Source organism: Tachypleus tridentatus, chromosome 13, assembly GCF_004210375.1.
Source record: "Tachypleus tridentatus isolate NWPU-2018 chromosome 13, ASM421037v1, whole genome shotgun sequence".
Classification (NCBI taxonomy): Eukaryota; Metazoa; Arthropoda; class Merostomata; order Xiphosura; family Limulidae; genus Tachypleus; species Tachypleus tridentatus.
The window spans coordinates 159,742,103-159,875,437 of NC_134837.1; the positions used below are offsets into that span (position 1 = coordinate 159,742,103).

At 34.3% G+C, this 133,335-nt stretch overlaps 1 protein-coding gene across 4 annotated transcripts; it reads right to left on the reverse strand.

The window, feature by feature from the left end:
• Positions 1-31,108: 31,108 nt before the first annotated feature.
• Positions 31,109-90,175, reverse strand: LOC143237252 (uncharacterized). 4 transcript variants are annotated; one of them, XM_076476305.1, is made up of 6 exons: positions 89,979-90,175; positions 48,166-48,337; positions 39,287-39,519; positions 34,919-35,142; positions 32,512-32,646; positions 31,109-31,720 (listed from the first exon to the last, which is right to left on the reverse strand). In XM_076476305.1, the coding sequence occupies exons 1-6, from the start codon at positions 90,000-90,002 to the stop codon at positions 31,552-31,554; spliced, it is 957 nt and encodes a 318-aa protein (XP_076332420.1). In that variant the 5' UTR covers positions 90,003-90,175; the 3' UTR covers positions 31,109-31,551. The 4 variants fall into 4 exon arrangements, with proteins under 4 accessions (XP_076332420.1, XP_076332418.1, XP_076332421.1 ...); XM_076476303.1 differs by having other exon boundaries at positions 88,819-90,175; XM_076476306.1 differs by lacking the exon at positions 89,979-90,175 and adding an exon at positions 86,814-87,305.
• Between the last annotated feature and the right edge of the window lie 43,160 nt (positions 90,176-133,335).

The window sequence follows — 133,335 nt, forward strand, 5'->3', positions numbered from 1 at the left end:
TTAGCAGTGTAAGACTAGAGGTAAGGCAACTAGTCATCACCACCCACCGTCAACTCTGGGGCTACTCTTTTACCAACGTATGGGGGGATTGAGCGTCACATAATAACGCCCCCAAGTCTGGAAGGGCGAGCATGTTTGGTGTCACGGAGATTCGAACCTACGATCCTCAGATTACGAGTCGAGTACCTTAACTACCTGGCCATGTCGGGCCTGATTATAGATAGATAGAGAATAATGCGGCAAATGAAAGATAAAGAAATAAATAGATAATTTTAGACTTTCAAAAACTATGGTAAATCCAGTAACATGTACAAATACTTATATGTATATATATATGGGAATATTCTTTGTTAAATTTAGTCATTTCATAGCTCTAATGTTATTGGACTCCAGTCAAGTGTTATTTTATTGAACATTATTTTTTCTAAAAAAATAAAAATAAATATAAATGATTGTGTTGGGGTTCAAAGCAGTTTTATTGCAGTATATGTAAGATATACTGTTCTTGTTTATTTAGTACAGTATTCCAGTATATACAGATACCATAATGTTAATAACGGGGCGTATAGCTCAGTTATAAGTCACTTTCTTTCAAAGATCAAATTCTAAGCGAAAGAAGTTTGCACAGGACAAAGAAGAAAATTACTTTTTTACAAAGAACGTATATGTGTAGACTTCCTTAACAGCTGTAATGGATGTTGATGAAGGCTTAGGAAATCCAAGCGCATGCTCTCTTACGATGACATTCGTCATCGTCATCCAGATAATTTTCACTGGTAGCGGTTACTCTAAAAGTACGCTGACATTTCTATACCGTTGACGTACTTCCGCGGTTGAGCAATGACGATTTATTCCTCAAATAATACACAAAGAGCGGCAATATCTTATTTAAACCTAACCATCCAAATTGTTGTAAGTAGCAAGGAAACATTGTACATTGTTCAAATCCCGTTCGCACCAAACATGATCGCCCTCCCAGCCGTGGGGGCGTTATAATGTGACGGTAAATCCCACTATTCGTTGATAAAAGAGTAGTCCAAGAGTTTGTGGTGGGTGGTGATGACTAGCTGCCTTCTCTCTAGTCTTACACTGCTAAATTAAGAACGGCTAGCTCAGATAGCCGTCGGGTAGCTTTGCGCGAAATTCAAAAACAAACAAGCAAGTATTCAATGCGCTATCTCCTGTTCCATATATTAAGATACGGTACATGTGTATAGGTTATTGTCAGACCAAAGGCTGCGCCTCCATGTATATTCATTTTAAGTTTCATATGGCATGTTAATCAATATTTTAATTTCAGGTGCAAAAAAAAAAGATTTTATTGTGCTTTATATAGACTTCGACTCACACTTTGAGATATTTTAAATTTTTTCTTTTAAAAATTACCGGTGGGTTGTAAAGTTGAAAATAGAGTTCACGGGGTACGAATGGGAGTCAAGCAATGCATAGGTTTTCTAGTGGTAGTTTAGAGAATGTTAAAGACAAGCCTTATGAATGAATCGACTTTTCAGTAACAAAATGAATGCAACAAATATGATAAAACAATAACAGGTATAGTTAATTTCTTTGAGCAAACAGTAGATGGCTGACAATTTCAAGGCAACACTACACATTACACTAAACGTTCATGTAAATATTTATAACTCCTTTAGTGTCCTACTTGTTAATAACCATGCTCTTATATTCGATAGCTATACACATGTATTTGTTATATATTCACACGCTTTCTTCAGCTGTTCCTTCTAAGTAAAGCGAAGTACAAATTGACTCTAAGTAAAGGAATTCAGAGTGCGGGAGAAATTGGGGCAAGATTACTAGTGATATCTAGTGTTACAAGAACCTAAGGGGGCATTATATTAGCTACTGGTGAATTCACTATTACTTAATGGCGTGTTTCCTGTATAAAACACCCGCCCTAGTACAGCGGTAAGTCTGCGGATTTACAACGCTAAAATCAGGGGTTCGATTCCCCTTAGTGAGCTCAGCAGATAGCCTCATGTGACCTTGCTATAACACAAACACACACCTTTATAAAATATATAATACACATAACAAATGAGCACCAAAGTTACGGTAGTTTTAACTTAATTTCACTGTCTTTGTATTATATATCTATTTTACAGTTGGTGTGTCTGTTTAAAACTATTCTGGATTTCTGTTTCTTTATTTCATTGTTTATAAATAATGCCGTCATCGTTATGCTTGTTGCCGTTCTGTAATTATCAGAAACTGTGTGCCTTTTTTTCTTGTTTTTTATGTATCTTTATAGCGCAAACCTGGTCAACTGGATGATTTATCGAACTGAAAGCTCAAGGGTTTTATAACCTGTTAGAATAGTTTCACTTCATTAATCTCCATAAGCTTAATGTCCATCATATTCTTTCCACTCACACTTAAGTTATTTGCAAATTTAAGCAACTGTCAGTGACAGTATATGACATTTCTACATGTTTGTCCTATAGTAAAGCCATATCGGGCTATTTATTGAGTCCACCGAGAGGATTCTAACCCCTGATTTTAACGTTGTAAATCCGTAGACTTATTGCTGACCAGCAGAGGACGATGGCATTTCTAACACATTAGTACAGTAAATGGGTTTTGTAACGCATTTAAAGTATTAGTTTCGTGCTTACTAAATTTATATTTTAATTATAGAGCAAAACAATTTGCAAGTAGTGTAATATTTCGTGACATTTTAAACTATATTATTGCATATTTCCTAAGTGCGACCTGTCAGATTTTCAGATGTATATTAGATAAACATATTTTGTTATGGATTTCTTTACATTGAACCTTAGGAGCATAAGCGAGGTGGAACAACAAAGAAAAAAGTAACTGTTTTTTATCTGATGTTGTACAGTATAATACATGAACTTATTAAGTCTTAGGATCCTTACTGCATGTTGTCGCATGTCAGCTATCAGATAGACATGTTCCCGAATTCTGGGTTTAAGAACAATAACTCAGGATAGTCAAAGTTAAGGCGAAATTCTTGAATGATTCTGAAAAGACGTATGTAAATGACTCACTAACCTATTGAACAGAAAATAGCTCATTATTCGGTAGCCGTGTAACACTCGCAACTAACAAACTACATCCGCACCACCCACTTTTTACTTTTGCAAATTTTTCTTTTCTTTTAATTTATTCAATGATTAATACTAAAGTAATAATCGTGTTACACCCAAACTTGTTATTATGTTGTCAAATATTTTAAAAATGAAACTGTTCATTTGTCTACGGATTTATTTATATGTTTAAATGTCAAACAAAAACAACCATTTGAGTGTCAATGTTTGGAAGAATTTCACATAAAATAAGATTTGCTTACAATTAATTACAACATTTCTTACATTTTTATTGCTCTTTTATCCTCATTTTTTCTATCACTTATCATAAATACGCCAGGTGGCTAGGGCGCTCGACTCGTAATCTGAAGGTCGCGAGTTCAAATCCCCGTCACACAAAACATGCTACCCCTTTCAGCCGTGAGGGCGTTATTATGCGGTGGCCAATCTTACTATTCGTTGGTAAAATAATACAACAAGAGTTCACAGTGTATGATGACTAGCTGCCTACTCTCTAGTCTTACATTGCTAAATTAGTTGGGGCTAGCTGCCTACCCTCTAGTCTTACATTGCTAAATTAGTTGAGGCTAGCACATATAACTCTAGAGTAGCTTAGCGCTAAATTCTAAAACAAACAAACGGTATCCTGCGCTGGATATGATCTCAATGTCTCACCCATATTATTTGTATACAGTCTACCATTTTATTTATTTTGTATTACTTTTTGAAGCCATCTTGAAAGTTTGTTTACAATTTTAGGTTTGTTTGTTTCAAAGTGAAAACTTAATTATGTCAGGAAAATTATTTCAAAATAATGTTTGTTTCCAAGAGAGAATATAATTAGGTAAGTAATTTGGTAATTATAGCTTATATTTTTCAAGATGATAAATTACACATTGTTGCAAAAACTTCGGCACTTTGTTGCATAAAATTGGCGTCTCATTAGAGAAAAAAAGGTTCTATTTCAGGGCTGCGTATGGCCAGGTAGTTAAGGCACTACACTCATAATATGAGGGTGGCTGGTTCGAATCACCGTCACAATAAACATGCTCGCCCTTTCAGCCGTGGGTTCGTTATAATATAACAGTCAATCCCATTATAAAACAGTAGTCCAAGTGTTAGCAGTGAATGATGATAACTAGCTGATAAATTAGGAACGGCAGCTAGTCCTAGAGTAGCTTTGGGCGAAATTCAAAACAAACAAATTCTCTTTCAGTAAAAAGATTGTCAAACACGTTTTTCAGTCTAATACAAAGAATAAAAGTTTTCACAAATGGATTGTAAAACTCAAAAAACAAGCTTTTACAAAAAAATATCAATTTTATCTGAACACATAAAAAATATGACGATTCAATTCATATACAGAAAGCTTATAGCAATTGCCCACAAGTGAAGCATCGTTCAAAATACTTCTTGAATATTTATAAAAAATAGAGAAATTTTTGTGTTCGACTTCATTTGATAATCGCATCCAAGTCTTTATTTTTTCACAAATTATGCATCTTATGCTTTATCAAAGTAATGCCAAATTTTTGAAACGAAGTACAAATTTTTGCAAAACTCTGTATTTATGAATAGAAATGCAGCATTAAAAGTTAGTTTGTTTTCAAGAGAGAGTCAGTGATCATGGAAGTGAAACATTGTCCTGGATCCCTCTTTAACATTTAATCGGTTTAATCTTGCACATACTTAATACAGTCATCCATAACGGTAGAAAAAACTTGTATACGTAGTAATTTGTTTAATGAATTCTTAAATGTAATATTCTAAATTACAATAACTAAAAGTAAACCTTGTAATGTATTGCTACAATGGTATATTGTCATGTTATTAGTGGAATATGTAATTTTCAACACAGTTTCGTTTGGAGTTCGAGTTTTCGTCATCATTTTAGTTTTTGTTGTCTCATTACTGTCCAGCTTTGGTTCATTTTTAATTATTTTTATCGTTTATCCTTGTATGTGTAACTAACAAATTTACTTGATCAGAAAATTTCTCACAACGTGTGTGGTTATAACTTGCACTTAGGTGCTTAGGGTAAAATGTGCGAGCAAAGGGTAACATGAAATAGTAAATGGGTGTTGTATCTTAGTTTGATTTCTCTATGCAGATAATAAATGTGTGTAGGATTTTATGAGGGGGTCACTGTCTTCTAAACACCCGCAACATGATCTTCATTAGCAGTCGACATGGGAGGTATTTCTAAAATGAACGTTGAAGGCAGGTTATATATATATAACTACTTTCCATATAAGGAGTGTATGAGGAACTTAAAATACCTTCCTACCCCACGCATTTGCATTATTCATACGTAGACAAACTATAAGACAGATTGGTAGTTGAGGTATGTGTACTCTTAGCTTAACACATCTATGAATAAACACGAACATTTTTATACATAATTCTCGACAAAGCTATTACAAATACTTCCCTCTTTTAACTGCGTAAAAACTACATGTCACTTATTGTAAGTCATAGGCCTGCTATCAAAGTTTTGTGTTGATTCCCTAATAATGTGTAAGATAAATTGTTTTACATTTTAAAAGATACATGTTGGTTGACTTTTCAAGCTTATTAATTTTAAGAGAATGAGGGATAATGAATAAATTATTATTATTACACTTGCTACGTAAGTAACAATAAAAAAAACGGTAGATCAGGACGGCTGGTATGGGTATTAACACTTTTACCAAAATAAAGGGCCTGGCATGGCACTCGACTTGTAATCCGAGGGTCATGAGCTCGAATCCTCGACACACCAAACATGCTCGACCTTTCAACGGTTGAGGCGTTATAATGTTACGGTTATTTTAAGCTTCCATTTATTAATAAACCTCGGAACAACTTTTTATTTATAAGCTATATGTTATTATACTTCAATTAGGCATATTTTTAGTTGTAAAACTAGCTCATTTTCACGCCCCTCATGGTTTCGCCTGAAATGTTCTATTTCTAATTTACATAAATACGGTTAAGTTCTTTAGGGATTTCAAATCAACATTCGTAGTAGTATAGGTCACAATAAAACGCCTGTAAAACCCTTGCTAATTTTTCTTGGTTACAATCTGTAAAAAAATAAAACATTTTTCTTGGTTTTCACGATTCACATATGAATAGCTACGTCGTGGTGGTAGCTTTTGGAAGCTTTGTATAACTGTAATACTGGTAAACAACTAATGGATAGATCATGCGGTAAGTACTTCCTAATACTTTTCGCTTTTTGGTTTGTCTGACAAGCACGATTTATTTTCTACTGACCAACTTAACCTTTAGTTAAGTAATCCAAAGAATGGTTAAAAACTGAGTATAATATGTTGGAACTGTCGCACATCAACTCTCGTGTTTCTATTTATCACAGAAGTATCCAGCCTGTCTTCATAGACACTAGAATGACATGAGCAAAATTATCAGTGGTTATTGATTCATAGGTCTAAGAAAAGTCAGTAATTCGTATACGAGTTATTGCTACGCGGCCTTCCTTTTATGTATAATTCTGTGAGTGATAGTTCACTTTTCTTAATATAGAAGCGTGTCCTGAATTCGAGACCACTGAGTTACCACATCAACACGGTGAATATATAAGTCATATATTATACAAACTTTAAACAAATGTTCTCATACTACATCAAGGCCCTGTAACGAAACTTGACGTGGAAAAAAAAAAGTTCGTAAATGAAAGAAAAGAGTGGCTGTGATGATCTACGAACATGTTAACATTAACAGCATGAATCATGCTTAAGGAAGAATTATTGTTGTTCAAGGAAAGGCTATCGGTCACTGTCTGTTCAACAGGGTCGCTAGTCATCGTACCAACCTATTTTCAAACCTGCAGCTTTATAAACTGTAACAAGTGCTGAGTGATTTGTGATTAATGATTTATTACACCCCTCCCAAAAAAAAGTTGGTTTTTGTAAAAAAAATTTCGCTGCTTTTCTTCTATCTACATAGGCTTTAGAGTAAAGATGTGAAAGACAAAAAATGACGTTTGAAAACTGTGCAGCCAGCATACAATATTTGTCTTCTAGAAAAGTCTCAATATTCAAAACAATTTAAAATATCGTCATTGGTCAAAATTCTGAGTCAACGATTTGTATTAACGGTAGAATTTTCATTAAGTATGAAAAAGGAAGCTTTTGGGTCGCAGATTATATTTAAATGGAGTATTACAATACTCGGTATAGAAAAGTCATTTTGGTACTTGTCATATTGATCACTAATTATTATATCCACTCTACATAAAATATATACATCGATTAGTCATAAATGCTATCATTTTCTTTGGGCTATCAACCCGTATTTCTTTCTATTTTTTTATCATTATTTTCTTGTAAGTTAGATTTTTTTATCTTTTTGCAACATTATTCTTTCCCTCGTGACAAAATCTCGACTGAATTAATATTGAAAATTTGGACTGACCATTTCATAACTCAGGTCATTCTCTCCCTTTAAAATACTGTTTCATTCAGTCATAACGTATAAGAAATAGATAACTAACCTCAATAATAAAAATAAAATAGGCTGGAGTGATTTCAACTTCCCAATAAATGTCTGATTAACGAAGAAAATATTAACTAAATGGCTAAACTATGTAGTTTGTTGTGGACAAAAAAATAATATTTTACCTAAATGTTCTGCTTCACAGTAGACAAACGGTTTCTTTATAAAAGAAATAAAATAGAGCACCTTTTGAGTTATTATTATGAATATAATTCATATATTATATATAAAAAACTTGTACATATTTAATGTTCTTATAAATGGACTTTTGGATTAAATATATAAGATTATGAGGGAGTGAGTGCTTAACATAGTAACTCTCCACTCCACCAAACCCCTATTATGTCTAATTTAGACATAACCTATTCATAGTTCTTTAATACTTATTCATACTGTTTTACTTGATTTTTTGAAAAATTACTCTCACCAGAGCGGCAAACCACTTCTTGTCTGCAGCTTTTAAAGATCAAGTGAAAATTTAATCCGTAAAGTAAGTAGCACATAAGGTATCAAATAATACGTGAGTGATTCCTAGTCATCGGCACCGGCAAAGCTCTTGAGTGGAAATTACTTTCGTGTCAATTATTTGTACCACCACTTGACCCTGGAAGAACTTGTCAAATTATTTGATTAATATAAACTCAGAAAAACAACTAGACACTTAAAAGTGTAAAAGTGTACCATATATATATGTTGGTATTGTTATATGAATATGCAAGAGAAAAAAAAGAAATAAAGACTTAAATTCCAAACCTAAAAAAAGAGTATTTTTTATTAGGATTATCAAGTTAAACTAAGTTCAGTGTACCGCCACTTTTCAATATAGGCTATGATCAAACGGCCGGTACTATATGTGACAACTCAAGGACAGAATCGTCTGATTTCCATTTGAAACGGACACCAAAAACGCCTGTCGGCATTAAAACATAGTCAGAACTTTGTTTAAAAATAGATAATATACTGGTTAGAAAGATTTATATCTTATATACACAAGTACTGTTAAAAAACCGACTGTCATAACAAAGGTCGTCTTTCACACAAATGCTTAAGTTATTGTAATTATTTTTTCGTGATTAGTGGTTTCTCTGGCCCTTGATATCCAGAGTATGTTCGGAATGAAAAGACGGCGCCTTCTTTACTGTGTATAATTTCATTCGTTTCCTGCAGTAAAGCATTATACATTTTGATACGTACAAAACTTCTCCATTTTAGTATTTTCTATATATTCCTTCTGTGGTTTCTAATGAAAATGCATGCATAGAGCTTATGTATATTTAAAGATGAGTAGCAATGCTGGCAGTGTGAGCAACTTATCTTTACTTCTTTCTCTTACGTGTGTCAAACTGTTTTAAATTTACCACATGGCTCACTTCACAATACAGGTTAGATAAAGTCAGAGTGGTATTTTGTTGTTTGTTTTACGTTTACGGTAAAGTTTAGCTATTTTTAGCTGAAAATTAAAAAAACTGCATAAGAATAAACAGTTACGACTGCCAAATTTCAGAACTATATTTGCCAAGTTTTATTTTATTTTTTAACTTGGTAATAACGCTTATCTTTATCATAGTGTCTGATCACCTGGTCTACCAAGAATGCGCTTTATGGTAGCTCTGCTGTTTACTAAGATAGTTTCCACGCACATCTCTGGAAGCTTATATCACATAATATTATATACGTGATATTTTTCTGATGTCTTAAGAGCTTTATCATGACTCTCAAACCATTAAAAAATCACTGTTTTTTGGGAAGTATAATTACAACTGGCACTTAGTTTTAGCTCCAACTTTCAGTGCTACAACTTTGAGATAAGGCCAATAAAGTGCACTTTTAACTATTACCATTCTATCGTTCATTAATCTCAGCCCAGTACTACGTACTTTGTTTTAGTATAAACAGTTTTATCTAAATATGTAGCACTGAAAGCTAGAGCTAAAAGTAAGTGCTAGTTGTAATTACACACAAAATAACAAACTCTGAAGATACAGTCAATGACATTTTAATGAAACTGGCAGGGTATAATTACGGCCGAAAATATCATATGATAAAAATGGCACTCAAATGGTTGTTAAATGTTTTCTGCTCGCTAGAGTTTTATTAGTTTTTCTTATGTATTGATTTTTGACATTACTTATTCATGTTTGCTTTGTAGAATTAGCTTTGCGAATTTATAGTATTATTTTAGTCTAATCTACGAAAACAGTTTATTTTTTATCATAAATTATTTATGAAGAATATTCAGAAGTTAAATTGTAGCTAGTAGATAATTATGTACTTTATCAAAGAGACGTAGAAATATTAGTACATGATACAACGCTGGTTTAGTAAAGTTTCTAAACATTATAAGCAAATGAATTATCGACCTTGTAATATAGTTTATTTGTTATTAAGTGCAAAAATACATAATTGGCTCTTCGAGCACTGTCAATCTCGAAAAATCGAAGGCCGGATTTTAAAGCTGGAAATTCGTAAACTTTCCGCTGAACCATCGACGGACATAGAATAAAATATAATATTCATGAATATAAAAATACATACAACAAAAGATGGAAAAAATGACTGCTTGTAAATAAACCTTTGAGAGTTTGTAATGAATTTTATGACCTCAGAAAATGAACTGAAAATAGTTTTCTTTCAAATTTACTAACTTTTCATTAACAAATGTACAAGAGCTTATATTTGTCTAATGTTTTTCGATACAAGTACTTTCGCATCATCTCAGACGTGTACATTTTTTGTTCAAGTTTATACTATTAATTTTTAATTAATTCGAAGTCAAAGAATAAGAGATAGCAACTCATTGCTTCTGAATCGTCGTTTATTTGGTATAATAAGTCACGGAGCTCAGGAGAAACACTCCATGGTTAATTAATATCTTCAACAGAGCGTGGGTAGAGGGGCAGTTACAGAGTTCGCCTCGAGAACCTGAAGCACAGCTTGTAAAGTTGCTAGACCTAGGAGTCTGGTAATTCAAACAGTGAAATATCAAAAGAAGGGATGAAGAAAGCGAGAACTGTATATAAAAACATAGTATCATTATATTGGGTTGAGGAATAATTCGTGAGCGTTTTTTCAAGTTAAACAAATATATTCATAAATGAAACGCTTTCGCAAAATATTTCATGCCATTTGGTAGATAATTTTTTGCTCTAATAGATGGTGTGTTTGATTTCATATGTCTTTAATTTTTGCTTTCATTTTCAGCTCATTAAATGGACTGTCAAGTGGACAAAATCGAGCATTTTCGACACCATCTGCTTTTTGCATTTAATTTCTTGCAATTTCGTTTAAAACAATGCATACTATATACCTAGGTATTACATGAAATAAAGTATCATAATACATGTTTTGGGTGTAATGTGTTCATGAATTGAAGTATTGTATAGTCTTGCATGTAATGCTTGAATGAAATTATTTAAAAACGCTCACGAATTATTCCTCAACCTAATAGATGAGGAACATGTGAACCATGAAACTCTACATATCATAAACTGACAAATGTTTTTCAATATTATTTAATATTTATTCACTTGGAGTATACACTGTATTTCATCAACCATTAAGTTTTGTATTTAATATAGGTTATTTCTGATAACCAACCAAAGTAATGCTTCTCTGTAGTTTTTATCAAAGCAATAAACCGCACTGCTTTTTTAAGGCATTGTGCAACAACTTTATTGTATTCAAAACATTAAGAAAATAAAAATAGATTACCAGTTATTCATACGTCATGACTCGTGATGATGAGAAACCCACTTGAAGTAAAAATGTGTCTCAAGACGACTGCTATGGGTATTAAAACTTTTATTAAAACAAAGAACAGTGTTTCGACCTTTTCAGGTCATCTTCAGATGATCTAATAAGGTCGAAACGTTGTTCTCTATTTTATTTTAATAAAAGTTTTAACACCCATACCAGTCATCTTGAGATACAGATATCATGACTGTCTATATTACATCAAAATGTGTTTCGTCACAAAAATTTCTCTGAAGCATTATTCGGTGACATTTTCATAATATATAATGATTTATCAATTATAAACTGCCAAGCTTTAAAATGTACACAATTTTAACCATGCTAATGCTTACTGGTAGCTGATCTACACATTTAATGTCGTTCAAGTCATTTTCACCACCTCTTAGTCTGGATTTGTAGGGTTTTTTGTTTTTTTTTCATATAATGATTGTATCAAAGTTCTTTTTCATTTTGAATAAGGTTTCGCTTGGGAAGGAAAAGTTATGTGAACCATTAACAATTAGTATTATAGAAAACCACGTGTTAAATTAGGTAATCAATAAAGCAAGTGATTAAGATAGAGTTCATTATGTAAGCAGAATCTAAAAATAAATAAAATGATCATTTTATATAAATATACTGTTGTAAACAAAAGTTACTGCTGCAAAAATTAGAAGTAATTTATTTTACAACTTTTAAAGGTGGGCATGGGTAATCCCTTAACTATATCACATTTTCATTTACACATACACGTAAATTATATATATATATATACATATACACAAACACAATAGTCTGTATTCCTTCTACAGACAACAAACATCCTACAAGCTGTGTAGGGTTAAATGACCAAAAGTACATAATATGTTAACTTAAGTTGTGGCCGTCAGAAAATTGCAAAGAGAGTTTTTGTTTTTATTGAAGCTAGTTAAAACACGCTCCTTGATACTGAATAATAATCACCTAGTATTAATATATTTAGAAAATTGATGATTATATGACAACTACTACATTTTTCTTTTATTTTATTCTCTTTGCTTATCATAAAGACTGACACTACTTTATCAAACATAATTTAGTAGGCGCTTAATTAATTGAAATATTTAATGTGTTACAACAGTAAAAAAACTTTATCAGAGTTATATAATTAAAACAGAAAAGCGACATGGTCATTCTGGAGTCTTCAGCTTCGTTATCTGGCTAGCTGCACCCTTCCTGTTGCTTAATAGATGTGTATAAATAACATCTCTGTGTAAAACTGTCAATAGTCCTCTGGATGCGTTAGTTTTTACATACTTAGCATGTAAGGAATAATTTATTAAATACGTTAAGCAACAATTAAAATAAAATATGCTAAAAATATTAAGCATGATAAATACATAACTATTTTTCATGATTATATTATTACTGTTAAATTATTTACCATATTTACATGGTCTTGTAATGTTTTCAAGTGTTCTTCACATACTAAAATTCCATGTTAAACTTGATTAATATCTCTTCATAGCTTAGGAGGTAACGTTTATTATCCCAGTTTGTTTGTTTGTTTTTGAAATTCGCGCAAAACAACACGTGGGCTATCTGCGCTAGCCGTCCCTAATTTTGCAGTGTAGGACTAGAGGGAAGGCAGCAAGTCATCGCCACCTACCAACAACTCTTGGCCTACTCTTTTACCAACGAATACTGGGATTGACCGTCCCATTATAGCGCCCCCACGGCTGAAAGGGCAAGCATGTTATTAGGTCAGTCTAATCAAATAAAATAATACAATTGGTATTATTAAAAATAATATTTGTTTCGAAACAATAATCACAATAACAAGTATTATAGAATAAAAAGGCAATTTTCAACACCTTATAAACAAAATACAAAACAAAACATGTCAAGCAACGCAGAAATAAAACAAAACAGTAGTAATACAGAACAAAACATGTCAAGCAACGCAGAAATAAAACAAAACAGTAGTAATACAGAAACAAAACATGTCAAGCAATGCAGAAATAAAACAAAACTGTAGTAATACAGAAACAAAACATGTCAAGCAACGCAGAAATAAAACAAAACAGTAGTAATACAGAAACAAAACATGTCAAGCAACGCAGAAATAAAACAAAGCAGTGGTAAAGCAGCTAACCAGCAACGCAGAAATAAAACAAAACAGTAGTAAAGCAGCCAACCACCACCATAAGATCTTCTTCTGACTTTTTCAAGTAAAAGAAATTAGCTGGCTGTTACTTTTATAACGCGACCATAGTTGAAAAAACAAGCAACATGCATATAAATGGTATCCTTTAGTTTATCAGAAACTTTTCCTAAAGTACTGTCATTAGACCAGTTAATCTGTGCGCCCCGAAAAAGTTAGTAAACAGTAGGTTAATAATCTTCTGAATTTTGAGTAAAAAATGGAATTTGGAGTCAGAACCAAACACGTAGGGCTGTACCGTAATTTACAGCTGATGGTTAAAAATTTCTCTATAAAACAAAAACGAACAGAAACCTTCAAAGAAAGTAAGTTGTATTTTTTTTAATTTCGCACAAAACTACTCGAGGGATATCTGTGCTAGCCGTCCCTAATTTTGACGAGCGGGGATGCGAACCCGCGACCCTTAGATTAGGAATCACACGCCTTAACACGCTTGGCCATGACGGGGCAAGAAAGTGAGATAAAAAGCACTTAAAATACTGACGGACATGATTATGAACTACTAATTTCTGGCATACCAGCTTCCTCTATTGGTGTAAAACCAAAAAAGAAACTGCATTCGTATATACGCTGTATTAGTACACACTAACAAATTCCTTGATATATATATCTTGAAAATATAAAAAGTATTTATAGTTATATGCGTGTAAATGTCTGTGTAAGTTATTAATAAAGATAACATATAATAGCTTGGCATTTTTTTTCTTTAAAAAAATGAAGTATATTTTGATTTTCATTTACCACACTGAATCCATTGATTGAAACAAGAAATCAGAATCCACATACATAGTTATTGAAGCCATGTAATTTCTGGTGTTTCTGTGCTTTTGCCCTATTACATTATTATAAAACCATATAATTGTTACTGTTGGCTGACAATTAGCCTGATTAGTTAAGTGTTGTTTTTTTTGTTATTTGAATTTCACGGCTGCCTCAGAGCTATCTGCTCAAATTGTCAAGACGAACAGAGAGATGCGTTCATCACTCTTATAACGTATCCATGAACCTAAAGACCTCTAATTCGTGTTTCTTATTTTGTTTCCGTGTTTTTATTGTTATTGTTTGGTTGTTTTTTGTTGTTGTTTTTTGTAATAACAGGATGCAAGCAATTAAGCCTCGGACGCCTACTTCGGCATGCTAACTACTGGGCCACACTCGACTCATGAAATTAGCCCTTACCAGAGCAATTACGGTTCGTCATATTCTTGTAGAAATACTTCTAAAATGAAAAGCTTTATAAATTAATGAATAAATAAAACATCTGTTTCTAGATTTTCTTGCGGAAGAGAGAATCTTACAAGTATATGCGATAAATGGAAAATAATTAACTAGAAGTAAATAACATAATTCCCGGTGCCTTCGTGATCTGTTATATGGAATAAATAACAAATAATTCAGAAACAGCTCTCTTTGAAGCATGAATATTTGCTTGCAAAGAACAATAAAACTGTGCTTGGCTGGTTGGCAGTGATTTATGTACAGACTACCTAGGTTTGACCTATGTTAACACAATTACGTAGTGTTACCACGTTATAAAGAATCGACTGGATACGTGAACCAATGAACAGCAAATGTGAAGTAGACTCAGTGTTAATAAAAATTTGTTTAATTGTTAAAGATAATTTATCTAATAAATAAATTTAGTAATCGTTTTATTACTGTTATTTTCCATATTGTACAAATCAAGGAATAATGGATACATAATACGTTGCACTGGAGTGAATGTATTCATTCCTATGTTTCGGAGTATTTTAGATCAATAAGTATTAAATAAGTGGAGAGAGATATCGTTGTTGTTTTTGGATTAAGCACAAAGCTATACAATGAGCTATCGGTGTTCTGCTCACCACGGGTATCGAAAACCGGTTTTTATAGTTGTAAGTCCACAGACATACCGCTGAGCCACTGGGGGCGGATAGAGATGTCCTTCAAAATCATAACTTTATTTTATTAAGAATAAAAAAGTACATTATGGATCGTTGTTGCTGCTGATTTTTTTAGTGCAAGGCTACACAATGGGATACCCGCGCTCTATCAACCACGGGGAATCGAACCCCGGATTTTAGCATTATAAATCCGTAAACATAACTCCGAAATTTAAGGATCGAATTATTTGAATTAGTAGTAAATTGCCAATCTAGGTTACATCTGTATTGTATACTTCTTAATAAAACCATTGTACAAGATCGCGATACAATATAGAGATGTCATTTTACAATTCTATAATTCTCATTACTTTTCCAGTTTATCTAGATGTCCTCCTCACCCATTGTCTTGTGGAGAAATTCCATAAACCTTGTGGAAGCTTTCACTGTAGTACTTACTTTGTAGTATTTAAAACACTGACAAGTTCTTAATAAGCTTGAAGTCATAACCTTCTGTTTTGAAAAAGAAAAGTAAAGATGAAATAACAATTGAAACGTAAGACACGTGTGCAAGCAAAAACAGGAATGGCTGGTATTCTTTTATAATAAAATACTTTACGCAATATTACCTTTGATTATCAAGTAACATTACATATTTATATCCAAATCGAATGGAACTAACCAAACTTTGAGTTTTTCTAGTCTTCTAATTAAAAGCTTCGAAAGCAGTGATAAATGAAAAACAATTCTCCTAGTACGTCTTGTTTGAAATACTTTTCATACAATTAAAAACAACATAAACAACGTTGACTGTCTCTTTACATTATATGATTAATACTAGACATAATTTCATACTCTTGGAAGCACACTTACTTTCATTTGGTGAACTATTCTATTTTTTTGAAATTTCTCTCCATAGCGTATGAAAAATGTTTGTTTGTTTGTTTGTTTTAATTTCGCGCAAAGCTACTCGAAGGCTATCTGCGCTAGCCGTTCTAATTTAGCAGTGTAAGATTAGAGGGAAGACAGCTAGTCATCACCACCCATCGCCAACTCTTGGGCTACACTTTTACTAACGAATAGTGGGATTGAGCACACGTTATAACACCACCACGGCTGAAAAGGCGAGCATGTTTGGTACGAAGGGAATGCGAACACGCGACCCTCAGATTACGAGTCGCACGCCTTAACCCACTTGACCACTATTAATCAGAAGGAAGGCAGTGGTGTGAGAAATAATAACTCGCAAATATTTATGTTACACAGCGTTCCAATCCACTTTGTGAACACTAAATCCTGAGATTTACCGGGACAATTATCTGAGAACTAATCAGGTAGCACGTGTTATGGTCAGGAAGAAGAATCCTTATATCCCAGTTGCCAAGGTCACTGCAGGAACCTGAGACGAACAGATTTCAATATGTCTTTGGTTTTGTTGATCAAATTACATTAGTATCACATATCATAAAGAAAGTCACTTTGCTCTCATCTATTCTTGAAACCAAAAAGGAAGGTTCCACTAAAGAACTCTGACACAGTTTGTTTCAATATGAAACGCCACAAAAAGTGGATTGGGCAATATTCACCATTTTAGCTTGTGTATTTAACTTCTACTACAAGGCAAATCAATAGCCAATAGTGTCTTTATCAGCATGAGGGACGTTGCTGGAAAATCTGTTATTACTACATGGCTTTACAATATAAATTCCAAAATCTTATCGCCACATGGTTTTTGGGTATCTTGGCGAAGCTCTGGTTTCTCAACTGTTATAACAAAAGATGCAAAGCTAAACAACTTGCGTAGCTAAATTGCGGCAGGTGCTATTGGCTTGCCTGTCGCTAATCAGTAGTTCAAAATTAGGGACGACTATACCTGAATCCTTAGTGTCTCTGACTTAGCTGTTTAGTATACGTGAACGCATGACGCATCTTTCATGTTGAAGATTCTAATTACACTTTTTTTAGAAGAAACACATAATAACAAATCATTGTCTGTGGAACCAAGATGTAGTTTTATTAGTTATACATTGTACGTTTGATGCTTAAAGGTAAAAAACATTTAATTTTGATCTTTAATAAACTTTTAAAAGAACATTTTGTGTTTCCTTGGTGCTTCTCTTAACAAACGCGCCTTTTGAAAAATGAAATTATTCTTGAGATCTAAACCACCAAGAAACATCGAATGTAACTTTATCCAAAGAACAGCTAAGTTGTCTTTCTTAGTTCATCCATGTTGAAGCATCTCCAGTTATAGTTTTGGCATCCTTATCTACCAGAGAGCTATTAGGAACTTGACAGACAACTGAGGTTTTACTCACGCGTATCTTTATTAATTGGTGGTATTAGGCGACTTATTGGTCAAAATGGTTACGTAATTTGGTTCTAAAGTGGATGATGTCATATGCCGTAAAACAAAATTAGGTTATGTTTTACAATAGTACAAAGGTAAGCATGATAGATGAAGAGAGCTTAGGAAAAATTTCCTGATCATCTAGTGTATGTATTGAAATTTAGAGTTAACAGCGGATCAGCTACAAGTGAAGTGTTCTTCAGTAAACAGAACAAACTGTGAGTTTCTAGTTTTAGTTTTGAAGAAATTTCAAAGACCAAAAAATGTATTTCAGCTAATACAGCCTGAACCAAAAAAATACACTCATTGGTAAGCACTACATGCGCTGGTTGAATCTGAGTAGAATGAAGGAAATATTTACAGTGCAGGAAAAAGCGATATAAACAGCAATCCTTGTCACTAAATAAAAGGAGAGCTAGCAGACTCTCTCCTATTGTAATATATCTGATGTTTCAACTGGAGAATCATTTTATCCTCAGTGAGAAAAGCTTTCTTCTCTTCTTCAGAGTTACATATGTCAATATCTCTTTTTTTATTTAAAGTCCATAACAGAACTGATAAGAAACATTTGCATGTTTGTCTATTCGTGGATCATAGGTTAGAAAAGAAAATGTTCTACAAATTCCACTACTATAAGTTAAACACTCATTTACATAGCAGGATCAGAGAAATCCTTTTACTTGTTTCATGCATTGGATTTACTCTAATAGTTTCGATTTTAACTTCTTCATAGGCTGTATATGAAAAGTAACATAAACAAAGAACATGTGCATAACAAATATGGATAGCAATGTTGAATGTAACATTAGCTACTCTGAGATGTTTTAATACGAAGCTGATTTATACGTGTGTGTATGATTTTTGTAATTTTGTTGCTTTTACATAACAACTGTTTATCTTTATTAGATTTTTTTTATGTAAATAGGCATAAAAATTGTAATAATTTATTTAACCTTGAAAATATTGTTGTGCAGCTGTTACATCACGAAGGATAAAAGCTGAAATTATACACCCCCAACGTCTTATTAACACTGATTGAATGCCAGATTATCCTGCCAATGGTTCAGTAAGTCTACACGTGTGCGTTTTGGTAATATGTATATGTACGTGTGTAGGGGAATAAAAAATACTCAAATATTCTTTCCGAACTTCTTGAACTCATTCATTTACGCTTCCTATTTGGTTTAGAAAGTTATTAAAACATACAGTAAAGCTACTTCACAATGGAACCCATAGGTTGATACAACCTCAAATAAAGCGCATTATATAAACACAACGACACTTAGATTCATGTTTGATTGAATGCAGGGCACTCACTAATCTCAAAAGAAAAGATTTGTTTTGTATTTCGGGCAAAGCTACACGAGGGTTATCTGCGTTAGCCGTCCATAATTTAGCAATGTAAGACTAGAAGGAAGGCAGCTAGTCATCACCACCCACCGCCAACTCTTGGGTTACTCTTTTACCAACGAATAATGGGACTGACCATCACATTATAACGCCCCACTGCTGAACGGGCGAGCATGTTTGGAGCGACGGGGATTTGAATCCGCGACCCTCCGATTACGATTCGAGTGCCTTAACCACCTGGCCATGCCTGGCACAAAAGATAGGAAGCGGACATCTTACAAAAAAAATGTTAAAACATATATACCCGAATTTCAAATATTTTTGGATTTTTGTTCCAGCTACCCATTATCGAAATTATTATTTGAGATACAGAAATTAATTTTATGTGTGTTATAAATATTTAATTATTATGTTCTACAGTTTCAGCTTAAATTAAATGTTTCCGTTTATATATTTCTTGTTGCTCTTGAACATTTATGATACTTTTTTACTTATAACTGCATAATATTTGCCAAATAAACTAGGAAAGGAAAGATATATAATTCATACAATGTAATCTTGCCTAAGAAATGAAACTCATTGCTATTAATGTGTTTTAGAATGCTACATATTTATCTTAAGTTTTGAAGTAAATTACATTTCAGGAGCGATTAATTTCTATTTATTTATTATCTGTTTTTCATGATTTAATCAAACATGCAACCAAAATGCACGATTTCTCGGCGGTACAGCGACAAGTCTTTGGGTTTAGAACGCTAAAATTAGAGGTTTCGATTTCCGTTAGTAAACACAGTGGATATCTCGATATGACTTTTCTGTAACTAAAACCACACACATACTAAACACACGGATGGCGTTATCTAGCAGAGAATTAGTTGTAAGTGACGTATAAGGTGGTGTAATTACGTCTAATTAATTAAATGCATGAGTATGCCTCCTATAGCATTATAAGCATTGGAATTTAAGTTCAGTGTTTATTTTTATGTAATCTTCAAGAGTAATACTCAGACAGGAAAAACACAGACCCTCGTCTGAAAGTCTTCTGTGATATCAATGTGTTTTTATTGCATTTTACCATTGTTAGATACCATATTATTTATTAAAATAAGAACTGGAAAACAGAAACCAACACTCCTGTATATTAGATATTCAGTAATCTTGAGATATCATTATATCTATAATTTTAGTTGATAAAACACTATCGCAATTTGATCAAAAAGACAATAAATCTCTCGAATATGAAGGTTGAAATAAATATAAAATTAGGTTTAGAAATACTGTAAGAAGATAATGTGTATTTACACTGCTTATAACAGGTAAAATTATTAACCTATAACAGGTAAAATTATTAACCCTCCAACGAGAACACACACCTCAAAGATATAAGATTTGTTTGCTTATTTTAATACCTAAGTTTGTTGCAGTTTTATACACGCAAAATAAACTGTTGGATGTGTATTGCACAAGTCCCACTAGCGTGTTTTCGAACATTGTTGAACTTTCGAGAATCTCGTCTTAAACTATATATATAAACCGACGAGCTGAGAGTGTGGGTGTTTTTCGTATAGCAAAGCCACAAAGGGCTATCTGCTCTTGATTTCGCCATCTTCACCATTACCTGTATTAATTAATTACGTACTCTCTTGTAGAATAAATTTACAAACCTTCTGTTATGACTTCTTTATTCACCTTTTACTTTAACAAGATTGAATGAACTTCCAAGATTTCTGGTACATTTGCATCCTAAGTTATTCCTTCCTCTTGTTTCAGTATTTTTTGGTTATTCCTTCCTCTTATTTCAGCTAACTTTACTTGCAGCTTTAGTTCAAACCGACAATACCTTTAGAGCTGTCACCATTACCGGTTTACTAGTCTGTTATGTCGTCGTGACCATTAAGCAGTATCGAAGAAAGATAAAGTTGCTAAAAAATTTTAGAGACATCGCCATTTTTGGATGAATTTGCAGTTTTAAGACATAAAAGCTAAAGTTTAAAGTGAACAACCTGAATAAGGACAGCTTTTGATATTTTTCTTTGTACTGTAAGGTATTTACTATTATTCATAAATTTCGCTCTGTTTATTTTATATTGTAATCGGTATTAAATCATTTGGATTAAAGGACTATTCATGTCTGTAATCGTTCCTTCATTTCTGTAAATAGATAACTTATATTTTTTCAGTAATGGTTTAGTTGTTGTTTTAGATGGAGATTGATGTAGTATATCAGAACCGTTTTTGTTTTACCAGCAACTTGTTGCATCAGTGCTTTTATGCATTTCTAAAGGTCATGTGAATATTCAATATCCTCACTCGTCAGCCAAACACCAGAACTTTCTCCTTATGGAGTCAACTCATCTGTGTTCATATTATTTTCTTACACTCTACGGCTTTGATGCTAAATTTATCTTTATTGCAAGATGATATGGTTGTTAAGTAAATTGTATAGAAAAAGTGTATTAATTAGTTACACTGTGCAGCACAATAATGTGTATATTTTTTGTTACTAAGCATAAGTGACATTGAGTTTCACTTAAAGTACTAAGAGGGTTCCAATTAACATTATTTTGATTTCCATTATTTGTTATATAGGATTTAACTGGCGAAATAGCAATGATTTGTTTCACTATTTATTGGTTTTCTTTTCTAAATTTGATAATTGAACTGAACAGCTTTCTATCTGAAAACTGTACATTGGAGAAGCTGATTTGATATTTTGTCGTGAAAGACGAAACCCATAATGCTACCTTGATGGCCTTACTGTCTCGTGTTTTTTAAAACTATCTTTTCTAATAAGTCGTTAGTTCTATTAACATTTTTTTATTTAGTGACAGAAAGGCATTTTACAAGTGATAGGTAAACGTAAACTTGACATTTTACTCCATTTAATTGTGTTTCTATTCTCTCTTTGCTTGTTCTAGAGAAAAGTCACATTAGGCTATCTATTGTGTCCGTCACGGTAAATCGAACCTCAAATGTTAGCGTTATAAGTCCGTAAATATACCGATGTCTTATCGAGAGACATTTCCTGGTTTGGTTTGTTTTGAACTTTGTACATAACTACACGAAGACTATTTCCGCTTTCCGTCTCTAATATTGCAATAAACGACAAGAGAGAAGGCAACTACTCCTCATCACCCACCGCCAACTCTTTTACCAACGAATAGTAGAATTTTTCGTCACATCATAATTAAAAGAGCATGTTTGGTGGGACGGTAAACATTTCTAGCCTGACCAATTTAATTTGAACATTAAAGTTTGTAGCATTTGTCGATGATTGCTTGAAATAGATGAACACTACTCTTGCAATTGGGCTCACAATGTTCAGTTATACGTATAATATTTTTTTTATCAGGACCTCAGTTGTCCACATGTTTACTAATTTATTATTTTCAACTTGTGTGTCAGATTCTATCAGTTCCTTTGAACAAGATCTGGTATGGCCAGGTAGTTGAGGTACTCGACTCGTAATCTGAGAATCGCGGATTCGAATTCCCGTTACAGTAAACCTGCTCTCTCTTTCAGCCGTGGAGGCATTATATTGTAACGATCAAACCCACTTTTCGTTAGTAAAATAGTAGCCAAAGAGTTGGCGGTGGGTGGTGATGACTAGCTGCCTTCCCTCTAGTCTTACACTGCTAAATTAGGGACGGCTAGTGCAGATAGCTCTCGAGTAGCTTTGCGCGAAATTCAAAACAAACAAACAAATAAATCCTTCAAACAAAAGCTTTTAATTTTTGCAGCCCAGCCATCCGAAACCTGTCAAGAATCAAGTAAAATAAATAATTTTTATTGCTAGCTTTCTTCTTGTTTTTAACATGCTGTTAATGATTACGAACAGCTTCTTTCTCTAATGCTAATGAAACAATTTATACGCCCTAATCACTTTCACAAACACTAGCAGGTGGTACATTAGCGTTTACACCAAGAAAAATATATCGTAAGTGTAATGTTGCTGTGGTGGAAATATAACCTCTGAACTCTACTTGGAGCTGTTTCTTGTCCTGTTAACAAACGATGACGCTAACAGGATCCGTTAATATAGCCAGTCACCCGTTGATTGCACTTCGTACTTAGTCTGATTGTAAGGAATGGTATATATTTAAACTTTTTAACAAACTTTTAGTGAATTTCCTTATTTGCTTCAGACATTCGTGCAGAACCACAGAGAGGTTTTTGAGACAGTCATGACTAATTTAAAGACGATAAATTAAGAAAAGGTAGCTATAGTCAACAGTATTCGCCGCCAACTCTTGGGCTATCCTAATTGAATATTGGGTTTTTGCATTCACTCTTGCCCCCCGCTAGTACAGCGGCATGTCTTCGGAGTTACAACGCTAAAATCAGGGGTTTGATTCCCCTCGGTGGGCTCAGCAGGTAGCCCTATGTGGCTTTGCTATTAAAAAAACATACACACATTCACTCTTATAAAACACTCACGGCTTCAAAGTATGGAGCGCAACTTATTGCTTGTATGAGGATCGTGACGTGAACCGAGAAACCTCCAATCAGTCTGAAACGATAGCCACTAGACCACGCCTGGTCTAAATATATTTGCTTATTATTATCGACCAAACGCAATCCCGTAGTTAGCATGCTGAACTTTGGGTCCATGATTCCAGATGTGTTTCATACGTGGTTGCATTAAGTTCGTGTATCCCGTCTGACAAAGTTGCTTTCCTTGTTTCCTACCAATACAAAATCAGGGACGGTTAGTGCAAACAGCCATCGTGTAGTTTTATACAAAATTTAACAAAGCAAGCCTTTTGTTAGCTATTAAAACATTTCAATATCGAGTAAAAGTTTGAAAATTATAAAATGTGGATTCCAGATTCTTAACTAATAGAAAAGATTAAAATATATTGTAAGTAGAAAAGTAGAAAGATATATTTTCAAAAAAAGTAATGGATGTTACTTATAAAGATCGATTACGAAGACAAATGTCATGTTATTCATGCCAGTACTGTTTGTTTCTCACGTTTACGGTTAGCCAAGTCATTCTACGAATAAAAAACACAAGAAGAAATTATCAATAGCTGCGGCACTTGAATTAAAGTAAATTAATCTACGAGGCCTCTTTTTTTCTTTCTATTAGCTATATAAATCAAATCAAAATATATAACTATTCTCTACTCCTCTGTAACATATCAAAAACTTTTAATGAATCGTATTGAAAAAAACCTTGGAAATGCCAAAAAATGAAGCCATATTTAATATAGATCGTCTTAACTTGGCACCCAATAAACGTAAAATTATAATTTTTTTGATATTTCTTACTTTAACGAGTTTAACTGAAAATAAATATATTGCACGGTTTGTTTGTTTTTGAACTTCGCGCAAAGCTACACGAGGGCTATCTGCGCTAGCCGTCCGAAATTTAGCAGTGTAAGTCTAGAGGGAAGGCAGCTAGTCATCACTACCTACCGCTAACTCTTGGGCTACTCTTTTACCAAGATTGGCCACCACGTTAGCCTACACGGCTGAAAGGGCGCGCATGTTTGGTACGACGGGGACTCGAACCCGCAACCCTCAGATTACGATATTGCACATAGTTAGATCTTTATGAAAGTATTTGAAGGACAAGGTCATGTCATTCTATGAAGACCCTTCAACACAGTAATAAGGGTAGCTAGTGAACATAACTCAAAACAATTTTATCAAATAGAAATCCTACAGAAGCAACGTACAATATTTAGAATTAATTAATCAAGGTCATATGTCCCTTCTAGTGTCTGTTCTTGTAATTACTGTTAACATGCGTGACAACAGTTTACAAGTCCTCGTGACCAGCATTGACCCAAAGCTAATCTTTCAATTCAGTTGAAGTGCATGTGCAGCTTAACCATCTCGGACAACAGTTTAGCTATATCACCTTTCGATTAACCATTGGAACCCGCAATATTACTGTTCACTACATTATAGGTATTGATGTGATGACATGTTACCAATGATAATACTAGACACACATAACACCCTATGGAGCTTACCAAGATTTGACTAAATGCGTTAACTGGTCCAATAGACAAATGTTACGATATAAATGAATTATGATTAGAAATACTGGTGGCAAAGCTAGGTTCTGTGGCATCTTCATATACTATTCTAACTTATAATTTGTCAGGAAATATCATAAATTACGGCTTCAATTAAAGATCAGAATCAACTGTCTGCTGTTGGTGTGATGATAACCTGCAGAAGTTTCTTCACCATGTTTGATCATTTTGTGGGCTAATTGGAATAAGACCCACGAAAGTTACAACAGGTGCACCACACATTTTATGAGAAAAATAACTAAAATCATAAAGATCAAGTAGATATTTCAATGAAGGTTTTTTTTATAGCAAAGCCATAACGGGTTATCTGCTGTGTTCACCAAGGGTAATTGAACCCCTGATTTTAGCGTTGCTAACCCGAAGACTTACTGCTGTCCCATGAGAGAACATGATCATATTTGAACAGATCTTGTCGAGCGAGTTCTATAAACATGTAGTTTTTACATATTTTTCTGTTATATAATAAAATATATAACAAATTAACAACATTTTCAAGGGGAAGGCACTTTTTGTCTATTTCCTGTATGTGTGTGTATATATATAATGCTATAACATTTGTTTGTGCATTTCGTATTTAACCACAAAGCTGCACAATGGCTTATCTGTGCTCTGCCCACCATGGATATCGAAACCCTGTTTCTGTTGTTGTAGGAAAACATGTAGTCAGTTCTTTGTAATTGTTCGCAGGATATTAAATCTCTTTCACGTATACATTAGTCAATTGAATGTAAATAAAAAATATTCATACTCTTCTCTATTGTTCAGAGAAGACTGGATCGCATCAATTGTTCTGAAACATTCAACATGGACTGTCCATGAAATTTAATCAGACTTATCATTTATGTGTCATGTAATACGCTTAAATGTGACTCTAAACAGTGTCCAATTATTGTAATATTTACTATAATGGACGAAGCCTGTATATCGGTATCTATGTATGTAACCAAACCTTCTTCCCCATCTATTGAATAGTACCACAAGTAAATATCCATAAGGCTTTCACACTTTGGGTAATAAAGATTCAGACAATTAGAAAAATGACCATCTATTTATAATAGATCATAATTTTGAATATAAGTACTCTCCTTACAACAAGAACACAACTTTCACCAGGAATATACGTGAGAATTTGTTTGTCTTTCTTGATGTAATTTTTAAATGTAGTACTGAGAAACAAGAATTCATAAAAAAATTGTTATTTTTAGATAAAGAGTACCACTTTTAATAGATAAAAACTCAACAGTTTATATCATTAAAATATATGAAAAAAAAATTCTTTACGTCTAATTCTAATGAAAATTCTATTTTCATGCATTGAATTCATAAAAAAATTGTTATTTTTAGATCTAATAAAACTCAACAGTTTATATCATTAAAATATATGAAAATTCTATTTTCATGCATTGAGTTGCACATGACTAAAGAGCACAATCCGAACAAGTGGCCCAGCATGACCACGTGGTTGAGGCACTTGACTCATAATCAGAGGGTCGCGGGTTCAAATCTCAATCGCATCAAACATGCTCGCCCTTTCAGCCGTAGTGGCTTTATGATGTGCGGTCAATCCCATTATTTGTTGGTAAAAGAGTAGTCGAAGAGTTAGCGGTGGTGACTAAATGCCTTCCCTTTAGTCTTACACTGCTAAATTAGGGACGGATACCACAGATATCCCTCGTGTCGAACGCCTTAACCCACCTAGCCATGCCGGGCCCACTCAGATCGTAAAGATGTATTCAGATCATGGGTTTAGAATTTTTAAGACTTTGTAGTCAATGGGAATTTGAAATACACGGTCACTAACCAATTTGTTAAATTAGGACCGTTCAGAAAGATACTTCAAACAATTCTTATAATAGCCGTAGTAAGCAATTTGCGACGTTTTTATAATCACTAAAAATACAAAAATAGAAATATTACAGAAAAGCCGTTCAAGTGACTCGGACAACGGGATGGAACATAATAAGACTTCCGCCTGGAGAAGCATGAACATTTGCTTTTTTGACACATCTAATTTCTTCCCGCAGCGTTTTCTACAGGCTGCTTTCAGTTTAACACAAGTTTTATGTAGGCCTGAGTTCACAAACTATTTTTTAAGAACTGCGATGCTAATTTTACCTCTTGTTATGTAGTAAAAATAAAATACTCTGTCTTGTAATTTTTTAAAGGAGATAACTTGTTTATTTTAAATTAAGCAAATAAAATTGACTTAGTATACGAGGGCTGTTCAAAAAATACGCGGACTGTTTGAATTGCGCGGCTCCAGTTGGTTCCAGGGGAATCCGCTTGGTGTCGCTAGGTTTGCACAGATCAGCTGATTACGACGCCATTTTCCGATTGCAGATATCTGCATTTGTGTATTAGCTACGCGGTTTTAAGTGAAGTGCGATTTTTTCGTTTGGCGGATTTCAGAATGAATGACCTGAAGGAGCAACGACTTGCTGTGAAATTTTGTGCTAAACTTGGAACATCTGCGACTGAAACTTTTGCTATGCTTAACACGGCTTACGGTGATGTTGCTATGAAGCGTACGGCATGTTTCAAGTGGCATGAACGTTTTAAGGATGGTCGACAGTCCATTGAAGATGATGAGCGTCCTGGACGTCCTTTCACGTCAACTGACGACCCACACGTCGACAAAATCAATACCCTGGTGCGGGCAAATCGGCGTCTGACTGTCAGGGGAGCTTGCTGAAGAGTGTGGGATATCAGTTTAAATCTTGTTACGAGATTTTGACCGAAAAATTGAAGATGCACCGCGTTGCTGCGAAATTCAGCCCTCAGAACTCGTGAGTTTTTGGCCAAACACTCAATCACTGTTCTTCCCCACCCCCCTACTCACCTGATCTTGCTCCTTGCGACTTTTTCTTGTTCCCCAAACTCAAAAGACCCTTGAAAGGAAGAATATTTGAGACGATTCCCGAGATTAAGGCAAATGCGACGAAGGAGCTGGAGGACATTACAAAAAAAGCGTACCAGGACTGTTTCAACAAGTGAAAACACCGTTGGGATAAGTGTGTGCGTTGGGGAGGAGAGTACTTTGAAGGGGTCCCAGACCTGTAACTTTTAAATAAAGTACATTTTGTTTTATGACGTCAGTCCGCGTATTTTTTGAACAGACCTCGTACAAACAGATATTGACTCCAGAATCGAGAAGAACCGCAAGTATGAATTTTAGTATTAAAAGGCCCGAATTCTCAGAATTTTCTGAATGAATGTATCCTGTTTCAGTATCATGAATAAGTATTATTTCATGTACCGTGTAAGTGCTGAATGTGTCATGAAGTTTATTCTCGTAGGATTCAGATATATTAACATTTTAGCACCACATACTTTTTGAATAGTTCCAGGAACTTAAATTATCTCATGTAAATTTTATATGCACTTATATCAAAGATATAGAAGATTTCAGTGAAGAGGAAGAAAGATGTCGCTCTTCGTAGGTGTAGCCATTATGGTGAGAAGTTACTTTTCTAAAGTTTTTTATTTACAACATTACACACAAACTATAAACAAGTCAACAGAATCGAGGAGTTGTAATTTAGGGGCTAAATTATATAGGCGAATATCATAAGGGTTATGAGTGAACGAAATAGCGATACGAATACTAATTTTAACATACATTTCAAGTTATTCATTGAACGTATCATTGAAGCCTGCCCTCAGTTTGTTTCTTACCCATTCTTTCCTTTGCTTAAAAAGTAACTCGTTAGAGAGAACTCTAATTACTTTTTCACATCGTAGTTATACACACTTATTGTTTAAACAAACATTTCGTAATAAAGAGCACTGACCCTAATACTGGCCTAATAATGAATGTGACCCGAAAGACTTAGTACTTGATGGTTTGTATATATTATCTTTATTGTGAAAATACTTACGTGTACTATTAAGTTATTGATAGATATGATGTGTGAACTATATACAGTAGCTTTTAATGACACAATCAATAATTTTTTTCTTTATGAAATATGGATTGTAAGTAAAAGAAAATGAACACAAAATACCCCTAGTAAACGTCCTGTATAAAAACCGACTCTAAAATTGCATCTTTCTTTAGAAGTATTAAAATCAAACTTCGTACATTATGCACTTTCTCTCTGTGTTTAAGATTGTAAAAGTAGAAGCCTTGAATTTTAAACATAAAATGCATAATAAACCTGAGGGCTTACATAGATTGATCACAGATGTATAATGAATTCCACAAATCTAAGATGTAACACGTAATCGAACGTTGCTTTAGGGCTTTCATTGAAGTAACAAAAGAACGCTAGGTACTTATTTCGTATTTTTTTAACTAGTATTTTAATTACCGAATATTGCATGTTTGTGATATTACAGAAAAGAAATTTTATTCAAAAAATATTTAAGTCATAATGTTTACGATATAAGCAATCCATGTGACAAATTTGAAGAATCAGCTCTACAGTATATAAACACCTCTGAGCGTTTTACCAAAACCTTTGCCTTTACCGGTATTTCAGTGATAAGCTTGAAGGCTTACAACTGTAAAATTAGAAATTCGATTCCTTCAGTGACCACAGTGCATATTAATTTAGTACACCATACTGATAATAGTTATCTCCGCAACGAAAGTTGAGAAGTTACGAGACTTGTGACAAAAAGCTGTATTTTAGCAACTTTATTTTTCCTACATTTCCTTTGCCAACCCACTAATACAAATATTTTATATATTACAGAACGTTTCTAAAATTAATCTAGTAATACAGGAGGTCGATTTCCCAGAAGCAGTTTCGACAGTCTGATTGCACAGAAATCCACAGATGCTGACTCCGGTGACTTGAATCGATATGTTGTTGAAGCAGTGTGTCCCACTTAAGTCGTTTTTCTAGAAGACGACCATTTTTTATTACGTTGGATACTTTGCTTTCAGCACGCGAACATATTCTGCCATTAACATTTGCGTACGTGGGTGCTTACCCATTACTTTATTTACTAAGGCTGTAGTTCGACTTGCTACAGGTCTGTTTCTAGATTATGCTAGAATCCGCATTACTTTGTTTTCCGATGCCATTAGATCGATTAACAGAGATATTCCGAAAAGTTTGTATTTGTCGATTAGGCTTAGGTAAAATTAGCATCGCAGTTCTTAAAAAATAGTTTGTGAACTCAGGCCTACATAAAACTTATGTTAAACTGAAAGCAGCCTGCAGCAAGCGCTGCGAGAAGAAATTAGATGTGTCAAGAAAGCAAATGTTCATGCTTCTCCAGGCGGAAGTCTTATTATGTTCCATCCCGTTGTCCGAGTCACTTGAACGGCTTTTCTGTAATATTTCTATTTTCGTATTTTGAGTGATTATAAAAACGCCGCAAATTGCTTACTACGGCTATTATAAGAATTGTTTGAAGTCTCTTTCTGAACGGTCCTAATTTAACAAATTGGTTAGTGACCGTGTATTTCAAATTCCCATTGACTACAAAGTCTTAAAAATTCTAAATCCATGATTTGAACACATCTTTACACGATCTGAGTGGGCCCGGCATGGCTAGGTGGGTTAAGGCGTTCGACATGAGGGGTGCCTGTGGTAGCCGTCCCTAATTTAGCAGTGTAAGACTAGAGGGAAGGGAGCTAGTCATCACCACCCACCGCCAACTCTAGGCTACTCCTTTACCAATGAATAGTGGGAATGACTCTCCCATTATAACGCCCCCAGGGTTAAAAGGGCGAACATGTTTGATGCGACGGGGATTCGAACACGTGACCCTCGGATTACGTGTCGAGTGTCTTAACCAACTGGCCATGCAGGGCCTTAATATTTCTTGTTCCAATAAACTAACTGCAGTTAATAGAGCTTGCACAAAATACGGTCTTCCCTGCGACGCTTAGAGTAAAACGAGTTAGACATATCAATCCTGGATTCCAAGATGAATTACAGACAGTTTTGAAATCTACAATTCTATATTTTTGTTACAACAATCAAATTATCTTGTAAAGACGAGTTTGCAGCTTACGATTTCTTGTTAGAACAAACACCTCATAAACAAACACATTTAATTTTCGAAACACAGTGCAGCACAAAAGCATTGTCACAATAATTATGACACGAAATTAAAAGAAATTTATCGGAATACCAATATCTGTTTTGTATAGACAAACCCTGTAAACATATAAGAAACGATGATTTTGTTAGGTTCATACTTTAAAACTAAAAAAAAAAATACAACTTAATGTGACGTTAAAGGTCCTGCCAACGAAATGTCGACATTTTCCGTAATAAAAGAACCAGCTTGTATTTTTAAAATCTTCCTTCTGGCACTTTAGTGTTACTTTGAGCTCTCTTTTGAGAGGGAAAACGTCCCCAAAGTTACACCTTCTTAGGATCAATCACTTTTAATGTGAGCTTCACATCTTGCAAAATTTATATTGTCCAGACTAGTTCATACAACAAAATTCTATACCAGAATATTATTGTAATTGTTAATCACGTTCGAAGAAAGCCCATCTTTGATAATGATTTTGTTTGTTATAATCTCTGCGATTATTTCGTTTATTATGAGTTCGAGGTCGCTTCGGACATTTTCCTGTTAAGTAGTTGTACTGTCCAAACTCGCAATCAGGAATGTGGCACTTCTGAGCTCGAACACATCTGCGACAGAGAAGAGAGAAAATATAGATTTGAAACTAAACAGCCTAATCTGCATCGAAAACAAATATTACATCTTCTTCCTATAATACAAAAATTAAATAATTATGTTCGTCATTTCACCCCTAATGTTCGACAGAAGTTTTTATTAGTGGTTACTTTATTGCCACGAGGCACTAATTTAACCGATTTATCCAAAACTTAATTTTGCATATAATTTAAGCAACGTATAAAACATCAAAAATTCACTTATCCTGATCACCTCAAGAAACAGTATTATTTGTATAAAATTATAGGTGACTAGTTCCCTTAAAAAAAAACGAAAAACTTTTTGCACAAACGCACCAGGTTGCTGAACAAATGTTTCAACAGGAGTTGTTCTTTTAGTCAGAGGAGACACAGACGAATACAAGTTTCGACATTTATATGTGCTATAAAGCATAGATAATTTATCTTTGGATATAGCTGTTGCCAAATTTTAAAATGTTACGCAAAACTTCCCTTTACAATAATTGTAAAGCACTTGCATCAGTGTAGCTATTGTTATTCAAATCTTAATAGACGATTCTGGAATAGGTTGTCAAATTTTAAGAACACATTCATTTGTGGAGTACATAATTAATTTGTATTGCAAAAAACGTCAAAAGTTGTCCATTTGTTTAACCTACACTATGTTTCAAGGTCTATAAGAATGACGTTTTATGTTGGACATTTCTAATTAATAAAAAAAGTAAAACTTTCAGGGGAAAGTGATTTGACTTTAAAATTAATATTTTAACTTCAAATTAAATTACCTTTTTTCAATATCTGACAATGGGTCTCGACCCCTTTTTATTCGAAGACAAGGTTTGTGATGGTGAAAACAGTCGCAACTACATCGTCCATCTGGGAATTCACGTCTGTAAAATGGCAAGGGACATTCTCGACACCTAGAGTAGAAAAACTAATGAGCATTTTGGATATTTTAATACAAATTATCGGAAACATATTTGACTTAAATGAGGGCCCTACGGTATTATAGCGACTGCCTGTCGGGTTCTCCTACCCAGTTTCCCCAGAGAGTTAGTTATTTTACTTATTATCTTGATGTAACAAATATTCACAAAACTCCTTCGCGCATAAAACAAAAAAAACAACCATAGCGTTTGTTAAACATATTTTTGAGTAAAAATTTGTTGTGGAAAATGTCTATAATCGCATTTATCAAATCACAATCTCGGAGAATTATCATAATTATGTTGAGAATAAGTGGATTTTTATCTATGGATTTCTTTTTCATTAGTAAGTGAAACTAATTTATCTTGTTCTAAAAAAATGATATTAGACTTGCTGGTAAGGTTCACTTTTATCGAAGAATAAGTAAATATTACAGTGGTATCTCAGTGTATAACAATACACGAATAATAGTACAAACTGACTGTGATTGACCTTAGAAACCTAATACGCTCAACCTTAATTTAGGATCGCATGGTCAGGTAGTTAGGCACTTGACTCGTGATCCGAGGGTCGCGAGTTCGAATCCTTTTCACACCAAACATGCTCGCCTTTTCTGCCGTGGAGGCGTTATGATGTAACGGTCAATCCCACTATTCGTTGATAAAAGAGTAGCCCAAGAGTTGGCGGTGAATGGTGATGACTAGCTAGCTGCCTTCCCTCTAGTCTTACATTGCTTAATTAGGGGTGGCTAACGCAGATGGCCCTCGTGTAACTTTACGCGAAATTCAAAACAAACTAAACCTTAGAAACCTAATACGCTCAACCTTAATTTATGTATTGAGAAATTGAATGTAGTTAGAAACTTTCCTAATATAGTTCACGAATCTTATCATAACAATCAAGTATGCAGGGTCTTTAGAGTAGGTGTTTTTTCCACTCGGAATCGTCCTCAATCCTTTGCGTTAATTCCAGCACTATTGATTTGTTGTTCCTTCGCACAGGTAATTCGTCTTCACGTATTTAAGATTGTCTATCTTCGAAAGTTCATATTTTAATGAAAAAAAGCTTCCTTACAATATGTGATGACAACTAGTCGAATACTTCTAGTATTCACAGAAACACATAGTATATTACTTAATTTAGAGATTCTTACTTGATACGTACAAGAATAACTGATAACGAAATCTGAACCTTGAAACCAAGCAAGAGTAAAAACTAATAAAAATGCGAAAACAAAACAAAATAAGAACAAATAAAAACACCCTTCACATAAGTTATGTACAACTTAACATTTATGATAAACAGAAACATTAACCGTTTAAAATGACCCAAGAACTGGTAATGCCTTTACTTGCGGGGCGTCGAGCAATTAGAGAACTTGATAAACAAGTGGTCTGTCTACATAAGTAACTCCGATTTCTGAACTTTCTAGACTAAATTTAATCACAACAGAAGACACTATTGGATGGATGTGTATGTGAATTATTTAATATCCTATGCAAAAGAGGTTATAGTGGAAATTTTGCGTAAATGTTTAGTTATAATAGGAAAATCATAGCAACACGACATACTGAAATATTAAGAAAATATTACTTTATGTCTAATGTCGCACATTTTCGTTTTGCTTTGTGACGTCAAGAAATAAAGACCAGTCAAGAAAGATAAAATTACAATCTGTCTCAGGGATTACCATAACAAAACAATGAAACATATTTAAGGAGATGAAAAGGCGTGAAAATTTTACATGAAACATCATAAAGAATGTTGGTGCCAGCGGGAACTCTGAGCAACTTCTGGCTCCTATATAGTCAATTAATCCCAAAGTTATGCATTCTGTGCTACATGTGAGCGAGTTCCTCAAACTAACCATTCCGGTGCACGTGCAACGCCAGTGAAATGTGTAAGAGATATTGAATGCCTGAACTATAGCATACTAACACTAGAGAGCTTTACAAACGCCTACGTATAAACAATTTCGTAGTTGTTTGCTATTGAGACGTTGCTTTTTACAGGTTACATTCTAACATACTATAATTTAGAAGTTATTGCTGGTAACAAACAAAGCCAACTTAAGAAAATGCTATTGAATATTTGAGTGATGAAAACCAAACTGAAACGTAATACGAAAAACAAACCCGTGCATCCATCATACAGCTAGAGAGAATTTCAATGTACACATATTACATTTTTGTTTCACAATTTAATAGTATTCAAGATTTGGAATGAATGGCATAAAACGCAAAATAGAATTTTATTTTCACTTACTTTGAGTCTTCCTGGCTAGGAGGATAACGTAATGGATTAGCGAGAACAAGATGAGACAGCGGTTCAGAACTCTCCTCCTGGTATGATTTCGAAGCTGGATGCGACTCCACATAGTCTCCAGCACGTGGCTCCTTATTGATGGGTTGGCATTCACATTCTGTGTGGTTGATGAAAAGTAATTTTTCCACAGCATTACTAAGTCCAACATACGTGCCTTGAAGGGTCTGCAGGTAAGTACGTTGATGTATATAGGGCAGTTGTAAGCTTTATAAACACACGAGTTAATAATTATCCCAGAATTTATGTTAGGTTAGAGTGCTCTACTTTAATTAATACGTTGAACGTTTAGCAAACCAACTGGTGAACTGACACTCGAACTAGCGAGCCCTTTTGACGATTCATTACTTACTGTTGCACAAAAAATAACTGGAAAGAACCTCAGTATTTAGAAGATTCTATAGTATTGACAGAATTATTTCTCTATCCATGTTATTCAAGAAATTTTGTTACAGTCAGCAGATATTTAGAATTGTAGCAAACGCACTGTAGCTTTTTTAAAGGAACGCCATATATTTGCCAAAATAGATAACTTCAAAAAGTTTACACTAGAACTAGTACAACATACATATTCAAACGCATATTACACTAGACAACTACGGTATGTGTTAAACAGTGTTTTTTAGGCTACACTATATCAGAAATATGTTTTTGTACAGAATCTAAAACTAGAACAAGCTAATAGCTACGATTATTTCAATGAAGTGACTCCAGTTAACTAGGCATAACCGTGATGTGACCTATTTTTGATTTCACTAAGATACACTTTCATAATAAGACAACATAGATATAACATCATTACAAAAGTGATGTCACAACACTGATTGTTTGTTTGTTTTTGAAATTCGCGCAAAGCTACCCGAGGGCTATATGCGCTAGCCGTCCCTAGTTTTGCAGTGTAAGACAAGAGGGAAGGCAGCTTGTCATCATCACCCACCACCAACTCTTGGGCTACTCTTTCATCAACGAATATTGGGATTGACTGTCACATTATAACGTCCCAACGGCTAAAAGGGGCGAGTATGTTTGGTATGACTGGGATACGAACCCGCGACGCTCAGATTACGAGTCGAGTGCCTTAATCACCTGGTCATGCCGGCCTCACTGATTGTTCTCCATATACTTAAACATGAAAAAATTGCACTTTATTCAGTTATTAGTTTAGAGGAAAAAGTTAGTTCTTAGAATTTCTCACAATAACTAATTAGCACATGTACACATTCAAATCATTTGATGAATTTTACTGTATTTCATTCCAAATAAGATACGATTTAGTTATACAAACAACCAAATAGAATTCAAGTTTAACCGTCGTTTGACTAAAAAGCAAACATTCTACAAGCATTTCAAATAATAACACGTATAAAGAAATATAGCAACTAGAGAGGTTAACAAATGTAAGAAGTAAAAACGGGAGTGCGTCACTGGTCAAAAGGTCGTATTTAAAGGTTGTTTTAACAGACTACTTGATATGGATGTATTACAACTGTAACAATTTTGTTTCTTTTTAAAGTATAATTCTCGAACCCAAGTAGTGACGATATTTCATTGCCAAAGAATATTTCAAAAGAGCTGAGGAAAACAAACAGTCATTCGTTTCATAAATACTTCATTTATTACGGCCTTAGTTTCGGCTGTATATTGCTTCTCTTCGTTTTTCTCATTTCTGTAATTATGAAGTTTAACCAAGTATTAGTTATCTTAATAATGGCCCCCGAGACTACAAACTTGCAATGCTAAAACTGGGTTTCTTACGTTTATTCTTATTAGATTAAATTTCAATATAAACTTTCGTCCATATATACTCTTCAAAAAAAGAAACGCAAAAGGCAAAATATGAGACAAATTGTTAACAAGTTTATTCCGGGTAGTTCTGTATCACGTGTGAAACTTTGCACATTCACTGCTGAACATCCAAAATCTGCAAAGGCGAAGTCCACGCTCACTAGGTGAAGTTTAACGTCACTCAACGTCAATAGCGAGTATGCCCCCCGTGAGCATCAATAACTGCTTGGCACCTCCAGTCCATGGAAGCGATGAGATGACGAATCACATCCTGTGGAATGGCTGTCCACTCAGCCTGCAAAGCTGATGCAAGCTGAGGTAGAGTCTACGGTTGAGGTTGTCGCCGTCGCAGACGTCGGTCCAACTCGTCCCAAAGATGATCGATGGGATTTAAATCTGTTGACCTGGAGGGCCAGGGAAGAACGTTGATGTTGTGGTGTCTCAAGAAGGCAGTGGTGAGTCGGGCTGTGTGAGGACGGGCGTTGTCATGTTGAAAAACGTCGTTGACGTTCACCATGATGGGGTCTGTTCACATGGGGCCTAAGAATCTCGTCGACGGCTTGCGTACGGTCTGAACATAAAACGTGATTTATCGCTGAACCAAACATCCTCCACGCAGCCCTGGTATGGTCCACTGCAGCCGTGCTTGAAGCTGGGTAGGATGACGTCGCCTGCAGTGGTACGGTCCGGAAATCCTACGCAGCCCTGGTATGGTGACGTAACCGGATGTAGCGATCTTCTGCAGGCGTGGTCACACGAGGTCTGCCAGATCGTGGACGGTCACGAGTTGATCCATGTCGTTGGTGACGATTACATAGCCTTGTGATGGTGCTTGGGTGGACATTCACAGCTCTGGCAACATCTGATCGAGATTTGCCTGTTTCCAAGCGACCAATGGCGTTGTTGCGTTGTGCTTCAGTCAGTCTTGGCGTAACTGTATTGCGTGTCGGTGGCTTAACACTGAGCTATGAAAACCAAGAACCCGTCACTTTTATAGGGATTTTGCACATGTTGCACTTGCAGAACATGCAGATCTCTCAAACAAATGCGTTTTGGCGAAAAATCCGATGTTTTCCTCCGTTTTCAAAGTTCACAACTTTTATACAACTTAATACTTGTCATTTTGGTCTGACAATCAGTGCCTTAACACGTGTAACATCACATACTCTGAGCTTGTAACGTTATTACATATATTTCTCTTTAAAATAACAAAAATATCCCTTTTGCGTTTCTTGTTTTGAAGAGCATATTTTGAAGACCGTGGGAGATTTCTATGCAGATAAAAGTCGCCAAAAGTGAGATTATTTTCAACAACTAGAATTTATGCTTATACTTTTATTTATCGCTAAGCTTCAACCGATAACAAATTACTGTATATTAAACTCGTCGGTTGTTATTCTATTTAGTTCAAAGTGAGCAAAACTGGTGTACAAGGACTTAATTGTTCTGGTCACCTCTTGTTTTACACGATATACTTAATATGGCCAAGACCTATACACATATTTACAGTAACAATGAATTTGAATAAAACTACATTTGCTAAATGTATGCAGATATAGCTCATATATGGTAATTAATCTGTTAAGCGTATAATGGCGTCCTTTTTAAACTACCTCTCCGCGTTTATGGTCTGAATCACCAACCGTCAGGTGAATAAGTAATTTAGTGGATGATTGTATTCGTATCAAGATACATGATATTAGAACTCAACCCTTGCCGAATGTACACCCATACTGCCTTGGAATATTTGAAATGAAATTAACACTTTATTAACATTTAGATTATTTGTTTATTTTTATATGAGCTATAATAAGCTTTCTCAGTACAACTTTTGTACCACCCAGATAGCCATGAAAGAAATTAAACTAATATTTAACAGAATATATTGCAGGATAAACTATTCAGCTATGTGTGGGAGTGGAATGTGGATATCTGAGAAGGGTAAAATAAACAAGAAAATATAAATGTGGGAGATCAATTATTTGTAACATACGATTATAATCCTTACGTTTCTTTAATTCAGTTTAATGTCTGTACAAGACTAACAACACATCATTCAGTGCGATACTAATATATATGTGAAAATGGGTCATTTGGGTTGAGAAAATGTTTTACGTAGAGGAGTGAACAACGTTTCGACCTTCTTCGGTGATCGTCAGAATACATATATATTTTTCTCTACAAATGGGTTTTCTCGACGTCAGTAAGTGCGATACTAACCTTGAATGGACGAAAACTTGTTGAAACTTTCTTTTATTTGTAATAAAGACAGACTTTACTTGCAGAGAAAATAAAACGGGTATGAAAAACGTAGATTTGCTGCTCATAAGTACAGCCATTATTTTAACTACAACCTGGTTAACAAACAAACCGCACGAATAACTTCTGTTAACTTGTAATTTCGACATGATGAATCATTTCTGAGCTCGAGTTGAACGTGCATAATTTACTTACGTATAACTGGTGTGTTTGCTGTTATAATTCTGCTGTTATGCTATTGTATCTTAGAGCTTAGTGTATACTCACATAGAAGTACAGACCCACTTCTTGAACGGCTTTAGGCCCACATTTCACCCCTTCATCACAGCATCCAGTCTTTTCTGTACACCTGTGTAAGATGGTACATCTTGGAAGATGTTTCTTTCTGGGATCCGGATAGTAGTCCTTGATGTTCACAACATGAGGTTGAGGTGTCTGACAAGTTGCCGTCTGTCTGATCCGGAGAAAGTGTTCGTTGGCTCGTCGAATGTCCTCTAAGTCTAAAAGAAGTAAATATGTTATGTTTGTTTCTACCTGCATATCACTACTTTCTGGATTTCAAAATCAAGTACAGTTTAACCTAATCACCTATGCCGGAGTTCTTTCTTTGTATTCTACGAACAAAACTTTAATACAACATGCTTATGTAATCAATCCATAAATTAACTGTACTTCAAAACTCAGCAAAATTATCAAACTGCACAAAACAGCTGCATAAAATTAATTTTTAAGCTAAGTTGTTAATATAAAATATTTCTGTATTCAGCTTTTATTTTGTTTTACTTGCATGTATTTATTTTCCATAATGACGTTTAATGTTCCCGGGTTGAGTTTAACATTTTCGTTTTGTTTCTGTATCGTACAACTTGTTACAACTTATCAAATATTCTATATGTAAGTGATAAAAGTATGCGTGACTCACTGATAAAATATTTTAATTTGCACAAAAGAAAACTTTAATATTTATTGAACAAAAACATTCTTATGAAACATTCATAGTGATGGAGATGGTCAGTTACTTGTCATCACCTGACGGTTGTCAGAAATGAAAACTGAAGCATGTCTTCCGACAAGGGTGTGCAAGCCTTGATCGTAGTTTTATTTAAATTAAGAAGTGGGTACACCGTGAAGCCACAGCCTGTCATATTCTGTTTACTAAAAGATGTCATAAGCCACTATGTTTTGAGAGTATCTCCTCTCACGGTATCAAGCCTTTAATGAGACTATTTGACCGGTAGCTATGTAGAAACTCCTACGTGCTTGAAGAAAAAAAAGGAATAGTAACCTATTTTGAAACTATGAATTTATGAAAAAAATTCAATTTGTAGTTTCGAATACCAGTAAAAAAAAAATTTGTACAGTTCCTCCTATAGAAAGTATCCTGGTTGAGAGTCATTTTACCTTTTGTTTCACTTGCAAGAAAACGAATTTTAAATGTCATTGTAAACAGTAATGCACTGGGAACTAATATTAATCATAAGAAGAAAAGCATGTTTTAAAATAACGAAATATAATGTTTTTAGTTTTTGCTGATGTGTAGATAACAATAATACGATTTCCAACATTTCTTTACTACTATCAGGAGCATGACTTGTCGACAAGAATTAGCTTCCAGTAAGACAGTTGTTTCAAGCATGCAGTAAATGTGGTTAAACAATACTTGAGAGAAAAAAAGGCCGATGTAGTATTCTTAAGTATGGATCGGCCTGCACAAGATTAAGAAATTAATATTATCATAGCTGTGGAGGTTATCCGGCAGTCAATCAACTTGACCAAATTGTGGAAAACAATTTACAAAATATTTAGAATAATATTTCAGTCATATATTGATAAATTTACGATACCAAAGAGGGCTTTGTGGTCGAGGAGAGATAAGACATCTGTGATTTAACTTCTCAACCTCAAGATTTGTTCTTTGGTGTCTAAATTAGCAAAACTTGGAAATAAACGTTTGTTTAGTTGCACTAAGTTAACATGAGTAGTTATTTTGATAAAATCAGATAATGTAGAAAAATCATGGACCTTCAAATTAACGGAAACAACGAAATATAGACGGAAGGAGAATAAGTTTTAGAAAATTCTGAGGATAATTTAACACCTGGATACAATCACACCCAGATGAACAATAAAGAAAGTTATTCAACCTTCGAAGAATTAAGGCAATTGTCAATAACAGGGTGTCCATGGTAGCACATTGGCGTTAGTATGGGAAAAGAAAATTTAAATTAAGCTTAAAGTGTGAGGATCAATATTTTGTATAAAATAGGAACTATATAATAAATTCAAAAATAAAAGGTTTAAAACAAGAAATGTTTGAAACTTCAGATTTTTAGTGCTGTAAGTTTGTAAACTTAACGCCATCCCATCTAATTGAAAAAGGAATCTAAAGTGTAGTAAAATAAATGACTTTAAACAAACATTTCGAAATACTGAATGTGAGATGAACATTGTAAGTAAAGAAAATGAATGACTTAAAACTAGGCTAATTAAACAAGGAGACCGAAGTAGAGAGAATCAGATTTTCTGGGAAATAAACGAAAAATAAAAGGAAAATTATGAAGACGGAATAAAAAAAGCATTACTAAACTTCAAAATGAATGACGCTGAGAAAATACAGGTTATATGAGCACTGAAACTGGGGTAAATAATAGATGAGATATTATTGGAATTTAATAATAGTTGGGAAATTAAAATGCTTTTTAATAGAAGGCAAAGCAATTAAAAGAAAATAGTCAAAGGCTGCAAATGGAAGTTAGGAAGATTGAGTTATGAAACTAGACCGAAAAAAAGAATATTGAGAGAAAATGATTGAACTTGGTAAAGAAAACCTGGCTTTTCTAAATTACGATAAAATTTATTGTTAAAGTATGTGAAACACAGTATACACAAATACACAGAGAAAAGGATAATAAAACAGTGCTACTTAATGAGGAGAATACGTGTAGGTATTGGTAAGGGTCTAGAAGTTTTTATTCGTGAAACATTGAAAAACTGCATAGACATTGGAACTGTATGTCACTGAAGTTGATTAATGAATATGACATGAAACATGGAACGTGAAAAACAATAAATATTCGCTAAAGGTTTATAAATGTTATACAATGCATGCAATTACATTTGATTAATTTTGTAAGCTTCAGGAAGTATAGCTGTATATGCAAAAATTATCTAGCTGAGAAATGAGTATTTAAACACTCCATTTGGTGTTATTACGTCTAATGTGTTTACATCTGAAAACAACTTTATGCTTTCCTTTCGTTACATTACGCTATATGAACCAAAAATATTCAATTTCTATGAAAGCAGAAATGGAACTGAAACTTTAAATTAGAAAGTAATGGAATTAGAGATAAACTACGACAGCCCAAATACCATAATTATGAGAGATTCAAATATAGTAACAGAAAATAGCAAAATATAAGTTATGTAATTGAAAGAGAGGTCCTTTATTGGATTGAATTGGGATAAAGAAAATAAAGCAGAACTACATGTTCAGAGAAGAAATTCCAAGAAAAAAGGGTTCCCTCACTGGATTGAATTGGGATAAAGAAAATGAAGCAGAACTACATGTTCAGAGAAAAAATTCCAAGAAAAAAGGGTTCCCTCACTGGATTGAATTGGGATAAAGAAAATAAAGCAGAACTACATGTTCAGAGAAGAAATTCCAAGAAAAAAGGGTTCCCTCACTGGATTGAATTACCTCACTGGATTGAATTGGGAATAAAGAAAATGAAGCAGAACTACATGTTCAGAGAAGAAATTCCAATGATGCGATTGTGAAGAGTTTTGCTAATATATTTGTTGAAATGCTTAAGGCAATAAATTATATTTTTGCAAAGGAGGTAAAACTTATGTTAAGAAATGAAAATGGGAAATAATAGGTTTGTTTATTTTGAATTTTCGCGCAAAGCTACACGAGGGATATCTGCGCTAACCGTCCCTAATTTAGCAGTGTAAAACTGGAAGGAAAGCAGCTAATCACCATCATCCACCGCCAACTTTTGGGCTACTCTTTTACCAACGAATAGTGGAATTCACCGTCACATTATAACGCTCTCATGGCTGAAACGGCGAGCATCTTTGGTGGGCTTCGAACCTGCAACTGTGAGATTACAAGTCGATTGCCTTAACCACCTGGCCATGCCAGGTCACAAAAATAATAGGTATTTGCATCTTAAATTTGATATAAAATGTAAAGTTCAAAGTATTAGATGAAGCTATAATACAGCATTTTTTATTAAAATGTACGACAAGTATTCTGGATCAATGTTAAGAAATGTTTCAGTTATTTACATGATAGATTTAAAAAGTCAAAAAAGGCTTCGGCAAGAATTTATAATACAGAGTTGAAACAGCTTAGTAAGGAACTAAAAAAACTATTATAAAGAACTGGATACTTAATACTATTAAAATAATAACCAACGTATTTCATATGGAAGCAAATGATTAATCTATGATACTATTTACAAACAAAAAGTTGTACGCCTGTCACGCCGAAATCTTGTATAACTTATACGAAACGACGGCACTCTCCGGTGTGTCAAGCAAATTTGTTTATTAAGTTCTTCCAATCATTCATTTACATACATAAAATCGAACTCTTGCCTGTTTGCCCTATCCATATCAAACTTAGTACGGTCGTTTCTACGTGCCCAGAAGTAATACGGAGGGGTCAAAATTTTGTCTGCCCGTCTATCATTCCTATAATTTTGGGCATATAACAGTTACGTTAGATTTCAATGTAGGTAGGGATCGTGATGAATAATAAAATCAAGTCGGGTATACGCGCACATCACGCTTGGTATTGCTGGTGCATAAAATTCATAATAATTAGCTGAAATTCCCCATTACCTTTGCTTTGTTGTCAAGGTGACACACTGACACAGCATCACTAAATTTTGCTTGTTTCTTTCTTTGTTTTTTTAATTTCAAGCTACACGAGAACTATCTGTGTTAGTCGTCCCTAATTTAGCAGTGTAAGACTAGAGGGAAGGCAGCTAGTCATTACCACCCACTTCCAACTCTTAAGCTACTCCTTTATCAATGAATAGTGGGATTGACCGTCACGTTATAACGCTCCCACGGCTAAAAGGAGCGAGCATGTTTGGTGCGATGGGGATTCGAGCCCGCGACCCTCAGATTGCGAGTCAAGCGCTCTAATTTAAAGCCCATCTTGCAGTATATATGCTCGATTGACATGTCAGCAAAGTTATTCAGATAAACTCTGCCATGATTGAATGCAAATAGTCCTTCATTAGTTTCAAACGTGAAAAGCTTCCTCTCCATCTCCAAATACGACAGTTACAGGCACAGTCAGAAAAAAAAAAAAAAGTAATGTAAGACTAAGGTTTGTGAAAAGTCCAAAAACTTTTCGGCGTAGATACAGCTTCACATCTCCAGATTCGATATGACCACAAAAGCTGGTAAAGCAGTTGCAACCAATCCATTTTCGAAATTCAAGTCATCACAACTAATGTCACCCACTTTAAAGCCAGTTAACTGTCACAGGAAAGAAATCCTGTTTATAACCTTTCCTCTATCGACATCACTTGGAAATATGGTTATACATCATTTACTTCCCTCTGCTTCTCTGTTCTGAAAACGTTATCTAGATTATCCACTTAATGTGCGATTTCCATTGAAGAAGAATGAAATGATGCAAATCTCTCTAAACTCTTATACAAATTTAGGCATTTGCGAATTTCACTTCTAAGTATGTCCATTACTATATTAATTCACTGCAACACTGTGTTTCGCTGTTTAATTTGTAACAAATATACAACAAGAAACACTAGGAAGTGCTCTACAGAGATTTTCCCAAGACTCGGTGTCTCTGATATAGTCCTACTGTCCTTTTTTTTAGTTGTGTGATTTACAGAGTCTCGAGAACACCATGTAATTCAATAAATTGATATTGAAACGTGAACATTTTTCAATAAATCATCCCAGCAAGTATCTAATAGTTGTCTGACTAAGTTTGATAACATGCAGTTCGAATATGGACCAGTGGTGAGTAAAGGTGTAGATAACATACACAGGTGGCATCATCCTGAAAACATATCCCAAATAACACAGATGATGTAGCAGAATTTACTGAAGACCAATTTGGGATGCGACTGCCCCAAAGCATGAATAATTTGTTTGTTTAATATCTAACACCCTTTGTTGTTGCTTCTTCATATTACTTCCATTACAATAGCCCTGGTCTGTACCGTCTTCAGCATTGACTTAGATTTTAAACGTAGTCTAAAAATGTGTCGCATAAAGGCATCACCAGTAATTGTCTCAACAAGAAATCCAGTACAATGTTACAAAATTAACGCACCAACCGCTAACCGACAACTACAATTCACATTGTAATTAATAGTTATTCGTTTGATCGAACACTTGACATGTTGTCCATGTTCACAGCATAAATATACTTTGTGGTTTACTGGCATTTTCATCAACAGAATAAAGAGAGTGCTTCCCATTCCGAAGATGAATTCATTCTTAATGTCTTTATGAAGTAATCATATGCAAAACTCAAAATATCTCCGTTTACTTGCGTCTTTGTCCGCCGCATTCGCTACACAGATTATACTTCTTTCTCACGCAAAGGGGCAAAAAACGACAAACGATAATTTTACGGTTCACCTTCACATTATACGAAGTATTGGTAAGTTTGAGTTAACGTTTAATTTAGAATATCGCATTGTTAGCTTATCTAGCCATAAATAATTAACTATACATGTATTTAACCTCACACACAAGAGAAATGTATGCAAAATTACAATGTCGTGTGTAGAAAAAAAAGCGAACAGTAGGCCTAGCCTAAAAAAATTTGCTGTCTACCATAAAATATAATCTGTAAAAAGATTAAGTCTTACAGCATACTACCTTCTGTGCAAAATCAGATTAAAGTCAAGTCATTCAACGTATCTTATTCTACTTTTTGTCTCTGAGTAGTCTGATAGCTGGAAGTGGTAGTTGTTTTTTTTGAAACAATATAAAAAGTACAACATTGCATTTTGTTTGAAGTATATTTCATAATGCGAATACACTATTACATTCATGTTAAAGTAAATTTAACATAATATTACATATTTATTTATGTTTAAAACTAACATTGAAGGAGGAAGAAGGGAAATTCGACTAGTCTTATTCTATTCATCAGAACGAGTACTCAAACGTGTACAAGATAAATATTCTCGATAAGGACTTGTTTATCTTAACTAGCAAAGAAAAATAAAACATTTCGTTCATAAGAAAACCCTGATTTAAAACATGTTATTAGTTTATTTTTAAAAAAATAAACCTAAAATTGTCTATTTTCGTAAAATCACAAAATATTTTGTTACCTACAGAAATGTGGAACAGGGAAACAGAATAGTTTTCTTCGAAAACCCAGGCAATGCTATTAGTGATCTATGATTTCCCTTTTCTCTATTCTAGTCAGATGGTTATTCATTACAGGGTCAAACTTACCAGCAGTTCAACTTCATCGAGTAAAATTCCATTAATAGGATCATAAGGGCTTTCTTGAGCCCTACAAAAAGTCACACTATGTCCTGCCAAATGATAAACTGTGCAAATGGGTCTCGTTGGAACAAATCTTTAATAATTATTTTATATTAAAAATAGGGGTATGTTGACAGTGTCTAGTCTTATTGTCATCGCTATTTGGGACCTCTTCTGAAAAGTGTGTACCTTTGCTATCATCCAGTTGTTTGTTTTTTACCACAGCGCTGGCTCATCACATAACTCAATCACGCCTACCTTAGTTCCACCTAGCATTTATTCAGAATCAAGAATTTCGAAAGTTTAGTCTCGTATCTTAATATTAATGCACTTTTGTCTCTTGTGATATAAGAAATGTTGTTCATTTCATACAGGTTTCCAAATCTCTGTTGTTGGTTTTTTTTGTTTTGTTTTCCATAGGAAATCGACCTTCAGTGGCACAGCCGTATGTATGCGGACTTACAACGATAGAAACCGAGTTTCGATACCCGTGCTGGGCACAGAACAGACAACTCCTTGTGTAACATTGTGCTTAATTACAAACAAACAACATATGAAATCCAGAGTTTAACACTGCTTGGATACGTATGAATGTTTCATTACTGCATTTTTTCTCCCCATTAATAAATCCACGCACTAGGAATGAACCTCCACCTTTTCAAACAAATTACACATTATAACTATACTATGAATGCAATACTATTCCTCAAATTTAGATGCAACTTTCTAGTTTAGTCTATTGCTCTTTCCAGTGCAAAACCAATCGACGGGCATAATTAATCGAACACATATGAATGTGCCACATTTGACACAAGCAATAGTACTATGACGAATTTTCATATTTATTTTCTATTATAAAATGTAGATATGAGAAGTTGTTTAGCTTCGGAGATTGTCCATGACAGTTACCCTGATTGCTCCTCTATAAAACCGATGGTACACTCCTGTTAATAATTTATGTGGTTTCTCAAAGTTAAACAGTCATATGCGTACGTTTTATGTGAAATAAAATCCATTTATAGTATTCAAAATGAAAACATGAAGTTAGGTTCTTGTTTTCCTAAATTATAAGCATGCCTTAATGCTCCAAAAGCAGCATACAGAACTGATGTTTAAACTTACTATCGTACTAAATTTTAAACTTTATATTACTACCAGTAAACAACAGTACTATTTCATTTTTCCTGTAATTTATGCATTTACGTTATTCTTATAATAAACAGTTTCGGCACACCACGGCCAGGTGGTTAAGGCGCTCGACTCGTAATCAGAGGGTTGCGGGTTCGAATCCCCGTCACACCAAAGATGCTCGCCCTTTCAGCCGTGGGGGGTTATAAGTGACTATCAGTCCCACTATTCGTTGGTAAAAGAGTAACCCAAGAGATGGAAGTGGGTGGTGATGACTAGATGCCTTCCGTCTGGTCTTCCACTACTAAATTAGGGACGGCCCAATTTAACCCTCGTGTAGCTTTGCGCTAAATTCAAAAACAAAGAAACAAAAATTGTTTAGCATCATCAGAAACTTGTGAAACATTTTACCTCATTTGTAAGGCAGGTAAGATTTCATTCATTATATACACAACTCTACATAACTTTAAAAATATCGTGAAATGTAGCACTTATTGATTTAAATTACATTGACTTACCCTGACGGATGTCATATTCAACAGTGGCACGTTGGAGATCTGTCGAGTTTCGCTTTGGACCGCTCGCTCTTCTTTCTGTACCGTTATAACTTCTGTAATACTGTTGAAAAGACGACGAAGAAGCTACTTCGGCCTTTCTCGAAGATTGGTACATGTACCATTTGGAATCGTTCTAATACAAAAAGAACAACTTATTAGGCTACTATTTAGCTATAGTTTCTTTTTAATTCCTTAACATAAAATATCCTGGTGGATCCAGGGCGGGGATTATGCAACTCCTTCTCTCATGGATTACCAAACAAAAGGTGCGCTTTTACCAACTAAAGAAATTGAATTTTTAGGAAGGTTTTATAAGCTGGTTGAAGGGCACTTCACCTTTACTATAAATACCTGGATACTTCCCTGTATTTTAGCAATAGAAAACAAAGTAAGCTTGCTTAAAGAACAATGTAGAACAATTAATAGGTAACTATTTCCTCCAGTACCAAAACTAATATATGGGGTTTCACTTAAACATAGAATTATCGAACGATTCCTTGTGGGCCTTTACCGACTGTATAAAATATTTTCTAGCCTATTTATGCATACAACTGTTTTGGTCCGTGACTGTTTATTAATTAAATATTCCTAATAACAAGCCAAGTACCCACATAAATCAATATTGAAATAAACACCACTATTTACAGCTGTGGTCCCCTAGGCATTTTACATACAACATAAGTAATTTGAACAAATATTCATAATTAGTTCTTTACAATGAATGTTTAACAGACAAAAAGGATAAATTACTCCCTATTAGCCCAAAACAACAAAGAGATAAATGAGGTTTAAGTTGACCGAGTTTATTTTTGTTGCTGAATTTTTGTGTACATGAATTACTCTTTGATAATATTTTGTGGAAAGTATGAATTAAGGGGGAGAGTATAAAGTTAAAATAATCCTGAATGTATAGTCTTCCAAAATTACGTTTAACAATGCTTGTATTGTAAAACAATTACTTGTACATTTGAAAATGGTAAAAAGTGTTAAAACTTAAAATTTAAGTTTACTAGTGAAATGTTAAAAACTAAGAGCCAAGTTCTATCAGGCTTGAAAAAGCGTAAACCAATTATTATTCTGGAAATGTACAAGAAGCTATGGAACTTCTATCATACTTGAAACCAAGAAATAATCATCCCTCTTGGGCACACTCAGAAGGGAAAGATTGATTTGGAAAAAATTTTCACCGAACAGATTTTTTTTAGGTTACAAACTTCACTTAAAAATTACTTACTAGTAAAGTACTTGTGTTAGTTAATTTTTTTTATTGTAAATACCAATATGAATACCAAAACTTCTAAACATAAATATGCCCTCACGAAGAATTATGAAATAGCTTAACAACGGAAATATGCGCCAGTCAAATGTTGTTCAGTGTCAGTCTTGTATAATATTGCAAATCGTAATGTCTGTCCGAGCGTCTGTCTGTCTCCCGTTTAAAAACTGCGTGCGTAAGCAAAGCTCAAAATTCACTTCTTTAAATGACAGAATAATAGACATGAATAATGTTTATTCAAAATTTTATTTCGCAAGAAGGTAATTTTACACTAAACTGTTAGGAACTTATTACACTATCATTCCCGTTTCAAAGTGTGACGTAACTTAAGAATAAAAATGTATATTTACTTTGTGTTATTCATAGTTGAGTGGCTCTTAACGTGACTGAAATGCTTAACAATTACCTTTCGTGGTGGGTGGTATAAGTAGCTGAGTTCTGGCTCTAAATGAAACCAAGAGTGCAACAAAATTAACCTTTTAAAGTCCATGAAATAATTTAAATTAATAGATTAACTTAAAACATTCTCATCACTTGGGAGAGGTACTTTTGCTTGGTTATATAAAAGCAAAAAACTATGTATTTGTATCTCTTTGTTAACCTGAAGATGACCTAGGAAGGTTGAAATGCTGTTCTATGCTTATCAATAAAAGAGTTGACATTTTCTCAATCCAAACGAGCCGTTCTGAGATACATGTGTATCTGTCTGTTTGTTCATTATCTAACTACTCCTAGTTCGCTGGATCAATCTGAAACAAACTTTGTGGGATGATAGTTTGTAACAAGAGACATGCTATTAAAACAACCCTCTTTATCACCCAGTTACTGTTTTTTTTATCGAGCATGTAGTATCTTTTTTACTCAAGTTAAAGTTAACCATATACATAAGTGGCGCCACGTTCTAACACACACACACGATTTTTTTTCTGTAAAACAATATACATGTTTTTTGTTTTGGAATTTCGCACAAAGCTACTCGAGGGCTATCTGTGCTAGCCGTCCCTAATTTAGCAGTGTAAGACTAGAGGGAAGGCAGCTAGTCATCACCACCCACCGCCAACTCTTGGGCTACTCTTTTACCAACGAATAGTGGGATTGACCGTCACATAATACGCCCCCACGGCTGCAAGGGCGAGCATGTTTAGCGCGACGCGGGCGCGAACCCGTGACCCTCGGATTACGAGTCGCACGCCTTACGCGCTTGGCCATGCCAGGCCAACAATATACATAAACGTTATATATATCTCGAAGAGTGTGATAGTGCTCTCTATAGTGAAATGCAGTGAAAAATATAATTGTTATCACTATTGCAATAACACACAAACTCAACTAAAATTTCTACTCCCACAGCCACCATAAGGCTGATAAGAAGAGCCACTTTCTAGTTTGACCAGTGACAACAACTTCGGTCTGTAAGACACTTCTGCGGCCAATGACCGTCAGTTAATCATGCGAAACGCTGTAGAAGGACATTAAGAGTCAGGTGTTGAAAGAAGGTAACAGAAAGCACCCATACCACCATCACACTTGATCGCTGATCCTTAATACAAAGTTACCCTGAATATCGCACGGTGTATACCATGTTTTAAGTATACATAGCTTATACAAAACATATAGAAGGAGTAATAATGAAGTGTAGTAATATATTGTAAATGAATTGTGAAAAAATAAGATTTTAATATGTTACTTATCATAACATCCACCAGGACAAAGGTTGTTGTTTTGAATTAAGCACAAAGCTACACAATGGGCTATCTGTGCTCTGCCCACCACGAGTATCGAAACCCGGATTTTAGCGTTGCAAGTCCGCGGACATACCGCTGAGCAATTAGGGGGCCCAGGACAAAACACGGTACATGAGCTGAAAAAAAATACAGGAATAAAAATAAAACAAAGAAATTGTTCTAAATTGTTCCTTTAAAAAATCGCAAAAATTCCATATTTAACCTCAAATTAAAGCAGGAGAGAAACGGTTTGTTTGTTAGATGACTGAATGAAACACGTACACGAAATGTAAAACTTCCAACCGTTAGTTAAACTAACTGTATATCAAAAAAATTAAAAAACAAAATATTTAAAAATGTATATGAAATTCTGGTTTTCACTTAGCATCGGATGCAAATATAGTAATCCACGTTGTCCTTGCGAATTTATTTACCCATGAACTCTAACACAGATTTTGCCCCAAGGGGATATCCTCAGCTAAACTGTTTGGCCCTTCTCCCAAGGAGACACTAAAAGGGATTAAATCGCGCCTGCAAGTTCACCAAGGTATGATGGAGGTCTATGAATAGGTTTTTTGTGGTCACTGAACCCGAACTTGGCATCTTATTTATCTATCTGTAGCAAGAAGCGCCATGTTTAAAATTATGTTTGGTGTGGTGTTTTATGGTTAAAGACCTGTTCATAGTCTAGCAAGACTAAATGTAGTCTTCGTGCTCAGATATCACGAGAAGTTATATTAATAACGCTTAGTTTTCGGATAGAGACCCTCCTTGAGGTGAGTATGGAAGCAATTTATGTTAGTGAAAAAACTATAGGTACGTCAGGGTCCTTTATGAATCATGAGGAGGGGCGTTGAATCATGCCGATGCATATAATTTGCAGTACACTAAGCACGGCAAAAACTCTGAGATAAAGTATTCTTTAAGTATATACAAACCTACCTGATAAGTGTTTGTAAAGAAGTCTTAAAGCATACATTGTTATTCATAAGTACAAAACTAGTTCATAATATTACTCGAAAGTCACAAATCAACATAAAATTAATTCGTAAGGAGCTGATTTTAAGATTTATACAGTAAGTTTATTTCGCTTTTTGTTTATTTTTTTTTTTATAAATAACTGAAAACTATTTTCATACAAGACTGCCATGCTCTTCAGTAGTTCTTTTTTTCTACATGTTCTACGATTTAATAAATACAATAAAAACGAAACAAAAAATACTTGAAACTCAGTACGTGTTTCATTTTGATAAAAGAAAAGAATGTTCAACAGTTATACATTAATACAGCTTAAATACCATCGAAATACAAAGCAGCTTAAAGAAAAAATGCAGTAAGTACAGAAAGGCACGCTGTATGAGAAATAAAATATTCCAAAACACCCACGCGCACGTGCAGCGCCTTAGTCCGAAGCGTACATTCAGTATATATATTGAGGTCAATCGATGTTTGTGTGCTGCTGGTGACATCACGGATACATTTATCTAACTAACAATCGTAAATTTCGAGGCGTTTCTCAGGGGGTCGACAATAACCGAACTTAATACAAGGAATACGAGGTGTAAATGAAAATGTAATAACATGTCCGACAGGTTTAACCCTGTAATACTTCGTCTACCCCCGTGTTTTCACACCATAATGATTATTACCTTAGCCACCGAAGGTCAACAAAGATTGTGTGTGCGTGTCAGCAAAATTTCTCGAAAATGGCTTAATAGATTTCAAAGAAAGTCAAAGTCAGTACACACTTGGCTACGATCACACTTAGAAAAAAAATCCACAAAAAAGTGGATTGCGATGTTTTTGAGGAGAGGAGGATAACGAGTAGGACAAACTCAAATCCTCAGTCTCGCAGGTTAACTCAGTTAATATCTTTACGAAAGTTACTGTAGTGATAACCTTCGTCACTTAAGGTTTTGTTAAAAAGGTAAACAACCGACGTCCTTACTACACGCAAGAGAAATTTAGATTTCGGTGACACTATCAAACTGAATATTTTTATTAATGTTTATTTTAGTGCTCAATACTTGGCCTACCGATTGCCCCTAATTAAACTTCTCCTCCAGTCTCAGATATTAGCAAATAATACGGGTAACTGATGAATACCACAAAGACCGTGATTTGCCAGCCTTTTTTTTTTTTTGTGGCCTTGGCAGCAAACTTCAAAGACGATTTGGCGGTTCCGATCAAACAAGGTTACCAGGTACATGGTCAGGACTGCTTTACAAGTTTCTTTGACTCTTATAAACGACGATTATCATGTTTACTGCGATGCGGAGCACTGTTTAAAGCAAAGTTGGAAATAAAATAGGCAATGTTTGCTACCACTTGTTATAGATATATTTGTTTATGACAGAGATAATATCATATAACCCACTTAATATCTAGTTACACTTCGCAACGCCCCCAGGGGAGTTATTTAGGGGCACTACGGTATTTACTAGTCATGCAAACACGTGCTACAGGAAGAGAATAATTACATAAAATTAATATGAAGTTTCACCCTTTTCCTTAATTATAAAGAAAACAAAAATTAATAAGTAATTACATTGTCCACGTGACATGCTTTTTGTTGTAGTTCTTATTTATCTTACCCCACATTTCTTAGTCCAGATCTGTCCATACAAACAATACAATTAAACAGCTAAATTGCGAGAGGGAAAACTTAAAAACGGCAAGAATTATCCCACATTTCCTCTAGCGATTTTAAATGGTACCAAGTCCATTACTTCCTTCTGTAAAGTTTCCTTCAAACCTGTACTTTAATACATCAAGAAAGGCGTATCTTAAAGTTTATGTATATAAACAACAATTAAATCCATAACTTAACACATTAGGTTACTAAAAAACTCGTTTGTTAAAAGATGCTACCGTTTAGGGCAGTCCTAAATTGATGGCTATTTGAAGAATGTTACTTATTTGTTGGAAAAACTTCCGTCACCCAAATATGAGCTACACAGATAATATAAAAAAAAGTACCTAATTTGCACATTTCCACTTGTTTACCATGTACTGCGAGAAAAAGCATTATTATTATGAAATATTTAAGAAATAATAATTCGCCGATACTGTCATCTAATTGACCAATAATTTCTCTTGAGCAAATGAAATAAAATTTGTTCGTTAGTCAACGGTTTGTCGTTTTGGTGTCTTTTCTGTTGTTTGCATCTTAGTCTTTCTAGTTTTTTTGTTGTGGACAGAGACAAAAATATCTGCCACAACAAAATTAGATAATCGATTCGAGTATAAGGAAATCTCAAATTTCTTGCAATGTTCTCTATATTTAGTTGATGCCTTTGAAAATTCCATTTATTAGCACACGTTATATTGACATTGTGGCCTGTCAAGGAGTTTCTAAAACTCTATTATTATAGAAACACTTATAGAAAACAAGACAACAGGTAAGACCATGATAAGGTGTACTCGTTTAGAAGGAATATAGTTACTTGAAGCCGTTTCTGTGTCAGTTGTCTTAGCAATGGAAATCAGAATACGATAGGTTTATCACTAAAAAATGCTAGAGCTACCAAATACTTGTTACTTATACCAGAGGAAGCTTGGACAAGCTGCATATAAAAGTGATCAGACGTCAGCTTCCTTAAACAGTGGTCATCCCTCAACTATCTATAACCATACCATGCGGCGGATATTAGCAAACAAACACTCAGAAAACTGTTTATTTTTTTCGAAAATGTTATTTGTTTTTAGTTAAAAACAAAAATGCTCAATGGGCTATTTATGCTGTGCCAACCACGAATATCGAAACCCAGTTTTAAGCGTTGTAAGTCTTCAGACTTATCACTGTGTCACTGGGAGTCAAACAAGGAAGAACGACTCCAATTGTGCTTAATGAACATTAACTGATTATAAAATTTAAGTGTAGATGTTCTGGTAAATCGCACTTTTCTTTACCGACAATATGTTCGAAATATGAGAACAGTTAACTCTTCTGATATAGGGAACGATTTGCTTCCTCTGCGTAATTAATTAACATTAATAGTGTACCTATACTTTGGTGACCATATCAAACTCACAATAAAAATTTTCACCGTCATGAACAACAAATCTACGAGTTGTTAACAGTTGTATTCAGGTTTTTGAGTACGAAAAAAAATCTTCTTAGAGCATTTTGTTTGGAGTACTGAGCGATCCAAAACATTAGTTAATCCCAGTGTATCAACCCTTAATGTTATACTTCACCAAACCGTTTTAAAGGTCACAACACTGACTTTGATATTCTTCCTACACAATCATAATTCAATTAGGTATTTCTAATTGAAACCTACATGTCAAATTGGTCACTGTAATCTTCTGTTCATATTTGTAAACCAGTTACATACCATATTCCTTTACAAGTTGGCAACAATCAAAATATATATTCCAACATCTTGGAGATTAGGGAATGCAGATTCCAGTACAGGGATCTTAATAAAAAGGTTATTGAAATGATATACCTTAAGTGCCTATAAACACCTGCAAAATCTTTTCAACAAAAAAAATGCATTTTATGATATCGGTTGGACGCTAAAAAGGAAGCACTTGCATTTAATATTTTTTGTATATCTTTACTGCATAAAGGAATGTTTTGATTTCCCACTATAATCCAAAGTAGGGCTTCAGATAAATAGCTAACTACGTGTTAAATAATGCGAACTTTAACACAATAACATTTTATTTTTAGTTTGACTAACTAAATGTCACATAATAACTAATATAGCTGCTAATATGAAGCCAATTTCAAATTGATTCATCTCAGCTTATGTTTTTTTACATTGTGACCCGGCATGGCCATGTGATTAGGGCGCTCGTCTCGCAATCTGAGGGTCGAGAGTTCGAATCCCCTTCACACCAAACATGCTCGCCTTTTTAGCCATGGGAGCATTATATAATGTATGGGCAGTCCCCCTATTCTCTGATAAAAAGAGTATCCCAAGAACTGGTGATGACTAGCTGCCTTCCCTCTAGTCTTACATTGCTAAATTAGGGACGGATGAAATGCAAACCAAACTAGACTTTTACATTGCAACTTTATATTAGTGTCGATGTACTTTAATTTTCAGAGTTCGTCAGCTTTTCAACATATGTGATTGTATAAGAATAAAGATACACAACGGGCTATCTACACTACGTACTGAGCTCTGTATTTGAGGGCTACTTCATCTGTATGGCGCTAGGAAATTCTAATACGTTAACTGAGATAATCCAAGAAGTTGTTCTATTTAGAGCAGCACACTAATTAAAGCAAAATGAAAAACGAAACTGTTCCTTTGAATTTGGGAGCCATGAAACATTTCCTTCAAGAGTCATTAGTCAATGAATGTCTAATCAACAAAGTCTAAAACATTCAAAATCCAAAGCAAAGTACACAACTTTTCTTGAAAGATTACTTTAGTAAGTAAAGGCATACTTTTCATACAATGTTTCTTGGTCATATAAGTTATATAATCCCCGCATACAACAAATACGTTGTAGTCCTTTCAAATACGCTACCTACTTTGAATTTTGCAATATGGTGTTGCAATGAGCAATGAAAACCCACTGTTTATTCTATTGTCTTTCAATGTACAATAACAAGTGTTAAAATAATTTTACAACAGTACACTTCTGTGCATCTAATGTATTTCTCAAATTGCTACAACAATTGTAGAAACAAATATTCTAAATACATTTATTCTATTAAATTTGCAGTTTAGTCTTGATATTCTAAACTTGTGAATAAAAAAGTTATTTAATAATTACACAAGTTAAGAATAAGTTTGCAGCCTACATTAAAAGTTACTAAAATTAATTAAGGAACAAAAAATACTATTATATAAATTTTACGTCCACAAACTAACAGAAAGCCAAATTCTAGTAATATATTAGCTCTTTTGGTGCAGCTTCACGCTAAAGAACACGTTTCTAGATTAAAATGTATAATATATTGCATATACATGTGTATATAAAAATCAACAATAGATTTAATGCCTTAAAACACATATAAACATTTACTTTGTACACATCAGTTGTTCTGATTGGTTGGTAGTTCGTTTGGTGTTTTATGGCGCAAAGTATCTAGGCTATCTGCGTCAAACATCCGGTAAAAAGTTAAAGTACAATTATTAAAATTCATTAAAAGAAATTGAGGTAAAACAAAACAAACTTTAATTGTTGAACTAAAAACATAAATAACATTAAATCCAATTTTTACATTTGATCTACAGCGGTAAAAGAAAAACTACAGTAATACAAGTTGTAAAGGACTTTCTGTTAAATAATTGTAAATATTATAACTCGCCTGGATGACTAATTGTTCTGATAGTGACATTTTGTTCACTTCTGATAAAAGAAATTTTCCAGAAATAAATGAAAGAAAATTTCGTTTTCATACTATTTTAACCATTTTTTCTGCCTGTTTCAAATTAAACTCGCACTCACTAAAATCTGGCAATTTTCGTGAAATATAATGTTTAATTTTTTGAACTGTAATAATGTAACTGGTATTACTTTACTTGCTCGAAATAGCTACAACAACATTAACTACCATTATACGAACTCGTAATGACCGTTAATTACGGATACTTGCCTACAGCTATATAAGATCTATCTACTCCAGTCGTCAAATTATTAGAACTGATAAACTGAGACGAAAAACATTTAGCCGAAGGCACCCACTTAGAACTCTAAGGTAATATTCTGTATAAGGATTTTACCATCACTATTGTGGCTCCCACGCGACGAAAAGTTGGGATGGCGATTTTGCGGAAGTGAGACGCAAACCATGGATCCAAAGCCTTATTTACCATCTAATAGAAATGTTTGAAACTTTTTCTAACATATTTAAACCTTACAAATTATTCTCTTGTCGTCCTCTACAGCTTGATAATTAATTAATTGTTAAGAAAAGAGTGTCTTGGAATATTCCAAGTGCACAGACAACTGTAATATTTATGGGCATTGAAAGGGTTTCGTAAGAAAAACAACTTCCAAGTTAAAGGCGAAATCTAAAAGCTTTATTATAGAAGAAGCTGTTTTTATCTCTCATTTTGGTAGCATGAGGGTCAATATTACAATAAAAATAAGGTATCTCACTTGAAAAACGAAAGAAATAGGAGTTTTCTTCCTATTCAATAAGCCATTACGTTCTACCTTCTTTGAAAATACTTTAGTTTGAGTTTAGTCAGAAAACAGAATATGTGGGTACATCACTGTATGTCAACTTGAAAATTACACTAGGAAGCAACAGAGGTGTGCAGAAGTCTATTCCACCTTTATAAACAAACCTATACTGTAGTTTATTTATAAGCCTTTCATAAAAAAGAAAATCTTGTACGCTTTTTAATACACACAAACAAAAAAAGAGTAAATGGACATTAATCAGGCGAGATTACTTAAGGAACAGATAAATCAGTGGAAACCGACTGAAAACACACCGAACTGATGTTAAATATTAAATTATTACAACCATACTCTTTATCGTCGTCAAACATGTCACACAAACTTGTTTGGCACCTGGCGGATTCTGTAACAAAGTTCCCGGACTTAGGGCTGTTACATTTTGGTACCTGAATTTCTTTTTCTGTTTTGAATTTCGCGTAAAGCTACACGAGAGCTAACTGCGCTAGTCTTTCCTAATTTAGCAGTGTAAGACTAGAGGGAAGACAGCTAGTGGGCTACTCTTTTACCAACAAATAGTGGGATTGACAGTTACTTATAACTCCTCTTGGAGATTAGGGAATGCAGATTCCAGTACAGGGATCTTAATAAAAAGGTTATTGAAATGATATACCTTAAGTGCCTATAAACACCTGCAAAATCTTTTCAACAAAAGAAATGCATTTTATGATATCGGTTGGACGCTAAAAAGGAAGCACTTGCATTTAATATTTTTGTATGTCTTTACTGCATAAAGAAATGTTTTGATTTCCCACTATAATCCAAAGTAGGGCTTCAGATGCTGAAAGGGCGAGCATGTTTGGTGTGACAGGGACTCAAACCCTCCACTCTCATACTACGAGTCGAGTGCCCTAAACACCTGGCCATGTCAGACCTACCTGAATTTATATCGTCTCAAAGAACAAGTTAAAGTTTAAAGTCACATTTTAATACTACATCTTAGATACTATTTCACATAAATAACCAAAATTAACCCTTGAACTAAAGCTAAATAACGAAGTATTTTCTTAGTTGGTGTATTGCTTTTTGTTTGATAAATAGACTGAACTGTCGAAAACTTCAATTATTTAAGCTACGGATGTAAAATTTCCACTCAAACATTTTTTTTTCATTTTAAGTGTATTATAGTCCAGGAGCCAAGATCAAGTTAATCAAGTGTCCGAGGTCAAAAAGGCTTAAAATTTATTCCGACTCAAAAAATGGTGTAAAATAAAAAAAGCAATTACTTGGTTGCACTACTGAGTGTGTTGTGGGTAAAGCATTATTCGCTTCATGACAAGGTGTTAGAAAAACACGCTTTCAAACAAAATCGATTTGGGAACTAGGAACGATTATAAATTTGTGTAGATAGTCGTTTTGGTGTTAATTTGGAGAAGATAGAAGGTGTATTCAAAAAATATTAAAATAATCACATTTTGGTTGAATAACACAGATTAAAAATGAAAAATATCCAAAAAAATCTTCGGTTTTCTTTGAACTTTCACAAAAAAAAATTAACCGAAAAATTTAATTGGTTTACTAGCTTATGCCTATATGCACTTTTGGCTAAAAATAGCATTTTTTTTTAAAGTCATAACTGTTGCATTTGTGGAGCATAAACATTGTCCGCTGATAGCGATGTAATTTCGTACAGCAAAAGGTTACACCACACGTTAATTATATAAAAAATTACAAACAGTATATTAAATAATGAATACAATTTATTATGGAAAATTTAATATTTGGAACACAAAACATGCCAGTGTATTACTACAATTGCATAATATGCACTACGATGGAGAGTCAAACTTGCAGTAAAATGCGTTATTTACTGCGATCACTGAAATATCTAATCATGCTTACACACAATTTTAACATCAATGCTAATTTACTAATTGTGAATTGTAGAGGCATAAGTCAAGTACATATATAAATGGATTATCATACATTTTACAAATATTATCTATACAGTGTGTACATCTACATAAGCATATTCAAAGCAAGAAACTATCAGTAGTTGATTCGAGTCAAAATATCAACGAACCAGCATGCAGTAGAAATATACACATTTTCTTTCTACAAAGTATCGTTGATTGATAAACTCTGTTTTACTTAACTTAACACATGATATTTCAATCTTCACCACTGTCAGACTTATCAGAAGATGAATCATCAACTGCACCTTCCACGTACTGTTCGCCAGTCGTATCACTATCTATGTAGGTGCACACATCACCTAGTGTTTGCTTTCTTGCAAACCAGGTTTGGATAAATTTGTCTCCATCCATAATGCTGAGGAATCCATGCTGTGAGATATCTACATGTTGTCCTTTTATGCATGTTAGCGACAAAGTTCGCTCTTATAATTTTCTGTTCGAGTACAAGTTTTGAAACATACTTGTGTCGTAATCCCTTATTTTTTTCGAAAGGTCAGGAATATCGTTTCGGTGTCAAATGATCAAGAAATACGTGGTAATGGGTTGAATCCACAGATCTCAAAGTTTGTTTTCCGTAAACAATGTCCTGCTGAACCTCCAGATCAGGATTTATGATTCACCTAATCTGCAAACTACTGAGGTAAAGGCTGTTATCTATCATGGAAAAATTCTTTCCTTCTTTAAAACAACTCACGGTGAGAAAAGAGGTTAATAAAGCACACATTCCAAAGCCTACAGAACGTTCCAAAATGAATATACCAAAAACAAAATGGAATAACTAATTATTTGTGATAACAAAATATCTGAAGACTTCCAAGTTTATTTTTAAGTTATTATCTTTTTTTTACTTGCATTATTTATAACTATTATTTACGAATGTGTTTTATTTCAGATTTGACACAGTTTTTGATTAAAAGACAACTCTTGAAGTGTTCCTCGGATTTAACCCCTTTGGAAACAAAAGTTTACTATAATAAACCAAAGGATCTCGTGGAAATGAAACGTCATATCCGTAATGCTGTTGAATCCATTTTTTTTTTAACTGTTTTGGAAAATGTGTTCTTAGAATTAAATGTAGAATTAGATTGATTGCAACTAATTATAAAAGACATGTACAAGTTTATTAATTAAATAAACTCAAACTTGCAAGCCTTTAGAAGACATTTTGTTTTGAATTTTGTTGTTATTCAAATAATGTAAATGTTATTCAACTTCCCTTTTTGTTACGTGAATTTTGGGACACCATGTACATAACGAGCTATTGCAAATACATCAGTATATCATCTTGAATATTTGGAGTTCTTTCCAACGTCAAACCACTCTATCCGAGAAAACTGACTCTGAGCCAAGATAATCACTAAGACCTCGGTATCATTCACAGCGAACAGCACTGAAATATTTTGGCACACACATTAACACCAAAAGAAGTATCATACTCCTAATCATAATGGTTTATATGGTAGAAAACCGTATAATGTTTCACCCCTAACTCACCACTGGTGTCACCAAGGTATGTAGAATAATAAAATCAATTCCATTTTCCGAATCATAATACATATTCAAATCTTTTCACCTTTGTTATAGATTTACTATCATATACATATACTTTGGTGTCAACGTTTAAGTTAAATTTATATTTAGAAATATACTTAACATATACTGTTAAAGCTCTGTTGATAAATTCCCACCTATTCACTAAATTTATAGAAAGTTCACGAATGTAAGAACTAATAATATGCGTGTTTACGTAAACACTGGTGTATCATTTACATTGTTGTACCGGCTGACATTCCAAGAATCTCTCCTCCCGCCTATAAATATATATCACACGACGTGCAAGGAAACAGCATATATTATCGATTTGTTGCTATAAACCTCGAAAGCTATAACTATGATTGTTATAAGCTTAGTAATCGTGAGCTTCTGATATTTACTGACAATGCTTACAGATTTTGAATATTATAAACCATTTAACTTCAACAAATTCAAATAGAACATAAGTATTTTTGTGAAAATATTATATAATTTCAGCAATGGATAACTTGGCATGTGAACGACGAAGAAAACAGAGCTAGCCAACTCTCTGTTAAGTGAATTATATCTACATCAACTCAAAATTAATTCACTCATTGTGAACTTTCGATAAGCTATCAAGAAAGTTTCAGAGCAGACAGAAAACTCAATATTGTTCGTAAGTTTGTAAAATTTTTGTACAGAGATCATTATTTATAATAACCATTATTTGAAATTGTATTATTGTTTGTATATTAATACATTTATATCAAAAACAGTGTGCATCAATGTTTCTAGTGAGTACCATAAACTGAATACATATCGACATTTATTTAACTTCTAAATCTAAATTATAATTATCATTTAACTGAGTTTCAGCTAATCGAAATTGTAATACGTTCCGTAATAAATCTTAGAATCTTCCGAATAAACTGAAACTCGTTACACAACATCTCAGACACGTGATTAAATTGGTTTTATTTATATTTATTACGTAACCTTTATCTCTGGTATAATAGGTTATTTTAAATAAATCGTTACTACCGAATTCTATGCGACTTGTTTCTCTAAATTAGAACTTTCATCGTTCTCTTTCTCCAATGTACTGGTATACACAGTCATAGGAAGATGTGTAAAATGCAGCTCTCTCTTTCCATTTGGACCTTATATTGGTTTTATGTGTATTAATAGCGATCGTATTGTGTTGTGACTTTTGACTACTATTGTGACCAGTGATAACTTTGTATTCGGTGCTTTCAAATGTTTTTGGAATGCATTATTAAGATGTAGTGATGTGTTTTTCTAACATCTTATCTTCTTCACTATTACAAATCTTGTTCGTTTTTGAAATTAGGCGGTATATGACGCCGGGCCTTCACACTGTTAGGAGCTATGATGTACAGTTTAGGTATTTGTGGGTTTCCTGTAAACTTCTTGGTACATGAATTATATCTCGGTAATCAATGAATGCAAATTTATTATCGTTGTCTTTATTGCTATTGTGAATTGTATGACGGAATGTTTGTCTGCTCAGGTGGTTCACGATTTCTTAAAATCGTATCTGTAGTAACATATTACGAACATATCATCCGCATATCAGAGTCAAATTTCGGGGCGTTGAGTGGCTGCTTTGAGGTAATTAACTTCGAAACGTTCAAAGTAGAGGATAAGCTAGTGATAGTGGCGAACCTGTAGCTAGGCCTTCTTGGAATGGGTTGTATTTATGTTCACGTTTGAAGTAGGTTGCTTTGAAACAGAAAGTTCGGAGTTATACCGTTTTGAAGATTCTCAATTGAATGGATTCCTTCAGAGCTCTGTCACTTTGGTGCTGTCCCAAAGTATTTGTAGCGGGCGTATGAATATAATACGTTAGTAAAACGGTTTCATAGATCAAAGCCAATCATTCTGTCCTGTTAAATTATCGTACTTATTTTAATAATTGAAAGGAGGCTTAGTTCATATTAACATGTGTTGACGTTTTTCCCGTTAATAGCGATATTTAACGCGTATCTAGTTAAGGAATGGCATGTTAACTACCACATAGATAAACATAAAATATGTAATACAGTCATCTATATACGAGAAGATAATACAGACTAACAAAATACGCTCAACTATTTTAACGTCGTCCCAATACAAACATAAAGAAATTTAATTCAGTCGTTTAATCTTAAAATAAAAAAGCCTTCTGACATTATATGCACATACCTAGAACGAACCATAATGTACTTAACTAAATAATCATTAACATAATCAGAAAAAGGTCGACTAAATAAAGGCCCAAGACTTCATCCTAGCTAATAAAATACATCATACATATAGCTGTAACCTAAAAAGACAAATAATTGGTCATCAGGTAAAGAACATTTCCCAGTAAAGTCAATAGTCTAAACAGCTATGAAATCTACACCGCCTTACTATAATACTGCAATGACAAAAAAAAAAAAAACTGTCCTTAGAAAGTTGAATAAAGACAACATCATAATAATTATACCAAAAGACAGGGAAGAACAGCGTATCCATACATATAACAAAAAAAATACCCCAAACTCTAGTTAAAATTGGCTACTACATGAACATCAAATTTAACCTAATCTATTAACGTAAAAAATTGTCAACCAATTCCTCAAGAAACGTTTGAAAGAACTCGGAAGAATCAAACAGCTAACAGGACACAATTCTCTTCCACCCCTCTGTGGTTTACCTAAAATTCACAATGTTACCCTTCTTCAGCCCATAGTTAAACGGAAATGTTCACTATTCCACCTCTTAGATGTCTGGTAGATGTAATATCACTGTTAAATAAGTGAAACATTCTCACGTGTTTAGAACACAATCCACATTGTGAAGATTACGAAAGCAATCACAATAGCCTCGCAAGACGCAATATTCAGCTTCGATGTAACAAACCCCTTTTAATATACCAACACCAGATATACTGCTAATACTCTGCCAACAGCTTGTTTGTTTTTTTAAATTTTGCGATAAACTACACTAGGGATATCTGCGCTAGCCATTCCTAATTTAGCAGTGTATGACAAGAGAGGAAAGGCAGCTAGTCATCACCACCAACCGTCAATTCTTGGGCTAACTTTTTTTAGCAACAAATAGTGGGATTGACCGTGACGTTATAACGCTCCCACGGCTGAAAAAGCGAGCATGTTTTGGTGTGATAAGGATTCGAACCCATGACTCTCGAATTACAAGCCGAGAGTCTTAACCACCTGTCTTAACCAACAGCTTGAAAATGATACAGCTTTTAAGGGACACATCTACTTGAGAACCTTGTATATCAACAACCCACGCCCAACTTGGATTCGTAATCTGTTAAACAGAATTTAAACAGTTCCTTGCATTAGAAGAGAGCATTTTTATTTTTAATATAGATACCATGCATGATGTTTTAGAAAAGAAATAAACAATATACATTGTCTGTTGAACGTGAATGTGCAACGTGAATAAAAATGTGTATTACATTTATTCATTTTTTCAATAGTATTTTGTGTAAAATTGCCTAAATCCTCGAAACGAAAAAGACATTTGAAGAAAGAACGTCATAGAAATTAGTCCGTTTACATAAAGTAGTAAAACCTGTATTAGATGGGATCTTTAAGCTTTTATAAAAAAAAAAATCTGACAAAAATCATTTGTATCGCGTGGCCATATTAGGTTCTTAGACTGACTTCAAGGTAACGAGGATTACTACCATGAGTCATGTTCCCCAGACAATGGAAAACAATTTTGTGTTCCTGCCAGTTTTTGTTCTTTTAGCACGTGAACGACGAAAATTTACCCCAAAGCAATATGAAAAAAAAGAAACAAGACATAGCTTCTCACGTGTGTAATTCAGCCCCGTTACTAAAATTTAACTTTATACAAAAACGTTAACGAAAGAACGTCTCGTGACTAATGACACCTAACATCCTGGGACCAATGTACGCAAAAATATTTATTAATAGCACTTGTAACGTATTCTCGGCATTTTCTATGTATTAAATAAGTAACTAATTTATGTACTTTATCAATAATTTCTGGTTATAAAAAACTTTGAATTGGTTCAGTTTATCATATAAAAATAAGAAAAGTTATGCCAAAAGTAAGAGTCTGAATACAAAGTTTGTTTCCTTGGTCTATGGGCGATACTTTAACTTTGAATGACAATTTTTAATTAAAGAAAACGCAGAAAGAAAATTTCAAAAACATTAAGGAAAGGATTCACAAAAGCTGCAACCGACGAAAAAGTGTACAAACACTTATGAGTGTATTATCATTAACAGCTATTTGCTTCCTGCACTATAGGAATTAGCTTGTTACCCTAACGTTAATATTAAATTGATTGATTGATTTAGTGTTTAATGACACAAAGCAGCTAGGCTATCTGCGCCAAACATCCGGTAAAAAGGTAAAAATAAAGTAAATGTAGTAAAATACATAAAAGGAAATGAAGGTAAAAAAAAAGTATAAAACCAATGTTGACACCCAGTCTACAACGTTAAGAGAGAAAGCACAGTAAAAGAAGTTGTAAAGTACTTACTCTAGCAAAATGGTAATGATCATAACCCACCAGGAAGACTAACAGGTAAGTTCAAGAACCACCGTCAGACACCTGAAGTTGGCCTTTCCAGTCCTGGTTCCGGGTTATGTGTCATAGCAGCCATTATCAAAATGTAAAAGAATAAATGGTTTAAAAGAGACATAGCAAAATCGTAATAATGAGTAGCCAAGTGTCCAGTAAAAACATAAAAGTCAAGTAAATGGAGTAAAATTTGTAAAAGTAAATGAAGGTAAAAACAAAACAGCAATTAAAACAGAAAATGGAGTAAAAAACAATGTTGACATCCAGTCTACAAAGTTGTAAAGGACTACCTGCAGCAGAATGGTAATGATCATAACCCGCCAGGAAGACCAACAGGTTAGTATAAGAACCACCGTCAGTCACCTGAAGTTGGTCTTTCCAGTTCTGGTTCCGGGTTATGTGTCATTATGGTCAGTACTAAAAGGTAAAGGAGTTAAAGTGTGAAATGACATGCAGCAAAAGTGTAATAACAACTCGCCAGGATGACTAATGAGTAGTTCAAACGGAAAGTTCAAACAGCAGCGTTAGTCACTTGAAGTTGGCCTTTCCAGTCCTTTTGTTGAGTTATTTAATGTTCTGGCCATTTTCCAATGTCAAATTGAACGAGAGAAAATAAAACTGTAAAAAAGGAACCATAATTAAAAAGGTGTAATGAATAAATATGCAACACTTAAATGAGATGAAAAAGATTAATGGCCAATAAAATATTAAAAACGTTATCAAGGTGGACAGTGTCACCATCACCAATAACACTGTCCAATGTTACAGATAGACCTTGGGGAAAAAATATGTTAAAATATTTCCGTCGTTGAGAATTGTAACGATGGCAAGAAAGTAAAACGTGGCTGATAGTGATTTGAGTGTCACACAAACTACACATTGGTGCATCAGTTCCAGATAAAAGAAAACGATGAGTTAAAAAACTGTGACCAATGCGTAGTCTAGCTATAACAACTTCCTCCTTCCGAACTTTACGGAAGCTAGATGGCCAACATAGGGTTTGATTTGAAAAAGCTTGTTGTTGCGTTGCTCACTCCAAGTGGACTGCCAGCTGGCACGGAGCCGAGCCTTGAATACAGGACCATAGTCCATGTATGGAATAGGCACAGTGGTGATAGTGCCGGAGCAGATAGATTTCGCTGCCGTGTCTGCATGCTCGTTCCCGCGAATACCAACATGGCCTGGTATCCAGAAAAACTGGATAGAAGAAGATGTTAATGAGAAATGGGCCAGTCGGTTTTGAATATCAGCGAAAATAGGATGTGAGCCAATGTGTAGCGATTCCAGGGCCAGTATAGAACTAAGCAAATCAGTGTAAATAGTGCAGTTGGAGTACCGCTCAGCTGCAATATGATCCAGGGCAAGAGATATGGCATACAGTTCAGCAGTGAACACAGAAGCTAAAGAGGGGATTCTGCGAGCAACCACTGAACCACAGCAAACCATAGCAGATCCCACCAAATTACCTGATTTGGAACCATCTGTATAAATGCGAACTGAATGATTATTCGAAAGATGTTCATTAAATAAAAGACGGTACTTTCAATCTGGAGTATCTGCCTTTTTTAGATGACTGAAAGAAAGGTCACATTTGGGGGCTGTAATAAGCCATGGTGGAATGGGCTGATTTGTGGAATCTGCAATGTTATCTAAGGACAGACCCAATTCATCCAATTGCGCCCGCATGCGAAGGCCAAACGGAGGAATGACAGATCGTCTCTTCTGAAAAAGTACGGCCCACCAGGGGAAGGAAAACACAGCCCCAAGTGGGATGCTTTGTCAAGGAACGAAGTTTCGAAGTATATTGTAAAGATAGTTGCAAACGGCGAAGGTGCAGAGAAGGTTCATGAGATTCAACGTATAAGCTTTGAACTGGAGAGGTACGGAAAGCCCCAGTGCAGAGTCGAAGTCCTTGGTGATGAATGGGGTCCAGCATCGTTAAGGCCGATGGTCTTGCAGAGCCATAGACTATTGATCCATAGTCGAGTTTTGATCGAATAAGAGCACGACATACCTTTAACATCGAACATCGATCTGCTCCCCAACTAGTAGAAGAGAGGACACGGAGGATGTTCAGTGCTTTTGTGCATTTGATCCGAAGCTGATTTAAGTGTGGTATAAAGGTCAGTTTACGATCAAAGATAAGCCCCAAGAACTTTGTCTCCGTGACCACTGGCAGCAAAACTTCACCAATATGTAGTTCAGGATCAGGGTGGATACCGCGTTGACGGCAAAAGTGCATGCATACGGTTTTAGAGTGAGAGAAATTAAAGCCGTTCGCCATAGTCCACGTCAGTACACGATTGAGGGCAGTTTGTAGTTGCTGCTCAATATATCTCATGTTCGACGACTGACATGAGATGTGAAAGTCGTCGACATACAGCCCATTCTCAAAAGTGAGAGGAAGTTGTTCAGTGATGGCATTTATCTTTATACTGAAAAGTGTGACACTCAAAACACATCCTTGAGGGACCCCAAGTTCCTGTACAAAAGAACAGGAAAGTGTCGAACCCACACGAACTTAAAATCTCCTGTCCATTAAAATTTTTTTAATAAACATGGGTAAATGGCCACGTAACCCATATGTATGGAGGTTTCGTAAAACGCCATACCTCCATGTTGTGTCGTAAGCTTTCTCAATGTCAAAGAATATTGATACAAGATGTTGGCGTTTGAGAAAGGCTTCTCTGATAGATGTTTCAAGATGAATTAGGTGGTCTGTGGTGGAGTGCTGTCGTCGGAACCCACACTGGGTAGGCGAGAGGAGGTTGTTTGATTCAAGGAACCAAACAAGACGAGCATTAACCATCCTTTCTAAGGTCTTACAGAGACAGCACGTCAAAGCAATTAGACGGTAATTTGAAGTAATCTTGGGATCTTTCTCTGGCTTAGAGAAAGTTAAAATAATAGCCTGGCGCCAGGCATCAGGAAAAACATTCTCCTGCCAGATCCGGTTAAAGACAATCAGAAGGACATCAAGAGAAGCAGGAGATAGATGGTGCAGGTTGTCATAGTGTACATCATCAGGTCCAACAGATGTACTGGCAGACCGATAAAGGGCCATTTTCAGTTCCACCAGTGTAAAGGGACAATTATAGTCAAAGAAACACTCAGTTCGAAAGGAAAGAGGTGAACGCTCTGCCCGAGTCTTGATGGCCAAGAAGGTGGAGGAACAAGCAAAAGTGCTAGATACCCGGCAAAAGCTTTCACCTAGAGTATCAGCGATGCTTCGGACATCAGCCACCTCCTGACCATCAGAGAGTAAGATCGAGAGGGGGGATAGAATTGTAGTGCTCATTAACCTTTCGAATCCTGTCCCATATGATCTTGGAACTGGTGGTAGAAGATATGCTAGTTGTGAACTTAATCCAAGATTCCTTCTGGCTTTGACGTCTTACCCACCTGGCATGTGTACGGGCCCGTTGGAAAGCGACACGGTTTGAAAGTGTGGGATATCTACGAAAAGTATCCTAGGCCCGTTTTTGAGCCTTCCGTGCTAAGTGGCAAGCAGGATTCCACCACGGACGAGGATATCGTGGAAAACGTGTCGAGGTTTTAGGAATACACTGAGCAGCTGCTTGTATAATACAGCCAGTTACCGCTGCCACACAGTCGTCTATTGATGGCTGATTTACGATGGCAGGATCAAGTTCTGCGAGAGCAGTGAAAGTGGACCAGTCTGCCTGATCCAGCTTCCACCGGGGCACACGGGTAGGGTGGCATCGACCATGGCCAGTCTCTCTCAAAAGGATGACTGCCTAGTGGATTACTGTCAACCCTCCATGAAAAATGGGAGAATAATGAAGGTGAACAAACCGAGAGATCAATAGCGGTAAAGGACTGACTAGGTGCATGAAAATAAGTGGAAGAACCATTATTTAAAAGAGAAAGATTGTGATCAGAGAGCATACGCTCTACAGATCGACCCCTCCCATCAATAACAGCACTTCCCCAGAGTGGATGATGTCCATTAAAATCCCCCCAGGATTAGAAATGGAGACGGCAACTGTTCAATGAGAGCATCAAGGTCCGATTGCTCATATGTCTCTCCAGGGGACAGGTAGAGAGAACAAACAGTGATGGTATGACCCTAGGAAACACGAATGGCTACGGCCTCCAAGCGTGTGTTGAGTGACAAAGACAGGGTGGGCACATGCTGATCTACCAATAGTGCCACCCCTCCATGTACTCGTCCATCACACAGCCTGTCATTTCTGTACAGAGAAAACTGCCGAATGGAGACAGTATCAGCAGGTTTGAGAAATGTTTCTTGTAGAGAAAGACAAACAGGATGGTAGGAAGCAATCAGTGTTTTGATATCATCCAGATTAGAACGTAAACCTCGACAGTTCCATTGTATCAAGGTGGCCATTTTTAAGAACGAGTAGGTGAAGTGGCTGGAGAACCCTTCGGTTTACGACCACGTCTTTTTTCTTTACTGTCCTTAGTCGGAGGAGGTCTATCAACCTCCATGGATCCTGCCCTGGGTCGATTGGGCAGGTTTTTGTTATTTGAAGGGGATTCCAGTGATTGAGGACGTGAACGAATGATTGTTTTGCTACTTGGGGTGGGAGAAAAAGATGTATCAGAAGAAATGCCTGTATTTGAAACTGAAGGTCGTGGATCTTGAGGTTTGTTGGAACGTATGGGAGGAACAGATGGGTGTGGAAGTCGATTCATCAACCTTTTTAACCACGGAGGTCAAAAGTCTTTTCATTTGTTTTGAAAACGATTCTCTTGGAGGCACAGAGAGATCTGTCTGCACTCCCACTGTAGTTGTAGAATAAAGTGCAGCAGCATATGTCCGAGATGGAGTGGTGGGCAGCAATTTCCGAGCCTCAGGATAATTAATGTTATATATCGTTGTCAAACGCTGCACCTCTTTTTCCTACAATCATTTTGGGCAAGAATGAAAGTAAGAGGGGTGGGAACCATTGCAGTTGATGCAATGTGGGTCCATGTCACATTCATATGCATCGTGGTCCTTGCCCCCACAACGAGCACATGTCAGGGAACCACGACATTATGTCTTTGAGTGGCCGAATCTCTGACATTGGAAACATCGGAGTGTTTGGAATGTATGGCCGTACCCTGCAAATGAGATAATCTGCCTTGATGGTGGCAAGTGCACGTGATGAAGTAAATGTCAAAACGAGGGTATTTGTTGGCAGTGTAACTCCATCTTTGCGAGTGGAGATGCGCCTCACTGCAGAAACTCCTTGAGTGGAGAGACCAGCGAGAATCTCTGACTCGGGAACGTTCTTCAAATCCCTCTCAACAATAACTCCTCGTGATGAATTCAAAGTAGCATGAGGTGTAACCTCAATAGGTATATCCCCAATTGCCTTTGAATTTAAGAGGAGTTCACTGTGTTGGGATGTGGATGTTTCAACCAATATGTCTCCCGATCGAAGTTTCTTTACTGACTTTGGACAGCCAGCTAGTCCCTCTAGTCCCTTCTGAATAAAAAAGGGGGACAATTGCCCTAAAGGTTTTTCCGAAAGAGAATGTAATATATGAAAATAAGGTACGTGTGTTACAGATGTTGAAGATTGCTGTTCAGAGTCTTCAAGACGTGGTCGCTTACCCAGTGACTGTTTTTTCACAATTTTATTTAAATTTTTTGAAGAAGGATCCACAGGAAAAAGGAAAAAATTTCGGTACCCACTGACCCCACCCACCATAAAGCCCTAAAAGGGGACGCACTACAAAGTCATGCAAGGACAATGCAGCAACGCCAGGGTTTCGTGAGCACTATACCCAAACACCAGCATCAGACACAATGTCCACAACACCCGTTGAGAACTTCCAACACTGGTACTTGGTTGACTCTAGCCCAAGTGGACCAGCCGAATGACCCAATGGGGGCCACCCAAAAGCCGCCAGTCTACAGGAATTCAATGCCAAAGTGATGTGTTAGGGTTGGACCCCTCAACCACCAGGATCCTCTCCTCCCCTTCACAGGTCGCCACGCACGGCAAACACGTGGGTGGATGTTTGGATCTTAGAGAAGGTAACCAGACAGAACAGAACCTCCCTGGGAGGTCCCCTCACCACGAACAGGAATCCACACCGAGGGGTAATATTAAATATTTTTGCGAATGTAAAACCTCATTAAAATTGTTGTAATATATACAGTCTCAATTAGATAATACGTTTATCTACATTTATACATCTGAGTATAATAAACATGCTGGGGAAAAAAAATTAAAACATTAAATAAGTGTATTCAACGAATTATAAAGCAGTCGGACGTCTTACAAAAATAAAACTTACCAGATATAAGTATTATACCACCCCTGTAGATCGGGTAAGTCAAGTTCTAATATTTCTCAATACACATTAACACGCTGGCAGAAAGAGGAGAGAATAAGCCTTATTGTCTCCAACTCTGATGACAAACACATACAGACAAAAAATTCTCCCTCCGAATTAGTGTCGCTCAACGTAGTATTTACAACACAAGGAACGAGGTTTCTTAAAATTAAAATTTACACTTTAGCTTCGTTATTAAACATACCTATATTTGTAAATAATTCTCGCGATCATTGTTGAATCAGCAAAAATGCAAATAAAGATTTATGAATATTGTGTGTGTACATACACACACACACACACACACACACAACTACCGTACTGTTAGTGAGGATAGCTTGTCACATAAAACTTAGCAGTGACCTAACTACCTCAGCTCGAACAATATCTCTGATCTTCAGTGCAACAGTTAAACGTGTAATTGATTATATCTTTGGAAATTTACACGTGCTTTAAATGTAATTCATGGTTCCCTTTCCCAGTTTTTACTAATCTACTGCTTACTGTCTGTTTGTTAAGCTTATGCATATAATGGGTTATCTATGCTTGACCTAACAGAGGTGTCGAAACTCGAGTTTTAGCTCTTAGACCGGTAAATAACCTTTTTGCATGGGATTGTCATCTAAAAACTTAATACTATATCCGACTGACTAACGCATTTAATACACGTGCATGTGAATTAAATTACACTGTCTAGTGTAAGAAAAACAATCTTTATATGCCTAGAAAATGTAATATTCAAATTCTTTCACATTATAACAAGTTAAACTAAAAACAGTTAAGTGCATTTTATTAAAGTAATAAGTTTAAATCAAGACGAATGTTGCTATTCATTTGGTACATTGTCCAATATATTTCAAAAATAGTGGAGTAAAAGCTTGTTGGTCTAGATTCGTACGTTTACAGATGAAGAAGTAATGATAGCATAATTAGGCACACGTAGTCTGAATTGCAAAACTTAGATTCTAAAGTCCAGAAAACCAAATGAGTGCAGTTAGTCCCTCGTGGATAGATAAATAGTTACTGAATCTGCATCTTTTACAGTTACGTCATTATCATAAATATTAACATCTTATAGACAGTGCATGCTGTTTCACTAAGTTCTAAGAACAGTTAGTAATTTGGCTTCAAATGCACATAATATATGCTGACAGTCACATATGTATCTGGAGAGAGGAAGATGTAGTAGTTAGGCCTGTAAACATTTGAAGAAACGCCATTTATAGGAATTTAACATTCAAATAAATATATAGCCTGAATTAAATGCAAGCCTTATAACACAGTTCCCTTGAGAATTACATTCTTTAAAATATTAAGCCTTAATGTAAAAGTGACAGACGTACACTGTCGTCTATATCTGCTCACATGGTTAAGAAAATCAAAATTACAGGCTATTCTTGTTGCTTCTTGGCACTCAAAATGTTTACTATACTTTAACCTAAGCCTGATATTAATTAAGTGAATAAAATATTTTTCAGCTGTAATTATTTTTAATCCATGTATCTTTCTTAAAATGTTTCAGCTAAAAGAACTTAATCTTAAAATCTCTAATAAAGACCTACAGTATAATTATTGGTAAACCGTGACAATGTTCATGAAAGACTAGATTCCAAGTTCACTTTGACGTCATGGACACCGAGTATTGGATTATAAGGGTATATTATATATCCATGCCATTATAAGAACTTTAAAAACAGTTTATACCGCTTTCAAAATAATATATTAAACAACTGTAAACCTCAATGCCTTTTAAACTGCAGATTAAAAGCTCATAGAACGGCTCAAGTTTTCTTGTTATTTTTTATTTTTTAATATAAACTTTTAGCTCATAGTTCGGTCATCTCTTGATCAATTTGAGAACTAATTACAGTTTTCGACTGAGGAGGTCAACCCTTTCGATTGATGTACATGACCACGCCCAAGGTCTGATAGATTACTGTAATTCCGCCTAAAAGAATTAAGTGTTGTGGGTATTGAGAATTCCTTCTTGTTTCTAGTTCAGAACAGGTGCTACATTTTCTATACAACATTTTTCTGGATGGGTTCATTTATTCATGGCGTTTAAAGTATTTCTTCACAATGTACGTCACTAAACTTAAGTAGATTTTTTTGCATTCTTAGAAAAAATGTTAGATGTGTTGACTGGCCGGACCAAAAGTACGAATAGAACATGAATACCATATCAAATGAAACCGATTTTTGAAGAGACGGAAACTGTCCATCTACGGATTATATTAAAACACGGTTTAAAGCAGTATTAAGACTAAGGCGATATAAAGTTGAGATCCTTACTCACAAAGCCCGACGTATTCGGTATCCCGAAATATTTGACGATTGCTGAACATGACATTTTCCTTTGTACATGGTTCTCCAGCGAGCACACAGTTTTAACATGTACATACCTTCAGTTTTGCTAAATGTACATCTGCGTTTCATGAGACTTCGTGTTGGTCAGCTCCTATATTTCATGAATTATGCTTAGTTGTGTTATCAGAATTCAGCTTTCTGACTATCAAATTTAAATGTTTTTTTGTTTATCTACAAATGATGACGCAGCACTTATCTGAGTGTATCTACTAAAAGTAAAATGCATCCTTTACTGTTAATCCTTTTAGCAATAATGACTTAAATGATTTCTCACGCGACAGTGAAAGATAAGTGATGTTATACTCTCTGCATTATTCATTTAAAGGTAGATGTTTATTTGATTAACAATGGGTTTGTTTGTAATTTGCCAAGTGTGTACCTCTTTTATTCCCCATTCTCTCCACTCTTAGCCTGTAAAACCATGAATTCCACTGGATAAATAAATTATGAATACTTGAACCAGCCTTCCAAGACCAGACTACCCCGAAGTACGTTGCCGATGCCCAATAAGAATTTGAAAAACTAGACAACCCCTAGAATCCCAGGAAGACCCTCTAGTTACTTCAAAATAGTGAGTCAGCTGCGCCTGAATAGGCGGTCAGGCACGTGACTAGACAGGTGAAAAACTCTGACACTTATTGCACATGATTATTTAAGATATAGAAAATACCTAAAATTGACCCCGTCTTGGAAGGTTACATTGCAGGACTTCACAGCATAAAATATCACATTTCCTAATTATAAAACTAGTCAGTGCATGAAATGTTAATATGCCAACAATAGAGCTATCTCGTAGGACTGGGCCAAATTGAACGTCGCTGGAAGTAAACATTCTAATCAATGAATGGCTTTCAATCACAAAGAGGTAGCCAATAAAGCTAACTTTTTTGTCACTGAAAGCACGTTTCATAGCATTTGGATGAAGCATACATTAACTTAATGTTTGCAGCAAAGGGTGGACGATTTATAATCTTTCTGCTCATAAGTTATCCAAAATGTAGTAGAGAAGATTCTTTTTTTTTTTTTTTTTTAGATTTATGGTGGTTTCAGATTATAGTCATAATTTAAAACATCCGGAGAGTTGAGAAAATGCCAAGGTTAACTCTGCATAATATCACGCTAACATGATAACACGACTATTTCGCTACATAAAGAAAAATACTTTTATACAAGGCTGAATAACAATATGTTATGATTTCATCAAAACAAGGAATCCAGTCTGTTTAAGTCGACAGGTCATTTTCTGGAACTTAAAGGGGGATTAATACTATACCGTTTGCAAACACCGATGCACTTCTGTGTTATTTCTCCATGTAAACTTGATGAATTGTGTAACATGTAAATGAGAGGAGACACCTCAAGTACATTTCGCAGAAATTTACAGTGAAAATAGCATTACAGATGAAAAGTTCGTAACAAGAACCATCATATAGAACACTTTTTTTGGCAAAATGCGAGACATAAAACTAAAGTACTACATCTTCGTATCTTTACCACAGATCATAAGCAGTTTTCTGCAATATTCAAGCTAGTGAAATTGCATATTTGGCTTGGACCTTCCATTCTTTGTGTTAGATGTTAATATCGTTTTTTTAAAACAGAATAGTAATACCAGTATGTAACAGTACATCTAAGGCAACTATTATTCTAGACACGTTTTTAAACTGCTTTTCAAATGATTTCCTCTTAATATTAATTAAATGAACTACTTCCAATATGAAAAAGTGACTAAAGGCATGAAATAATAGTGATGGTAGATACTACAAGTTAAGCTACCATGTAGCAGTTTTAAACTTGTATTGAATATTAATTTGAAGTTTGTTTGTTTTTCATAATTACATGTGTGGATTTTGAGAAATACGTGGTATCAAAGTTTAATTCATGTAAATTAAAAGCCTTCTTATTTTAATGTAGAATGTTTGATTTATTCTATGTCTATGCAGTTTCCACATCGCACGTGTTAAGAAATCAATAGACTGACTTCGTTCTTACTACCTTGGTTATTCTTTAAAAATAAATAGAAGTTCTTCCCGTAGATACAATAGCTATAATGCAACACATTGCAAGAATGTCAACAGTCAGTGTCATCCAATGGTAAGTCAAATAATTTCTGAAAGTTAAGACCTACCTTGGACTGAAATAAAAATAAACACTCAAATTTGTATTAGCGCTAGTCATTATGGGTAAATCCGAAATTTCATGTTAAGCATGAAATTTTGGATTTAAACATTCATATGTACCAGACCAGGTATGAAAACGTCAAGGAAAAACTCTATTCTGAGCGTGTATCCAGTGAAATGCAGCTTTTAAGAAACAATAAGAGTATGTATAATGTATTTTATGGCTGATTAATAAACATTGTTTTCATTTTGTGTTACACACCGTGACCATCCCTATTTCTTCCATTCTTTGCTCAAACTCGGTTTTAGCTAAATTTATTTGCACTTTTTAATATATCCTTCCGATTCTTTGTTATACAGTTAAACTATCAAAATTACATTGCTAGAAGGTCTTGTCTTCCTTTGAATCTAAGTTTCCATTACCTTATAATAACTGTGTTAAACGATAAGACAAAACTGTCAACGTGCATTTCATTGGTTCAAGTTGCAAAGCCTATTTATAACGTTCCATTAAAATGTCTCTCCGACAATCAGCATTTTTGTATTCCAATTCACATAAATATTCAGGAAGATGTCAAAACTCAACTTACGTATAGAAATTAAAGCATTAAAATATACAAGTGAAAACTTGCAGAAGATAGAATAAAATTGAAGATTTAGAAAGACACGCTGTATGCAATGCTGTTGGCGGAATCACGAATAACATGTATTAATTTTATAAACATACTTTGCCAGTTGTAGTAATCAAGATGTATATTTAAAAATCAGATTATTTCGATTTCTAACAAATAGTGTTCAAAAATCGTATCCCAAATTACTACACCTTATCACCATGGTATCTGGTACTTAAACATCCATACGTTATGTTACACCATGGTCGTCAGTTTTCCTGAATGGGCTGGGTCCTTTATAGAGATATCTGTAATCCGTTAGCGATACATTTCAGCATTGAATAAACAGCACACAGCGCAACCGTTTTAAGATAATGCGTTTAAACAAGTCAAACGTACATAAATTTTTGTTACACTATTGGTTATCGTACATACAGAGCTTTAAGTAATTGTCTTTGACAAAGTCCACACAGATTGGTTCAGTTACTTTAGAATATAATTTGACAAGACAAAATATCCTTTCTACTCTGTTATTACAATACAATCTATTACTTTAATTTTAAAAGACACAATCATGCAATCTAGACCTAACTAAATGTCAACGTGTATTTACAGAGAAAGCCTAGAACTTTCCACACTACGAGATATCATGATGCAATACTACTTACTTGAAACTACGAGAAAACTTAAAAGGCTCAAGTAACATGACGCAATAATATAACAGTCGCCAATTCATAATTAGTAAACTACACAAAGCACGATTCGTAAACAGCTACGTAATGAAACTTGCGATAAATTATCTCTTCTAAAAATAACTAAATTTAACACTCGCGTTATAGTAACTATCTAAATCCTAAGTGTCACATTGAATTTAGATCGAAACAGTCGCATGTATCTAGCAATGCATCATAATTTTACATCCTCTCTTTCATCTGAAAACACAAAACTTAAGATTACACAATAACGAACATACTACAATTGAATATTACCAAGGGAGACATGTAAGTGGGAGATTCTTCCTTAAACAGGGCAATAAAAAAAGTAAAAAAAACCGTAGCTCTAATAAAACTGAGAAACTTAGTGCAATAAAGCCAAATAATTGCTAGTCATTATCATTTTTTCTGTCCAATCCGTATGGGATGACTCATCTTCGAAATAATTTTAAAATAAAGCATCAGCGAATATTGTAAAAATCTGAAACATTTAGTACACTTAAACTGTCTTGTAATCAAGTATAACAGGATATAGAGTATGATATACGTAAACACTTTCTGAACCTTAATACGTCGTTATGTCATTTTTCACGTCTAGTCATGCTCTGTCCAACGACCATACATCTTGACAATAGCACATTTTTCATTGAAAAAGACCAACATAACACTCGTGCGTAATCACACTATTCCTTCTTGCGGGCGTTCTATAATCTAATGTACACAAATGACTCTTTCCAAGTGCTCATTTCATCAGTTGAATTCCTGTCACGACCTTTATAACACCATTTTTTTTTTTTACAACTGTGCTAAAGTTGCATTTCAGGTATTCTTATATCCACCAACTTTTTTCGGTTGTAGTATTCCTATCCAGAAGTCATTCATAATAATGTAAAAATCAATTGTTTATTGCTACAATAGATAATTAAACGATTTAGAAATAGCTGTTTTTTCTTAATGATGTAATTATTACTTTCTTTCTTCACTTCTGTCTGTTTATTCGTTCTTTCGTCTACCATTCTTATCTTTCTTATTGTTGAACTGCTTTATTTTATTTTTCCTTTTCAAAATCCACACCAAACTGGTTCTTTTCTTTTCTACCTTGTATCTGTTTCCAAAATAACTGATTATAGCATTTCACAACCACAGTGACTTTGTTGTCTCCACATCAGTGAACTTAGAAAAGCAAACTTTCACTCAAATTATTTTCAAACGACTTAAGTGCTGCATTCCTTAAAACACATATCAAATAACCTACCATTATCTTACGTTTCTAAAACACAGCCGCTGTTTCTTACACACAATTTTATAACTATCCCACAAAAGTCCGAGAACTAGATTCGCTGGCTTAACCAATAAGTTTTTGATATAACAGCATGAATACCCATTTCATTCTCTAACTGTTTGACAAGTGGAATGATGACTGGATATAAACATGGAAACAACTGGGGTACAAGTGAGTTGGGTCGCTTTTCAAGAAAAAAAAAATCCTTCCTGATTGTATTTCCACTTATATTACGTATACAAGTTTTTTTTAACTTTTGGAAATCATAAATCCTTCATCCAAGCAGATATTTATGACCTGAGGTTATGAAGTTTTTTTTCTTTTGAAAGGGTTTTCGCATGTCCTTTCCAAAAGCCATCGATTTTTCGTGATATCACGTATCAAAAAATGTAGTTCTGATACACTAAGTTCCGTCGCAGCCTTATGTCGTCTAACTAAAGTGACCTGCTGACTAACGTATTCAAAATTATTTTAATATAACCTATTCAACCCTCTGTATTTAACATACAATCAATTCGTTGGTGCCATTGCAGAATAAAAACATGACCATAAAGTATAAGCACTACTTTTAATTATCGAGATTTTAGAAACGATATTTGTCGATATTACTGCAAAACAAAAATAAATCATTGTAATAATAATGTTGACATACTTCGTGCCTGAATAACAATGGATAGATCAAACTGACATTACTGGATGAAATTGACTACGTGCAAAACGTGGAGTTACACGCTGCAACTAAAGAGACAGCGCATTACAATACCAGTCTTCTCGAAAACATTAATTAGGAAGTTTTCTTCACTTGAGTCACATATAACTCACAACACACAAGGCTGTAAGTAAAAGTAGTCACACTCACGGCTGTAGGCCACAAAAGTATACCCACGATACTCCTGCACGATACTATGGAAACAAGCTGTGTGTTGTCAAGAATATTATTTTATATGAACATTAAAATATATTGCTAATTTAAGAAGCAAAGTAAATACAGTAAGGTAAAATGAAGATTCGGATTTAACTATCAGATTGTTTTGGTTTGAATTTCTAGCAAAGCTACACGAGAGCTATCTGCGCTAGCCGTCCCTAATTTGGCAATTTAAGACTAGAGAGAGATGGCAGCTAGTTATCTCCACCCACCGCCAACTCTTGAATAGTGAGATTGACCGTCACATTATAGCGTCCCCACGACTGAAAGGGCGAGCACGTTTAGTATGACAAGGATTCAAACCCGCGGCCCTCGGATTATGAGTCGAGTGCCTTAACCACCTGGCCATGCCTAGCCAAACTATTAAATCTAATTTAAATCACTTCAAAACTTAAGCTCCGAGTTTGTCTTGAAATTAATTAAATATAAATCAGAATGTCCATCTCAGCAAATAAAACTAAATCTATAAACCAAGAAAACTGATCCCACGTATTAACAAAAATATTAATACGTAAAAAAACAAAAATATACAGTCGCTATTGCTTGAAATATAGTTCTTATCTGAAAACGTCGAAAACTGAATTCGGTACAACACGCTTATTGACAGAAACATAAGAATTCTTATGAAAAACGTACTTTGAAGCAATCAAGTCTATAAAAAGCTAATAGTGTTATTGTAACGAAACTTGGAACGTAGTCAAGGTAAATTATATTTATAGTTAGAAAGACGAGCACATAAAAAACATATTTTAAAAAGGTCTGTTTTTAAACCGAGAAGTCTTTACAACCATGCATCCAGAATAGAACAAAATATATATAGTTTTATTACTCAAACCATTGGTCTCAGTTCACACCACAAAGGAACTTTAATGACACTTTACCTTCATGTTTAAGAAATCTCTATTTTTCTTATCTATTCAGTATTGAAATAGTTAAAACTGGTTCTTCAGTTTCTGCTACTTTATTTCTCGAGAGACAATAATCTAATCAATTTTTAACAAGACTGAAATTTAACGTGTACGACACTTTATGCTAAACGGCCAGGTCAGAGACATCTAGGTTTCAGATATAGATGTATCTCATTTTGAATTATTGAAAAGAAAATAAGTCTAACTGCAGTACTCGCTTCGCTAACAGTTTTGCTCGACTCCAACCAAATGGTAGGATTCAGAGTATGTTATAACTCGCCCACAACTAAAATTGCAGATCGTGTTTAGTCGAATCATATTTCAAACTCCGGATCATTCAATACAGTACCCAACATATTTATAAATAGGTCCTGTTCAGACAGAGTTATAAGAACTAAGATAAGAAACTGGAAGAATAGGTGACACGTGACGTTAAATAAAGTATTTCAGGCCTAATCTGACGCACAGTATAATAGTTGCGACGTAGCACAGCGCTCCAAGACTTACAAAACTACTTTTTACGTATTCCAAAATGAAAAGTGTATATTAAGACAGAAATGCTGTATTCAAGGTTATTATTCAAGATTTTCTAGTATATAATGTATTAAATTTGGGAAACCTAAATGATCAACTTTCAAAAATAAGAACATTTGTACTTATATCAAAAAATGATTGTTATTCCACTTTTGACACAAGATAAAACTTCAACTTAGTTTATTGTTCCTACAGCATCACCATAAATTTTATTTCTTGCAGACAATTCGTTTTCATTCTCTGTATATATTTGCTTAGAAGACATATTTGCAAATTCAATGAATTTCTTCTCGGTTCTTTTTGTATACTTGTGTTACCATTTGGGTTTTTAAACCCAATCTTTCTAACGAAAGCTTTCCGTTATATTGTCACTGCTAAAATTGAACGATTCAAACATATCCATAAAGTTTAGCTATAAAATTCTCAGTTTGTTAACTGTTATCTTACATTCGCGATGAAATCATGTTATTAATACATCTCTAGCTATTACATTCGCGATGAAATAATGTTATTAATACATCTCTAGCTATTACATTCGCGATGAAATAATGTTATTAATACATCTCTAGCTTTACTTACAATTTTCTTTGAAGGGCGATGTTTTCTTCAATTCTAACTTAAGAGTATTTTTTTTCTTTGAGTTGGAAATTTATTTTGCTTTTTCTATGACTGTGGTCAATCTCAGTTTCTTTCACATGAAATTTCTGGCAATTTTCGTGGTAATATAGCAAATGGCCAAGTCGTAAAGCACAAAAGATTCGGATAGCATCAAACCACGTGAGAGGAAAAACAGCGATAGTTAGAAAGAGGCTAAAAACACAAGAATAAAGCCTATTTGTTATACAAGTACGTTGAAGACCGCGCGCGCTTGTGTGTGTGTGTGTGTGTGTGTGACTGATGGTTATAGATGAATAGGAAACGTCATGTACAAATGCAATAGGTTGTACACACGCATTCAAAAGACAGAACAGAGAAAAGAAAACTGGGATTGAAAGAGACCAAGTTGGAACGGAGAGAAAGGTTTTGTATGAAGTAAAGAAAGTCCTAAAGTTTAAATTTATCATAGTGGTAAAGAAAACCAATCGAATTCGGCAACAGAAGAGGGCACATAAAAGTGGATAGATATAAATTCACGAAATACGGAATATGCACGATACGCACGTGAGAAACAATTATGGAGAAGTGTGTGGAAAAAGCGGAAAGATTTAAAATTATTGATAAAATATAGTTTCATATAGATTATAAACACTTACTTAAAGAGATAATGAATTATAAACAGTTACTTAAAGAGATTATGTATTATAAACACTTACTTAAAGAAATAACCTAAGAATCAAATTAAATCAAAGGAACAAAACGATTTTAAGATTTAGGCATAACACACTGAGAAATGATGAAAGTACAAGTGATGTGAAGCAGTAATTCTGTGTCGAATAGACAAAGAAAACTAGGACAGAATGGCTTTCCACCTCTTAAGTATTCAATCCATTAACAGTTCTGGTGTTTGATTAGAAAGTATAGGACAATACCATTTAACATTTGGATATGTTCTCATGGATTGTATGATCTCTGTTGTACTGTACATGCTGCTATTGCAAGAGGAAGTTCCATATCTTTTAAAGTCTCAATTAAACCTCTACAGTTAGCATCTTATAGTATGCAAGTGGAGAAACAAGTCAAAAGTTGAGTCTTCGAATCACAAGTAACACTTTTCTCTTAAAGTTGCTAGTGTATACACATGTATATATGTATGCTCCTTTTAACATTATCTACAAGAACTAAAGTTACATCCACCTATACATCTGTAATTTCATGGATTGCTTACTTTAGTTCGTTGGTAGTGGGAATTTACTTGATATGTTCTTCGTGGTTGAAGTATAAAAGCTCGATAATTTATTTTATTTGTCTTGTTTGGTATCAAGCGTTTCTTATAGGAACTCTTGAAAGAAACAGCAGCATTAGGATTGAACGCCTCGGTCTCGATAATATCAAGTCTACTACATTTTCATTTAATGGATAGATCCAACCTTAAAGTTTAGAATAACGTATAGCCGACTCAACTTATAACACTGAAAAAGATATTATAGTCTAGATTATACTGTGGTATGCGTTTTCTACCTCCAAATTCAATATGAAAGTTTAACCCAATGCACGATATTCACGGTTTCTTATCCAGAAAATGGATAAACTTAGTGGTTTCCGAAGCAAAACAAATTCCCTTGTTGTTCAATAATTACGGGCACTCAGCTATACAAACTTCCTTCTGGAACATCTTTTGTTTTTATTATTCAATAGTCAAAGATCACTTCCTATATGCGTCACACATTTAAGAAATTGTGTTTCCTATACCATTATTTAACATCATCCATGTCATCTGACATGTTATTTGTTGATGCTTAAAAAAAAACACTTAGCATGTAGTTTTATATTATTGCATACATTATGCATAAGAGTAAACTTAAAGTATGAAGATCGGTCATATGAAGTCAAGCTATGAAGTTCTGCACTCATACGCGATTTTTTAATTTTTTAATTTATTGTATTTTATTAGATTTAAAGTTTGCGTTATTTAAAAGTAATATTTTGAACTGAGTCAACTACGGTTTTAAATGTTTTTGTACTTTGATACGTCATATAACTTTGGAACAGTTAAGATGATACACTTAAGCACATACACGAGCGACCCTAGGTCTTATCAAATACTTTGTAAAAACGTGGGAAACTGCGATGGGAGATGACAAATTGACGATTATACAACTGTATTTGCCAGGATTTCATATTGGTCATCGTATCCTAAGCTGGTACCAAAAACAAGTAAAATTTATAACGTCATTTAATCCGCTTCATTGGTTACTTATTTATAAGCATTAGCTGACGTTTCAATTTTCACTCTTAAGCTTAGATTTTGGAGTTTAAAATGGTCTCTTATTTAATCTTATAACCCACGTCGTTTAAATGAGCATATACGCAAAATAAATGGATAAACATTCCGACTTTGTCTTTTGCGACCATTTCGTGATGAGTTGGTGCGAATATTAACCTTGAAAAAATTAACGAAGAAAAAATGTACCGGTCTCATTAACATATTACAATATTAGTTAAACGTGTCATATACATATGAATAATGTATACTTGCTTATAAAAATTACTCGTCTGATAAGTACACATTTATCTTTAAACTCTTTACAGGGCTGGAAAAATTACTAATTAAGTGAAATGTCGTAGTTTTATGCTTAGAACAAAAACACAGACGTTCAAGCTAAATCAATACTCATTAATAACACATTCAAACATATCTGCATGAACAAACATTTTTAAAATCCATACCAGTAAAAGGATTTCAAACACATATTGATGTGGTACGTTTCAAATTTTATACTGAACAACCGATTTTTCTTAATTACAATTACGATAAGTAGCAAGGTATCAAATTTACAGTTGGGCTTAAAGACAGCTCTTAAAAAGTACCTGTTATAGAAACTGCACATTGTAAACATCTGGCGATTGCATCGTATCACACACACACACAGACACTCCTACGTTTTCTGAACTTAATACATATGGCTATATTTTATTACTCATACAATTTCCAAAGTTAACTTTCTGAACATTCTGCTCAATAGGCCTACAGAGTCAATGAATATACAATTTATCTTGTGCCAGGAAAGAAGTCCTAAGAAATGCGATTTTTATAGAACTTAATAGTTATCTATGTTTAGAACCTAACAGTTAACTATTGTCATACAATCGTTCACAAATTATAACAAACCTGTGCGTGCCTGTGACTTAGAAAGCATAGGATCAGAAAATAACGAATGAGTGCTGGAGACGAGAGTGAATAATGCATGTGTGAAGGCAACTAGCATTAAATCAACATGTCGAAGCGACACGTTGCATTATGTCTGTTGAGTCGATTTTCAGCGAATTAAATGTAATGGCGCTCTGGAAAAAAATCAGAACAACGTTATTTGCAGTAATACACAATGGGCAATGTCCGTGATCTCAACAGAAAATAAACGTATTAACCAAAACATTAAGTTAGAATAAATATATGATTAAAACTGAACAGGTCTTATTCTTAAAATTAACGTTAAACAAATACTTGTTCCTTTTTATTACAACCGTTTTCGCCAGACTGTATTATTAGATTATGTTTGTTCGTTAAGCACACAGCTACACAATAGGCTATCTGTGGTTGACCTATCTCGAGTTTCGAAACCTGATTTTTGGTATCACATGCACCAGACTTACTGCTGATCCACTGGCGAGTGTATTGCTAGATTATGTAGCAAAATAACAGAATGAACCTGTGTGAGAAAAAGTAAGTGCCAAGCAGTTGAACTTTCGACTTTAATTATAGTTTATAGTAACAAGTTCGGTGTTATTGTCTCTTCATTGTGTGTTTGTATAAAAGCTTTGGCATTAATAAAGACATGGAAAACCACATAAACAGGTAAAAAGTATTTTAAAAAGGCCTATATTTTATAAATTGTATAAAACGACTAAGTTCGAAATATACATTTAATTATTTCTATATCATAATCAGCACATACATTAAGGCTCTACTTAGTTGTCATTTATAACGTTTTCCAAAATGCTTTATTACTTAGATTGCTAGAAAATAGTAATTAGTTTTCAATTTATAGTTTTAAAAATAGAGTCCAAACAAACATACCTTTCAAACCAAGATGTGTGATGTTGTATTCTACCTAACGATATTCATTTGTATATTGGATGAAATATTTTTGTATCGCTTTAAGTTCTAGGATTTAACATTTAAAAGTTTTAAATATGCCTATTAAAACTAAAGATCATTATCACTTCCTTACAAATGGCCAATGATACGGAGAAAGTTGCGATTAAATCGGCCTACAAATTCATACAAACCAAAACCTAAATGGTGATATAGTAAAGACGCCTACAGTTGGCCTTCAAGTTAGAAAATTAAGAAACATTTTCAGTTCTCTCTTAACTTTTCATCAGTTCAACTAAATCGCTGTTGAATGAAGCATTACACGAATTTAAGTAGAGAAAGGTTAAAGGTAAGATTTAAACTTTCATATATCTCACCAGACACTCGATTAACAGATTTTTATAAATACTTTCATCTAGACTGTAGGTTCGGGGAGACACAACACATTCGTACCAAACAAGTCCCAGCAACCATTTCCTGTATCGGCACTAGGTGGCGCCAGGTAGCGATAGTTTAGTGGTGTTACAAGGCCGAACGTCGCAATAAGCGCCATAAAATTTGCTCTTTTTTTTTTTTTTATGTACGGTAAGCTCGGTTAATATCGAACAAACTACCAACTCGGATATGACAGAACTTTTCAGTAACTCAAAAGCATTATACATGTTGAACGTTCAAGGTACAACTATCAAAAGATTAATCAAAAGTAAACGCCCTTTATACAATTAATATTTCTGTTTATAGCTCAAACGTTTTTAATTCGACGTTCGCAAGTAGCAAGCACCGATTACACAAGTATTGGAGTTTCTAGAGGTTTCACAAATTTTTGTCACACATATCGTCTCATACTCCTATAACTTTGACAAAGTTACTCCTATTTGTCTCAGAAACATTTGTATAATACTTATAGCAATCACGGACGCACAGTTCCGAAAGAAAGAAAAATCCAAATTTTGACTAATGACCATATTCATTTGTTCTCTACTTTAATTACAGTTGAAACAGAGACTTATCAAAAAAATCCTCTTAAACGTGAAATCTGAATCTAAATAATTGAAAGTATTCATTATAAAATTTTATCATACCTAATATTACATAGTATATTTTTCTTTTCTTTATTTCATGGCTTATTTAAAAACTAATTACATCAATAAAATAACTGAAAAACAAATTCTTTGTTCAGGACAAAACACGCCGAAAATAAAACCACTTAGGAACTTATCCACTATTAAAAAACAAAGTTTTGAAACTTATCCACCGTTATAAACACCGTTGAAACTTGTATACTGTTAAAAACAAACGTTTGAAACTTATCAGTAGTCAAGTAGATCCTTCATTAAATTCATTAATAAACATAAAACAAGGAGTCTTTAGCATTTCTCTCCGTTGCATAACCAAAACTTATAGATCTCGGCTGTACTTCAGAGATGGTATAATATGAAATCTACGTATCTGAACTGAAATACGTGTCTCATTACGTTTTAACTAACAACCAAGTGAAGTACCTTAAGTGGTAGTAACACATCTCTCTCATAAATAATTAATACAGTTGAGAAACTGCACCATACTTCGTTCATGTATTACACGTGAATGAATATTTCCGAAAATTCATAAAAGAATACATCACACTCATAATAAACAATATACACTGAACATAAGTTACTTGGCCGAGCGTTGCCCGATGGTTAGCGTGCCCGACTTTACAGAAAAGAAAACAAAAATCTGAGTTCATACTTTGGGGCCCCGAGTCTATTTAAAGTAACGGTTAAACCCCATTATTCAGGTTGAAAAGAATAGCCAAAGTATTGGCGGTGGTGTTGACGAGGTACCTTCCCTATAACTTATTTCAAAATTAAAAACAGGCAGCAGAGATACAGCTCTCATGTAACATTACTCGAAACTGAACAAAACAAACAAGTTTTCTTAAACAGTAAGTAAAAATCATAGACACTTCCCTCATTTTTAAGTTCGTAGATGAATAGTCACTTACTGTGTGTCTGGAATAATACGGCTGTTTTAGGAGTCTCTTGACATGCCGTATACCTTTCGAGGACACTTGTTGCACGTGCCAACCACTTAAGCAGAAACAAGAAAGTAGGAAAATCCACGTCCAGTTCCTCATGATTTGTACAGGTAGTACCTGGGGATATTCAGCTCTCGCTACAAACAGTTTCAGGTCTTTGCAAGATGGCCAGTTTGTCTCAAACTCTGACACGATTCCACTCGAAATTAATCCCACGAACTAACGAATTTAATCTATACATAATTTCTGTGTCATCTGTGAACAGTTATGGATAATCAAAAAGTTCTTGCTTTAGCGTTTGATAACAATTTAAAAGCGTTTAAAACTCACAACAATTCCATGCTGGTGTATTAACAATCGTAGAACTTTCAGTCTTAAATCCAAATGCTTTATACAATCCATTCACATACTTTAGTTTTCATTCTTGGCTGATTTCCAAATTTGTATATTTGGATATTCTTACCATCGGTAGCACCATACAACGATCTTCTCACCTCAAAAAACGGGCCTAACTCTTGCTTTAACTTTCAATTTCAGTTTTTACTTTTATTCTAAAGCAGAATATAATTAACTAAGATTCATGCCTTACGACGTAATAAGTCTAAATAGAGTGCCGTAACAAAGCTGATAGAGAAAGACCTTCATATCTAACGCCTTTCTTCCAAGCCGAGCAATTCAATGTGCCGTTTAAAAAAAAAAAAATTAACTCACACTTACCCAAAAGTCACACGAATTACACTCGTCCATACAACAAGTTTCCGTACTCACCAATGTTGATTCTTTAAAGTAAGGTAGGCGTGTTCGAATCAAAGCGTAGATAGTATTGCGTTAATTTACAGAAGAAAAAAAAAACTTGCTTTCTTATATTCCTAGTCCTAGCGATAAAAAAATGCTTGTTTAGCAGGAAACTATCGCACTAGTAAAATAAAACAGCACGATAACTGCTTTACAAAAATTAACTCACAATTCCTCGAAATTGAGACTCTACAAATATTGTAGTTTGTTTAACTTTCTTATGGTAACAAGCTCGAGAGAGAAAGTGTGGAAGAATCTGACGTTAGCTGAGCTATTGCATGTAAACACTGATATCTATTGCACGTTCTGTATCTAAACCTCCCCGTTATTACCTCACGTGTCCCGTGAATAAGCATTCGTGACTCGATTCTCGGTCTCTCTATCTTTCTCTACTTCCGTTAACCCTAGACAACCACTATTTATGCCCTACTGCTCAAGATAGGGGGAGGGAAAGAATGTCTGCATAGGAAAGGGGTTGAGAAAGAAGACGGCTGCCAGGCGACCGTTCAACTTGGCCCAATCGAGGGAGAGAAAGAAAGATTCTGTTCCTAGCCAAAACCAACAGCTTATTCACCGCTCTAGAAGGTCAAGCATTTGTGTGAAAGTTTCAGTAAATGTTTCCATTCTTCTTAATGTATGAATTCTTTAAATCGAATCAAATTAATATTTTTTATATCTCAACTTTTGAAATTATGCTATTATTGCATAAAACATGGAAAGTCTAAACTGTAAAAGGTTAAATTAATATTAGGAGCATTGGTTGAACATAACCGAAATATAATCAATAACTCTAATTTTATAAGTATTGAATACTATTGCACAGTGTTTCAATCTTCTAAAGTAGTTAGTGAATATGAAAGTACAGAGCGAAAACCAAGAACTGTAAGAAGAAGGTTCATAAAAATGATATTCATTGAAGACAGAACATGAAATTATTTTTTCTTAACAAGCTGGTGTTTAAGAATATTATGTTTCTTAATTATCTAGCATTCTTCAGTGAAAATAAAACATTTTTGGAAAAAGCCAAAAGGAAATAACAGAAACCGCTTTTACAGTCTTATTTACTTTCTACACACTGTGGTAGGACAAGCAACAGATGGCAGCACTTTGAGTCGTTTCATGTTATGTGTTAAGATGACAACTTATCAATGCCTCCAAATGTTAACTTTGAAAGTAGAGCTAAGTAAAGCAAATAAAAATACATTAACTATATACCTTGCGTAGTTTGGTGAAAATTTTAATTTGTACACATCTAACGACATTCGGCAATAGTTTTAAGCAGTTTTGTTGCGTTTTGATTTTGTTAAGACAACATCCATTATGGTATACAATATGTTAATAAAAATGTGTAAAATGTATAGAAAATAACTTTAACCTGGAAAAGTATTGATCGTACCTGTCACTCTCAGATACTTCAAAACATCTCCACTCAGCTGTAGGTGCGTCTAAAACTTAAAAACAAATTTGTTCATCAGAAAAGCGACATATCAAAATTAAATCGAGTTCCACTCTCGGAGTTTCTTTTAACTTATGTCTGTATGAAAATCAAAAAAGTCAAAATTGCTCACATTGTGGCTCAGTGTTATGTCCGAGGGCTCATATCGCTCGGACACCAAAAAATTAATAATCACACTTAATCAAACATCAAGTAAATTGTTAAAAGACCAAATTGGAAACTAATTTGCGAAAGCAAACGCAATTTTAAACTATTTCTCTAATTCATCACAATGTAGTGGATAGTTTTATTTGTTTTCGCAGGCATTATGAAGTAGAGCACTAATAGATGAGACAACAATGGTAAATGTTGCCTTAGTTCAATGATTCAAATCTTTTAAAATATTTTTCTTAGGTTTTTTTAACTGTCAGTGTGAGCGTTTATAAGTTTATTAAATTATTACAAAACGTCGAAAAATAATCTGATCGTTTATTGCCAAACAATTATAACATATCGTTATTCTGTAAAATTGTGAGGTTTGACGATTAAGTTTAAAAAGTCGAAATTTGTACAGGAGTTAATTATATTACAATTACACTATTGTGCTTCTATTTATTCCGCAGATCTAAGATTCTCTGTGTGTGTATATATATATATATATTATTATTATTATTATTATTATTTTGAGGTAGTAGTTTATATCAGATTTAAAAACAACATAATATTTTTTACTGAGAAACAGTTTAAATTGCGTCACGTTTTTCGTTTCATTCTTGTTAACAGCTGCGAGTAACCAACCTGATGATTATATACATTCTAACCAATCTGAGTTTTCTTGATTAATTATCTATACTAGTAAAGCCTTCTTGCCAGTTTTTTAAGATAAACAATTAAATTCATTATTTGATAAGGTACTTTTTTAAATTCTGGTTTGAGCAGTTGACTTATTTTTCTTTGTTTGTAGTCAACCACAAAGATTGATTGATTGATTTAGTGTTTAATGGCACAAAGCAGCTAGGCTATCTGCGCCAACCACAAAGATACACAATGGGCTATCTGTGCTCTGCCCACCACGGTATCACAACCCGGATTTTAGCTAACGCTAAGTCCACGGACATACCGCTGAGCCACTGGGGGGACATCCCGATTATAGTGTTGTAAGTCCGCAGACATTCCGCTGTGCCACTGAGAGGGGGACGCTTTTGGACAGGAGCTCTTAATTATAAAATAATATTATATATTAGTATGCGTGTTTTATATGAAATATAAGTGTCACTTGTAGTTTATGGACAACGAATGTGTCTTGTTTATTTTTCTTGTTAGAAGATTTCATCTCGAATCTTTCAAAATCTTTCATTGGGTCCATTGTTTTGAATTTCGAGAAAGATTAGCCGTCTCTGATTTAGCAGTGAAAGACTAGAGGAAGGGCAACTAGTCATCACCACCCAACCCAACTCCTGTGCTGCTCTTTTACCGACAAATAGTGAGATTGATCGTATATTATACGTCAAGCGTCCTAACCACCTGGATATGTCACTGAGAAATATTAACATAACTGTTCTACATCATGAAGTAATTTTAAACTTTCTTTCTCAAAACAAAAACTGTGATTATTAAACGTTTACTTTGAAGTGATTATTTATTATTACTTATTTACCTAGCTTATTTAACATTGCTGTGTATTTGTTTTTGGTAAAATATCCGATGGAGTCCATCAACGACTGTTTAAACAAAGTTATCTAATTTTTTACACATTAACTATTTTATGAGTCTATGACTTGGTTAAAATATCTCTAATAACGTAAGAAATTCACACAAGTCAACTTTAAGCAAGAAAACAACACACCAACATTAGCGTTTATCCTGCTAATTACTGCTGGACACTTTTATATATCACACATACAAAATGAACTGTTTCATACAATTTTGTTTCGTCAATTCTTTACACTGAATATTTAACAGACATAAATATAAATTACTAAATGTCATGGAAGAAATGGGTCTCATGAATAGATAGCAGTGTAAAAACGTTGTATTTTGAGGGTTGAAAACAACTGAATATAAAAATCTGTTTTTGTTTATCACCTAAACAATTGCAAATAACATATTCAGAGTGATGAGTTATACAAATACGGTAAATTTAAGTTATAATGTATCTACAATTAATGAGTTTATAGACTTTATTTTTACTTGGGGGAGAGGCTATGCTTACTTAGTGTAAATTTCAGTTTTCGAATCACATATGTTAGATATAGGGAAATTGTTGTGCTCTGCTCACCACATGTATCAAAACCCGGTTTTTAGCGCTGTAAGTCCGCAGACATGCCGCTGTGCCACTATAGGGAAATAAGACTGTCATTTCATCCCAATTTTCTGTGATTTATAATTTGACTTGGTAACAGTTTGAACATTTTCATAATTATGATTATTATACAATATATACATATTTTTATTTAGTTTTATCACAGACTAGAATATGATTAAAATACTTGTCAGCTCTTTTTTTTTTCGTTTTCTGGGAAAGGTTTCTTTGTTCGTTTTTGAAATTTGCGCAAAGCTATACGAGAGCTATCTGCGCTAGCCATCCCTAATTTACTAATGTAAGACTAGAGGGAAGCCAACTAGTCGTCATCACCCACCGCCAACTCTTGGACTAACTTTTTTACCAACGAATAGTGGGATTGATTGTCGCATTATAACGTCCTCACGGCTTAAAGGGCGAGCATGTTTGGTGTGACGGGAATTCGAATCTGCGACCTTTGGATTACGAGTCGAGTGCCTTAACCATCTGCTCATGCCGGGCCTTCTATGAAAGGAATTTTCGGTAATTTGTGCCTGAGAAGTGTGATGTATTCATATGAGCAGTCGTGGAATCATCTATCTCTGTACTATTTTTGTCACTATTATTTGGTTCTGTATGGAAGTTAATTGCAATAAACAAAAAATCAGAATAAATAAATGAGTTGCAAATAAACGTTAAGTATAATTTGCTCCTCATTCATGAAAGATTACCTTGAAAACTTCCCGTTCTTCCCAAAACACAGATCTAAGATTTTTAATTTAAGAATATTCGCTTCTTTGTTTTCGAAAAAAAACAAAAAAACTTAATAATGATTAGGACTCTCACAGCTAAAGCCCCCCACTGGCACAGCGGTATGTCTGCGGACTCCCACTGCTACAAACTGGGTTTCAATACCCGTGGTGGTCAGAGCACAACCAGCCCATTGTGTAGCTTTGTGTTTAATTCTAAACAAACAAACCTCACGTCTTAGATTATTAGCAAATTCTTACAGGATTAACAGCTAGTTATACAGGTCATTTTATCTTTCAAAATAAATTGAACTAGTAAGTATTTCTGTTTTTCGAGAAAGGGCTTATAAGACAGAGTATGAAAGATAACATTTAAATAATTTAGTATTCGTTGCAGAAGCCCAATTATGTACTGTTGATCTGATGTAAAAGAAACTATAGTATAGAACAGTTCATTAAGCAACTACATACTTAATGAATTACTCGTTAACCTCAACTGTAATCAGTCTATACAAATAGAAAACTGGATATGGCCTTGTGTTTAGCATGTTGGACTATAGAACTGATGATACATGGTTCGCTCCCTGTCGCCTAAACAAAATATAAGACTCCACGTTTTGGGACCTTGGATGCGTTATAAGAATAACAATGAATCGCATTATTCGAAAAGAATGGACGAAGAGTTGGTGCTGATGATTAGCTGCCTTACCCTTCTCTATATGTAATTTCAAAATTAGGGATAAGTCGCGCATATATCCATCAAGAAACTTTATGCAAAATTCAACGAAACAATAACAATGTGTACCTTGGAAAAATAACTCAATTTACGAACTTTTTAAAAGTGTGGCATTGGAATTTGAATTTCTCGCAAAGCTACTAGAAGGCTATCTGTGCTAGCCGTCCCTAATTTAGCAGTGTAAGACTAGAAGGAAGGCAGCTAGTCATCACCACCCACCGTCAACTCTTGGGCTACTCTTTTACCACCGAATAGTGGAATTGACCGTCACATTATAACGCCCCCACTGCTGGGAGGGCGAGCATGTTTGGTGCGATCGGGATTCGAACCCACAACTTTCGGATTACGAGTCACACGCCTCAACACACTTGGCCATGCCGGGCCACGTGACACTGGAAGAAGTAAGTGAAAAGTGCTCATTATTGAAGATTGATTGATAATTAAAAAACCCATAAAAACAAATAATAGTTTAAACTGTCCTTATCTTTATATTGTTAACAAATGATAGCAACATTATTTTAAGCACAAATTAAAAGTTTAACAAAAATCACAAAATCGAAGAGTTGTTCATTTTGTTTTGAACTTCTCTTCCTAAACTTAAGATCGATTAGACACATAGTTTTACTTCAGTTAAACGAATAAATATAATACAGAATTTGTACGGTCTAAGTGGAATAAAACCTAAAACCAACTGATACAAAGATTTTAAACACAAAATAACAAAAACCTCTACAGGTGTTCAGTGAAAGATATGGCTATCAACGAGATAGTGCTTTCTCCTCAAATCTTCGTTGGTAAAAATTTATTTTCTTTGTCTTGAAAAGTGCAGTAACAATTTCTTTGTATCAATATTTTTTGCCACTGAACGCGAGTTCACATGACGTGTTGAAGAATCTTGGTTATTAAGTCATACAAAGAAATGTAACGATTGATTGGATTGGTTACTCCAAAAATATACGTTTTATGATTTAAAATCATATTTTAAATCATTATTTTATAAAATAAAACTCAACAGTTGGAATCAACAAGGTAATAATAAATAAAATAACCAACTTGATTTTGTTTGTTTAGAATTAAGCATAAAGCTATACAATGGGCTATATGTGCTCTGCCCACCACGGGTATCGAAACCCGATTTTTAGTGTTAAGTCCGCAGACATACCACTGTGCCAAATAAAGGTGATATCACAATCTCAAAATAGTATCTTTAAATATTTTAGTTTTTTAATTTTTCATGCGCATATTTTTTGCATTTAGTACTTTTATTCTCACACTGAACAAAAATTATCTATGTGAAAATAAGGCCACTGATATAAAATGAGGTATATAACAATCTCAATTTTCGTTTCACTTTTGTGATGCAGCACTTAGATGTAAATGTACTAATAAAAGTGACTCGGCATGGCCACGTGATTAAGGCACTAGACTCGTAATCCGAAAGTTGCGGGTTCGAACCCCACCAAATATGCTCGCCCTTTCAGCCGTGGGGGCGTTATAATGTCACGGTCAATCCCCCTATTCGTTGATAAAAGAGTAGCCCAAGAGTTGGCGGTGATTGGTGATGACTAGCTGACTTCTTTCCAGTCTTACATTGCTAAATTAGGGACGGCTAACGTAGATTGTCCTCGTGTAGCTTTGCGCGAAATTTAAACCAAACTAATGAAAGTGATTTCCCTTGGCATAAGTTTTGTTTGTTTTGGAATTTCGCACAAAGCTACTTGAGGGCTATCTGTGCTAGCCGTCCCTAATTTAGCAGTGTAAGACCAGAGGGAAAACAGCTAGTCATCACCACCCACCGCCAACTCTTGGGCTACTCTTTTACCAACGAATAGTGGGATTGATCGTATTATAACGCCCCCACGACTGAAAGGGCGAGCATGTTTGGCGCGATGGGGATGCGAACCCGCGACCCTCAGATTACATCTGCAAAATTTTTAGGATTAACATATGATTCTAAACTTACCTGGATAAAACATGTAAATAACATAAAAACTAATATTTAGTGAAGAATAAACTATGCTAGGAGTCTAGCTGGTAAAAACTACGGAACAACACCAGAAAACATCATTAAAATATACAAGTCATACATTAGACCTGTAATAGACTATGCAGCTCCTGCATGGATCAATGTAAGTGAAAAACAAATACAAACCAAATTTCAAACATTACAGAATACACTAATTACATCAGCATACAGAGTACCCAAAACCACTTCATCAATGTTCATGCACAATTACTCAAATACACAAACAACACCAGATAGACTTCTACATAGTACAATAAAATATTTTGATAAAAATTTGCGAAAAAATGAGTTGTTATGCGAACTAGACAGGTATTGTATGTATGGTGAAGAGAGACCTAAACACCTTTCCCCGTTAAACTTGTACATCAGATCATTAAGACAAAATCATTTAAAATAATAATAATAATAATAGTAGTAGTAGAATATAGATAAAATGAAACAGGCCACCTACGTTCTATACTTATTAAATAATAATATTATTAATAATTAAAAACAATCAAAGAACAATATAAATGGACATTGTCCTGAAAAGGACCAGACTAAATTTATGATAACACTCCAGCCATTCTGTATTTAAATCGAAATATATATTAATCTGGCCACTCCAACAAAGTCATGGAAGGAGGAAGAGGTCGAGTGTACCTGACCCTCCCGGGTATACACATAAATATACCCAAACACCAGAGAGACTAGACTAGACTAGACTTCCCTTGGCAAGTCCCCTAAAAAAAGAATTTAAAATCTTTAATACTAACGTATTTATCTTTAAGGTTTGCGTCTCTCCATATTACTATCAATACAATATTTCACGAAATATTAAGTCTCCCGCTGGTATAGCGATAAGTCTACGGGATTTATAACGCTACAATCAGGAGTTGGATTCCCCTAGGCGGACTCAACAGATAGCTTAATGTGACTTTGCTATAAGAAAACACACATTCATTTGGTAAATTAACGTTTCGTTTGTGTGTTTTTCTTATAGCAAAACCACAACGGTCTATCTGCTGTGCCCACTGAAGGGAATCGAACCCTTGATTTTAGCGCTGTAAATCTGTATACTTACTTCTGTCCCAGCGGAGGACTTCATACTTCGTGAAATATTGAATTGATAGTAATATGGAGAGACATAAACCTTATAAAATAAATACGTTAACATTAAAAAAAATATTAAACATTTTAAACTCTCTTCTGAACAAATTTCTAAAAGCACGTTAAAATAACTAGTTTTACATTAAAAGTAAAAGAAAACACAACCTTTCTGGACACACTGATATTGGCCTCTGTGTCATTGAAGCTGGTCAGTTGAAATAGCTAATAACCGTTTTATTTTTCATTATAACATGAAAACGTTATTTTTTGTTTTTTACTCTTAACATAGTAGCACAATGTGCCTGGAAAAGAAATTGTGGTTTTACGTATTCTGAACTTATAAAACTGAACAGCATTTCGACCATTTTAGTAGGCGCATTGAAAAACATGACACTAAATATTTTAAGGCTTTAACTTTACAAAGAACTGTGTGAAAGTCTGTAAAAATAGTTTGGTCAATTTCCTTTTTAAATTGTGCACATACACTTGTGTTACGTTGCACACCACGTTTTTTATTATTTTCTGTTGTATGGTGGAGAGAAGGAAGTATATTTTGGAAAAGACAAACAAAATCAATTAACCCGTATTTACTATTATTGTTTGTTTGTTTGTTTTTTTGAAATTCGCACAAAGCTACTCAAGGGCTATCTGTGCTAGCCGTTTCTAATTTAGCAGTGTAAGACTAGAGGGAAGGCAGCTAGTCATCACCACACAACCCACCGCCAACTGTTGGGCTACTCTTTTACCAACGAATAGTGGAATTGACCGTCACATTATAACGCCCCCACGACTGAAAGGGCGAGCATGAGCATGTTTGGCGCAACGGGGATGCGAACTCGCGACCCTCAGATTACGAGTTGCACGCCTTAACACGCTTGGCCATGCCAGGCCCCGGGCCGAATCTCTTAAGTAGACCCAGCAGATAACCCGATATGGTTTTGCTATGAATAAAAACACACAATCGTTGTTGCAATTAATTATAGTTTCCAGAATCTCAAAACCATTAAGTAAAAACTCAATGTATTTATTATCACCATTAATCTCAACTAATATATAAATATATTAACACAACATGATATGTGCATAGATCCAAGGAATCCGTTTTAAAAATATTTTGTCTCTGTGAGTTCGATGTTACACGAAATAAGAGTTTTTCTTTTTGATTCTAGGACAAGACTGACACCCAGTAGTGAAATTACTTAAGTTAATATTAAGCGAAAATAAACTGACATTTGACATCAAACTGTTACTTTTAGTGCTAACAATTTCATGGTTTCCGCCTAAGCTTTCAAAAAATCTATTTGGCACTTACTTACGTTATTTACAGGAGCAAGGAATTGTTGCTAAAGAAGAGATAAGCTTTCCAGAACAACGTGTTTATTCGTCCGTTTATTAGCTCAATAATTAAAACATAAATGAAAGCAAGGCAAAATATATACTTCATTTTTATCTTCGATATGCTGTAAAATATTCCCCTCCAGTAGGTCAGCATAAGTTTACGAACATACAATACTAAAATCCGCAGTTTCAATTCTCTGTAGTGGAAAGAAGATATATAGTCCATCCTGTATCTTTGTGCTGAAACAAACAAACTGATAAACATAATATAATCGGTGTCAAAGAGTAAAGTTGCGATATTACTTCGTGTACATCACAATACTTTCCAAAACATTGCAATTTCAGGACCTAAGAATAGCTGATTATCATTCAAGAGCAAATATTATATGTAAAAGTTTATAACTCGAAAATATACAAAGTAAAAAAAGAATCAGAAAAACAGTGAAGACTAAAAGCGAGCATTCAACGATAGAATATTCTCAAATAAGAAGAATCACCTCTGAACAGTTTTGTTTGCTGAATTTCTCAATATAAGTTTACCACGTATCTTCTAAGAGGTGTCATATTAATGCTAATACTTCTTTATCCCAATATCACAAACTTGCCAACAACCACAAGTTCTTCCATTTCACTACCACCACCTTTTCAAACAAGTAAAAAAATATCAATCCATTGTTTTATTATTGCTTTATCAAAAGTATCTAGATGTGCTTTCGGATTTAATGAATGAATATCAGGTACGTTATTTCCACGAGAAACAGATTGTTGTAAAATATCCATGACCAATTTCTGTTAAAACGGGAACAAAGTAGATAAACAGTGATTGTCATGGCCTTGTGTAAACCAAAGAAAACAAACAAGACTTTGTTCACGAGAAATACAGCAATATCTCTATTAATAGAAATGCAACAATAATTTTTAATTGATATAAAAATGAATAACGCATGCAAACAATTGAACATAATGAGAACAAACAACACCAGAGAACCTTCATACAGACAGCAACAGCTTCTGCTGTTGAAGTAGTCAAAATATTTACTGTGCTCGCTATTCCGGTAAACAAAGTAGACTTGATGGCTGGAACTATACTCACAAGCAACCCAAAAGCAATACTTATTCAAGACCCAGAGACGCGGATAGATTAAATGTTTAGAAAATGTAACTCTTTTTAGCCTTAGACAATCAGATAACATTTATTATTATTAAATATCTTCAACATGCTCTTTTTCATACCTCTTTTTCATATCTGACGTACATAATTATTCTTGAAATACGCTGCAAAGCGAGGATTGTTGACTATATGTCCCCAATTTTTTCTTCTTTTTAAATAAATAGTCTGCCATTCCTCATTTTGGTCTTCATAGTAGGGCAATGTTAAACAAGATAGGTATTTTAAGACTACTGTCGAATTTTAAGGAGAGTTTACTTTATTATGATTTTTTCTATTTCCTTCTGTGAAAGGTTTAGTACCTCTGCCTTAAAATGCCTTAACGAACACAATTCGAGTTTTGCATATTTCATTCTTCCATTTATGAACAGCTTCAAATTATGAGACTTATTGGAAAATGGTTGCGGTGACTGTTTAATTACCATAAATGTTGTGCACATTGCTAATTTATTCGCATTTTCGTTTAACTAGGAACGTAAAGAAAGTAACTAATACAGTCACTGTACCATTTATACTAACTGACTCAATTCCTTGATGGACCTAGAATCACTTAATAGAATCACTTTAGCGGGAAGCTAAAGTATTAGAGAGACAGTTTCTGTTGTTCTTTCTTGTTGGCGAATTAGATGACAGCTAAGGATTGCTAAACCATTTGTATACAAATCATTTAGAATGCACGAGCACCTCAAAAATAAGGGGCCGTGCACAAGCCTGATTTTACTTAACTAACGTTGGTGTGGTTAATATTTATGGCGACATTGCCCCAAATAAGCAGATTTCAGTAAACTTCTCCTTCAGCTTTCAGACTCCACTTGAAAAGCTCTTGAGGAGTTTCGATAAGTTAACTTTAGCTTTTAATAGATTAACGTTTACATTGAGTAAATTTATTTTAGCAAAAATTTGAATCTTAATCTTCGAGGAAGTTATGGTTTGCTTAAACTATTATTTTGAGCATTTGAATTTGTTTTATTTTCTTACATTAGTTTAACTTGTTGTAATTGTTTATTTTTATTTGTCTCACGTTTAGTGTAAGTTATAAGGGGGAGCACAATGAACTGATGAGAAAAAGTATTAAAGGCTTTTGAAATTTTATGCCAGTTCAACACATCCTTCTGTTTTGTGTTTCGATTATTATATCCAGGTGGGTTAAGGCGTTTGACTCGTAATCTGAGGGTCGCAGGTTCTAATCCCCGTCACACCAAACATGCTCGCTTTTTCAGCCATGGGGGCGTTATAACGTGACGATCAATCCCACTGTTCGTTGATAAAAGAGTAGCCCAGGTGTTGGCGGTGGGTAGTGATGACTGGCTGCCTTCCCTCTAGTCTAACACTGCTAAATTAGGGATGGCTAGCGCAGATAGCCCTGGTGTAGCTTTGCGCAAAATTCCAAATGAACAAGCTTATTGTAAATTAATCATTTTGTTTCACCTGTACAGTCTCTTTCTACACAACAAACTCAATCAGAACTTGGGAAGAAATCCCTCATGACTCGATATCTCTGAACTTCTAGTCAGCTGGCCTTAACTAACTACTCTGAGGTAAATCCACAAATTGGAAAATGTCTTACTTACTTTCTATGTCTAGTTTTTTTGTTAGATTTCTGATAATGTTTAAAGCTGAAGGGAATATTTGGCTGACAATTTAACCAAATAAGCTTTCTATGATGCTTCCAACCTTCCTCACATTACATTCGTAAATTTTACACCTGTCATTATTTTTATTGACTGAGGAATAAACAGTCAAAGTATGATAACTGTAAAAGTCACTATACTGATGGTCATATTTTACTTACTGTCATCACTTCATTGGTAAGTGGTAATGTTTTAAACATATCCATACTGGCCGTGTAACTTTTGTGGTTGACTACGTCATTGACAGTAGTGACACTGTTCAACGTGAATAAGTTTTTACCATTTTACTTGTCATTTGTTGTTTAGTTGTGGTTAACCTTTTTACTTATTTTATTATTCATTTCTGTTGGTTTTCGTTACTCTAAATCATATTAATTTCCATATTTTTACAGCTTTTGTGAATTTTAATATTTAAAGCTGTTTTATGGGTCTAGTAAGGTGCAAGTGGCATATTAGCTAACTGCGCCATAAAATTCAAAAACCAGACCGAGAAACACATGAGAAATAAGAAACGTTCGGGAAGTGGGGGTCTTTACTATTGAATTTATCAAAACTTTTGAAACAATTTGGGCCTTTTCATTCAGAACAATTATCTCTGTATTAAAACGGTAAATTACCTGACTCAGTATTGCTAACATTACTGTAATACTCAATGAAGATGAATCTCATTGTTTCTTAGAACATTGAAGTAATATCAGTAAACACATTTTGAAATAATTAAAAATCGTTACGGTGCTAGAAATTTTTTTTTCAAATTATTTTGGAAAATTTTTAATAACATTTTAGAAATAAGAAAGCGTATAAATACAGCATGGATAAAGACGAGGCTAGAAAGTTTGTTGAAATGAATAATACAAATATTTTTAATATTCGCGGGTTTGAATCCCCAACCCACCAAACATGCTCGCCCTTTCAGCAGTGGGGTCGTTATAATGTCACGGTTAAGCCCACTATTCGTTGGTAAAAGAGTAGCCCAAGAGTTGGCGGTGGGTGGTGATGACTAGCTGCCTTCCCTCTAGTCTTACACTGCTAAATTAGGGACGGCTAGCACAGATAGCCCTCGTGTAGCTTTGCGCGAAATTCAAAAACAAACAAACAATATTTTCTAGTTTTCAACTGAAAACAAGTGTTTGTTTTTCATCGGGTATTAGTGCTGTTTCCAATTTTTATACACACGTTGCCATCCCTAAAGATAACGTATATTTTCCAATTTCATATAATCTACTTGATAATGTGTGTAATATCCTGAGTCACACATTACTTTCCTGCATGAGTTACTTACCTTTAAAGATGTGTTAAACTATAACGAATACAATGTGTTTTGTGTGGCCATCCCTAATTTAGCAGTGTAAGATTAAAGGGAATGCAGTTAGTCATCACCATCCGCTACAACCTCCTGTGCTACTCTTTTACCAATGAATAATGGGATTGACCAGAACTACATAACGCCCCCACGACTGAAAAGGTAAGCATGTTTGGTGTGATTATTAGTCGAGCACCCTAATCACCTGACCATGACAGGCCTAGGAACTGAACGAGGATTCTTAAAAGAAATTTTAGTTTCTTCATTTGTATTGGTATATTTTAATTGATTTGTTTGTTTTGAATTTTGCACAAAGCTGCACGTGAAATATCTGCGATAGCCGTCCCTAATTTAGCAGTGAAATGCTAGAGGGAAGGCATCTAGTCAGTACCACCCACCATCACCTCTTGAGCTACTCTTTTACCAACAAATAGTGGGATTGACCGTAACTATATAACGCCTACACGGCTGAAAGAGTGAAGACGTTTAGTGGGACGAGGATTTGAATTCACGACCCTCAGATTGTGAGTCATGCACTCTAACCACCAGGCGTGTTTTTGTATGGAGACTTGTTCTCTTTCTCCGAGTATTGTTCCCGAAGTTATAAATTTTCTTCTGAGTTTTGTCAATTTTCTAAGCTCTGCTTCGACTCAATTTAGATTATTCTGCTGGGGTGATGTATATAGTTCAGCATTGTAAACTATAATGCTTTTTACTTGAGTGCAACGCAACGTCCAGTATCCAAGGTTTAAATCAGTCATACGTTTCTAGATGTAGATGTAGAACTAATTTGACAAAACAGTTTCAGATATATATTTCTTCTTATTGCGTGAGAAATTTGCTAATATCATTCTCTGCAAGGTTAGCCTGATATTGCTATTGTTTAAACTTAATTAGTTCTCTCTAAATGGTCACCACAATTATTTACAACAGTCAACAGTGACTAAAAGTACATAGCTGTAATTATCAGTAGAATAAGTTTTCAAATTATGTTTCTAAAATTTCAAATTGGACTTATTTTCACTCGTACATGCCACACGCCTCATTTTCTGTGCTTTTAATCTACTACTTGTATTACTGCAGTTTTCGAACACACCGACAGAATGTTAGCTGTTATACTGAAATATTGTTTACATTACCAGACATTTTACTCATTTTCACAGCAAGCATCTATCTGTGTTATTTATTATGTAGGAAAGCTCCATATTTCTTTCAAGCAATTCAGTATCCTTGTCATTTAAGACAAGTGAACTTGTAACGTTGTGTACAACAAAAGTACGCGCGAGTGTAGAAATCATGTTCTTTGCACTGAAAAAAAAACATGTATAGAAACTTAAAATTTTAAATGCATTTTCAATTACACAAAATGTAAATTCTCCTTTACTTTCTTCTTCAAGAGAAAATATATCAAATAAGTGATTTCATAAAGTTTTGTAAGCTGTGTTTTAAATATATTATTTTCAAGCAATAACGGGAAACCACTTTCATATAAAAACTTCTTAAACTTTTTTCTTTACTACCCGGAGAAAAGTTTTAATAAAAGCACTGAAAACTTTGTAGGTTCAATGAACCAAAACACTGATCCATTCAGTTTGAAATATGCTGAACAAAGATACTGATCCATTCAGTTTAAAATACGCTGAACAAAAATACTGATCCATTCAGTTTGGCATACGATGAACAAATACACTGATCCATTCAGTTTGAAATACGATGAACAAATACACTGATCCATTCAGTTTGAAATACGCAGAACAAATATACTGATCCATTCAGTTTGAAATACGCAGAACAAATATACTGATTCTTTCAGTTTGAAATTAAACAGAAAAAACTGTTAAAATACATATAAAAAATATAGGAAAGCTTACACTACGATAATAACGGCTTGTGAATTACCTAGAACAGCGGTTTTCATTCAGCTCGTGAATGTTTCTGAGGGTACGCGAGAAACATTAAAAACAAAATAAATCGCTCGCCTCAATATTATAATCTCAGCCCAGCTCTCTTTAAAGCTAATATAAGTAAACATTTGTGGAATCACTCTTCTAACATAACAGTGCATAGAAACAGTGGTTCCTAAGAGTTAATTTTAGTGCATATTGTTCTGACAAAAAATGAAATTAGAAGGCAGTTTTGATGAGCTACCAACACATTCCACAAATTACTATCCAACAATCGTGCAGTATGAATTACCCTACTGGATTATTTTGCACTAACTATATTCATCAGATGTATGTCGCTGACCCGAAGGTCTCACAAATGAAACATAGCATAAAAAGGTTGGGAACCACCGTACTTTAGACGTAAAAACGATGCAACATATTTCGGTGTTTCACTGCAACCTAAACTTTATAGTCAAGAGTTCTCTTTTCACGTGCTGTAAACTATCCCGAAAATATTTTTATTTCTACAAGAAATAGTATAAGTATTCATATTATAACAGACTTAGCACTTAAGTAATTCTAATGCCACATGTCGTTAGCTTGATGGTGGCTTCAGTTTGGTAATTTATGAGCTTTGAGTATGTAAATTTCGTGATTAACTATCCATACGTGTAGCACTAAATAAAAATACCATTACATTTTCTTTTTTGAGGTTGTTATAGATCTAGGCTTATAACCCGTCTAAATTAAACTTAATGCCATTTATTTGTTTGATCGTTCAAAGTTTTAAGAGTTTCTAATTGAAATGTGTGAGCGTACATGGCTAAGAGCAACAAAATCGGCACATGAAATGTTATTACCAAGCAAAAGAAATGAATCTTAATTTTACCAAGTGTTCAAGACAATCAGGAACCAATTATCACGGAGTTGCTTATAACTATATAAATATAGAGCGTAGTTAACATTATTCTTTTCCACGAAAAATCAGTGTAGTAAAATTAGCTAGTGAAGCATTTAGGATAGCCGTAAGGAAAGAAACAACCCTAGGCCACTGAAAAATAGTTGAAGCTCGGAAGATAGGTGACATTATATAGGTGTAGGTGGGCGTTGAAAACACCACAGCGTTAAAGAAGTTTACAACCTCGCATAATAAGTAATTATACCTTAGCTTAAGCCCAAAAGAAAAAAAAATGAAAGGAAGAGGGGTGAAAGATGATAAGGAATTGTATACTGAATCTCTGGTCTCTACCATTTCAGGCAGCTACTCGAACAAGCCTTGAAAACATGTTAGATATATTTCTCTAGTAGTTTGTCATGTATTTCAAAGATAAATCTTTCTTCTATGTCAGTAGTTCAGTTACAAGAATAGAGCTGATTACCATTTGTGCCCTTTTATCATTCCTGCTAAACAACATTTGAATGTTGTGTTAGCTTGAAAGGAGTTATAAGCGTATCTTTTTTTTATGAGTTCCACGATGTGTCATCAGTAAGTTTGCAGAGTTACAATGCTAAAATCCGAGGTACGATTCCAGGAGGTAGAAAAAGTGTATATAACCCCCTAATAATACAAGTTTATGTTCCTAAAACTTGAGAATATCATCTGATAACATACATCATGTAATAAAACTCAGTTTACTGGAAATATATAGCATTACCTAGGAATGAAACGTTCATGTTTGTCATGAAGCTGAGGACACAATAAAAAAAGGAGAGAGAGAGAAAGAAAATATGGAGAGAAGACTTGTAGATAAGAGGCTTTTGTTCACCACGTGCCCTTGCTTGTCAATTATAAATGTAAAGGGTGGAATTCCGCGCTCCACTGGGCGCGTTATTGTTCTCAGTCCCCCTTCAGGTTTATGTTGTGTTTTTTATGCTTTTCTTCCACACCACTTATGTGTCTGAATCGCCTAGATTAGCAAAGTTTTGTTTGTTTGTTGTTAAGCACGAAGCTGCACAAATAGATATTTATGCTGTGCCCGTTTCGACTTTAAGCATGAAATGCTATCGGACTTACCACTAAACTACCGTTGTGCAATTATCAAAATAATTAATGTTCAAAACTTACTGCAATGGATCAACTAAATATAAGCTTAGGCTTTATGTATATATATATTGCCTATCCTCTCCTCGGTGGCTTAGAGGTAGTTCTTCGGTCTTCTAACGTTAAAAGTTAGGTTTAGATTCAAGTGAGAGTTATAACACAAATATTTCATGCGCTTAGTGATAAATAAACAAATATTTATGAATTATTTAGTTTTTCTAAAACATTAACTATATCTGACATGCGAAGTATCAGATCATCCCTTAAGTCATCCGCCCGATTTTAGATTCAGAAAAGGGAAAGGATTTCAAACGCTTTTAATGTTCTTTAATTAATAATGTATGTTCCATTATTGTTAATTACTTCCTGCCAATGATTTAGAACAAGGGTTCCCAACCGGTGGGTCGCGACCCCACAGGGGGTCGCGAAGCCTTGGCAGGGGAGTCAAATACGCAAAGAAGGGCTTGGATTTCTTCAAACGGCATGAACGGTGTCTTAAAAGCCAAAGAATCGATAGAAGTGGGTCGTTTCAGCAGCAGAGTGCAGCCGTAGTGGAAGCTTCATATGAGATTGCATTCGAAATTGCTAAACAAAAAAAAAGCCTCACACGATTGGAGAAACACTTCTTAAACCCTGCATGATGAAAGCAGTAAATCTTATTATTGGAGAAGCCAGTGCAAAGAAGATGCAGCAAGTATCCCTGTCAAATAATACTATACAGAGGCGCATTTCTAAAATGTCTATGGATGTGAAGGAACAGGTTTTGACTGAAATCAAGGGTTCCCCTTTGTTCTCCTTTCAGCTCGACGAGTCAACAGATGTAAGTTCATGTTCTCAGTTGCTTGTCTTCGTGAGATACATTCAGGTGACATCAAAAACGAATTCTTATTCTGCAGTGCACTTGAAACCACAACAAAAGCTGATGATGTCATGGAAAAAGTTTCAACTTTTTTTCAAGACGAAGATCTTCAATGAGAAAACGTGTGTGGGGTTTGTACGGATGGAGCACCGGCTATGCTGGGATTGAAATCAGGATTCCAGTCGAGAGTGAAGAAGCTAGCACCTCAAGCAAAGAGCATCCACTGCATGATTCATCGATATGCTCTCGCCAGTAAGACTCTCCCTGCCTCTCTGCAGGAAGTGCTTGAATCTGTAATCAAAATTGTAACTTATGTGAAGACTCAAGCATTCAACACTCGCCTATTCAAAGAACTATGCAAAGACATGAATGCTGACCACGAAGTCCTTCTCTTCTACACAGCAGTATGTTGGTTGTCGAAAGGAAACGTTATTAATCGTGTCTTTGAAATGAAAGATGAAATAAAGCTATTCCTGGGGACTCAAGAAAGGAGAGATCTTCTAGCTCACTTCGAAGATGAAGCATGGAATAAAAGGGTTGCGTACGTTGCCGACATTTATGACCAGCTGAAGAAGCTCAATTTGAAGCTTAAAGGAAGGGAAACACATGTTCTCCTTTTTCAAGATAGTCTTCGGGCCTTTGTTTCCAAACCGCAGAACTGGCGTCGGAAAACCAATCTTGGAAACATCGCTATGTTTGAAAAACTTTGTGGAGTGATGGATGAGTCTTAGATCCAACTGGATCAGTTCCTCAAGGATGAGATTACCGAACATCTTCAGTCTCTTGAAAAGGAAGTCGAGCGTTGCTTCCCTGAGCTATCACAGGAACAGGAGGCCCTGGTAAGGAACCCATTTTGTACTGAACTTGATGTATCCAGCATCCCAGATGATATCCAAGATGAATTTCTGGATCTAAGGAACGACTCTTCAGCTCGTGATCTCTTCAAGGTGAAATCCGTGACTCAGTTCCGGTGCGCTATGTATCAGTCATACTCCAAAGTCACCATGATAGCTTTACGTGTCCTTGTTCCATTTGCTTCTACCTACTTGTGTGAGGCAAGATTTTCCACTCTTGTCAATATAAAAACAAAGAATAAGAACAGATTGGATGTTGGAGATGACATGAGACTGGCTCTAACAAACGCTCGGCCACGAATTTCAAAGCTTGCTGATGAAATGCAACATCAGGCATCTCACAAGCTGGGTTGGATAAAAATATTTTTAAATATTTTTTTAGATGTTTCTTTCCCTCTCCTTCACAGAAAATAAAAGAAAAATTAAGCTGCTGATAGTAAGCCCTAAGTAGGGGATCACATTGGTTTCAAACTTTTAGGTAAGGGGTCGCGAGTGCCAAAAGGTTGGGAACCCCTGATTTAGAAGCTTCTGAATCCCATTTCTATAAAATTCTTGAAGTTTGGAGGAAAAAAATGTACAGAGGGTAATTTGACATCTTCATGTGTTCCAATCTCTTTTCCATCAAGATAGTTTTGCAAACTTCGGAATAGATGATAATCAGATGGAGAAAGGTCTGGAGAATAAGAAGGATGTGGAAGTTTTTCCCAGTCCAGCTCTTCAATCTTTCCAGATGTGATCCTTACTGCATTATCGTGGTGAAACACAACACCTTTACGATTGATCAAAGCAGGCTTCTTTTCTTTCAGCGCAACATTCAAACACTCTAACCGTTGACAACAGAAGTTTGATGTAATCGTTACATTGAGTGGCAGCAAGTCAAAGTGGATCACACCAACAATATACCAACAAACGCTTGACAAGACTTTCCTAGAGTGGAGGTTCATTTTGGGTTGTGCTTTAGTCAGTTTACTTGCACTGAGCCATTGTTTACGGCGCTTAACATTTTTATAGAATACTGAATTTTCATCTCCAGTCACTAACCTGTCCAAAAAAGGTGAGTTACGTTCACGAGAGTGCAGAGAAGTGTCAATGTCCGCTCTTGTTCCAAGGTTGGTTTTCTGTCAAATCATTGGGGACCCATTTTCCAAGTTTTGACACCTTTCCAAGCTGTTGCAGATGACGGTGACTGTTGAATGGGTTGAATTAAGCTTTTGTGCTAGTTCTTCAACTATAATAGCACAATCTTTATCACGTGCAGCCAGCAGCAAGTCATCATTAAACTCAACAGGACGACCTAAACGTGGTGCATCGCTTAAGCTGAAGTCACTTGATCTGAACTTCTGAAACAATCTTCGACATTTTCATTCATTGAGAGACTCCGCACCATAAACACCTTGAATGTTTCGTGTAGTTTCCACTGCACTATTGCCTTTTTTAAGCTCATAAAGCATTATATGCCTAATGTGTTACTCAGACACATCCATCTTTATAAAGGTTTATGTGACTAATGATCTTAAAAAGTGTAGTTGAGTTGAGTTCTTTTATTTCTCTGAACATTTTTATATATGTCTTACTACATAATTTAGTAATTAATGCCTTCTACAAAGACAGAAATGATTATACACTTTCTGTATTAAATTTTCGAACATTACTTATGGGATGACCTGATATACTCTATTTCTGATAGCACTAGGGTATCACTTCCCACAGAAGCAAGAGATCCGTTCGTATCCAACTTACTTTAAGGAACTATGAATAAAACTGCTTATGACTTTCACAGAGGACTAGTAATTTAGCACTACAATGGTAGCACAAGTGTCCAAGTCAGTTTAGCCCGGCAGTTCATATCTAAATTCACTGTGGACAGTATGCTATGAAATGTGGAATTTAGGATCAGCCACTCAACATTAATCATTTTTGGGCCTATGAGAACTTTGAAATCTCTTATTTAACATCTGACATTAAATTCATAGACTTAATTAAATGAGAGTTTAAAATCTATGACCAGCACATTAGGAAATAAATACAAAAATACCCTTTATAGCCAGGGTAAAGTGGCTATGATCGGATTTCTAAACTGCACGTTACATTTTTGAATGTTATATGAAGAAATTAGAAAACACACCCAGATATTTTACTACATTTAGAACTTCGTTTCAAAAGGAATGCCCCCTCGTGGCTCAACTGTAGATCTGAAGGTTTATAAAGCTGCATAAAAATTGGGTTTCGACACTCGCGGTGAAAATAGCACATATAGCTTTGTGCTAAAGAACGAAAAAACAAAAAAGAGTGCAATTTATACCGCTAAAGTAAAATTTTTTTAAAACTCTAAATAACCGAGTATATGTTTTCAGTAACTCGAAAAATGGCCTACTTTATGTCTAGCGTTTGACACTTTATATTCAAATAGACTATAACATTGCAAGAATGCATATCCATCGTTATTAACACTGTTTGCTCAAATTCATACGTGTTATTACCGGAAGAAAATCGCCGTCATAAAATAATACAAATAAATTATGAACATAATACTATGTACGTTTTTAACTGACTAGAAAACGAAAGATTATAAAAAAGTTACTAATTTTTAGGTATAGCCAAGTAGGAAAAGAAAACAAAATACATATATATGTGAAAACGGCTCGTTTGGGTTGAGAAACTTTTTAACGTAGAGTATCGAAGAACGTTTCGACCTTCTTCAGTCATCGTCAGGTTCACAAAGAACCCAAACGATCCGTTTTTACATATATATTTTTCTCTACAAGTGGGTTTTCTCGACATCACTGATTATTAAAAAAAATACAGTTTGGCGAATAGAGGGTAAAATATCTAACGAACAGTTCGTGATGGATGGTTCAGCGTTCTTCTTGTTCATTTTTTGTATTAAATAAAGTGACAAACTTTACATTACATGAACTGTTACTGCATAAACACTCGAAAAATATTTAACAGGATACACTCAAGTTGTAAGTTTATATTACGCCATAAGGTTGTCCAGGGTGAAAACAATCACCCGACTGTTTAAACAGTTCCTTGCCCGGGATGTTGTTATACTCAGAAACGCTTGAACATTCTTCCAACCAACTTGAAGTATTGTTTCGGATACCAGAGTGTAGCATAAAGGTCGGTGTGTAATTGTGGTTTAATAAATAGAATCGGTAAATAACCAGCACCCAAACTACCGTCCTTGTTTCACTCTACAATACACTCAAAACTAACCGAAAATATTTTATAAATACCAATTTTATGTTAAATTGCATGCAGATAAGGTACATACAAAAAAAAAAATAATACATAAGTATATCTACAGACGCACCTTGTAATCCCGGTACAAAGTTACAATATTGTAATTACATTCCAAAATACTGGCGAAAAGTGAACATAAAGATGTACCACACCAGTCGGAAAAGCGAAAAGCTCTTAGAACAGGTTCTGTCGCTAGTAGCATAGTTAATATAATTTTAAGGCGCAGCTACTGACATGCTGTTTTTAAGTTAAAAAGTAATTATTTTTTTATATAAAAACTAGTTGGGCCTCACTTGGAGGACTGTTTACATGTCTGGTGTTGATTTTTTTTTATTTAAGAAAGGATAATTATTTACTGAAGAGTGTTTAAACGAGAGCTACTAGGACGATCCAAGAGATAAATAACAATCTCCAGATGGGAATAGGTTAAGGTATCTCATTGTCTTTTGAGAAAAAAATGGTAAAAACATTGTTATTAAAGTTTACAATATTAACAGGAGATAGATAAGGGAAATGTAACTAATTCAATGTGCGATACTCTGAAGACTCTAGAATGAGACTATACAAGTTTAAGACTTGGAAAAGACTGGCTAGGTAGGCTGCAGTTAAGACAGTTTTATGTTTCTAACAAAGTGATTGGCTTTTGCAACAAGCTGCTGTCAGCAATAGCGAAAGCTAGCATTTCATAGGAGTTTCAAAAGAGAAACGATAATTTACTGAAAAACAGAGGGTGGGTTTAAGTTTTCATCGTTTCTTGAGGGTGGGTACGCTAGAAAAACCTTGACGGACAAAATAGTCCCTTGTTGTATGTTTGTTATGTTCTGTTAGTGATGCCTACAGTATATACTTACTTATTCCTTAGGGAATATTGTATCAAAACTGTCAAAAACGTGACATCAAATATTTCGCGGTTATCCTCACAAACTTTTTTATTTATATTTTTACGCATGTGTTATTTTTTCTGAGAGATTTTTATCAGAAACATACCGAGTGTCACAATAAAAACCACAGTTACAAAAAGCGTTGAGAATGGCAGTTCAGAAATAGTTCGAAGGTGAATCTTCTAAATGGGATATAGTAACGTTGTCTTCACAGAACAAATAAAGGATCGTATTTTTGTATGCTTTTTTCTACTCATTTAATGTACAGTTAAAAACACATTCTATATATACAACTTGTACATTTGTAAAATATTATATGGTTTTAGAAGCTAGCGAAAGACTTACAAAATGATTCAGTAAATGTTTTCCAAATATACATATTAAAGGTTCATAAAACAGTTGTACATTTCAAACATAAAAATAGTTAATGTTTACAAAACAAATTTGGTTTTGTATAATTATCTTATTAAAAAAGATTACAGAATCGACGACAAATAATCGATAAAGTTATCATTTAAGTTCAGCATCAGAAATTTTGAAGCTGTAAAACTGATACACTAATAGAGAAGCATAATGTTTACAGAACTAACATATAAGTATTGTTTACGATCAATACCATTGACGTTTGTTTGTTTTTAAATTTCGCGCAAAGCTACACGAGAGCTATCTGCTCTAGCCGTCTCTAGTTTAGCAGGGCAAGACAAGAGGGAAAGCAACTAGTCATCACCACCCGCTGTCAACTCTTGAGGTACTCTTTTACCAACGAATATGGGATTGACTGTGACATTATAACGCTCTCACGGCTGAAATGACGAGCATGTTTGGTGTGACGGGTATTCGAATCCGTGACCCTTAGATTACGAATCGAGCGCCTTAACCACCTGGCCATGCCGGGCTATCATTGACTTGTATTTGTTTTTGAATTTTTATACAAGCTATTAATTGTGAACTATTGGAAAGAGTGTAGGCAGCCAATTAGTAGTACCTTACTGCACGCTATTCACACTAAGTGTTTGGATGCCACTCTTATAACATCACAGCTTAAAGTGTGGGGAATATTTTCTGACAGCATACAAGTTCGTTAGCCACGAAATTCGGAATTTCATCACAGGACTAACTCGCACTCACACAACTAACTTACATAATCACAATAAATAATATTTAATTGTATGACTCCTTTTTTTTTTACAAAAATAAAAACATTTTGTTATTGCACGGAGAGTTTTTTATTGATGTTTAAAATACTAACTTAGAGTTTATTTCACACAATTAACGACAAGCGATTAAAAATGAATAGGCCTTTTTGAAAATTTATATACCTAAACTAGCGTAACGTTTTATGGTGCCGAAAATTAGGTTTTATAGGATTAAGTAAATGAACAGTCAAAATTATTTCGAAAGTTTTGTTAGTTTGTTTTGCTTTCATGAATGACTCCTTATGCTCACAAAAGTCTAAAAGGTTGTGACTCAGACATGATCGTTCCTAATTTTGTGTCCGGAGTGCTAACCAGAGGGAGCGCAACCAGTCAGCAATACCTTACGATTGAAATCAATCCTCTTAACCGAATACAGGCACTGACATTTACTGTATTTGGTAGTATCATAGTTCGAAACGGGGATTCTAGGGTCCCCACTGCGGTACAGGCGCAGTCGGTTTAGAACCACTGAGAATTAAAAGTATTAGATTTAATTATAGATTATTATGGTGCAGGCTCAACTTTAAAAATGTACAAAAAATAAAATAAAACAGCACGCAACAGCAAGGACTATGTAATTAACAAACTTTTGCTAATAATTATAATTAAAGAATGTTTATAACGTGTCCAGAAAAACCGATCTTGATTATTGTCACACTACGTCCCAATAAAAGCTCTAAGGGTCTACGTGGAAACCGAAAAATATTCTATAATACTGGTTATAACCATCCGATATATTTTCACTGATTTTACTTTTCGTTTTTCAATCATCTTGATCTAGTTATACATCAAATGGCGAAAAACCTTTTTTTAAATATTCCGAAGGTATTCTAATATTAACGTGTTTTCTTGATTAATGTTGAATGGTAGTGAAATGGAATTTAAAAAACATATACCTGTACTTTACTTAGGAAGTGAAAGTACTAGAACAACAGAAGTGGAAAATAGTTTGTCGCGCCGTGTCTAAATATTGTAGTATCATGTGTTGGTATGTTAGATATACACGACTGTTTCAATTTATGTTTAATGTGAGTGTTATGTTTTATATATTTTATATAAAGCAAGTGTTGAATTTAGTTATTTTTAGAAATGACAGTTTATCGTAACTGTTTGCAAATCATCAATGGGTAATTCACTTGTTATGAATTGGTAATTATCGTATTATTCTGTCATTTTACAAGACCCTTCAAAGTTTTTCTCGTTGATTTAATTGAGTATTATTGCATATTAATATCTCGTAGGTGTGAGACATTCTAGGCTGCTGTTTGGGTATAAATACATGTCAAAAATTTTGTTCGAAAAATAGATAGATCTAGGCTGCGTGATTGTGAATTTAGCCTGGCGATTTTTAAAGTGAAATTATCACAGACTGTATTAAAATAACAGAGTATATAAGAATAATTTGTCATTTCAGTTGTGTTCTAAAGTAACTGAAATAGCCTGTTTGTACTTTAACAAAAAAAAAGTGACGGCTTAGTCTGGATACAATTGTGATAATCAACAGTGTTACGAACATTTGACTCGCTATATACGTATACGTTTGACTTGCTATAATAAGTTACTTTAAACAAGTGGACTGTGTGCTGTTTGCTTAAATGTGACGTTTGTTCAAAACGAGTCACGGACACCTACTGTAAAGAATCCGACCCGTATTTAAAACTACTGACATATTAAAATTACAAAAATATGTGGAAATTGGGTGATAACTCTTGATAGAAATCGAGGGTGATTGATGTTATCAGTTTTATTTTTATGTCATTAAGGGTAACTATTATATCCACAACCGGTTATAGACAGTGACTCGTAACGGGATCTGGGACATTGTAGGTTCAAGCACCCAGATCTTAACTCTTATTGAACCTTTTGTTTGTTTTATAGTTTTGCATCTATTGTTTTGATTACGTCTTTTGAATGCTATAGCCGTAAACATTTTCACTTTAAAATGATGCCATTTATATTTTTGTACAAATTGTATGCTTTTTACATTTTATTGATAGAGTTTTGCTTTTAAAATCTTGAATTTTTTACACGTATGTCTGTAATAAAAGTATCGTATTTTAACATATAATATATACATATATACTTAAGACTACGAGAGATGATGTTCTATACACTGACAAATGGTTTAATTAACTTAAGCAACTGTGATGATATTTCTTTTCATGGAAAATATTTGCTGAAAGTATAATTCTGAACGACACATTTAACATATATAAGTATAAATAAGTCATTATTGCACCAAAAATTATATTTATACTCAGAGAAGTCCACCGCTGGTATCGCGGTAAGTCTACGGATTTACAACGCTAAAATCATGGGTTAGATTCCCCTCAGTTGACTCAGTAGATAGCCCGCTGTGGCTTTGCTATAAGAAAACACACATATTTTAGAAATTCATAAACAACTGAAACATACTAAAAACTATTAAGCAAAGATATTTTATTTCTGTCATTTAATTGTTTATAAGCATTAATTATTCGGAATTTTAATATTGTTGTTTGTTTGTTTATGAATTTCGCGCAAAACTACACGAGGGCTATCTGCGCTAGTCGTCCCTAATTTTGTAGTGTAAGACTAGAGGGAATGCAGCTAGTCGCCACGACCCATCACCAACTCTTGGGCTGCTCTTTTATCAACAAATTGTGGAATTGACCGTACATTATAATGCCCTTTTAGCTGAAAGAGCAAGCATGTTTGGTGTGATGGGGATTCGAGCCCACGACCCTCAGATTACGAGTAGAGCGCCTTAACCATCTGGCCATGCAGGGTCAAACATTTTTGTATATGAGTTGTAATCGCAGTACAACAATTTATTTCATAAGCAAATCTTCAAATTTATCAGGTTATTCTATAAGTAATGTACGAAAATTTAATACAGAAAGTGTATCATTATTTCTGTTGTTGTAGAAAGCTTTAATAAGTAAAGTATATCGTAGGACGTGTATAAAAAATGTTCAGGCAAATAAAAAACTAACCTAACTCCAGTTTTTTAGATCATTAATTACATAAACCTTTATAAAGATGGATGTGTCTGAGGAGCACATTAGGCATATAATCCTTTATGAGCTTAAAAATGGCAATAGTGCAGCAGAAATTACACGAAACATTCAAGGTGTTTACGGTGCGGAGTTTCCCAATGAAAAAAAATGTCGAAGATTGTTTCAGAAGTTCAGATCAAGTGACTTCAGCTTAAGCGATGCGCCACGTTTAATGATGACTTGCTGCTGGCTGCACGTGATAAAGATTGTGCTATTATAGTTGAAGAACTAGCACAAAAGCTTAATTCAACCCATTCAACAGTTCACCGTCATCTGCAACAGCTTGGAAAGGTGTCAAAACTTGGAAAATGGGTCCCCAATGATTTGACAGAAAACCAACCTTCGAACAAGAGCGGACATTGACACTTCTCTGCACTCTCGTGAACGTAACTCACCTTTTTTGGACAGGTTAGTGACTGGAGATGAAAATTCAATATTCTATAAAAATGTTACGCACAGCAGACAATGGCTCAGTGCAGGTAAACTGGCTAAAGCACAGCCCAGAATGGACCTCCACCTTAGAAAAGTCTTGTTAAGCGTTTGTTGGTATATTGTTTGGGTGATCCACTTTGAGTTGCTGCCAAACTTCTATTGTCAACGGTTAGAGTGCTTGAATGTTGCGCTGAAAGAAAGAGGCCTGCTTTGATCAATCGTAAAGGTGTTATGTTACACCAGGATAATGCACGGTCCCATTCATCAGGGATCACATCTGGAAAGATTGAAGAGCTAGACTAGGAAAAACTTCCATATCCTCCTTATTCTCCAGACCTTGCCCCATCTGATTATCATCTATTCCGAAGTTTGCAGAACTATCTTGATGGAAAAGAGCTTGGAACACATGAAGATGTCAAATTACCCTCTCTACATTTTTTTCCTCCAAACCCCAAACATTTTAGAGAAGTGGCATTTAGAAATTTGTGAATCGTTGGCAGGAAGTAATTAATAATAATGGAACATTTATTTTACGATTAAAGAACCTTAATAGCGTTTGAAATCCTTTTTGTTTTTGTGAACCTAACATCGGACATTACTTACAGGATGACCTTATATATATATACATTTATATATTTGTTAGGTTCCCTGACCTACATGTTTTCATGTTTTCCAGTGAAAATATTTCAGTTATAACAAATTTAGATATTCTTATTTGACATAAACTATAGAAATATTTTGTAAAATTGAAAACCTTTAAAAATTAACAGAATATTACACACACTAAAACAATTAGTTCTCTAAAATTTGACAATAACAATAATAACAATCTGTTGTAAGTGAAAAATAATAATTAAATATTTTGAGCACAGTACATAACCTGAATTTCTCTCAGTGGGTCAGAGGTAAGTTTACGAACTTAAAATATTAAAATCCGTGGTTCAATTTCATTTGACGTGCAAAGCAAATATATCCTATTGTGTTAATCTGCACTAAAACAAAATAATCCACAGATATCCGAAAACAAACTGTCACTTTTAAAAAGGGAAAAAAGTATTGTACACATTGTTTATCCCTCCAATAAATAAATCCTTTAAGGTGAGAGGTTTTTCTAAAATTGGCTAAAAATATAGAAATAACTTGTGTAGATGAATGAATCTTTCAGGTTAAAAATTGTTGAAAGATCTCGTTAAGACAAAAAATGTGTTTAAACTATAATGTTTGCTGGCTCTATATATAGTTAAAATTATTCTAATTCTGCTGTAATCTTTACTATACTTGTTGCTTTTAATGTGGTTACACTTCATCAGTTTCTTGTATGCACATCTTACAAATTAATGTTTAATACACAACTGATATCCTTTCAAATAGCAACTATGTGTGTGATGTAACCTAGTCGGTCAAGTTAATATGTGATATTTAACGAAAGTCCTCATTAACTTACAATGAACAAATATTAAAATATTATTATTTATAACGCAAGGTTGTCAGAAATCCTTATTATGATGAATTTTGTTATTCATTGCTCAAAGATGAATCGTTCTTTTCCACGTTTTACAGCACCCCAGTAACACGCCGGTAAGTCAACAAAATTTGGATAATCTCTTTTCGAACCGTATTTCTCAGATAATATTGCATAATATCCCCATCTAGTGGCGAAATTGTTTTGCTAAAATTCAGTATATTTTCTTTGTCTATATTACGTAATTTCATCATTTAACATTATAAATATCAGTATTTCTTTAATATTTTTAATGTATAAAAGGAACACTGTGAAAGAGTTACATAAGAAAAAAAAAAACATGGAATGGTGGGAATTTTTATCAGTTAAGGCTTGAAAAATATCAAACACTTCCGAAGTCCAGTCAGTATCACTTCGATGTATCAGTACGTTTCAACTAAATTTGTCTAAAATATTGTGGGTAATGCAATCTAATCACATGAAAGACGGAATTATCAGCGATACAAATCCACTTTACCTTTGAGTCTAAGAATCAACTATCCGTATCACACTACATTTTTGTATATAAGGATATAACAAGAAGCTAGATCCGGAATACCATAATTTTCCATCCTGGAAGAAACACTTCATTACGTAATAAACACTACGCGTTGTCTGTAATTCAATAACTTTGTTGTGGCAACTGTAACGTGTTTCGATTTTTTGGAATGGATACTACTTTTCAGAAGATGTATACGAAAATCACAGAATACTAAAGGAAAATGTATATAACCGAAACCACACGAGAAATATATTATATTTAGTACTGGTTTGTTTAAGAATGGAAAAGAGCTTACTTATTATGTGTGTTTTTTCGAGCCTTAAACAGAAGTATTAAAAACACATATTTATCTATAGTAAACTAATTATCTTAATAATACTTGTAGAAATTGTAGTTATTTTTGTTTTTTTACAAGTGCAAACGTACTTAATCATCGCGGGTATCAAACTTTGGTTTTTACCGTTAGAAGTCTTCAAGAAATGTATAAAAATTAAATTCATATTTCTACTGGATTTTTTCGCGAATAACGTCATAACAATTTGAGTTATATTTATAATAAATTAAGGTAGAGTTATACTTGAGGCTTACCCTGGACAAAAACATTATCTCAAACCAAAGTATAATTAAATATAATGAGTGTTTTTTTTTTTAAACGTGTTTTTTCTTATAGCAAAGCCACATCGGGCTATCTGCTCAGCCCACCGAGAGGAATCGAACCCCTGATTTTAGCGTTGTAAGTCCGGAGACATACCGCTGTACTAGCGGGGGGCAAATATAATGAGAAAAACTGTAAACATCTTCTTGTTAGCAACTGTAAGTAAAGTATCGTTTAATAATGTTTCAAATTAACCACAACGATAACAAAAGATCATTTAACTATAAGCTAACTTCTACAGCAGGAACGTAACCAGTGGGGAAGGGGGGCTTTTTTAAACAACAGTTTAACGAAAATAGTTTAACTGTTTTATATGAAAGTCTCTATTTTACACGTTTTAGAATAACGTGGTAGTATAATGGCCCCACATCGGCACCTTCTCTGTATGGCATTGTTTATCAATATTCTATTCAATATGCTTAGTTGTTGCAATGATTTTTGTTTAAAAATCATTTTATATAAGTACACCTCATCACATATCCTATAGTTAGAACATAGTTAACATATAGCAGCAAAGTAAATTATCATATGTATGTACATGGTGTTTTGAATAAATACTTCTTAGAATTTCTTACAAACTTCACGTTACCTCACGACACATTTACTGTAGTTTTATTCATAAACAACTAAACAAATTAATGTCTTTAACTTGTAATCATTTTAAGTTCTTTCAAAATAAAGAAATATTCTTCTGGAAACACTTTTAGAAAACTATAACAATAAAAAAATACGAGAAATCACATATGCTCTAGCTCCATGTGGTTTGAGCGCTCGACTCGTAATCTGAAGAATACGGATTTCAATCCCTCTCACACCAAACATGCTCGTCCTTTCAGCCGTAGAGGAGTTATAATGTGATGGTCAATCCCACCATTCGTTGGTAAAAGAGTAGCCCAAGAGTTGGCGGTGGGTGGTTGATGACTAGCTGCCTTCCCTCTAGTCTTACGCTGCTAAATTAGGGATGGCTAGCGCAGATAGCCCTCGTGTAGCTTTGCGCGAATTTCAGAAACAAACAGACAAGAAAACTATCTTGTACTTTCAACTAGAAATGCCATATAAGTTTATAGTTGATTATGACAGTATTACTTCCTATAACAGATTCTCGCAATTCACAGCTGTAAATATAAACACTCATTAAACAAACATCTTCATGTTAATAAAATTAACCGTATTCCATAGAAAACATACTACAGATAAGATTACGCTAATGCAATTATAACATGATTTAAGTAGAGTAATTAGTCTGTTTTAAATACCAGCTGACTAGCCATTAATTTTCAAAGAATGGCTCTCAGTTTACATCTCTGTGGTCTACTTAATAACCGCCATAGCAAAACAAATAAGTTACATATTTACTGAAAACCTTCACTGGAGTTTATCTTGCGTGTATGTTTTCATATAGCAAAGCCACATCAGACTGAGTTCACCGAGGGGTAATCGAACCACTGATGTTTGCATTGTAAACCCGTAGACTTACCGCTGTACTAGACGAGAATAGAAATTTATTTGAAAAAAACACAAAAAATACAATATATAAAGCACTAGATTTTATGAACCTAGAATATTGAACTATCCTTTCCTTGTAACTGTTAACTCTTAAGCATTAAAAAAACGGTGCTCTGAATGAATTGTAAATAAAATAATTTAATATCCCAATTTATGATAGATTACTTTAAATATTTAAAAAATCTGAATTTTAGTAGCCAGTAAATATTTATTTAACTTATAATGTTAACCAAATCACCTGCACCCTGGTGGATCAACGGTTAGTCTGAAGGATGATAACGCTAAACATCGAGTTTCGATACTCACGGTTGGCAGAGCACAAATATCCCTTTGTGTAGTTTTACAATAAGTAAAAAACAAAATAAAACTTACTAACAAAGAAGTCTTTATAGGTGGTTTTAATTTACAATTATTAGATACTTTGTAATCGCATCAGTAACATATAAAGAGTAAATTAGGATAAAACGAATATTTTCACTGTCTGCTCCGCGTAGCATATAAGTAAGTCTGCGGAGTTATAATGCTAAAAACTGGGTTTCTATACTCGTAGCGGGCACTGCACAGATAGCCCATTGTGTGACTTTGTGCAAAAATACAAAGCAAAACATAAATATCATTAAAAGCATGATGTAACTTATCACACCACAAAACAAAACTGAATATGCGTGTGGTTTCAGCAGCTGTAGATATATAGTTTTTATTACGTTTTCTACTATAAACAACAGCAGGAAACCGAGTTGATCATAATATATGCTTCAATGTTGTGCTTTAACTCTTTAGTATATGAAGAGGGAGAGACAATAGCTGAATATGACTGTAGGTAAAATAAAAATTTAGCTGTGGTCCAAACACTGATAAACACATAGGAATCACATGTCTTTACTTAATACCATTGTCATAACGGTGTAAAATCGACTACCACACACACATATTAATTTGTGTTCTTAGGATAAAGAACACTTGAATGTTGTACTCGGGTTATATACTTCATGTTCTCTAGACGTCCATCATCATAAAAACACATCCTTCCAATACCACAGAAGCAACATGCACTGACTGGTTGCAGCTGATCAGGACTAGAATTCTAGTAGCAAGTGTTGGTGTTTTGCCTGTACATTCTGTCGTAATAACTGTCATAATGAAAAAATATTAGGGTAAATGCCTCCATCTGTAAAAATTAATTCTGGTGTATGTTATTAAATTCCTTGATAAACAATTTTTCTACTATAATCTTGGAAGTAATTAACATAGAAAATATATTATGATTTACATGTAGATTAGCATGTTTTAAAGTACGGCTTAGTAAAACTAATCTATCATATCTGCCAATTTACTTCTCTAAATATCCATCTGAATTTTGATATGGGTTGTTTTATATCTTTATTGAAACCCACCTTTTCTCACAATACAGTTTATAAATCTATTATTTTCAAATTAAAACTTCATTAGCGCGATTGCATAAAAAACTTCAGTCGTCAATAACAAATATCATATTTAAAATTAAGAGTTGTGGGTTTTTTTCTTATAGCAAAGCCACATCAGGCTATGTGCTGTGCCCCCCGAAGGGAATCGGGCCCCTGATTTTAGCGTTGTAAATCCGAAGACTTACCGCTGTTCCATCGGAGGACCTAAAATTAAGAAATGTCTATGGTTCTCCACATCATTTTTCAAGGAAGATTACCCCCTCTCCCAGAAGTAATGAATAAGAAACTGTGGTACCTAATCTTGATACTCTGTTCCAATATGCCGTGAAAGGTAAATCATCAGTGGTAAATCTGACTGGAAAGTTAACAGTTAGAAAGAGTCTGTGGTACTCATTCGATAGTTTCATAACAAAAATCCTATCAGAAATTACTAAGATAATGGATTCAGAAGTAAGATCAAAATTTAGAAATACTTTGTTTTTCTACTCACTTTCTTATACAAAAGGACTAAAAATATATACTTATGTAGCAAAATATTCAACAATAACGGCCACTCCTTAAGATACAAGTAAAAGACGGTTATGATGAAAAAATAGTATCTTTAATGACGAATTACAAACCAAAATTTGAAAAGTATTTTTTCGGTATTTAATTTCAACATTACTTAACAACAATGTTATCAAAACTAGGAAGAGTGCGGGGTCTTCTGATTGGTAACTAACCATCACACTAAAAGTTAGGAATGATCTGTTTCCTTGCTTTAAACTTCAACCGCAATGCGGTCTATTACACTTCGTATGCTATATTGTACGTGCATTAATATCATAGATGAAATGCAGCTTATTAGAGGCTAGTGTCATGTTTACTGATCAAAAATAATGACAGGCAATCTCGATCAGTTACTGAAAATTTCAACCTAAACAACATTTTGTGCATCTTATGGGTTAAGCGGCCAAATCAAAAGCTTGTAGAATGTGCATATAGCCTCGTTCTATTTTAAAATATTGACTAGAAGGAAAGCAGCTGGTCAAGTAAACAGCATCCTCCGCTACAAAGCTTTGTTTGGCTTATATAACGCACTCAGATCAGAAACAGTGAATTGTATTCAGCGCTCTCACGGTGTGAACCTTGAACCTTCTCATATGCAGTCCGGTACATTAATTTCTAGGACATGCCTGGTCGACATTGTTATGACGGTGATCATAATAAGTTCAATACACAATAATGATTACTGTATAACCTTTTATGTTGGTAGAACAAAATACGACTGACTTAGTAACATTTTCTTTCCATCTTTAAATATAACTGCAATTATAAAATTAGCAATAATTATAGGGTCCGTGAAAAGTTTATTTTTTTGAGTTTTTACTCTGCTTCCCGCTAGTACAGCGGCGTGTCTACGGAGTTACAACGCTAAAATCAGGAGTTCGATTCCTCTCGGTGGGCTCAGCAGATAGCCCGATGTGGCCTTGCTATAAGAAAACATAGTTTTTACTCGAAGCTAAATAAAAAATTATCTGATCATACGATCCTAATTTTGAACTGATAGATCAGATGAAAGGCAGCTAGTTAACTAACAACAACTGCTGCCAACTCTTGCATAAAAAAATAGCATTTGAACGTTACAATTGTAGCATATTAACGTCCCCAAAGTACGGAGTGCATTTTGCATTAACGAAACCCGAACAGTAGATCTTAGGATTCACATCCCAGGCACCCACGGGCCACATTATGAAGAAACAAGAAATATATTTTTTGTCAGAAGTTTTAATACAAGCTAGAAAAAACAACGACTTTAAGCACTTTGTTTACTGGAAGTTTTGTGAATTATTTTTTTAGAATTTTGAAATTCAAAAGTTTTCAGTAATATGAAAAAAATGTGGATTTTGTTTATTGACTGACATAACTATATAAAACTGACTATGAATCCATATAAACTAGCCAAGAAATAAACGTAAAATAAAAGATGTAATCGAGTTAACTCAACAATCTTGTATTAAAAGAAACCTTATGAACTAATAATAATTGGCTTGAGAATTTTTAGCAACATCATAAAATACAGACAGAGATGATACATAATATTTTTCTAGTACAACCCAGTCACGTTATCACTGAAATGACCGATGAAAGTTAGTTTATCATATTAATATCCACTGTCATCAGATATATCAATAAACGAAGAAGGATTTGCTTTTAAGTAGCCTAAAATCCGTCAACACATCTAACATTGCAGATATACTGTAAACATTTCTATTCATATTTATGGATAATGTGAGAACGTAACAACATCATTTTTTCAGATATATTTAACGAATTATTTATAGTGCGTTAAAGGAAATGGGAGGATATTAATCCAGTTAAAAATGTCTCAAATACAGAAAATTTGCATTAGCATGGTAAGGTTTTAAACAATCTCACATTTCATCTATATCAGTAGTATTTTAAAAGGTTATTAATTACTCAACTATATTTATATTTTGTATACATATGTTAATTAAAGACTTACGAAAGTTTCGAACATATTAAAACCCTTGTAAAATTGTTGAGAAGTAGAGACTTCACACAGAGAACTTATAATTATCATATTAAAACCCTTGTAAAATTGTTGAGAAGTAGAGACTTCACACAGAGAACTTATAATTATCAGCAGTAGCATGATGATCTCGAATTTAATAATCAGTGTTTTTTATTGATTTATACGCCTTTGGCTAATCAAATAAAATGACTGAAATATTATCAAATAATGACTTTTGTCCCACTGAAAGACAATATTAGTATAAAGAGCGCCTTGAGTTTGCGTGTTCTAAGGCTGAAAAATCTGGACAAATCAGACTAATATTTAATATATTGTTTAAGGACAACAACAACAAGGGACCTCTTGGTCCATCTCGACTGTTTCTTCCTGAATAAATAACTTTTTATTAACTGAACCAAAACTTTAAAACAAATAAATTTCAAAAAATCTTGAAGCCAGGCTCGAAATATCAAATCTCTTTAGAACCCTAGGCATCTCAATCAGACCTCCTCTAACTTTCTTTTTTCAAGAGAAAACAATTTCAAAGATATTAACCTTTCCAGCTCAAGTACTATTCTGGTAAGCCTCCTCTGAACCCTTCCTAAGGTAAAGAGCCCAATACTGAACATAATACTCCACATGTGGCCTAACCAGTAACCAATAGAAGGAAATTATAACCTCTTTAGACTTGTATTTAGTAGTTCTGTTGTTACAACCTAAAATTTTTCTTTCCCTACTACTATCAACAGAACACTGTTTGGTTGGGTTGAAGAATGATCTACTCTTGTAGATTTCTTTCATGACGTTGTTAATGTTATTCCGATTCAGATTATGCTTACAATTCAAACTGTGATAAATCACATGCATTATCTTGCATTTATTATAATTAAAATCCATCTGCCATTTATTTGCTTAACTCGCTAAACGATCTAAACACTTTTGTAAAGCAGCAGTATCCTCTTCACAGCTAGCAACATCCAATACCTTAATATCATCTGCAAATTTAAATAATTTATTGACTATTCCTTCATCTATGCCATAAATTAAATAAAAAAGCAAAGGTACTAAAATTGAGCCCTGAGGTACTCCACTTGTGACATTAATCCAGTTTGACTGAACTCCATTTATAAAATCCTTCTGCTTTCTTCAATCCAGCCACTCTTCTATCCAACTTGCTAACTTATCCCCCACACCTACAGAGATCATTTTTACAATACTTTAACATGGCACCTTCCCAAATACTTTCTGAAAATCCAGATACACCAAATCTAAACCCTTAACCTAATCTACATAAGCAGTAATCTTTTCAGAAAATGTTAAAAGATTTATAAGACAAAATTTATCCTTATTGAAACGATTTTGACTATTTAATAAAATTTTAATGGGTCTGTAATTACTGGAGCAATTTTTATTACCTCCATAAGCTGGCTTCCATTCCTTTGGTACTTGCCCGCTATTCAAGAACTGACAAAAAAATAATAGTAAATGGTTCACATATTCAATCTTTAATTTCCTTTAAAACCCTTAGGGAAGTATTATCTGACCCAGGAGCCTTATTGTTTTATATACTTCCCAATTTCTTCTTAACCAGCACAGAATTAATACAGTCATCTTTCTTGATCTCATTTCCATTTATACTGCTTACATCTTCATTAGTAAAAACCAAAATGTAATAACCATCTATCTCATAACCATCAGAGACTAGTCTTCCTTTATCACACCTCAAGAGTCCTACACCCATTTTAACATCTTGTTTACCCTTAATGTATTTAAAGAAATTCTTGCTGTTAATTTTCAGCCAACTTTTTCTCATACATCCTTTTTGATGTCCTAATTTCCTATCTGATCAACTTTTACCATCTTCTATAATCTCCCAAATTTCCCTTCGTGCCAGTTAATTTAAATTTCTTAAATTTTTTATGCTTCGTGTTAATTTTGTCTCTTATACTCTTTGTGAGCGAACCCTTTTTTTCACTTGCAGCAACTTTTCTTTCTAAGAGGAATTTGTTTACTTCGAACATTTAAAATTGTTCGAGATAACATTTTACTTCTGTATCACGGGTGAGTTATCTTAAACAAAATAAAAAAACACACTTCAAACCCACTTTTGTGTGTGTAAGGTTTAGAGTAAATTTAGATGAAAAAAAATTCTTAAGATCATAAACAGCACTAACCAAGCGTCATTTGTTGTAGACGTTGTTCACTGAAATCTTTGACGGAACTTTAATAATGTTTATACGTAACATGAATTATTTCTATGCTCTGTTCCCTGTGGTTGGTGTAGCTTACAAAGCTGCTTGTGAGTTTCGTGATACGTGATAGTAACCATCGTTACATTACCAAAATGATCATTTGTGTCAGCTCTTACTAGTTGATCCTATGATAACTTTATATAGTTAGTTTTTACGTTTTCCCATGTAATACACTTTCTAACGTATTCATTGTTTACCTTGACACACTTGTAGACTGCCTAAAGTTACTGGCTGTCATGGCTTTGATGATGTGTTTATCTTAATTTAACTTTTACTTTGTAAAAAAAGTTTAGTTTTAGACTCACTTTCTTATTCCTAGCTATATTTATAAATAGATAATGGGTAATTGTGAAAAACAGAGGAATTTCATATGATAATAGCGTAAGATTGGAAAAATGTTCTGTTTCCCTCTTACTTTCTCCGAAGTGCAACGGAATGAACAGTTAAGTGAAATTTCGAGAAATTTTACATACATATAAATAACTAATAAGACGGAAATGTGCAAAAAAAATCAAAGGTTTCATACGTTACTCCAGCATGATACAAAGTGCCATTCTGTGTCATTGGGAATCTTAAATATAACCCCTATAACTTATTTCATGATCATATTACATGATGTGTTCTGAAATTAAAACAGTTAATCAGGAAGTATTGGGTTTCCATCTATTTAGTAGCTTGTTGAAAGCCACTCCTTTGAACTCCACAGGATCCGGCATCCATATTCCGGATATCTTTTGAGCATTGACAGCACATGAACACGGGCGATTAGTTGCACCTGCGCATGCTTTCCGATTCGACAAGCTTTACCAACAACAATGATCAACTGAGAACATTTTTTTCTTCAGTTTCAAATCATCAACTAGACTTTCAAATGTTTAGAATACCAAAAACTCAATCTGGTATTTAAAAAGTAACATTTAAAAAGATTAAATAAATAAATTTAAAATTTATAGCAGATGTAACTTCAGTTACTGTTGCCCTAAAGAAATACCGCACACTAACAAACAGTAATTATGAGAAACTAAAGGCTATTCTCTCGTATTTCCTTAATTAATGACTTTCCATTTCTTTTGACTACAAACTAAAATACGCCTAGGTGTCTCTTTTTCAAATAAAGTTAACACTGAGAACCTTCAAGGCAAGGAAGTAATGCTATTTAAATCTTCTTATTTGTCTGCATGTAATTTTGTAGCCAGTATAAAGTATTAAATAAATATTCTTGTTTACCCCTACTTCCTATAAAATGTATACATTAAAATGACGTTCTTATAACTTACACGCGGTGTGTCTTTTATAGAACAAACCCTCATCAGAACATTAGACTATATGCTGTGTCTACCGTATGGGATCAAACCCGGATTTTAGCTTCGTAACTCCGTAAACTTGCCACTGAACCACCATGAAACAATAAACCAGACGTTTACCATTTGACCGGCATGTCTAGGTGGTTAAGGCACTCGACTCGTAATCTGAGGGTCGCGGATTCGAATCCCAGTCGCACCAAACATGCTCACCCTGTAGGGGTGTTATAATGTTACGGTCAATCCCACTACTCATTGGTAAAAGAATAGCCCAAGAGTTGGCGATGGGTGATGATGACTAGCTGTCTTCCCTCTAGTCTCACACTGCAAAATTAGGGACGGCTATCGTAGATAGCTCTCGTGTAGCTTTGCGCGGAATTAAAAACAAACTTAACAATTTTCCCTTTATTAGAAAAGTTGTAAATGTAACAACTATAAATTCTAACGTGTTTTTTTTTCTAGGTTTACCTCGTCTAAGACAAAACGAGAAAAAATCTTCTTAACCAGTTATTCATTTTTTATCCGTTTTTTTTTACTAAAGAAAATGAAAGTGACTAAATATGGACAAACATTTTGAAAAGTACAAGACCAGGATTACAACAGCATCTCTGTCCTTTATTAGAAGTTTTAATATTAAGTGATTTGAATGGTGACAAATTGCTTTAATACTTTGCAAGATAAAAGCTCGTTTGTGTTCTTTGTATGTTTATTTTTTTGTGTTCCTTTTTTTATTTGGCAGGAAATATTTTTAGAGTTGTTGAACTATCTCTACAAAAGGTGTTGTGTAATAAGGACTAAGTGTTGTTCAGCAGCTAGAAAATACAATTATAGACCTTTTATGCCACGTGTTATTTATTTATACGAATATGCTACTGAATCACTCAGGACTGTTGAGAGGGCTCACCAAAGTGTGTAACGTCACGCCACGCCTCTGGTGAACAAGTACAAAAAGTAGAAATAACACAGGTGTACAATTTCTCTGTCTAAAGAAAAATAATTCCACTGAATCAACTGTGTCAAAATAACTGTAACAAAAGTTAGCGAACATACACTTTTTAAATAATTAAACCGAAAATAGAAATAAAACGCAAAACATCAAAACATGTAGCTATTAAAAGTTATTGATAATGGAAGTTAATAAATAAAAAAAATATTTTTCTATACTTTATTTATGTGTTGATAATTACAAAGCTACAGAATATGTATCTAAACCCATATCATTTTAGCGTGATTAGCCCTAAGATTCCACTAAGCCACCATAAAACATTTTACGAATTTCTAATGTGTAACAAGCCAAAAGATAATATCTTCAGAAAGGTATATCCTGTAAAATATACTGTTCTAACTTTTCACTTTCGTACTGTAATATTATTCTTTGTTTTTATCACAAACATATATTCATTATTTTGTATCAAAATCTATTACAGACTGTTTAAAAATGAGATTGTTGAAGATAATAACTAGAAAAGACTGGAAAAATACTTCTTAAATTTGTAATGATATATATTCTCATAAAACGTTATGTGAAGCAAGAGAAAAATTTGATTAGCATTTGAAAAGAAGAATTTGAGTTATGACTTAAAATGAATTCATTTTCTTATTGTACTGACACTTCAATTCTATTAACAATCTTAAAACTTTACTTTTGTTTTTTAATTGTATTTCAGAAATTTCAGAACCAAAGTCGGACTCTTCAATATTTGGCGCACGAGATTATTGGTAATTAGAATGTTCTTATTATTTTGCTGAACGCTTTATTAATCAATAGAGTTGATAAAGCCAGCACGATATCCTGTACAAATTTGAAACTTGACAAGCAACTTCGCATACACATAAGGCTATGTGTCAGTCGTTATAAACGTAGTTCATTCCTATTCTGAGGCAGCCAAGGTTATTTATAATTGTTAGATTTTGTTTTTACGAAATCGTGACAATAGCAGACCGGAAGTGTTAAAACCTATTCCGGGTTTACAACAATAAAAAAGTGTTGATTCAAGAGTACAAAAAATGGAATATTTGAAATATCATCTATGCGTGGATTCATTATTTAAACTTGTTGCTAAACTTAAAAATCTTTATTATTTTTCAAACACTTCCATAACCATTTTGTTATGACAAAAGTAATTACATCAAAGTATTAATGATTAAACTATAAAATCCAAGAATGAATTATTGATTACTGATGCCCCTTTGTGGCCCAGCAATAAGTATGAGGGCTTGTAATGCTAAATAAATATCGTGTTTCGATACCCGCGGCAAGCACATTCAGAATGTGTAGTTTTGCGTTTATCATCAAACAAGTTGCTTACTAACAACCACTATGATATTTTACTACTATCAGATAATAAATCGTTACAATTCTTCAGAATATGAGGGAACCATACAAACACTCTGAAAAAAACATGAAACCGATTTCAACACCCTTCCGGAAGTGCAACTATGTACGATTTTAATAAAGCAAGAATTTCATAACCGCGTAAAATCGGTGTTTCATTGCATGATGTTAGGGGTAATTCGTCGGATTTATTTGCCATTACAATAAGTTAATATTAGTTCCAATATAGATTTTACTCCTCGTTTATCATATTTTTCGTTTGTTGATTTTGTATTCCCATTTGTAGACTTTTATATACGGTTATGTAAAATAAATAACATATTAGGCTAGATTAGTTGTCGTTATACACAAAGCTAAATAATAGACGATTTGTACCCTGCCTATCACGAGATCGACAAAATTCGAATTTAGCGTTGTAAACTTTAGACTTACCGCTAGGACATTGGGGAAGGGGAAAGGAACATATTAAAAAGGGGAAAATCATAATAGAGTGTTTAATGAGAGATATAGAGACACATAATTAAATGTTGTTTTTATTTGTCTGGACCTAATACGGTCTTGTGACTAGAGCACTCGACTTGTAATCAGCGTGTCAAAGGACTAAATCCCGTCACCAAAAATGCCTCCCATTACAGTCGTAAGGACATTATAACGTCCAGTCCACCGCTTCGTTTATAAAGAGTATTCCTAAAATTAGGGGTGGTTGGTATTGATATGATAGTCCGTAACTTCAAAATTAGGGACGGCTAGCGCAGGTAGCTAGCGAATAGCTTTTCTCGAAATTCAACAAACAAACAAACCATTCGCCTGGTACACATACATCATTTTTTATAGGATTTCGTCTGTTTGACCTAATTCAGAAATAAGTACTGACTCACTGATAGTTTTGATAAGTAGATAATGAACATATCACATTTACAGAACTCTATGTGACTCATAGCGCACATACAACTGTAATTTATGTTTTATGTAAGCTTACAAATTAAGGTGAGTTGCTTAACCTGTCCATGATGCGAAACTTACTATGCCAAAATTAAAAACATGTACTAGCTGAAATGGTATTTTATCATGATGTTTAATAATTTATTGTTTTGCCATTTTATCCAGCTTGAACATCGTACGAATGAAGCTTACAAAATTTGCAGTAAATTATTTTGAAAACTCTTTTTCCGATTATTAAAAAAAGTCTTTACATTTCGAGAGGAAGTATGTAAATAAATAAGCAAATTTTCATTTTGGAGAAAGTTGTAATCATGGATAGCAGATTACATTAATTTAGTTATGCCCCCCTCCAATGGCTCAGCGGCATATCTGAAGACTTACAACGCTAAAATCCAGGTCGCGATATCCGTGGTGGGCAGAACACAGCCCATTGTGTAGCTTTGTGCTTAAAATAAAAGAAAAAGAAATTTAGTTATAGCTTCAACAGTAATATGGAAAAATTAGTAATGAATGCTATAATACATTGATATGTAAATTTGTTTTACTAAAATAATGTTTATAATTTAT

What these genes read in the sequence shown, in the direction of transcription:
- LOC143237252 (XM_076476303.1), bottom strand. Translation starts at nt 88,950, where the DNA reads ATGAGGAACTGGACGTGGATTTTCCTACTTTCTTGTTTCTGCTTAAGT. An exon ending in TGAATATGACATCCGTCAGG is followed by an intron (nt 39,520 to 48,165) that starts GTAAGTCAATGT and finishes TACTTCTTTTAG; the next exon opens with ACTTAGAGGACATTCGACGA. An exon ending in TTGTCAGATATTGAAAAAAG is followed by an intron (nt 31,721 to 32,511) that starts GTAATTTAATTT and finishes TCTCTGTCGCAG; the next exon opens with ATGTGTTCGAGCTCAGAAGT.